Source organism: Oncorhynchus mykiss, chromosome 25 (genome assembly GCF_057628025.1).
Source record: "Oncorhynchus mykiss isolate SJ-2025 chromosome 25, ASM5762802v1, whole genome shotgun sequence".
NCBI lineage: Eukaryota > Metazoa > Chordata > Actinopteri > Salmoniformes > Salmonidae > Oncorhynchus > Oncorhynchus mykiss.
In genome coordinates, this window is record NC_143046.1 from 18,171,927 (window position 1) to 18,307,960 (window position 136,034).

At 43.3% G+C, this 136,034-nt stretch overlaps 7 protein-coding genes across 18 annotated transcripts; 4 read left to right on the plus strand and 3 right to left on the minus strand.

Annotated features, from left to right (window-relative positions):
- Positions 1 to 13,166: 13,166 nt before the first annotated feature.
- Positions 13,167 to 21,838, plus strand: pabir2 (PABIR family member 2). Of its 8 annotated transcripts, none has more exons than XM_021583474.3 (11): positions 13,167 to 13,391; positions 14,234 to 14,477; positions 14,864 to 14,942; positions 15,039 to 15,092; positions 15,532 to 15,575; positions 15,773 to 15,827; positions 16,318 to 16,419; positions 16,527 to 16,612; positions 16,759 to 16,823; positions 19,661 to 19,772; positions 20,000 to 21,838. In XM_021583474.3, exons 2-11 carry the CDS (start codon positions 14,368 to 14,370, stop codon positions 20,142 to 20,144), a joined length of 852 nt encoding a protein of 283 aa, XP_021439149.1. In that variant the 5' UTR covers positions 13,167 to 13,391; positions 14,234 to 14,367; the 3' UTR covers positions 20,145 to 21,838. The 8 variants fall into 8 exon arrangements, with proteins under 8 accessions (XP_021439149.1, XP_021439147.1, XP_090076413.1 ...); XM_021583472.3 differs by having other exon boundaries at positions 13,179 to 13,391; positions 15,773 to 15,851; XM_090220287.1 differs by having other exon boundaries at positions 13,195 to 13,391; positions 14,864 to 14,957.
- A 589-nt stretch (positions 21,839 to 22,427) lies between these two features.
- On the minus strand, positions 22,428 to 28,415 carry mospd1 (motile sperm domain containing 1). Of its 3 annotated transcripts, none has more exons than XM_021583475.3 (6): positions 28,289 to 28,415; positions 24,947 to 25,526; positions 24,737 to 24,812; positions 24,270 to 24,502; positions 23,847 to 24,008; positions 22,428 to 23,528 (listed from the first exon to the last, which is right to left on the minus strand). In XM_021583475.3, the coding sequence occupies exons 2-6, from the start codon at positions 25,098 to 25,100 to the stop codon at positions 23,497 to 23,499; spliced, it is 657 nt and encodes a 218-aa protein (XP_021439150.1). In that variant the 5' UTR covers positions 25,101 to 25,526; positions 28,289 to 28,415; the 3' UTR covers positions 22,428 to 23,496. The 3 variants fall into 3 exon arrangements, with proteins under 3 accessions (XP_021439150.1, XP_090076419.1, XP_021439151.1); XM_090220293.1 differs by having other exon boundaries at positions 24,947 to 25,984; positions 28,289 to 28,392; XM_021583476.3 differs by having other exon boundaries at positions 24,947 to 25,557; positions 28,289 to 28,387.
- A 1,082-nt stretch (positions 28,416 to 29,497) lies between these two features.
- On the plus strand, positions 29,498 to 65,970 carry ints6l (integrator complex subunit 6 like). 2 transcript variants are annotated; one of them, XM_090220284.1, is made up of 18 exons: positions 29,498 to 30,538; positions 30,655 to 30,732; positions 43,151 to 43,300; positions 44,470 to 44,559; positions 45,312 to 45,495; positions 47,766 to 47,894; positions 48,101 to 48,264; positions 49,557 to 49,709; positions 49,931 to 50,333; positions 53,383 to 53,477; positions 53,607 to 53,717; positions 55,628 to 55,843; positions 56,038 to 56,164; positions 57,231 to 57,373; positions 57,499 to 57,730; positions 58,139 to 58,543; positions 58,823 to 58,916; positions 62,167 to 65,970. In XM_090220284.1, the coding sequence occupies exons 1-18, from the start codon at positions 30,428 to 30,430 to the stop codon at positions 62,273 to 62,275; spliced, it is 2,994 nt and encodes a 997-aa protein (XP_090076410.1). In that variant the 5' UTR covers positions 29,498 to 30,427; the 3' UTR covers positions 62,276 to 65,970. The 2 variants fall into 2 exon arrangements, with proteins under 2 accessions (XP_090076410.1, XP_036825943.2); XM_036970048.2 differs by having other exon boundaries at positions 50,201 to 50,333.
- A 13,847-nt stretch (positions 65,971 to 79,817) lies between these two features.
- On the minus strand, positions 79,818 to 82,121 carry mmgt1 (membrane magnesium transporter 1). Its single transcript, XM_021583478.3, has 4 exons — positions 81,964 to 82,121; positions 81,148 to 81,200; positions 80,933 to 81,036; positions 79,818 to 80,805 (listed from the first exon to the last, which is right to left on the minus strand). Exons 1-4 carry the CDS (start codon positions 82,046 to 82,048, stop codon positions 80,649 to 80,651), a joined length of 399 nt encoding a protein of 132 aa, XP_021439153.1. The 5' UTR covers positions 82,049 to 82,121; the 3' UTR covers positions 79,818 to 80,648.
- A 1,111-nt stretch (positions 82,122 to 83,232) lies between these two features.
- Positions 83,233 to 85,215, plus strand: pfdn6 (prefoldin subunit 6). 2 transcript variants are annotated; one of them, XM_036969546.2, is made up of 4 exons: positions 83,233 to 83,874; positions 84,468 to 84,538; positions 84,640 to 84,764; positions 84,892 to 85,215. In XM_036969546.2, exons 1-4 carry the CDS (start codon positions 83,811 to 83,813, stop codon positions 85,010 to 85,012), a joined length of 381 nt encoding a protein of 126 aa, XP_036825441.1. In that variant the 5' UTR covers positions 83,233 to 83,810; the 3' UTR covers positions 85,013 to 85,215.
- Positions 85,216 to 109,091: 23,876 nt separating this feature from the next.
- On the minus strand, positions 109,092 to 111,367 carry her5 (hairy-related 5). The gene is made up of 3 exons (XM_021583160.3): positions 111,329 to 111,367; positions 110,883 to 110,978; positions 109,092 to 110,722 (listed from the first exon to the last, which is right to left on the minus strand). Exons 1-3 carry the CDS (start codon positions 111,365 to 111,367, stop codon positions 110,234 to 110,236), a joined length of 624 nt encoding a protein of 207 aa, XP_021438835.1. The 3' UTR covers positions 109,092 to 110,233.
- Positions 111,368 to 121,764: 10,397 nt separating this feature from the next.
- Positions 121,765 to 123,479, plus strand: LOC118946066 (uncharacterized). Its single transcript, XM_036970349.2, has 4 exons — positions 121,765 to 121,857; positions 122,115 to 122,210; positions 122,360 to 122,453; positions 122,581 to 123,479. Exons 1-4 carry the CDS (start codon positions 121,792 to 121,794, stop codon positions 123,465 to 123,467), a joined length of 1,143 nt encoding a protein of 380 aa, XP_036826244.1. The 5' UTR covers positions 121,765 to 121,791; the 3' UTR covers positions 123,468 to 123,479.
- The last annotated feature ends 12,555 nt before the right edge of the window (positions 123,480 to 136,034 follow it).

Here is a 136,034-nt window from a genome sequence, read left to right on the forward strand (position 1 = left end):
GAGTTAAAGTCTTAAAGTATTTGGTTTTAAATATACTTAAGTATCAAAAGTAAAAGTATGAAACATTTCAAATTCCTTATATTAAGCAAATCTGAGAACAATTGTCTTGTTTTTAAAATTTACGGATAGCCAGGGGCACACTCACTTACAAATACATTATTTTCTTAATGTAGTGAAGTAAAAGTTGTCCAAATATTTTTGACAAGTCGTTTCTTTGGGTATCTGTACTTAAGTAGTACTTTAAATAGTTTTTTACTTAAGTACATTATACCACTGAATGTCATCTAAACATGCTTTCACACTGGCAATGAAAATGTTCTTATAAATAGACAGTTCCACAGTTGAATTTTAAGAAAACATGTAATAATGGGTAATAAGTATCATGGGTTAGTTAAAAAGGGTAACTAATCATGGGTTAGTTAAAATGTTGATCCAGTATTAAATAATGCAGTTGTTCATTATAGTGTGAAACAAAAAGCAGGCTGTTGTAGTAGGCAGGCCTGACTACAGCAGAACAGTAACACTGGATACCGGAATAAGGCCAACTCCAGTATTTACGTGCTGCTACAGCCCAGCCAACAGTCTAGTCCTTTAGTGCATTGGGGAGGTGTTGATCAAGTCTTCAATCATCAACATTGTGCTCTGTCCAGTACTGTAGTTCAAACTCAGCCAAGACACTATGCTCCAATACACTCAGAATAATAAATTATTCAGACTCTTAATGTAATTAATGCCACTTAACTGATGCTTTTATCCAAAGCGACTTACAGTAGAGTGTGCATATATTTTCTTATGGGTGGCCCCAGTGGGAATCAATATGAGCCAACCCTGACTGGGGGCCACTGAACCACTGACTTCATTGTGAGACGAGAGGATGGACAGTGTCACGGTGCTGTAGCAGCAGCTCTTCATGGTCTGCATCTTTACTATCACTACAAATCATGACGTGCTGCTACGACAGCTGCCTGAAATACGGGCTCACTGGTTCAAAGGTAACTTTAACAAGATGAAGTGTACATAGTAAAATGTGTTGCATTAAATAGGAAGTTGGTTGGGATACCATTGAGGATCAACTGTTATGCAAAAGATATGGAAAGAGATTAATGTGATCTCCAGCCAGCTATTTTCACAGGAGATGACTTAACCTGGCCCTGCTAGGCCAAGAGTACTCAAAGGAGCAAAATAATGTTTAGTAGTATGTATTGGAAGGCCTGTAAGTCTAGATATTTTTCATGCAAAATAAATGTATTCATCTCTGGTAAGAACAGTACATTTCCTGATATAAATTAATGGGGGTAAAAACATTGGGTATAGATAGCTCCTCCGGATGGACACTAGAGCAACAGCAGAGGCCCAGCCTCCCTCCTTTCCTTCTGCCTCCATAAGCTATGGTTAAAAAATTAAATGTTTTCAAATGTTTTCATCAATTGATCTAATAATGTGGCCATTTTGAGAAAGTAAGGAAGGCATTATTAAAGTATTATTTGAAGTCCATTTGTCAAGGGCTCCTTACCGCCAGTAAAAAATGCTTGTTGTTTACGTTTCCTAAACTCTAAACCTCCAGGGCACATACAGGACTCCTTGACTTTGAATAGATTAGGTTGAGTTCGTGACAATTCCTGCCTTGTAAAAAAATAGTAGTTAGGCTACCCATATATTGCAATGTTAAAATGCAGTACAAGAACAGCAGGCCAATATTGTGTCAAACTTTTCAATAATTGTTAGGAAAATGTGTATAATCTGAAAATAATAGCTTTTTCAAATTTGAATGAATAGTGAATTGAGCGTGAGCAACAACTGATGACGCATAACGGCAGCCTAGAACATGACGAAGCGCACCCTTTGCAACATGTCCATTCTTATTACCCTTTTCTGTCAAAAGCAGTGGCCTGTGTCACAGTCATCCATTTGTACTAATACTGATTGATCATCACATAAAATGGTAATAATAATATAGCTTTTTTAATCAATGTGGTTCTGCTTAGACTATATTTTTATGGCTTAAAGCAGTTCAACATGTGCACAAAATAGCCTATCCTTAAAAAGGCCCATCATTTCAACAAAATGTTATTATTGTTATGATAGGCTACTATTTATAATGTTATGTAGGCTTATATATGTGTTGTACTAATAGTCTTATCAGCCTATTCAGAGAATGTTTCCCCATCTTTTGAAAAAAAAACGAACACATTTCGAAATGCAGTTATACTCATGTTGTTGCAGGAATAGCATGCTCACTTTACGTGCATCGATGTAGCCAATTATCTTTTCAGCTAAAGTTTGTTATTCGCAACAAAGTAGCCTAACCTTTTGCGCGCTACGGGTAATTAAACAATGCGATGCAGCGCCACTGACTTATGTCATGTGTGAAATAACGCATAATCAGCAAAAACCTCTACCTTATTATAAAGTCAGCGGCAATAATAAGACATTGCGCAAAATGGTGAAAGTCGTATATTACAAACTCAAAGTATATTTTAATAAATTACGTTTATAGTAATTAAACCTCAGAATTTACCAAATTACTGAATAGGTTGAACAGATGTGAATATGAGAAAAATACACGAAAAATAATCCCCCAAAATATCCAAACTTACCTCCAACCCAATCGAAAATGGCGCCGAAACGTAAAAAAAAAAAGTCCTACATTTCATTGTATGCTCACCAGCAAGGCTGCAGTGACGGCTACATCATCCCCCATGGCGTAGTCGGGGGAGGAGAGCATTTCAGTCTGTCGTGGCACTCTTTTTTTATTTATTTTTTACGAAGAATAATGTTCAATAATAATGTTCATGATATCAAATCATTTTACTTTGCAGGAAAAATGTAGTCATGGAACGCTATATCAATTCCCTGAAATAAAAAGGAATTATTTCTTTATGAATGAAGTACAGACAAATATTGCGCCACACCTACCTACAGAAACTATTTACTCCCCTACCACCACCACCACAGCCTTATGTAGGCCTAGTTTCAACCATTAGAATTAGTGGATCAACAAAACAGCACTTTTATTCCCATACAAAATATGTTTGCATTCAGCAATACATTTATTTAACTAGGCAAGTCAGTTAAGAACAAATTCTTACTCTCAATGGCGACCTAGGAACAGCGGGTTAACTGCCTTGGTCAGGGGCAGAACGATCGATTTTTACCTTGTCAGCTCAGGGATTCGATCTTGCAATTTTCCGGTTACTAGTCCAACGCTCTAAACGCTAGGCTACCTGCCGCTCCACTGACCCCCTGTATATAGCGTCGTTATTATTTTGTGTTACTTTTCATTATTTTTTACTTTAGTATATTTGGTAAATATTTTCTTAACTCTTTCTTGAACTGCATTGTTGGTTAAGGGCATTTAAGTAAGCATTTCACGGTAAGGTCTACATACACTTGTTGTATATTTATCTGTGGTATAATTTTTTATATGGAGTATGTGGATATTCAAGTACAAAACACAAAGTAGTGTTTTTTTTCCAATTAATGGAATTATATTTTGAACCATGAAAAATGTTTCTAAAGGACTACCCAAGTCTAGCCTACTCAGACTCCCTCAGATTTTTGCACTTTTTTGTTGTTGTTGGTATCACCTGACCCTAGTAATGGCCTTCTTGTCTCCTGGCCTAACAGCTAATGACCTCCTAGTCTCTTGGTCCAACAGCTTGTGTCTGTTATTAAGAAGACAGGGCTGTAGTGGAGCAGGTTAAGAGCTTCAAGTTCCTTGGTGTCCACAAACGAATATGGTCCAAGCACACCAAGACAGTGGTGAAGAGTGCACGACAAAACCTATTCCCCCTCAGGAGACTGAAAAGATTTGGCATGGGCCCTCAGATCCTCAAAAGGTTCTACAGCTGCATCATCGTTACATGGTTACATCACTGCCTGGTATGGCAACTGCTCGGCCTCCAACCGCAAGGCACTACAGAGGGTAGTGGGTATGGCCCAGTACATCACTGGGACCAAGCTTTCTGCCATCCAGGACCTCTATGCCAGGCGGTGTCAGATTAAGGCCTTAAAAATGGTCAAAGACTCCAGCCACCCTAGTCATAGACTGTTCTCTCTGCTACCGCATGGCAAGCGGTTACCGGAGTGCCAAGTCCAGGTCCAAGAGGCTTCTAAAACAGCTTTTAACCCCAAGCCATAAGACTTCTGAACAGCTAATGAAATGACTACCCAGACTATTTGCATTTCCCCCCTCTTTTACGATGCTGCTACTCTGTTATTATCAATGCAAATTCACTTTAATAACTACCTACATTTGAAGTCGGAAGATTACATACACCTTAGCCAAATTGTAGAGAGGTGCATGCTGGCAGCAGAGAAGTCAGGCGCAGGAGAGCGAAAACTGATTTACAACGGTGTCGTTTAATATCCATAAACCACCGTCAACAGAACAATACAAATAAATGGGTCAAACAAAACCCAGTAATACCAGCATACCGTGCACAAGAAAACAATTATGGACAAGAACATGGGGGGAGAACAGAGGGTTAAATACAGAGCATGTAATTGATGGAATTGGAACCAGGTGTGATGGAAGACAAGACAAAACCAATGAAAAGTGGATCAGCAATGGCTAGAAGGTTGGTGACTTCGACCGCCGAACGCCGCCTGAACAAGGAGAGGGACCAACTTCGGCGGAAGTCGTGACAGTACCCCCCCCTTGACGCGCGGCTCCAGCAGCCCATCGACACCGGCCTCGGGGACGACCAGGAGGGCGAGGCGCAGGGCGATCCGGACGAAGACGGTGGAACTCCTGCATCATTAAAAGGTCCAACACGTCCTTGACTGGAACCCAGCACCTCTCCTCTGGATTGTACCCCTCCCACTCCACGAGATACTGAAGGCCCCTCACCCGACGCCTCGAATCCAGTATGGAGTGAACCGAGTACCCCGGGGCCCCCCGATGTCCAGAGGGGGTGGAGGAACCTCCCGCACCTCAGACTCCTGGAGCGTGCCAGCCACCACCGGCCTGAGGAGAAACACATGGAACGAGGGGTTAATACGGTAATCGGGTGGAAGGTTAGTGGAGGAGTGGTGAAGCGAGTTCTGTGCCATCTCGGCCCAGGGCACGAACTCCGCCCACTCCCCCGGCCGGTCCTGGCAAAAAGACCACAGAAACCTGCCCACATCCTGGTTCACTCTCTCCACCTGTCCATTACTCTCGGGGTGAAACCCTGAAGTAAGGCTGACCGAGACCCCCAGATGTCCCTTGAACGCCTTCCAGACCCTAGACGTGAACTGGGGACACCGAGCAGACACCATATCCTCAGGCACCCCGTAGTGCCGGAAGACGTGTGTAAACAAGGCCTCCGCAGTCTGTAGGGCTGTAGGGAAACCGGGCAGAGGGAGGAGACAACAGGACTTAGAGAAATGATCCACAACGACCAGGATCGCGGTGTTACCCTGTTACCCTACTTCCGGAGCCGACAGAGATGGCCACCTCGCTTCGCGTTCCTAGGAAACTACGCAGTATTTTGTTTTTTTACGTGTTATTTCTTACCATGGTACCCCAGGTAATCTTAGGTTTTATTACATACAGTCTGGAGGAACTACTGGATATAAGAGCAACGTCAACTCACCATCATTACGACCAGGAATAAGACTTTCCCAAAGTGGATCCTCTGTTTTGCCCACCACCCAGGACAATGGATCGGATCCCAGCCGGCGAACCAAAACAACGATGCCGCAAAAGGGGCAGAAGCGGTCTTCTGGTCAGGCTCCGGAGGCGGGCACATCGCACACCGCTCCCGAGCATACTACTCGCCAATGTCCAGTCTCTTGACAACAAGGTTGATGAAATCCGAGCAAGGTTAGCATTCCAGAGAGACATCAGAGACTGTAACGTTCTTTGCTTCATGGAAACATGGCTCACTCGAGACACGCTATCGGAGTCGGTACAGCCAGCTGGTTTCTTCACGCATCGCGCCGACAGAAACAAGCATCTTTCTGGTAAGAAGAGGGTATGCCTTATGATTAACGAGACGTGGTGTGATCATAATAACATACAGGGACTCAAGTCCTTCTGTTCACCTGACTTAGAATTCCTCACAATCAAATGTCGACCGCATGATCTACCAAGAGAATTATCTTCGATTATAATCATAGCCGCATATATTCCCCCCCAAGCAGACACATCGATGGCCCTGATCAAACTTTATTTGACTCTATGTAAACTGGAAACCACATATCCTGAGGCTGCATTCATTGTAGCTGGGGATTTTAACAAGACTAATCTGAAAACACGACTCTAAATTCTATCAATATATCGATTGTGCTACCAGGGCTGGTAAAACCCTAGATCATTGTTATTCTAACTCATAAGGCCCTCCCCCACCCTCCTTTCGGAAAAGCTGACCACGACTCCATTTTGTTGCCTATAGACCGAGACTTAAACAGGAAGCTCCCGCGCTCAGGTCTGTCCCCCACATCATAGTTTTGCTCCGCCGGGCTGAGCTTCTTTGGGAAGAAGGCACAGGGGCGGAGCTTCGGTGGCGTACCCGAGCGCTGAGAGAGCACCGCTCCTATCCTAGCCTCGGACACATCCACCTCCACTATGAATGCCAAAGAGGGATCCGGATGGGCCAGCACGGGAGCCGAGGTAAACAGAGCCCTCAGGTGAAAAAAAGCCCTGTCCGCCTCAGCTGACCACTGCAAGCATACCGGGCCCCCCTTCAGCAGTGAGGTAATGGGAGCCGCTACCTGACCAAAACCCTGGATAAACCTCAAGTAGTAGTTGGCAAACCCTAAGAACCGCTGCACCTCCTTTACCGTGGTGGGAGTCGGCCAATTGCGCATGGCTGAAATGCGGTCACTCTCCATCTCTACCCCTGAAGTGGAAATGTGATGCCCTAGGAAGGAGACGGACTGTTGGAAGAACAGGCATTTCTCAGCCTTGACATACAGGTCATGCTCCAACAGGCGACCAAGCACCCTGCGCACCAGAGACACATGCTAGGCGCATGTAGCAGAGTATAAAAGGTTTCATCAATACACAGCACTACACCCTGCCAGTGCAGGTCCCTGAAAATGTCCTATACAAAGGCTTGGAAGACTGATGGCGCATTAATCAACCCGTACGGCATGACGAGGTACTCATAGTGCCCTGAGGTGGTACTGAAAGCCGTCTACCACTCGTCTCCCTTCTGGATACGCACCAGGTTGTAAGCGCTCCTGAGATCTAGTTTGGTGAAGAAGCGCACCCCTTGCATTGACTCAATCGCTGTGGCTATGATCGGTAGCGTGTAACTATACCTCACATTGAAGTGAAGTGGAGGACCGAATGTACCCCTGACGCAGGGATTCGGAGAAATATGTTTCCATAGCCTCCGTCTCAGGCTGTGAGAGGGGATACACGTGACTCATGGGAAGTGCAGCGTCTACCTGGAGATCTATCGCACAATCGCCTCATCGATGGGGTGGTAATTGAGTCACCTTCTTTTTGGAGAAGGCGAGAGCCAAATCAGCATATTCAGGGGGAATGCGCACGGTGGAGACCTGGTCTGGACTCTACCGTAGTAGCACCAATAGAAACCCCTAAACACCTCCCTGAGCACTCTCGCGATCACCCCGTGAGAGCCCTCTGTGGCCAAGAAACAGTGGGGTTATGACAAGCTAACCAGGGTAGGCCCAGCACCATGGGAAACACAGGAGAGTCAATAAGGAAGAGACTAATTCTCTCCTTGTCACCCCCCTGCGTCAACATTCCCAGAGGAGCAGTGACCTCCCTAATCAACCCTGACCCCAATGATCAACTATCTAAGGCATGAACGGGGAAGGGCACAGCCACGGGAACAATGGGGATCCCTAAACTATGGGCTAACGCTCTATCAATTAAATTCCCAGCCGCGCCTGAATTGACGAGCGCCTTATGCTGGGAATGTGGGGAAAACTCAGGGAAAGTGATATACACAAACAAATGTACAAGGGCTCTGGGTGACAATGGTGCCGGCTTACCTGGGGTGATGCCAGAGCGCCCTGCCTGCTGCCTCGATCCCCAGAGGAACCAACCTGGCACCGACCGACAGTATGACCTCTGCGGCTACAGATGGTGCACGAGCTGGAACCACCAGACCCCGATCTGAACGTCCGCGGGTAGCCAGCAGGTTGTCCAGCCGAATGGACAGGTCCACCAGCTGGTTGAATGGTAGGGTGGTGTCTCTGCAGGCCAACTCCCTACGGACGTCCTCGCGCAGTCTGCAGCGGCAATGGTCGCTCAGCCAGGGTCCTAAACTCCAGGGTGAACTCCTGGGCGCTCCTCGTCTCCTGCCTCAGATGGAAGAGTTGTTCACCCGCCGCTCTACCCTCGGGCGAGGGGTCAAAGACTGCCCAGATATGGCAGGTGAACTCCTCAAACTGGTCCAACGCTGCATCTCCCTGTCTCCACACGGCGTTGGCCCACTCCAGGGCTTTCCCGGTGAGGCACGAGACGAGGGCGTACACCCTCTCATGGCCCGACGGAGCCGGGTGGATGGTGGCCAGGTCCAATTGTAGAAGGAACCCCTGGCAGTTTGCAGCCTTCCCGTCGAATTCCTGGGGCAGGGAGCGACAAATCCCACTGGGATCAGGAGGAAGAGGGGTGCTCAGGTGACCTCCCCGGTTGTGCTGGTGGAGGCGCTGGAAGAACTCCCTGTCTCTCCCAGCGGTCCATTGTCTGAACAATGCGGTCCATGGAGGTGCCAAGATGGTGGAGCATTGCTGCGTGCTCCCGGACGCGCTCCTCCATCCCTATACCCGGGGTACCTGCTCCTGCTGACTCCATAGTTTTGGTCCGTAATTCTGTAGTGAGGTGCGTACTGGTGGCAGAGAAGTCAGGCGCAGGTGAGCGAAAACTGATTTACAACGGTGTCGTTTAATATCTATAAACCACCGTCAACAGAACAATACAAATAAATGGGTCAAACAAAACCCAGTAATACCAGCATAACGTGCACAAGAAAACAATTATGGACAAGAACATGGGGGGAGAACAGAGGGTTAAATACACAACATGTAATTGATGGAATTGGAACCAGGTGTGATGGAAGACAAGACAAAACCAAAGGAAAATGAAAAGTGGATCAGCGATGGCTAGAAGGTCGGTGACTTCCAAAGCCGCCCGAACAAGGAGAGGGACCAACTTCGGCGGAAGTCTTGACACAAATACATTTAAACTCAGTTTTTCACAATTCCTGACATTTAATACTAGTAAAAAGTCCCTGTCTTAGGTCAGTTAGGATCACCACGTTATTTTACAAATGTCAGAATAATAGTAGAGAGAATGATTTATTTAAGCTTTTATTTATTTCATCACATTCCCAGTGGGTCAGAGGTTTGCATACACTAAATTAGTATTTGGTAGCATTGCCTTTAAATTGTTTAACTTGGTTCAAACGTTTTGGGTAGGCTTCCACAAGCTTCCCACAATAAGTTGGGTACATTTTGGCCCATTCCTCCTGACAGAGCAGATGTAACTGAGTCAGGTTTGTAGGCCTCCTCGCTCGCACACACTTTTTCCAGTTCTGCCCACAAATTTTCTATAGGATTGAGGTCAGGGCTTTGTTATGGCCACTCCAATACCTTGACTTTGTTGTCCTTAAGCCATTTTGCCACAACTTTGGAAGTATGCTTGGGGTCATTGTCCATTTGGAAGACCCAGTTGCGACCAAGCTTTAACTTCCTGACTGATGTCTTGAGATGTTGCTTCAATATATCCATATAATTGTCCTTCCTCGTGATGCCATCTATTTTGTGAAGCGCACCACTCCTTCCAGCAGCAAAGCACCCCCACAACATGATGCTGCCACCCCCGTGCTTCACGGTTGGGAAGGTGTTCTTCGGCTTACAAGCCTCTCCCTTTTTCCTCCAAACATAACAATGGTCATTATGGCCAAACAGTTCTATTTTTGTTTCATCAGACCAGAAGATATTTCTCCAAAACGTATGATCTTTGTCCGCATGTGCAGTTCCAAAGCTCCAAAGTTTTGGAGCAGTGGCTTCTTCCTTGCTGAGCGGCCACGCAGGTTATGTCGATATAGGACTCGTTTTACTGTGGATGTTGATACTTTTGTACCTGTTTCCTCCAGCATCTTCACAAGGTCCTTTGTTGCTTTTCTGGGATTGATTTGCGTTCAAAGTAAGTTAATCTCTAGGAGACAGAAGGCGTCTCCTTCCTGAGCGGTGTGATGACTGAGTGGTCCCATGGTGTTTATTCTTGCGTATTATTGTTTGTACAGATGAACGTGGTACCTTCAGGCGTTTGGAAATTGCTCCCAAGGATGAACCAGACTTGCAGAGGTCTATAATTTTTTTCTGAGGTCTTGGCTGATTTCTTTTGATTTTCCCATGATGTCAAGCAAAGAGGCACTGAGTTCGAAGGTAAGCCTTGAAATACATCACACGTACACCTCCAATTGACTCAAATAATGTCAAATAGGTTATCTAAAGCCATGTCATCATTTTCTGGAATTTTCCAAGCTGTTTAAATGCACAGTCAATTTAGTGTATATGTAAACTTCTGACCCACTGGAATTGTGAAATAATCTGTCTGTAAACAATTGTTGGAAAATTACTTGTGTCATGCACAAAGTAAATGTCCTAACCGACTTGCCAAAACTATAGTTTTTTAACAAGAAATTTGTGGAGTGGTTGTAAACTAGTTTTAATGACTCTAATCTAAGTGTATGTAAACGTCCGACTTAAACTACATGTACATACTCCCTCATGTACATACTGCTGCTCTTTAGTTATTTCTTACTTTTTGGGGGGTAATTTTCTTAAAACTGCATTGCTGGCTAAGGGCTTGTAAGTAAGCATTTCCCTCTAAGGTCAACACCTGTTGTATTTGGCGCATGTGACAAATAACATTTTATTTGGAGACACATTGTCTGTTTCACTGCAAGACAGAGAGCCAAGAAAGAGCTGTCGTGAACATGTGACCCTGCGGAAGCATATTTCTGGGCTAATTGTGTCCCAAATAGTACCCTAACCCTATATGCTATAGTGCACTAGTTTTGATCAGAGCCACATGGGTAGTGCACTTCATATGGAATTGGTGCCATTTGGGACGTAACATGGTCTGGTCTCAGTAGAGAGAGATGCAACTATGTGAAGCTATGAGGTTTGGTAAAGGGATCATGGATGGTTGAATCAATTCAGAATCAAATCAAATTGTTTTTGTCATATGTGCCGAATTCAACAGGTGTTGACCTTGCAGAGTTTTAAAACAGTAAGTGAGACAAATGTGCTAAATAAACGGAAAAATAGTAACACAATTAACATAACAATAACAAGGCTAAATACAGGGGGTACAGGTACCGAGTCAATGTGCAGGGGTACACGGTAGTCGAGGTAATTTAGGTAATGTAGTTAGGCATAAAGTGAACATGCATAGATAATAAGCAAAGAGTAGCAGCAGCGTATGGAAAGAGGGTGAAGGAATGTGAATGTGTGTGTGGCTTCAATATGCATGTGTGTGTGTGTGTGAGTGTCCATGTGTGTGTGTTGGAGTGTCCGTGTAGCATGTGTGAGTGTGTGGTTAGAGTCCAGTGAGTGTACATCGAGCCTTTGCAAGAGAGTCAGTGCAAAAAAAATAAAATAAATAAGATTAAAATAAGGGGGTCAATGCAAATAGTCTAGGTAGCCATTTGATTGATTGTTCAGCAGTCTTATGGCTTGGGGGTGGAAGCTGTTAAGGAGACTTTTAGTCCCGGTACCGCTTGCCGTGCTGTAAAAGACTTGGGTGGCTGGAGTTTAATATTTTATTTATTTTTTTTTTAAATGAGGGCCTTCCTCTGTCACTGCCTGGTATAGAGGTCCTGGAGGGCAGGGAGCTCGGCCCCATGTACTGGGCTGTATGCACTACCTTTTGTAGCCCTTTGCGGTCGGATGCCGAGCATATTGCCATACCAAGCAAGCGGTGATGCAACCAGTAAGGATGCTCTCAATGGTGCAGCTCACAGGTGGCTGGTGGCACCTTGATTGGGGAGGACGGGCTCATAGTAATGTCTGGAATGGACTAAATGGAATGGTATTAAACACATCAAACACATCGTTTCCATGTGTTTGATACCATTCCATTCACTCCATTCCAGCCGTTATTATGAGTCGTCCTCCCCTCAGCAGCTTCCTGTGGTGCAGCTGTATAACTTTTTGAGGTTCTGAGGGCCAATGCCAAATCTTTTCAGCCTCCTGAGGGGGAAGAGGCATTGTGTTAAACCCATGATATGTCCTTAGTGATGTGGACACCAAGGAACTTGAAGCTCTCAGCTTTCTCCACTACAGCCCTGTCGATGTGAATTTGGGGCGTGCTCTGCCCTCCTTTTCCTGTAGTCCACGATCAGCTCCTTTGTCTTGCTCACGTTGAGAGAGAGGTTGTTGTCCTGGCACCACACTGCCAGGTATCTGACTTCCTTCCTATAGGCTGTCTCATTGTCGTCGGTGATCAGGCCTTCCACTGCTGTGTCGTCGGCAAACTTAATTATGCTGTTGTAGTCGTCCGTGGCCACGCAGTCATGGGTGAAACAGGGAGTACCCAAGGGGTCTAATCACACACCCCTGAGGGGCCCCGTGTTGAGGGCCAGCGTGGTGGATACATTGTTGCCTACCTTACCACCTGGGGGTGGCCCATCAGGAAGTCCAGGATCCAGTTGCAGAGGGAAGTGTTCAGAAGGATGTTACAGACTACTAGAGCTACACACACACACCACAAGAGTGTATTATAGTTGATTTTATTTCCCAGCATTTAAAAAATTATTTCACAGAATAGGATTTGGGGGGTGCATTATGTTCCATAAAGATTGTCGTAATGATTTTTCATTTCACAAGTAGTAGTTATTACATATTTCTAGAATGTAATTGATTGATGAACATTTACGTACAATTTTATCCACTGTATATTTATTACATAGGCCCAAGCCTACTCTTCCAGAAGATAATGCAGTAAGGCCATTGCTGCCCTTCTATCGTCAACAATATGTAACAAACGTTTCTTCAAACGTGCTAAATGTGGCACACATTACATAGATTAAGTGTCTGGAGGGGTGACCCGTCATAACAATTGAGCAACATCGTAAATTCATATAAATAGAAAATTGGGCTGTTGGACTATCACGTCTGCAGGAAATAACTCACAATCGCTGCAGCCATTGGCCAGTTGTCTGCTTTTCAAACGGGCACATTAAAGACTTATTATTGGATCCTTCTGCAGTCGGTCAGCCTGAAAGCACCAAAAGGGGCGGGAAATTTGGTACTGGTGGAGCGTTCTCGGCTATTCCAGTAGCAGATTGATTAACAAAATTGGTCATCGACTATAGCAGCTAGCGACACTTTTTCCAAAGTATTGTGAAGGGAAATGCTCGATATATGGCTGAGGGAGAGCTATACAAGTTATGTAGGTTGATGAACCTCTGAACATGGTAATGTAACTTTCAAACTAGCATAGCTTCATCATCACATCACCATTTGATTTAGTTAACGACGTTACCGTTTACTAACGTTAGCCAGTTGGTTTGATATCTCATTATCTTTCAGCTAACTCACGTTAAATAGCTTTTACCGTTCTATATACAAGCTGATAACGAGACGTCGTTATACAAACGATATAGTCCTTTTGGCTTGTATCGTTTCAATTGTCGATATGGATTCATTTGGCTAACGTTAACCTGTCTTTCTAAACAGTTGGCTACATTTCACTTACTTGCTCCTCGAGACTAGCTAACGTTAAGTGGGAACCACTGTTTTCACTCACTTTGATATCGAAATAGTACCCCCCGTAACAGATTGATAATAGTGTAACAGATTGAGACTGAGATTACGGCTAGAGAAACGGTTATCTAGCGAAAATGCTCTCCTGACCTGCTACGAAAATCACTTTGTATCGAAGTGCGGTGAAGAGGGTTTCCCAAACTCTGTCGGTGTGGGGAAACGTTGGCTAAGGCATGGTTAACTCACTAGCTAGTCTAATTAGCAAGTACCATAGCTAGCAAGCAATTTGGCATTGTCTGTAGATAGCTAGGCTAACTAGCACAGGCCAGGGTTCTGTGTGAGTTCTGATTCGCTTGCTAGCTAGCAGCAACAAATACTAGAAGTTGCCTTAGCCAAAGATAACCGGAAGAATATTCACGAGTGTCACTTGCTGGAACTTAAACCAATAGAAAATTGCACGAGCCTAAACAAACATGAAACTTGTTGCTGGTTAACTTGTTGCTGGTTAACACGGGTGGGCTATGTTTGCCCTATTCATGTCGGTGTTTTTCAGATCCATCAATCAGCATTGGAGTAGTTGCCTACATAGAACGTTGCTTTGCGTCACCATGTAGCTTCGCATGGGTGGCCTGGAACGTCGCAGGCGTTTCTGAAGACATCTTGAATCAGCTAAAAGAGGACACCAGGATGAGCAATCAAGAGAAGATGGAATTGGACCTCGAAATCCCATCTTCACTAGTTCAGAGTGATGGACAACTGAGACGTTCCAACAGTGCCCCAATGATAAATGGCCTAAGGTTTTTAGAACATTTCTTCTCACTTGTAATCACTCTGCACGTAACATACCTTCAGACTTACGATCTAGTCATCATTCAACTACCTTATCTGCTGTGAGGCGTGTGGACAATTCAGTCATGCAACAGAAAACCAGCAGAGTTAACAAGGCCACCAGTCTCTTGAGATCAGACTGAGTTGGTAGTATAATACTCAGACACTCAGTGCATTGTAGTCAATGTATATGTCCCAAATGGCATCCTATTTCCAATATAGTGCCTAACTTTTGACCAGAGCCCTATGGCACCCTATTCCTTACATTACACTACTTTGGTCAAAAGTAGTGCACTATATAGGGTGCCATTTTGGACACCAACGTGGTGGTGTTAATGTGTCTGTCCTTTTCTAGTGAACATTCCCAGGTGTTCCAGAGTGAGATTCTATGCAGCAGGAGAAACAGCACCACTGTTGTCAACCGCCCTAATATAGTATGGAAATGAAGAGTATAAATCAAAATAATATGCTTGTACTCTTACTAAGTAATATCTTATAGACTGGGTGATTCATTGAAGTCCATCTCGCAGGTCCCTTCATCGCCCATTCGCGTCCCCAGCACTAGGCTTCATCAGCTCAAACAGGCAAGTACGACTGCGTTGCACGCTCATTAACCCAAGCTATTATTTTAGCTGCTCTGCATGTCAGCCCCTTATCCACAGGGAGTGTATGTGACTGCAAAACATGCAGCCAGGGGCTACACTTAAAATGTATTATATTTCCTCGCTGTCAAAATGTGCAAAAAGGTCTTCTATGGAATTTGGAATTTGATGCTTTTAATGACTGATGACAAGCTGGACAGAGTGAAGAGACTAAATACATTTCTATAGTTTAGATTTGGTTTGTCATTTCAATGTCTAAATGGCACCCTATTCCCTACGTAGTGCACTATTTCAGAACTCATGGTCTCAGAGCAGTCTGATTTTGTAATATTCTCCAACAACTGTTGACTGTCAGCCTGTTTGAACTGTAGGTAAGACACCATAATATCACTCACCAACCTCTTGTCTATGCTTCTTACAGGAGGAAGGTGTAGATTTGATGAACAGAGAGACTGCCCATGAACGGTAAGATGCATGCATTGAGGCTAGGTAGTTGGTGATGGAATTCAGTTTATTGGCCTTCAAGACATTAAGCTATTTATTTATGTACCACTCTGTCATAAGATATTGTATACTTTGTCAATAACTGGTTGATTGTCATTGGCTCAACCCTTTCAGGAAAAAAGGTTGGTTTGTTTAGATGCATTTCTTGTCTACCACAGGGAGGTTCAAGCAGCCATGCAGATGAGCCAGTCCTGGGAGGAGAGTCTGAGCCTGGTGAGAAATGATGATGCTCCCATGGTAACCAGGAGATTTCCTCATCCATAAACAGTAGGCATATGCACTCCACCATTTGAGGCTCTCACCACTTCAGCATTCATGTATTTAGGCAGAGCACTAGCATGTAAGATACATTTGGCTTCATCCCAAATGGCATCCTATTGCCTATGTAGTTAACTACTTTTGACCAGAACCCTATGGACCCCGGTCAACTAAAGTAGTGCACTAAATTAAGAATAGTACTGTTTGTGATGCTGACTTTGAGTTTGCATTTTGTTTGATGGGCTACCTCCCCACTGTTGCACTGGGCCAGTGAAAGCTCCCCTCCTTGTAGGGGGTGTGACCAATAACATGCTACAGCCAATGTTCTCTGAAGAACAGAATCAGTTGGTAGTATAATACTCCTCCAACCACCATATAATTGAATTGTTACATTTATGCAGATGATATTCTATCTTCCTTGTGCAAACCCCCCCACCCCCCACAGAGCGACAATGACTTTGAGAAATCTGCATCGTCGTCTCCAAAGCGGATAGACTTTATGCCCGTGTCCCCTGCCCCATCCCCTACTAGAGGGATAGGGAAAAAGGTATGTGCATCCACTGCAGCTCTAGTACTGATGCCTGGCAGATGGAACCAGAAATGTATCTCTGGCAGGGTCCTGACTAATCATAATATTTCCTCTCCAATGAGCAGCAGTGCTTCTCCCCTTCATTGCAAATCCTGGTGAGCAGCCATGGCCTATCCCCCAGCCCTATACCTAGCCCAACGCGACGCTTCAGGTGAGTGCTCTGACTAGGGCTAGCTCTTATCACTGACAACTGCCATTCATAGTCATACACCACATTGTCATTACACTATTCATCAGTTTGATTAGTGAGTCACTGCTATAAATGTTGCCTGGTTGGCGGTCTTCTCTTGTCTCTAGCCGGCGGAGCCAAAGCCCCATTCACTGCATCAGGCCCAGCATCCTGGGGCCCATCAAACGTAAAGGTGGGTCAACCCTTATGTATTCTTTCACAGGTCAAAAGGCATTGTTAATGCCACATACATATATGGAGTGTACAAAACATTAAGAACACCTGCTCCTTTTCTAGCTTTAATATTGTGGCTTCGATCAATGAAATTGTGCCCAACTCAGTATCAGGTAGGGATTCTTAATGTTTTGTATACTTGGTATGTCTCATGCAGGCATACAGTGCATTTGGAGAGTATTCCCCTTTTCCACCTATTGTGATGTTACAGCCTTCTAAAATTGATTTAAAATATTTGTTAAATCTACACACAATACCCCATAAAGACAAACTGAAAACAAGTTTAGAATTTTTTGCAAATGTATTTAAAAAATAGAATATTCAGACTAGAGGTCAACCGATTGTGATTTTTCAACGCCGATACCGATTTATTGGAGGACAAAAAACAGCCGATTTAATCAGCCATTTTTGTATTTTTTTTTTTCAAATTTGTAATAATGATAATTACTGAATGAACACTTTTAACTTAATATAATACATCAATAAAATCAATTTAGCCTCAAATAAATAATGAAACATGTTCAATTTGGTTTAAATAATGCAAAAACAAAGTGTTGGTTGGAGAAGAAAGTAAAAGTGCAATGTAAGAAAGCTAACGTTTCAGTTCCTTGCTCAGAACATGGGAACATATGAAAGCTGGTGGTTCCTTTTAACATGAGTCTTCAATATTCCCAGGTAAGAAGTTTTAGGTTGTAGTTATTATAGGACTATTTCTCTCTATACCATTTGTATTTCATTAACCTTTGACTATTGGATGTTCTTATAGGCACTTTAGTATTGCCAGTGTAACAGTATAGCTTCCGTCCCTCTCCTCGCTCCTCCCTGGGCTCGAACCAGCAACACAACGACAACAGCCACCATCGAAGCAGCGTTACCCATGCAGAGCAAGGGGAATAACTACTAGAAGGCTCAGAGCGAGTGACGTTTGAAATGCTATTAGCACGCGCTAACTAGCTAGCCATTTCACTTCGGTTACACCTGCCTCATCTCTGGAGTTGATAGTCTTGAAGTCATAAACGGCGCAATGCTTGACTCACAACGAAGAGCTGCTGGCAAAACGCACAAGTGCTGTTCGAATGAAAGTTTACGCGCTAGCTTCTGCCTACCACCGCTCAGTCAGATACTTGTATGCTCAGTCAGATTATATGCAACGCAGGACATGCTAGATAATATCTAGTAATATCATCAACCATGTGTAGTTAACTAGTGATTATGATTGTTTTTTAAGATTAATGCTAGCTAGCAATTTACCTTGGCTTACTGCATTCGCGTAACAGGCAGTCTCCTTGTGGAGTGCAACGAGAGAGGCAGGTCGTTATTGCATTGGACTAGTTAACTGTAAGGTTGCAAGATTGGATCTCCCGAGCTGACAAGGTGAAAATATGTCGTTCTGCCCCTGAACGAGGCAGTTAACCTATCGTTCCTAGGCCGCCATTGAAAATAAGAATGTGTTCTTAACTGACTTGCCTAGTTAAATAAAGGTATATAAATGTTATTTTTTAATCGGCAAATCGGCGCCCAAAAATACAGATTTCCGATTGTTATGAACTTGAAATCGGTCCTAATTAATCGGCCATTCTGATTAATCGGTCGACCGATAATTCAGACCCTTTGCTATGAGACTCAAAATTGAGCTCCGGTGCATCCTGTTTCCATTGATCATCCTTGATGTTTCTACAACTTGATTGGAGTCCACCTGTGGTAAATTCTATTGATTGGACATGATTTGGAAAGGCACACACCTGTCCAAGGTCCCACAGTTGACGGTGCATGTCAACGCAAAAACCAAGCCATGAGGTCGAAGGAACTGTCCCTAGAGCTCCGAGACAGGATTGTCTAGTCACAGATCTGGGGAAGGGTACCAAAAAAAACTCTGTAGCGTTGCAGTTCCCCAAGAACACAATGGCCTCCATCATTCTTAAATGGAAGAAGTTTGGAACCACAGAGACTCTACCTAGAGCTGAGAACCTCCCCAAACATGGTTCTCTGGTCTGGTTGAAACAAAGATTGAACTCTTTGGCCTGAATGCCAAGTGTCACGTCTGGAGGAAACCTTGCACCATCCCTATGGTGGTAGCAGCCTCATGCTGTGGATGTTTTTCAGCGGCAGGGACTGGGAGACTAGTCAGGATCGAGGGAAAGATTAACGGAGCAAAGTACAGAGATCCTTGACGAAAACATGCTCAAGACCTAAGACTTGGTTAACGGTTCATCTTCCAACAGGACAACGATACTAAGCACACAGCCAAGGTAACGCAGGAGTGGCTTTGGGACTGGTCTGACTGTCCTTGAGTGGTCCAGCCAGAGACCGGGCTTGAACCTGATCGAACATCTCTGGAGAGACCTGAGCGATATTCCCCAGCCAACCTGACCGCGCTTGACAGGATCTGCATAGAAGAATGGGAGAAAGTCCAAAAATACAGGCTTGCCAAGCTTGAAGCTTCACACCAAAAAGATGAGGCTGTAATTGCTGCCGACGGCGCTTCAACAAAGTACTGAGCAACGGGTCTCAATACTTATGTGAATGTGATGCCATTTCTAAACCTGTTTTTGCTTTATCATTATGGGGTATTGTATGTAGATTGGGGGGGGGACAATTGAATCAATTGTAGAATAAGGCTGTAACTAAACAAAATGTGGAAAAAGTCAAGGTCTGAATACCTTTCCGAATGCACTGTACATGCATACATCAACCCCTTTAACTTTTGGAACTTAAGGTGAGTGGGCATTTTGTGAGTTGGTGTTATGTCCTATGGATGTTAGGTCATCAATAGAGAACCGTCTTTGTCTTCTGTAGGGGAGATGATGGAGACTGAGAGCCAGCCAAAGAGGCTCTTCCAGGGGACCACCACAATTCTGTCCTCAGATGTACTTGTGCCCCAAGTCCAACTGCCAGACTTCACCTCCTGGTGAGTTACCCCTGCAAACTAATTTTAGCTACCCCTACACACAACTGTTTAGCATTGGCTGCCAATGGTCTCTTGACAAGACTATTTGTTTCACAAGTTGAACAGTTTCAGTTCCCTCTCTGCCATTAGGCTAGACCTTGCACCTCCATATGATGAACATTATCACAATGTGACTCATTGAATATCTAACAGTTTGCTTGCTGAAATGGGTATTTTCTTCTCGCCAGTCTCTCTCCGCCGGACGTGCTGGACGGCAGCCTTAGCAGTGTGGGTTCTTCCACTGGCTCGCCATCTAAGATGGAGGGCATCTCTCAGTCTCCTTCCTCCAGTAACTCTCCCTTCAACCCCCTCCAGGACCACTCCCCAAAATGAACAAGGGAACATGAGACTCTAAACAAGAGTGAAGGCATGAAAGCCACCTCAACTGTATGACCCCCCCCCCATCACTTTGCTTTAGCTAATGTGGGAATCCCTTCCCATGCTGTTTGATTTTGCTAGGCTGTTTGCTAGGGGAGGAGAATCTTGGTGTTTGCATTGAAAGGAAACCAAAGCCCTGGATGTGAGCTGTGGCCACACCATGCTGTAGTAGACTACATGGTGCTGCTTAGCCCCACAGTGACCAGAACAGCCAAGTTGTCTACCCTGCATCACATCACTGTCAGCTTCCAGCCCCATCCCCTACTTCATTTTCCATCTTCACACTGGAGGGACTGAACACTGGATGGCGAAAGTTGCTCACTAAGTCAGTTTTCCTGTTTTCCTTATAGAAAACGAATTCTCCAGGTGTTTTTGGTGTGCATAAAACTGTCTGCAGGTCTTGTATGAATGAAAGGATATAACTTGTTGTTCCCGTTTTGTAATTATGTATATACTTTTTCATGTCAGTGTCATTAGTTTTATGTTTGATTGGCTGAGTGATGAATGCAGGTGCACAGGGCTTCAAAAGTGAACTAACAATTCTCTCGAGGGGATTGGAAATGTTCTTACTACTTGTCATTATACTGAAAGAACAGTTTTCAGTTTATATCCTCAGTAGTCCCCAAGATGTGGGGTATTCTTCTGGTTAATTTTCTAAATTTGGCACTTAATCTGGCCCCCCTCTGGTATTAACTACAGTTGCCAGTGGTTTGGGTCATGTCTACCCATCCCTGCAGATTTTACTAGGAAGGGAAGTAAGCGGAGGGCACACAGACTGGGGTCTCTGAGTCCTACTGCCTGGATATATCTGTAGACCTGCAGGATGTGCAACAAAATTTAGTTTTTACTTCTGAAGCTTTTTGGAAAATAATTGTGTTCTTGTTTGAAGCTACTTTGTAAATGTAACTGACTTTTTTTAGGCTACATTATTGCATTTTATACTGAACATTAGAATAGCTCACCCTATTCTCAATACTCTGCAATTAAATCAATAGATTGGTTTAGGATGAGCACACTGAGGTAGAGGACAGAACATGGTGCCATTTCAAAAGGGATTCAGTGAGTGGGCTTATGTCGGTCTACTGTGGTCAACATTTGTCCGAAAAGCTTTGTGCGGAATGTGTCACTGGATTGGTTGGTTATGAATAACATTTGCAATGAACATTCATAAGCAATACCAAAGAGTTATCAGGGGAATTGTGAAGGCAAACTTCAGCTATACACTGATTCACAAATTCATTTTAAGGCTGCTGTAAAACATTTGGGTTAAGTCATTTCAGTTCAACTCTTACATTTGATATTTTCCCCTCGTTCAGGGTCTGGCGTCTTTACAAAGGGAGGGGGAGACTTCATGTACAAAAGTGATTATACATTTTCATTGATATATGTAAATGAAACAGCGTTGTGAATATCTTTAAAGAAACTGCAAGCTGGTCGATCAGGTATGCTTGCACTGCTGTCAACGTAATTGGTTTAGTAATTGTGTTTTTTTTGGGGGGGGGGTTATATCCTGTTCATGTTTCAATTAGTCAATGTCTAGGGCATGAGATCGGCAAAGTAAATTAAGTGTATATGGATGGGTCGTAGACTTGTTAGACTGCTTGCCAAAGTTTTGAACAAGGGTAAATAAATTGTCTATTTCCATTCAATGACTTCTGGTTGTTGGCAATGTTTAAATGTCTTGCTCATCTCTTTTTGGCCTCTTCATAATGACAAGTTTTTTTTCAATTTAACCTTTTTTACCGGAGTCCTGCTGAGACCAAAGTCTCTTTTGCAGATGAGCCCTGTGTACACAAAGCAACGCAATCATAGAAAAACATTCAGTGAAAAGGCTTTATTTGGTTTAAGTTGAGCAACAAAGAATCAGATAAATGTGATCTTATACAAATGTGTAAGCAAGGTTTGAAATTGTTTAAGTCAAACATCTGTTTGGGCTTCTTGCGGTCAATCTGCAGTTTGTTCCGGCCATCTGCTCAAGAAAAGAATTGGCCCGAAGCTGAATCAAGTTGATGCTCCCTGCCCTAGAGGCACAGATTCATCAAATTTCAGAGTAAGGTGCAAAAAAAAAAATGTATGTGGAAGTCTATGCAGGAGGGAGTTGTTGCTGCCCATTTCTTCATAATGCGTTTGGCCTTGTAGCCATGTCCCAAGCTTCCAGTCACTTGTGGACCCCTCATCACTGGCTCACTAGTGCTGAGTAGGTGAACTAATCAGACTAGTATAAAGAGATCGCCTTACTATCTTGTGCTGATTCAAGACTTTTTATTAGGCATTTGATGGAATAACATTGACATTGTACAGCAAGTAAACGGATGTCTTTCATAGGAAGAGGACATTTCCTTTGGTCACATTTTAAACCTTTTTGTTTTGTATATTGCGTCTGGAAAAGTAACACTTCCATTCAGATAAGTATCCACACGTGCATGTAACTGCATTTAGTCAGATTCAGTCAATACTAGCTACAAAAGAGTACGTTGTTTTATTCTAAGCAGACAATATTAAGATGTGGTTACAGGTGAAGACAAAAGTTTTTTTAATGACAAAGCTGCAATATGTACTTTTTAGATGACCTGACTAAATTCACATTGAAATGTGAGTTATAGACTTTCAGTGAGTGACAGCTGAAGCGGTAGATCTGTTCTATGTGCACTTTCTATGCTTCCCGGTAAGTTTCTTAATTTAGGTTTTGTACACCAGCTTCAAACAGCTGAAACAATATTTTGGGTTACTGAAAATATATTTCACAGCTGTTTTGACGGAACAATGATTCTCTACACTAAACACGTCTCTTCATTGTCACAAACAAATTAGGCAAACTATTTGAATTTCAGCAACCAGAAAATGGCAGAGCGATTTCTACATATTGCACTTTTGTGTACATGAAATCACAACTTCAAATTGCCCTAATGTGTAACAGCAAATAGCTAACTTAACTTCACCATTGTCTGTTACTTAATGGCCATGGAACTCCACACAGACACAGGATATGAAGTCAAACACAATTTAATGACCCACATGTTTTTATACAAACCCTTCCTCCAACGGCCGCAGACCCACACAATGCCCTCCTTCCAGAATGTTATTTCTGTGCCCGCTGCATCAGAGGTCTCTTGCTTTGTATCAGTCAGTATTATGTTTTTATTTCAAAACAATTAGATGTATGTTTTTGGGACAGAGGAAGGGGGAATTGACTGGATACCCCCTCCCCCTCAACACTACCCTCTCAAGCATGTAGTTGCCTTGGGTGAGTGAATGTTCTCTTCTGTATCCTCTTCTCCTCGTTCTCTCTTTCCAGCCCCATAGCACTTCATGTACGCAGGATAACCATTGTAAGAAGACCTGTAACATAGATAAACAATCAATTCTCAGCAGGATTATGCTCCAGCAGTATCGCACACACAGAATGGATAGAACAAGAGTAATCAATGCAAACCCCATAGTCTAGTTTAGTGTACTGCTTTTGACCAGGGCTTATAGACCTCTGGTCAAAAGTAGTGCACTATATAGGGAATAGGGTGCCATTTGGGACGTAGAAGACAACACGTGTGGGCTGAGTGACTCCCATGAAGTATTATCAATTCATATCCATTGAAATTGGTGATAACATAAAGAGCATGCAATTGTTCATCAAGGGTTTGCTCTCTCCCCCTGGCTCACCTAGAACGTAAGCAGCTACAAGTTTCTTGGTAACACTTAAGTGGAGGTAGACAGGCACGGTGGATTCTTGCTCCCCCAGGGTGGGCAGCATGAGGGCAGCCATACACACCAACCCCAACAGCACCGTCAGCAGGCTTGGGCCCCCAGACTGAGAGCGGCTCTCTGTACAACACACACACCATAACAATCCACTGCTCTCACTTCACCACTTCCATATTGTATTGGTGTCTGGCACCACCTAGTGTCAGGACAATATAATGACATGCAGTGCCTCCATTTCAGTTAGTTCACCTAAACAACAAATGTAGCCTGCATAATGTTGGCTAATATATTTTTGGTCTCAGGGTACATAACACACTTAATAGGTATTGATAGTTAAGTTTGGGCAAGATATCCCTTTTCAGCGGCGAGTCATACTCCTACCTGTCTGGAAGGTGGTCTGCTCAAAGAAGACGCTGTCTGCTAGCTGTTCCCTCATCTGTCGCTCCTCCTCCTGGGGCCGGGGGCTGGGGGGCTCCTGGGCAGCCGAGGGCCTCAGAGTGGCCGTCACTTCCTTCCGGCCCAGGGCCTTCCTCTGGCTCTGCTCAGACACCTGCAGCCGGAACTTATCAGACACCCCATAGTGACAGGCCCGCACATCTTTGTGTCGAATCACTCTGAGAACAGACACAGAGGAAAATACAAGGTGAACGATAAGAATATTTGACTGGAATGACTGCATTTTTTAAGCAGAAGCTTGCTTCCAATTAAATCATTCTCTATTATTGCTTGATATTTCATAAGTTGCACTCAGGCTTGCAGGGGCACATCATGAATATCATGTCCTTCATTAATATGCCTTAAAGGTGGGTAACTGATGGTCCTAGTTACGACAAAAGCTTATTACTCACATGTCAACACAGCACTGTGGTTTGACGGCTCCGGTGGCATCCACCACGGTATACTTGTTGGGCGCTGTGCATAGCACTGACCAAGAAAATAAACTGAATGAGTAGTGTATACTCTACAGTATCAATGTGGTTCTCTTGAATCCTTAATTGATGGCTAAAATGGTTCTTATATCAATACCTAGTTATCTTGAAACCCAATGTTTTATTTACCTTTGAACTTGAGGGCAAACTCATAGGGGTTGTAGAGGGTGAGAACCTGCTTGTGGGAGGTCTGCTCGTCCGCGTAGAAGACAAGCTCTGTGGGGAACACGAACACGGGAAGGCTTCCTTCCACTAGCTCAGGCTGTCCACTCTGCTGCTGCATTGGCTCCAGCTGAGCTCACTCCCCAGTCCCTTTCTCTCGTCCTATATGTCTGGCAGGGCCCTCTCTCTGGAAGCTCTGCAGGTGCGTCTGGCAGGGCCCTCTCTCTGGAAGCTCTGAAGAGGTGTCTGGCAGGGCCCTCTCTCTGGAAGCTCTGCAGGTGTGTCTGGCAGGGCCCTCTCTCTGGAAGCTCTGCAGGTGTGTCTGGCAGGGCCCTCTCTCTGGAAGCTCTGAAGAGGTGTCTGGCAGGGCCCTCTCTCTGGAAGCTCTGCAGATGTGCCTGTCAGGGCCCCCTCTCTGGAAGCTCTGGAGAGGTGTCTGTCAGGGCCCTCTCTCTGGAAGCTCTGCAGGTTTGTAACCTCCCCTCACGTGCAGATGGCCCTTCCCACTCACCCTCAGCTTCTTAGCAGGATAACGTAATGCTGCACCCTGGTAAACAACAACAGTCTCAGTGGTGAGACTTCATTCCAACCAAGTACACCACAGATTAATGACTAATTGTGTATAGTTATAAAGTAACATCAACACTATGAAATAACACATATGAAATCATGTAGTAGCCAAAAAAACTAATCAAAATATAGTTTATATTTGAGACCCTTCAAAGTAGCCACCCTTTGCCTTGATGACAGCTTTGCACACTCTTGACATTCTATCAACCAGCTTCATGTGGAATGCTTTTCCAACAGTCTTGAAGGAGTTCCCACATACGCTGAACACTTGTTGGCTGCTTTTCCTTCACTCTGCGGTCCAAGTCATCCCAAACCATCTCAACTGGTTTGAGGTCTGGTGATTGTGGAGGCCAGATCATCTGATGCAGCACTCCATTGGTCTCCTTCTTTGTCAAATAGCCCTTACACAGCCTGGAGGTGTGTTGGGTCATTGTCCTGTTGAAAAACAAAATGATAGTTCCACTAAGCGCAAACCAGATGGGATGGCATATAGCTGCAGAATGCTGTGGGAGCCATCCTGGTTAAGTGTGCCTTGAATTCTAAATAAATCACAGACAGTGTCACCAGCAAATGACAGATTTCCGCCGGTATAATGTCCATTTCTCGTGTTTCTTGGCCCAAGCAAGTCTCTTCTTCTTATTGGTGTCCTTGAGTAGTGGTATCTTTGCAGCAACTCGACCATAAAGCCTTATTCACGCAGTCTCCTCTGAATAGTTGATGTTGAAATGTGCCTGTTACTTGAACTCTGTGAAGTATTTATTTGGGCTGCAATCTAAGGTGCAGTTAACTCTAATGAACTTGTCCTCTGCAGCAGAGGTAGCGCTGGGTCTTCCTTTCCTGTGGCGGTCCTCATGAGAGCCAGTTTCATCATAGCGCTTGATGGTTTTTGCAACTGCACTTGAAACTTTCAAAGTTCTTGAAATGTTCTGCATTGACTGACCTTCACGTCTTAAAGTAATGATGGACTGCTGTTTCTCTTTGCTTATTTGAGATGTTCTTGCCATAATATGGACTTGGTCTTTTACCAAACAGGGCTATCTTCTGTATACCACCCCTAAAACCCCTATTATTTTGCCACTATGGCCTATTTATTGCCTTACCTCCCTAATCTTACTACATTTGCACACACTGTATATAGACATTTCTATTGTGTTATTGACTGTACGTTTGTTTATCCCATGTGTAACTCTGTGTTGTTTGTGTTACATTGCTTTGCTTTATCTTGGCCGGATCGCAGTTGTAAATGAGAAGGTGAAATACATTTTTTAATAGAAAAAAATAATACCTTTATCACAACACAACTGATTGGCTCAAATGTATTAAGAAGGAGATACATTCCACAAATGAACTTTTAACAGGGTACACCTGTTAATTGAAATATACCTCATGAAGCTGGTTGAAGGAAGGCCAAGACTGTGAAAAGCTGTCATCAAGGCAAAGGGTGGCTACTTAGAATAATCTCAAATATAAAATATTTTTGGATTTGTTTAACACTTTTTTGGTTATTACATGATTCCACATGTGTTATTTCATAGTTGTGATGTCTTCACTATTATTCAGCAATTCAGAAAATAGTAAAAATAAAGAAAAACCCTGGAATAAGTAGGTGTGTGCAAACTTTTGACTGGTACTGTATATGATGATGGTAAATATTTATAACCCATATTTCATCCCTTCATTAACTTTTCATGTGACATGATAAGGGAGACTGTATTAATTTAGAGTTGGAGGTTATTCCATTGTACCAATGCCAGGACCTGTGTACAATACAATGGGAAAACATCAAGAATAAAGCATTTGTCATCAAGAATAAAGCATTTGTGGTGTGGTCACAAATGTATTTTCATTTGATTTGAAATGGAAAGAACCTGTAAATATTGGTCAGACTGTATGTAAATAGTATCTTAATAATAGCCTATTGATGGGGGTGGGTGTTGACACAGTAGCTTAAAATCTGCAGTAGGCCCATATAATTTCTCTTTCAATAACATAGCTAGTTAAAGTCTGCCTCAACATGGCTAATCACGTGAACATGTTTTGTTATCTTGGAGAATTTCAGAACTGGACGAAACCCATTCCTGTGTGAAATTGTTTCGCAATAGTTTTGTGAACTTTGAATAACGCACCAGAGGACAAAATATCGACTAAGTGATTAATTAAATTATTAACACTGAAAACTGTACTGTAGCTAGGCAGTTTTTGTTCCAAAATATGTTAGCTGAATAGCAACATTTTAAACGGTAATCTTAGCTAGTTAACTAGTTACTTTACAAATCCAAAGGTAACGTTACATACGACATTATACGATCTAGCTAATTAGCTGAGACTAAATATATTGCACCCCAGTCAATCCATGCAAGTGACGTGTTGCTGATTAATGCCAAATAATGTTTGGCTTGCTAACTAGTTACACGGATTTCATAACAATAACAAGCTAGTTAGCTATCAACATAACAAAGTGGTTAGGTAACTTAGCTAGCTGGGTGATTGGGGGGTGAACGCTTTCCAACTTGACTGTACACCAGATGTTTATATAGCTAACGTTACGTACACCATGATCTGCCAAATAACGTCGTTAGCCATCAAAACAAAGACGCATTAACGTTAGCTAGCAAGCGAACCTCACTGGCAACCGTAGCTATTTTGGTGACAGGCTAGCTGACACAAGCAATGTCATTCCAAAAATGGCATCTGTATCTGAATAATTCATAGGAATTGTTGCAAATAGTAGTGTTTTACCTTATTGTCGTCAAATTGTGGGGGTATTGTTTTGCAGAGCCCACCCTGTTTTCTGTCGTTCTTTTCTTTGTCAATACTGCAGGTCACGCTGTGAATTCTGGGATATCGGAGGGAGAAGGAATTCCGCCAGAGTAGATTCATTACGTCATCAGTGTTCCTACGGTGACATTATAATATGAAGTATGGACACACTGTACTTACCTGCTGTTAAAGCCACTTTAAATAAAATGTGTCAACTGGGCAAGACTTGATTCCTTGTCAAGCATTTTTTTATTTTTCTTGATTGAGTTAGTTCATTGCATTCTTTTGTTGCATGCTGTCATGTGGCTGGACCACATGTTCTACTTAGAGCCTCAGAGCAGGCCTTGATTCAGTTAACTCTTGACAAAGTCTGAAAGCATACTCAGTACTGGTGCAATTATAATACGAATACTACGAATAATGGTATCTTAAAGTCACATATTATTTGCTTTAATAACAACCTTTATATATATATATATATATATATATAACACATATATAACACTCTAGACCACTTGTGCGGTGCACAAATGATTCTGAACAGGTGACAGGCCCATGCACCTGTCAATGTGCCTGCATTGATATGTAAATGTTGATTAAATAATAGTTAGGCAAAATAATAAATAGTAGGCAAGTGGTAGCCTGGTAATACCACCTTTAAGATGTTCTGCTCTACTGTATTATACACGTTTTATAGGCCAAGGTTGAAAACATTCAACATTTGTGTTCAACAATATAGAGTCAACAAATGTCAACATTTTTATTAATTGAGACCTATTGAAACACCAGGCTTGCATAATGCATAAACTGTTCATAAACTCTGTAGCCCATAAAGCTATGTTTGTGTGTTGTGTCATCAGTGATTATTATGCAAGATTGCTCACTTCCTGTAACCGATAAAAGGATCTATCGTAAATCTGCATGTAAATGTACTGGCAGCTATCACAGCAGTTTATTTTACTGCCTGCTACGTTTAGGTTAAGGACAGCAAGTCGACAACCCTCCCTCTCCGTCATATTCAGCCAAGTACACTAGTCTCTAGTTAAGACAGCCACAAAGTCAAAATTGGCAACGACAAAATAAGCTTATTAGCAGTGTGGTAAGGTTAGGTAAATCGAATTGCAAGAAGATAAATGGTAGAAATGGGCGGGGTTTAGCCATAATTATGACTTTGTGGTTGTGTTAACTAGTGACGACCCAAACAGGCAGAAGGGCGGTCGTTGCATATGTCCCTGACCAAAAAAACTAAAAAGGTTTTGGTAAACAGTGTGGCTCCTACTGTCTTTAAAACGTGTTCTACAGAAATTACACAACGATTCCCAAGTAGCAGAAACATAAAATAAGGAGCCATGATGAGGCAGCAGCAGAACATTCACCTTCGTGCAAGCACGCATTCGCACTGGAGCTTTTGCATTTTGCAATATGGCGCTTCGAGGTGCTGCTTGCACAGAGATTTAACATGGAGGGGAAGGTGAGGGAAGGCACGATTATTATCAAAATCGTACGGTGATGCGACTCTCTCGCACCCTCCCCCACCAAGACAGCAACACGGGAACAAGGGGTCGTCGTCCTTTATGTTCAACCATCCCATACCACTAATTAATACTCGCAAATGATGAGGTCATATTGCTTTTTTAGTATATGTTGTATGTATGTGAAGTCATTACAACGTTATACTATGCAGAATAGAGTGGCCATATCATCAATATTTGTATTAATGTTTCTTCTTGCAACAGTACATGTATCCCCTCTCTGAATGATCCTCTGCTTAGCAGAACAAGAACCGAGAAACCATCTCGACCTCATTATTACATATTTATGCACGGCAGGGAGTGGCCACTGTGGTCAGGCTCAACCAATACGGTCGCAGCGGTGAAAGGAAGGCGTTTCACTCTGTTCGGAAGATAACTTCTCTAACAGCGCTAACCCAGCAGTGCTTAGGAAAGACAGATAGAGTCAGGCAGCGGCAAGGGGTGGCTGTACGACCCTCTTTTGGGGGGGGGTCTGATTATTACAAAAAAATATACACACATATATGCATGCCCCGGCCGCAAGATAGGTCATATGACGATAATAGGTATTTTAGAAAGCATATAGCTATATATCTATACATTTAAGATGCCTATTTTACTTTTCCTGATAGACACGTCCGCTTCTATGAATCAGCGCACTTATTTGGGTACGACGTATCTGGACATTGCTAAAGGCGCGGTTGAGATCTTTATGAAGGTAAAGAATAATTTTACCCCAATTTTTTTCAGCTTACTATTTGCCTTGATAGTGTTGAGGGTCCCTTTGACATATTCAGTCGAAATTAACATGTATTGTTTCGTTTTCTTTAACAGCTGCGTGCCCGAGACCCGGCTAGTAGAGGCGACAGGTACATGCTAGTTACATTCGATGATCCACCATACGGAGTTAAGGTAAATAAATACTGTTAAATTGTTTTATATGTGATTAAGGCGCGGATATTTTGCTGGCAGTGAGACTTTACTGTCCCTCTGGTTTGTAGCTGCGGGTTGGGCGGCCTCCCGGTGGCGAAAACGGCAAATTTTTGTAAAAAATATCCGCAGACCGGTGCAGCGCTGCCTCTGAACATGGCGGACATTTTGCTTTTGTGTTGGGAGAGCTCTCGGGCGCTGAGATGGAGGCGGAGAGATATATTATCTATCGTGACGTCTCTATTTCTGTGGGCTAACTCATCCTGGATTGGTCAACTGGCCTGCACCTCTTCACGAGTCCTCCTGTTGCATTCGTTCTGTGGCTGAACTCTATGCACTCGCATTGGCCAATGTGGACTGGGCGACTCAAACTTATTTGATTTGATAAAACCTCCTTTATCATAGAACATGATGATGTTCACACGACACTCAATATTTTCACCTAAATCTGAGTTTACACCGTAAGGTGCCCATTCTGTAGTTTACACTATCATAACTTCATAATGATCAAATGCCCTTATAAAGTGTCAACATCATAACCTCCCCCAGTCTGTATACACACCATCATCATTAAAATGGTTAATGTGAAGGTTAAAGGTTAGAATAGGGAGGTCTCAAGGATCAGGATAGAGATGACCATTTCCAAATGCCCCCACCCTCAGCCTTGCACTCGTAGTATAAACAGGGTCCCTTTTCTTATATAAAAATAAAACGTCCTAACCCATGCCAATAATTAAGCAACAGGCAGAGGCAGCAGGTAGTAAAGTTTACATAATCAAATCAAATTTTATCAAATCAAATTTCATGTAATAATGTGGCATAGGCACATAAGCACATATGACTCCTTATGGGTAGTTATAGACTGTTCTTTCTGCCACCACCGTGCAAGCAGTACCGGTGCACTAAGTCTGGAACCAACAGGACCCTGAACAGCTTCTACCCCCATAAGACTACTAAATAGTTAGTAAAAATAGTTGACCAATAGCTACCCGGACTATCTGCATTGACCCTTTTTGCACTAACTCTTTTTGACTCATCACATATGCTGCTGTTACTACTGTTTGTTATCTATCTTGTTGCCTAGTTACATTATCCCTACCCATATGTACATATCTACCTCAATTACCTCGTACCCCTGCACATTGACTTGGCGCTGGTACCCCGTGTATATAACCAAGTTATCGTCTTATTACTTTTATTATTGCATGTTTTACCTTTTCTATTATTTCTCTATTTTTTTCTCTCTGCAATTTGTTAACATTTCACTGTTAGTTTACACATGTTGTTTATAAGGCATGTGACAAATACAATTGGATTTGTTTTGATATCCAATTCAACTCTGCCCCAAAGCAGGAAAAGATGGAGTGAAATATGTTCTCCATTTTAGTGTATGTGAGTGGCAGCTAACACCAACACTCTCAAACATGGAAATAATATTTCAATGACAAGTTCTCTCAGTTTACAACAATTAGATGTGACTGTTCGAATGAACCCATATGAATCATGCAGTCACTGCAGCAGCTAGCTTTATCATTGGGATGTCAGTGTAACATTACACCAGACTTAGGAACATGAATAAGCAGTTGGGGCTAACTTGCTGTCAAGTATCTGACAGCATTTTTACATTTTAGTCTTTTAGTAGACACTCTTATCCAGAGTGACTTACAGTTAGTGCATTCATCTTAAGATAACCATGTATTAATCCTATATGAATTCCCTGTCACATGTCTATTCATGCACTCTTGTTGGGGATGGGCACATATTTTGTATAATAGTCAAATGAGTAGTGCTGAAGTGCATTGCATGTAGCCTATGTTATAATGAATGTGTAAAGGCCAAGTGTATGAAACTGCATTGTTGCTTCTTTCATGTACAACGTTGCCGATGTGCAGAAGGTGTGCCTGCATCAGTGTATGCTGCTGTAGTTTTGTGGTTTGACAGTGACAGTACTGTAGAGTGGCTTATTCCCTGGCACTTCATTAGCTTTGTCTCTCTGGCAGGTGGCCAGACATCCTCCCAGGGCTTTTCTACACCCCCCTCCCTCCAATGCATACACATATCGCCTCCTCCTTCTCCAGGTCTTCTTCCTCTCCATCCAAGGATAGGTGGTGGTTCATTAGCTATTCCATTTCACATTCCTTGGTGTCAGAGCTTGTTCAGTTTCTGTTTCTGAATTAAATTACAAGATAGGCCTATAAAGCTTAATTGTCTTCAGAATTTTCCTTGAGGGCATTTTTCCTGATTTGTTGCATATTAATGGATTATTATCAAGGGACTTTTGATGAAACTATTCAAAAGCAGAAGTGCTAAGCATTCTGGGAAATAACTAGCTAACTGCATGTCTACTGAATTTTTTTCTATGCACTTTGGAGAGAAAGCTCCTCCCTGTGTTAGGTTTTGACAACCAGACGAACAGATTTTGCCCAACAATAACCCAGCCTGTAATGTCTTGCCTACATTGCCTGGTGCGAGATGGAATCTGACTACTGAACTTCCGCACTTCTACTGAGCAGTGTGACTGTTTAGCCCTGTTTTATTATTCATAAGCTATTCAGCCACCAATAAGAGAGGAGTTCCATGGAGACGCTGCTGGATAAAGACAATGCTGTCTTTTCCTCCTCCCCCTGAGTTCACTAGTTGTACCGTTCCTGGACCGTCGAGAGGAAGGTCATTCTTCTCTTCCTCTTCCTCCTCCCCCTGAGTTCACTTGTTGTCCCGTTCCTGGACCGTCGAGAGGAAGGTCATTCTTCTCTTCCTCTTCCTCCTCCTGCCCCAGCGCTGACATTACTTTTCTCACTTGGATTTTTTTTCTCTTTTACACTCCTTTCCTCTCTAGCATGACATGTTATTAGGCAGGAGATGTGTACTGTGTGTACGATATGCATGCTGAAGCAGTTCATCCACGTTCTGTCATAAAGAGCACATGTTCAACTTCATAAAAAAACGTGACAAGGTTGACCGTAAAAGGGTTGACAATTTCATCTTAAATCAGCTATAAATCCCCTTGTTACAGGAGGAATGGAGTCTTGTTGTCTTGTTGTGTTCAACAAGGAGTGGCAATTGAGTTCATTGTTAAAACATTTCTAGCCTGTCTATCTACGGGTAACAGGGTTGACGTGTTATATTCAACCCACTCAGTTTTCCATCACAAAATGGCCAAAAAAAAGATGTTCAATGTTTCTTTTGAAAAAACATTTTGTAAAAGGAATATTTTCACCACATTATAACGAGAGTTCACTTCACGTAATAGGACAGACACAAATGAATCACTAATCACATAAAATAGATATAATGTTCAGGAAAGACTTTGTCAAAGCAACAAGATAACTAGGGCTTTATAATGATAGTGAAAACCTTTGGAAATGTTAGGGTTAAGTGGCTTACAATTTTCCTGGAAGTCACAGAAGGTGCATGGGGGGACATGTCAATATGCTGAATTTTGGCATTTTAGCAAGTCGTTATTCATATAAAAAAATCGGATTAATTGAATTATCCATGTGGTCTATATTACAGGCCACTTCATTTAATATAACAGGCTTTTAAAATTAAATAACAAAGGGATGCAGAAGGCAGTCTTTTCGTGAAATGACTCCAAATGTTTAACATTGTGTTATAATCATTCAGGCTTGTGTTTACACATACCCGACCGGTACATCCAGGGCTGTCATTCACATACCCGACCGGTACATCCAGGGCTGTCATTCACATACCCGACCGGTACATCCAGGGCTGTCATTCACATACCCGACCGGTACATCCAGGGCTGTCATTCACATACCCGACCGGTACATCCAGGGCTGTCATTCACATACCCGACCGGTACATCCAGGGCTGTCATTCACATACCCGACCGGTACATCCAGGGCTGTCATTCACATACCCGACCGGTACATCCAGGGCTGTCATTCACATGCCTGACCGGTACATCCAGGGCTGTCATTCGCTGAAGTTGGAGACTTTTATCTCCCTCACCAACTTCAAACATCTGCTATCTGAGCAGCTAACCGATCGCTGCAGCTGTACATAGTCTATTGGTAAATAGCCCACCCATTTTCACCTACCTCATCCCCATACTGTTTTTATTTATTTATTTTTCTGCTCTTTTGCACACCAATATCTCTATCTCTACCTTTACATAACCATCTGATCATTTATCACTCCAGTGTTAATCTGCATAATTGTAATTATTTGCATACCTTCTCATGCCTTTTGCACACAATGTATATATAGACTCCCCTTTTTTCTACTGTGTTATTGACTTGTTAATTGTTTACTCCATGTGTAACTTTGTGTTGTCTGTTCACACTGCTATGCCTTATCTTGGCCAGGTCGCAGTTGCAAATGAGAACTTGTTCTCAACTAGCCTACCTGGTTAAATAAAGGTGAAATAAAAAAAAATAAAATAAAAAATTCACATGCCTGACCGGTACATCCAGGGCTGTCATTCACATGACTGACCGGAACATCCAGGGCTGTCATTCACATGCCTGACCGGTACATTCAGGGCTGTCATTCACATGTCTGACCGGTACATCCAGGGCTGTCATTCACATGCCTGACCGGAACATCCAGGGCTGTCATTCACATGCCCGAGCGGGGTCTGAAGCGGGTTCTGTAGCGGGTTCTGTAGCGGGTTCTGTAGCGGGGTCTGTAGCGGGGTCTGAAGCGGGGTCTGTAGCGGGTTCTGTAGCGGGTTCTGTAGCGGGGTCTGTAGCGGGTTCTGTAGCGGGGTCTGAAGCGGGGTCTGTAGCGGGTTCTGTAGCGGGGTCTGTAGCGGGGTCTGTAGCGGGTTCTGTAGCGGGTTCTGTAGCGGGGTCTGTAGCGAGGTCTGTAGCGGGGCCTGTAGCGGGGTCTGTAGCGGGGCCTGTAAAGGGTTCTGTAGCGGGGTCTGTAGCGGGGCCTGTAGCGGGGTCTGTAGCGGGGTCTGTAGCGGGTTCTGTAGCGGGGTCTGTAGCGGGGTCTGTAGCGGGTTCTGTAGCGGGTTCTGTAGCGGGGTCTGTAGCGGGGCCTGTAGCGGGGTCTGTAGCGGGGTCTGTAGCGGGGCCTGTAGCGGGGTCTGAAGCGGGTTCTGTAGCGGGGTCTGCACTCGTGTCTGAAACTTACTCCGCTTCACTGGCTGTGAGTCTGTGACCCCTTCCCTTTGCCTTCCATATGATCACAGCTCTTTGGGCTTGTTAAGCAGCCTAGCTTTCACTGCAGTGATAGCTCTGATTTCTACCATGCTCACACTGCTCTCATCTCCTGCTCTCATGACCAGTTAGTTCATCACCACCCTTCTGAGTCAGAAATGCACAATGACATGATGCTTTCTTTTTCCATTCTACTGAATGGGTATTGGTGCTTTCTGGTGGTGCTGTCTTGCCTGCTCAAGATCCATGAATCAAGACCTCATCACGTGCCTTCAACCTGGCACATTTTGGTTCTGCTCCTTAACTAAAGGATCATGGGAACTTAATGTTTTTTATTTATAAGTGTCTGCTCTCTCATAACTGGGGCTTTTGCGTGGAACAAGTTGTTATCTGTCTGTTTATGGAAAGCGGTCTCCTGTCCTGCAGTCAGTATGTGCAGGAACCCAGCATGACTTAGCCTAGGCCCCAGCTGCTGTATCCTGGCTCATAGACTGCCACTGTTCTATCGGGGGTGGGGGGACCTAGCTATATTCAGCTGCTATACCCTGGCTCATAGACTACCACTGTTAAATTGGGGGTGGGGGGGCTTAGCTATATACAGACACAAGTACATATAACAGTTTTTGATAAAAAATCATTCATGATGATGTAATCACTTTTTTCATTGTGAATTCGATGTTGTCTTTTTCTTGGCACTCTAACTCGATGTCTGGGTTGCCGAGAGACATTTGAAGACGATGATGTCAGTGCTATAGGCTAGCTCTATGTCTTGTGTCATGTTGTATTCCTGTTTCACCACATGCCATGAAGCGCAGCCCACAAATAAATAGCCTACCACAATATAATGTTGACAATCCAGTCTCATTATCCTAACCCTTCCCCAAACGTCACAACATCAGCATAGTGGAGCACATTTTTTTCTAATGCATACATCCTTGACCCTCTTTCACTATTTTTTATGTCTCCCTCCACCTGTTTTCCCTCCCTTTCCCACCCCACCCACCAGACAAGGGACTCTGGTTGCACACTTATACAGCCTATAATTAATTGTTGATTTGGAGGGGGGGGAAAGAAGGTTGGGCAGGTAAAATTGAATTACTCTTTCGTTTGAATTATTGAGTGTGAGTTAAGAGTTCTACGGCCTACCAGTAGGGCTTTGTCTTCAGTTCTACAGCCTGCCAGTAGGGCTTTGTTTTCAGTTCTACAGCCTGCCAGTAGGGCTTTGTCTTCAGTTCTACAGCCTGCCAGTAGGGCTTTGTCTTCAGTTCTACAGCCTACCAGTAGGGCTTTGTCTTCAGTTCTACAGCCTGCCAGTAGGGCTTTGTCTTCAGTTCTACAGCCTGCCAGTAGGGCTTTGTCTTCAGTTCTACAGCCTACCAGTAGGGCTTTGTTTTCAGTTCTACAGCCTGCCAGTAGGGCTTTGTCTTCAGTTCTACGGCCTGCCAGTAGGGCTTTGTCTTCAGTTCTACGGCCTGCCAGTAGGGCTTTGTCTTCAGTTCTACAGCCTGCCAGTAGGGCTTTGTCTTCAGTTCTACAGCCTACCAGTAGGGCTTTGTCTTCAGTTCTACGGCCTGCCAGTAGGGCTTTGTTTTCAGTTCTACAGCCTGCCAGTAGGGCTTTGTCTTCAGTTCTACAGCCTGCCAGTAGGGCTTTGTCTTCAGTTCTACAGCCTGCCAGTAGGGCTTTGTCTTCAGTTCTACAGCCTGCCAGTAGGGCTTTGTCTTTAGTTCTACAGCCTGCCAGTAGGGCTTTGTCTTCAGTTCTACAGCCTGCCAGTAGGGCTTTGTCTTCAGTTCTACGGCCTACCAGTAGGGGTTTGTCTTCAGTTCTACAGCCTGCCAGTAGGGCTTTGTCTTCAGTTCTACAGCCTGCCAGTAGGGCTTTGTTTTCAGTTCTACAGCCTGCCAGTAGGGCTTTGTTTTCTGTTCTACAGCCTGCCAGTAGGGCTTTATTTTCAGTTCTACAGCCTACCAGTAGGGCTTTGTCTTCAGTTCTACAGCCTGCCAGTAGGGCTTTGTTTTCAGTTCTACAGCCTGCCAGTAGGGCTTTGTTTTCAGTTCTACGGCCTGCCAGTAGGGCTTTGTTTTCAGTTCTACAGCCTGCCAGTAGGGCTTTGTCTTTAGTTCTACAGCCTACCAGTAGGGCTTTGTCTTTAGTTCTACAGCCTGCCAGTAGGGCTTTGTCTTTAGTTCTACAGCCTGCCAGTAGGGCTTTGTCTTCAGTTCTACAGCCTGCCAGTAGGGCTTTGTTTTCAGTTCTACAGCCTGCCAGTAGGGCTTTGTCTTCAGTTCTACAGCCTGCCAGTAGGGCTTTGTTTTCAGTTCTACAGCCTGCCAGTAGGGCTTTGTTTTCAGTTCTACGGCCTGCCAGTAGGGCTTTGTCTTTAGTTCTACAGCCTGCCAGTAGGGCTTTGTCTTCAGTTCTACAGCCTGCCAGTAGGGCTTTGTCTTTAGTTCTACAGCCTGCCAGTAGGGCTTTGTTTTCAGTTCTACAGCCTGCCAGTAGGGCTTTGTCTTCAGTTCTACGGCCTGCCAGTAGGGCTTTGTCTTCAGTTCTACAGCCTGCCAGTAGGGCTTTGTTTTCAGTTCTACGGCCTGCCAGTAGGGCTTTGTCTTCAGTTCTACAGCCTGCCAGTAGGGCTTTGTTTTCAGTTCTACGGCCTGCCAGTAGGGCTTTGTTTTCAGTTCTACAGCCTGCCAGTAGGGCTTTGTCTTTAGTTCTACAGCCTACCAGTAGGGCTTTGTCTTTAGTTCTACAGCCTGCCAGTAGGGCTTTGTCTTTAGTTCTACAGCCTGCCAGTAGGGCTTTGTCTTCAGTTCTACAGCCTGCCAGTAGGGCTTTGTTTTCAGTTCTACAGCCTGCCAGTAGGGCTTTGTCTTCATTTCTACAGCCTGCCAGTAGGGCTTTGTTTTCAGTTCTACAGCCTGCCAGTAGGGCTTTGTTTTCAGTTCTACGGACTGCCAGTAGGGCTTTGTCTTTAGTTCTACAGCCTGCCAGTAGGGCTTTGTCTTCAGTTCTACAGCCTGCCAGTAGGGCTTTGTCTTTAGTTCTACAGCCTGCCAGTAGGGCTTTGTTTTCAGTTCTACAGCCTGCCAGTAGGGCTTTGTCTTCAGTTCTACGGCCTGCCAGTAGGGCTTTGTCTTCAGTTCTACAGCCTGCCAGTAGGGCTTTGTTTTCAGTTCTACGGCCTGCCAGTAGGGCTTTGTCTTCAGTTCTACAGCCTGCCAGTAGGGCTTTGTTTTCAGTTCTACAGCCTGCCAGTAGGGCTTTGTTTTCAGTTCTACGGCCTGCCAGTAGGGCTTTGTTTTCAGTTCTACAGCCTGCCAGTAGGGCTTTGTCTTTAGTTCTACAGCCTACCAGTAGGGCTTTGTCTTTAGTTCTACAGCCTGCCAGTAGGGCTTTGTCTTCAGTTCTACAGCCTGCCAGTAGGGCTTTGTTTTCAGTTCTACAGCCTGCCAGTAGGGCTTTGTCTTCAGTTCTACAGCCTACCAGTAGGGCTTTGTTTTCAGTTCTACAGCCTGCCAGTAGGGCTTTGTTTTCAGTTCTACGGCCTGCCAGTAGGGCTTTGTCTTTAGTTCTACAGCCTGCCAGTAGGGCTTTGTCTTCAGTTCTACAGCCTGCCAGTAGGGCTTTGTCTTTAGTTCTACAGCCTGCCAGTAGGGCTTTGTTTTCAGTTCTACAGCCTGCCAGTAGGGCTTTGTCTTCAGTTCTACGGCCTGCCAGTAGGGCTTTTCTTCAGTTCTACAGCCTGCCAGTAGGCCTTTGTTTTCAGTTCTACGGCCTGCCAGTAGGGCTTTGTCTTCAGTTCTACAGCCTGCCAGTAGGGCTTTATCTTCAGTTCTACAGCCTACCAGTAGGGCTTTGTTTTCAGTTCTACAGCCTGCCAGTAGGGCTTTGTCTTTAGTTCTACGGCCTGCCAGTAGGGCTTTGTCTTCAGTTCTACAGCCTGCCAGTAGGGCTTTGTTTTCAGTTCTACAGCCTGCCAGTAGGGCTTTGTCTTCAGTTCTACGGCATGCCAGTAGAGCTTTGTCTTCAGTTCTACAGCCTGCCAGTAGGGCTTTGTCTTCAGTTCTACAGCCTGCCAGTAGGGCTTTGTTTTCAGTTCTACAGCCTGCCAGTAGGGCTTTGTTTTCAGTTCTACGGCCTGCCAGTAGGGCTTTGTTTTCAGTTCTACAGCCTGCCAGTAGGGCTTTGTTTTCAGTTCTACAGCCTGCCAGTAGGGCTTTGTCTTCAGTTCTACAGCCTGACAGTAGTTTTTTTTCTTCACTTCTACAACCTGCCAGTAGGATTTTGTCTTAACTTCTACAGCCTTCTTTATTTATTTATTTTTGTTCAACCTTTATTTAACTAGGCAAGTCTGTTAAGAACAAATTCTTATTGACAATGATGGCCTACAGCGGCCAAACCCGGAGGATGCTGGGCCAATTGCATTTCTTCTACAGTGAAGGAATGCAACGTGCTACTTCACATATACAATTGCTTTAGCATTGTTTTATGCTATTTTTCACTACTTCATAAGTACATTGGAGTAAACACAATCTAGAGGTTAGATATAATAACTTATGCCTTGTATCCAAGGACTACAAACACTTAAAAGTTAAGCCAACTCTGTCCTGTTGTGTTTCCTGCTCAGTGTCCATGTCACCTCCAAACTCCCACCCTCTATTTCTCTCTTCCTCCTTCTCCTCCTCTCTCTCTTTAGGAAGCATGGTACCGCTTACGGTGGGGCTGGTAAGCCTGCAGGTCATCCGTAGATTAAGCATAATGCTGTAACAGTAAGGTACTTGACCTCAGTGGAGGAAAGAGCGAAAGCAGCCACTCACTCACACTCCCCTACTAGGCTGCTCTCCTACGGGAAAGTCCCGGTCTCGCGGGAAAGCCCTGGTTTCGCGGGAAAGCCCTGGTCTTGTGGGAAAGCCCTGGTCTCATAGGAAAGGCCTGGTCTCATATGAAAGCCCTGGTCTCATGGGATGAGCAGCTTCAGGAAGTGCTTCAGCAAGAGCCAATAGTGGCCATTACTTTGTGTTTTCTGAGATATTTTCTACATTACAAATAGACCTACCATTTTCAAACCAAGCACTCTAAAGGCATAACCTAAGGAAGATGTAATCTCGTAGCTTCATAGTATCATAAACATATTATTTAAAGGGATCGTTTACCTAAATTACAAAATTACACACTGGTTTCCTTACCGTGTAAGTATTCTATGGACAAGGTATGACAGCAATCCATGCTTTGGTTTAGTTTCCCTGGCACTGTTTCCACATGCTAACGTTTTAGCATTTTTGGCACAAATCCCATTTACGTCAAGGGACCGATGTTAGCATTTTTTGCGCATCATATCCAAATTAGCTAAAAGTATCTAACATCGATTGTGAAGCTCAGCAAAGTCACTTATAGATGATTTTAGCATGATGTGTGAAAAATGCTAATTTTGGTCCCATGACTTGAATGGGATTTGTGCCACAAATGCTTAAACGTGCGCATGTGGAAACCGTGCCAGCTAAACCTAAACCAAAGCATGTATTGCTGTCATACCTTGTCCATAGACTGCTTCCAGGGTAAGGAACCAATTAGTGTTTTGTCATTTGGGTGAACTAACCCTTTAATATAGAGCCTAATGTATGATAAATATCTTTCATCTGTTGTGATAAAACATATTTTCTTTATTCTATATGAGTATGGAGCTTTTACTGTATGTCTTTATCCCAGCACTAATATGTTTAATGTGAGTCAGTGTGTGGTTGTCTTTAACCCAGCACTAATATGTTTAATGTGAGTCAGTGTGTGGTTGTCTTTAACCCAGCACTAATATGTTTAATGTGAGTCAGTGTGTGGTTGTCTTTAACCCAGCACTAATATGTTTAATGTGAGTCAGTGTGTGGTTGTCTTTATCCCAGCACTAATATGTTTAATGTGAGTCAGTGTGTGGTTGTCTTTATCCCAGCACTAATATGTTTAATGTGAGTCAGTGTGTGGTTGTCTTTATCCCAGCACTAATATGTTTAATGTGAGTCAGTGTGTGGTTGTCTTTATCCCAGCACTAATATGTTTAATGTGAGTCAGTGTGTGGTTGTCTTTAACCCAGCACTAATATGTTTAATGTGAGTCAGTGTGTGGTTGTCTTTAACCCAGCACTAATATGTTTAATGTGAGTCAGTGTGTGGTTGTCTTTATCCCAGCACTAATATGTTTAATGTGAGTCAGTGTGTGGTTGTCTTTAACCCAGCACTAATATGTTTAATGTGAGTCAGTGTGTGGTTGTCTTTAACCCAGCACTAATATGTTTAATGTGAGTCAGTGTGTGGTTGTCTTTAACCCAGCACTAATATGTTTAATGTGAGTCAGTGTGTGGTTGTCTTTAACCCAGCACTAATATGTTTAATGTGAGTCAGTGTGTGGTTGTCTTTAACCCAGCACTAATATGTTTAATGTGAGTCAGTGTGTGGTTGTCTTTAACCCAGCACTAATATGTTTAATGTGAGTCAGTGTGTGGTTGTCTTTAACCCAGCACTAATATGTTTAATGTGAGTCAGTGTGTGGTTGTCTTTATCCCAGCACTAATATGTTTAATGTGAGTCAGTGTGTGGTTGTCTTTAACCCAGCACTAATATGTTTAATGTGAGTCAGTGTGTGGTTGTCTTTAACCCAGCACTAATATGTTTAATGTGAGTCAGTGTGTGGTTGTCTTTAACCCAGCACTAATATGTTTAATGTGAGTCAGTGTGTGGTTGTCTTTATCCCAGCACTAATATGTTTAATGTGAGTCAGTGTGTGGTTGTCTTTAACCCAGCACTAATATGTTTAATGTGAGTCAGTGTGTGGTTGTCTTTATCCCAGCACTAATATGTTTAATGTTAGTCAGTGTGTGGTTGTCTTTAACCCAGCACTAATATGTTTAATGTGAGTCAGTGTGTGGTTGTCTTTATCCCAGCACTAATATGTTTAATATGAGTCTGTGTGTTTGTTTGTGCGTGCAAAGATGCCTCTGTGCTCTGGGGTCAATGTAATGTAATACTGTCTGTGTATGTGTGTGTAAGAGTGAGCGTGTGTATGTTGTGTCCACTTTCATGACTGGTGTTTATGTGGGTTGATCATGCAGTGTATTGTGACGACACAAGACTCCCTCTGTCTGCCTGAGTATGCAATGTATTGCATTCCCTTCATGTGGTGTGTGTGTGTGTGTGTGTGTGTGTGTGTGTGTGTGTGTGTGTGTGTGTGTGTGTGTGTGTGTGTGTGTGTGTGACACACTATCCCTGTGTGTATTTCAGGCGGGCTGGAAGGAGAACCATGCCACGTTTATGAGTGAACTGAAGAACCTGCAGGCGTCTGGACTGACAACTCTGGGTCACGCTCTCCGCGCGGCCTTTGACCTACTCAACCTAAACCGCCTTGTCTCTGGCATCGACAACTATGGACAGGTATTCCTGACACTCAACCCTCTACACCTTTAAATATAACATACTTTAGTATAAAGTACATCACCCAGGTCATAGAAATAGCATGTATTTCCCCCAAAATATCCTATGGAATATCAGGCAATAGTTAACTTTTTTAAACATATTATTATGCACAAGCATTGTGTACAATAGCATGCAATACAGTGCATATATATTTGAGGAATATTCCGTTTGTGTATGTATTTGTGTATATCAGCCAATCAGCCAATATGAGCAGTATTAGACCATTAGGGCTAGGCTAGCGGTGAACATCGGGAGTATGTAAATCTTCTTAGTCTTTCTCTGCAGGTAGCATAGTGGTTAGAGCGGTGGGCCAGTAACCGAAAGGTTGCTGGACTGAATCCCCGAACTGACAAGGTAAAAAACCTGCCGTTCTGCCCCTGAACAAGGCAGTTAACCTACTGTTCCTCGGTAGGCCGTCATTGTAAATAATAATTTGTTCTTAACTGACTTGCCTAATTAAATAAAGGTTAAATAAATAAAACATATATATCTAAAAAATCTCACTGATAGTGTTTGTGTGTAAATAAGAGAACGCTGGCGGTAGGAAGCTCAGCAGCTAAGGAGTTGGACCTGTAGCCTAAAGGTGTCCGGTTCGATTCCCGGGCCGGGCGCTAGAAAAAGGGCGGAATTAATCTGGCAACTTGAGGGCTACTCTGGGTTCACACCCTCAAGACATTCCCCTACTGTTGGGCCTTTGAGCAAGGCACTTAACCCCACAACCCTGTACTCGTCTCAACTGTCTGTTTGGTGTCTGGTGGTGGGGGGCTGAGAACACAAGACAATATTTAGTGGTTCTCTGGAACATCTGGACAATAAAGTTGTATTGTATATCACAGAAGGTTGATGGCACCTTAATTGGGGAGGACGGGTTTGTGTTAATGGCTGGAGCGGAATTTGTGGAATGGTATCAAATATATCAGACGCATAGTTTTCATGTGTTTGATGCCATTCCATTGGCTCCATTCCAGCCATTAGTATGAGCTGTCCTCCCCTCAGCAGCCTCCACTGTTGTATGTAGTCCAGGGAAGGAGCCTCTGTCCTCACAGAGTACCAAAACGACAATCATCTCTCAGCCTGACCAACAGCAAACAGTTTTTTAACCCATGAACTTCCCTGTCTATCCTCAGGGCCGTAACCCGTTCTTTCTGGAGCCTTCAGTGATCATCACCATCACGGATGGGAACAAGCTGACTCACACCTCTGGGGTGCCGGATGAGGTGAGCGAGGACAATGGTCGTTCCTCTGACTGGTTAACTGTAAGTCAGAGGCCGTGCTCATAAAGCGTCTCAAAGTAAAAGTGCTGATCTAGGATCAGGTCCCCCTGTCCATGTGATCTTATTAAGGAAAAACTAATCCTAAGTTAGCACTTCTACTCTGAGAAGCTTGATACATATGGCCCCAAGTTTAAAAGCAGTGGACTGTGGTCCTGGCTAGGGCTAATGAAGAAGGAACAGTTTCACTCTCCAGCCAGTAGAGTTCTACTATGGTCCTGGCTAGTAAGTGAGGCTGTTAAAGAGAGCCCACATTTGAAGCGGTCAAAGAATTCCAGGACGTATGATTCTTTATGAGCTGCATGTTATTCAGATGACTCACATTGTCTAAATCGTTATTACACTGTATAAGAAGAATACAACTCATCTGGGCCCAATTAAGATGTCCAGCCAGAGTCTAATAACAAGACAAATTAAATGCTAATCCAATTTTCACATCTTCCCCACCTCTACATTTGACATTTTAGTAATTTAGCAGAAGCTCTTATCCAGAGCGACTTACAGGAGCAATTAGGGTTAAGTGCCTTGCTCACGGGCACATTGTCCATTTTTTTTGTTGTTGCCTACTGTAGTCGGCTCAGGGATTTGAATCAGCAACCTTTCTGTTACTGGCCCAATGCTCATAACTGATAGGCTAATTGTTGCCACCTCTACCACGCCCCTCTCCCTCCTTTGTGCTCCTTTCTCCCTGTCTCCAGCTTCACCTGCCCCTGACCTCTCCACTGCCAGGCAGTGAGCTGACCAAGGAGCCATTCCGGTGGGACCAGCGGCTCTTCGCCCTGGTGCTGCGTCTCCCTGGGGCAGCCACGCCCGACAGCGAGCAGCTGGGCAGCGTCCCCAACGACGAGTCTGCCATCACCCAGATGTGTGAGGTCACTGGAGGTAGGATGCCCCCCATAGAAATAGTTAACATCCTGCTTTTACTTCTTGCCCTATGGGTACACTGACAAATGTCTGCCAGTTCAACTATTATGGCATCATTGACTTCAATGGAGACGCCCATTGTACTCATTCTAACTGTCTCTGGGGTGGGACTGTGTCTGTTGTGATGTCAAAATGTGTAATGTATAAAAACACAGACACAAGGTCACAGTCTATATATGCTCTCAACAATTTAATGGGTCAACCAACATTTGGGCACAGAGTACCTTCTTCAGGGTCCAGGCTATGTATCATTTAACATTTGCAATGTTTCTAGAGACTGGAAATTAAATCTGCAACTACTTTCTGGAAGATATAGAGTACTAGTCAAAAGTTTGGACACACCTACTCATTCCAGGGTTTTTCTTTATTTTTGCTATTTTCTAAATTGTTGAATAATAGTGAAGACATCACAACTATGAAATAACACATGTGGAATCATGTAGTAACCAAAAAGTGTTAAACAAATCTAAATATATGTTATATTTGAGATTCTTCAAAGTAACCACCCTTTGCCTTGATGACAGCTTTGCACACCCTCGGCATTCTCTCAACCAGCTTCATGAGGTAGTCACCTGGAATGTATTTCAATTAACAGGTGTGCTTGTTAAAAGTTCATTTGTGGAATTTCTTTCATTCTTAATGTGTTTCAGCCAGTCAGTTGTGTTGTGACAAGGTAGGGGTGGTATAGAGAAGATAGCCCTATTTGGTAAAATACCAAGTCCATATTATGGCAAGAACAGCTCTAATAAGCAAAGAGAAACAACAGTCCATCATTACATTTAAGACATGGAGGTTAGTCAATCCGGAAAATGTAAAGAACTTTGAAAGTTTCTTCAAGTGCAGTCTCAAAAACCATAAAGCGCTATGATGAAACTGTCTCTCATGAGGACCGCTACAGGAAAAGAAGACACAGTTACCTCTGCTACAGAGGATAAGTTCATTAGAGTTACAAGCCTCAGAAATTGCAGCCCAAATATATGCTTCACAGAGTTCAAGAAAGAGAAAGAGACACATCTCAACATCAACTATTCAGAGGAGACTGCGTGAATCAGGCCTTCATGGTCGAATTGCTGCAAAGAAACCACTACTAAAGGACACTAATAAGAAGAAGAGATTTGCTTGGGCCAAGAAACACGAGCAATGGACATTAGACCGGTGGATATCTTTCATTTGGTCTGATGCGTCCAAATTTGAGATTTTTGGTTCCGACCGCCAAGTCTTTGTGAGACTCAAGAGTAGGTGAATGGATGATCTCCGCATGTGTGGTTCCCACCGTGAAGCATGGAGGAGGAGGTGTGATGGCGTGGGGGTGCTTTGCTGATGACACTGTCTGTGACTTATTTAGAATTCAAGGCACACTTAACCAGCATGGCTACCATAGCATTCTGCAGCGATACACCATCCCAGCTGGTTTGGGCTTAGTGGGACTATCATTTGTTTTTCAACAGGACAATGACCCAACACACCTCCAGGCTGTGTAAGGGCTATTTGACCAACAAGGAGAGTGATGGAGTGCTGCATCAGATGACCTGGCCTCCGCAATCACCCGACCTCAACCCAATTGAGATGGTTTGGGATGAGTTGGACCGCAGAGTGAATGAAAAGCAGCCAAAAAGTGCTCAGCACATGTGGGAACTCCTTCAAGACTGTTAGAAAAGTATTCCAGGTGAAGCTGGTTGAGAGAATGCCAAGAGTGTGCAAAGCTGTCATCAAGGCAAAGGGTGTCTAATTTGAAAAATATAAAATATACTTTGAATTGTTATGCACTTTTTTGGTTACTACATGATTCCATATGTGTTATCTCATAGTTTTGATGTCTTCACTATTATTCTACAATGTAGAAAATAGTAAAAATAAAGAAAAACCCTTGAATGACTAGGTGTCCAAACTTTTGACTGAGAGTGTACATGCAGAATAACACTAATGCCGGGACGATACCGGTATCACCATACTCCTTAGTATCATGGCAAGGAAACAAAACACGAAGCGGATTTAACCTCTTTAGGAAAACAGCCCTAATGTTGGAAACAAACATCGTTATGTTGTCATCTAGAGTCACACAATAATTTACATACAGACGGTTTTTAGAGGACAAAATAACTGCTTCTTGTTTTAATTTTTGTCATGGAAAAGATATTGCAATACTGGTATCATTATAGCTCTTAATAACAGGTCTTCTCCATCCCTCTGTCTTTTCTCTTTATCCCTCCTACTCTTTCTTTCTCCAGGTCGGTCATACTGTGTACGGACTCAGAGGATGCTGAACCAGTGTCTGGACTCTCTCGTCCAGAAGGTTCTGAGTGGTGTCGTCATTAACTTTGAAAAGACAGGGCCAGATCCGCCTCTGGTAGGCGAAGGTATGTGCTAACAGGAATGCGCTCTAACTTCTTGTGTATGACTATGTGTGTCACTGATGAAGTGTCCTCTGATGGTCTCAAGGTGACTCTCTCTGACAGCGCTTGACTGATGTGTTCCGAACAGCTGCTTCGGACCTGTGGCTGTTCTTCTGTTTGTGTTCGGTTGAGAAATGGACACCGCATGTTGTTGTTGTTTGGTTCTACAGATGGTATGGTTGACCCGAGCCGGCCCGTGTTGTCCTTCAGCCCACAGCCCTGGCACAGCTGCCACAAGCTCATCTACGTGCGACCCAACCCCAAGACAGGGGTGCCTGTAGGCCACTGGCCCATCCCCGAGTCCTTCTGGCCGGACCAGAACTCCCCCGCTCTGGTGAGAGGATGCCATTAACCCCACAGTTACTGATGCAGTAACACTAACGCAAGATCATTAGTCCCTCCATTTTAAAATACTAAGATATTGTTTGTGTGATTATTAAGCAGTCAGTTAATGGGTCATGTGAAAGAGGATGAGAGTTAAGCATTATGCTCCTCTTAAATCCAGTACTTGGTGTTAAATGTGGCTCTGCACTGTTGCACCCTGGGACCTGTAGTTGTCCTGGCCTCTGGGACCTGTAGTTGTCCTGGCCCTCTGGAACCTTTAGTTGTCCTGACCTCTGGGACCTGTAGTTGTCCTGGCCTCTGGGACCTGTAGTTGTCCTGTCCCTCTGGGACCTGTAGTTGTCCTGGCCTCTGGGACCTGTAGTTGTCCTGTCCCTCTGGAACCTGTAGTTGTCCTGGCCTCTGGGACCTGTAGTTGTCCTGGCCCTCTGGGACCTATAGTTGTCCTGGCCCTCTGGGACCTATAGTTGTCCTGGCCCTCTGGGACCTATAGTTGTCCTGGCCCTCTGGGACCTATAGTTGTCCTGGCCCTCTGGGACCTATAGTTGTCCTGGCCCTCTGGGACCTATAGTTGTCCTGGCCCTCTGGGACCTATAGTTGTCCTGCCTTCTGGGACCTGTAGTCATGGCCCTCTGGGACCTGTAGTCCTGGCCTCTGAGACCTGACATTGTCCTGGTCCTCTGGGACCTGTAGTTGTCCTGTCCCTCTGGGACCTATAGTTGTCCTGGCCCTCTGGGACCTATAGTTGTCCTGGCCCTCTGGGACCTATAGTTGTCCTGGCCCTCTGGGACCTATAGTTGTCCTGGCCCTCTGGGACCTATAGTTGTCCTGCCTTCTGGGACCTGTAGTCATGGCCCTCTGGGACCTGTAGTCCTGGCCTCTGAGACCTGTAGTCCTGGCCCTTGGCATCCTGTGAATGATTGCTCCTCACTGTGTCTTTATTGCCAAAAACTGGGGGTGAAGTTTGCCTAGGACTCTCTCTCTGTTTTTCTTTCCCTCTGTATATTGACTATCTGTAGTGTTACTGGGGCAGTGCCAAGGACAGAGGGTCAGGGTGGATGCTGACTGACTAGAGTCTGCCAGCTCCATCCTACTGTTTAATGTTCTGTCTCTACTCCCTTTTTCAACCCCCCCACCCCCCACCCACCCACACACACAGTAGTTCCTGTGGTGTCGGCATGGCATTGGTATAGTTTCAGGATGTTTATTTCTCCTCAACAAGGACAACATTGTATGAAATGCTCTAAATGTTCTCTGTCATTCTCTCCCTTTGCCCACCAATAGCCTCCTCGCTCTGCCCACCCCATGGTGCGTTTCACCTGTGTGGACTGTGAGCCCATGGTGATTGACAAGCTGCCCTTTGACAAGTACGAACTGGAGCCCTCGCCACTCACCCAGTATATCTTGGAGAGGAAGTCCCCACACATGTGCTGGCAGGTAGGAGAAATGCTCCCACACACAACCTCAAGGAGTTGTGGTGTTTGTATTTCTAGTTATGCTGTGGGATGTTGTTTGTGCTGAGCCCTCTCTCTCTTTCTCTCTCTCACTTGCTCTCTCTCTCTGTCTCTCTCTTTTTCCTTCTCTGTTCCTCTCTCTCTCGCTCCCCCTTTCTCTCTCTCTCTCTCTCTCTCTCTCGCTCTCTCTCGCTCTCTCTCAAGCTCTCTTTCTCTCTCTGTTTCTCTGTCTCTCGCTCGCCACCCCCTCTCTCTCTCATGCCCTCTCTCTCTCTTTCTCTCTTTCTCATTTTCTCTCTGTCTCTCTCTCTTTCTCTACCCTCCTCACTGCCCCCCCTGTCTCTCTGTCTCTCTTTCTTCCTGTTTCTCCCCTCTCGCTGTCTCCCCTCCCCTCTCCCTGTCTCTCTGTCTGTCTCTCTCTCACTCTCTTGCTGTCTCCCCCAATTCTCTCTCTCTCTGTCTCTTTCCCTGCAGGTCTTTGTGAACAGTAGTGGAAAGCACAGTGACCTAGCCCAGCCCTTTGGCTACCTGAAGGCCAGCACCACTCTCTCCTGTGTCAACCTCTTCGTCATGCCTTACAACTACCCAGTTGTTTTGCCACTCCTTGGTAAGTGAGATTGTGGATGTCTTCTATGCTGAAGCTGTAACAGTCATACATTTGCGACATTTGTGGGGTGTTTCTGTTACACGTATTTGAAATAGGTACTTAAATTACTTTTGAGTATTTTGTCATTTGTGTTTGGAGGCCTGAGTACCTGACTAAAATCATCCATGTATTTGGAAGGCCTGAGTACCTGACTAAAATCCCCATGTATTTGGAAGGCCTGAGGTTCTGACTAAAATCCCCATGTATTTGGAAGGCCTGAGTACCTAAATAAAATCCCCACGTATTTGGAAGGCCTGAGTACCTGACCAAAATCCCCATGTATTTGGAAGGCCTGAGGTTCTGACCAAAATCCCCATGTATTTGGAAGGCCTGAGAACCTGACTAAAATCACCATGTATTTGGAAGGCCTGAGTACCTAAATAAAATCCCCATGTATTTGGAAGGCCTGAGAACCTAACTAAAATCCTCATGTATTTGGAATTCCTGAGTACCTGACCAAAATCACCATGTATTTGGAAGGCCTGAGAACCTAACTAAAATCCTCATGTATTTGGAATTCCTGAGTACCTAACTAAAATCCTCATGTATTTGGAATTCCTGAGTACCTGACCAAAATCACCATGTATTTGGAAGGCCTGAGTACCTAAATAAAATCCCCATGTATTTGGAAGGCCTGAGAACCTAACTAAAATCCTCATGTATTTGGAATTCCTGAGTACCTGACCAAAATCACCATGTATTTGGAAGGCCTGAGTACCTAAATAAAATCACCATGTATTTGGAAGGCCTGAGAACCTAACTAAAATACCCATGTATTTGGAAGGCCTGAGAACCTAACTAAAATACCCATGTATTTGGAAGGCCTGAGAACCTAACTAAAATACCCATGTATTTGGAAGGCCTGAGAACCTAACTAAAATACCCATGTATTTGGAAGGCCTGAGTACCTAAATAAAATCCCCATGTATTTGGAATTCCTGAGTACCTGACTAAAATCCCCATGAATTTGGAAGGCCTGAGAACCTAACTAAAATCCTCATGTATTTGGAATTCCTGAGTACCTGACTAAAATCCCCATGTATTAGAAGGCCTGAGTACCTGACCAAAATCCCCATGTATTTGGAAGGCCTGAGAACCTAACTAAAATACCCATGTATTTGGAAGGCCTGAGTACCTGGCTAAAATCCCCATGTATTTGGAAGGCCTGAGGTTCTGACTAAAATCACCATGTATTTGGAAGTCCTGAGTACCTGACCAAAATCCCCATGTATTTGGAAGGCCTAAGGTTCTGACTAAAATCACCATGTATTAGAAGGCCTGAGTACCTGACCAAAATCACCATGTATTTGGAAGGCCTGAGTACCTGACTAAAATCACCATGTATTTGGAAGGCCTGAGTACCTGACCAAAATCCCCATGTATTAGAAGGCCTGAGTACCTGACCAAAATCACCATGTATTTGGAAGGCCTGATTACCTGACTAAAATCCCCATGTATTTGGAAGGCCTGAGACCTGACCAAAATCCCTGTGTATTTGGAAGGCCTGAGAACTGAACTAAAATCCCCATGTATTTGGAAGGCCTGAGAACCAAACTTAAATCCCCATGTATTTGGAAGGCCTGAATACCTGACTAAAATCACCATGTATTTGGAAGGCCTGAGAACCTGACCAGAATTACCATGTATTTGGAAGGCCTGAGTACCTGACAAAAATCACCATGTATTTGGAAGGCCTGAGAACCTGACCAGAATTACCATGTATTTGGAAGGCCTGGGTACCTGACTAAAATCCCCATGTATTTGGAAGGCCTAAGTACCTGACAAAAATCACCATGTATTTGGAAGGCCTGAGAACCAAACTTAAATCCCCATGTATTTGGAAGGCCTGAATACCTGACTAAAATCACCATGTATTTGGAAGGCCTGAGAACCAAACTTAAATCCCCATATATTTGGAAGGCCTGAGTACCTGACCAAAATTACCATGTATTTGGAAGGCCTGAGAACCAAACTTAAATCCCCATGTATTTGGAAGGCCTGAATACCTGACTAAAATCACCATATATTTGGAAGGCCTGAGTACCTGACCAAAATCACCATGTATATGGAAGGCCTGAGTACCTGACCAGAATTACCATGTATTTGGAAGGCCTGAATTCCTGACTAAAATCCCCATGTATTTGGAAGGCCTGAGAACCGAACTAAAATCCCCATGTATTTGGAAGGCCTGAGTACCTGAGCAAAATCCCCATGTATTTGGAAGGCCTGAGTACCTGACCAAAATTACCATGTATTTGGAAGGCCTGAGTACCTGACTAAAGTCCCCATGCATTTGGAAGGCCTGAGTACCTGACCAAAATCACAATGTATTTGTAAGAACATACTTCGGAGAATGGTATTTTGTATTTTCAAAATATATTATAATGCTTCAGAATTTTGATACCCCATATTACCCTAAATTTGCTGCATTTGTTTAAGAAATGTTAGGTCACTATCGTGTTGCCCTGAGAGGTGTTGGTGGAGGAGGAGTGAGGATAATGCCATGAATATGGTCCCAAAGGTGGAAGTGAACTCTTGTTTTTTGATATTGCCATACTATCACTACACTCTCTGTCATTTGGGAAGTGAGTCCTGTACCTCAACTTTATATCAAACCCCTTTATGCCTCCATCTGCACCTCTGATTACGTGATACTCATGGTATGGTATGGAATCTCATTTCTGACACCAATGCAGTGTATGTTGAGTAATAGGGGCCACAAAGCTCTGAAGACTAACAATATATGAACTCGGCTATTGGTACTGTTCGTGTAAGCCGAAGGTCACAGGTTGTTTTATGACTTATTTAAGGCTGCTACATGCAAATGTATGTATTTCAATTAAATAAATAAAAAATACCCAGTTTTGTGTAGATTATAATGATACATTGGTCTTAAGGGTATTTTGTAACAAGATACTTTCTGATTGCCCATCTCTGGGTGTTCTTGGATGATTATGCTTGTCTCAGGTCTTTTTCCTCTTCCCAACCCCCAACCCTGCTGTCTTCACAGATGACCTGTTTAAAGTGCACAAACTGAAGCCAAACCTAAAGTGGAGGCAGGCCTTTGAGATCTACCTGAAGACCATGCCTCCTTACTTTCTCTTGGTAATGTACTGTTCTTGGTCAATGTCATATATGTAAATATATATTTGTATCCATATGTGCTTTATGTATTTCATGTTTGTTTGATGGTGATGCACTTTCTCTATGGGCTCTCTCTGTGTTTCCATACAGCCATTGAAGAAGGCACTGCGAATGATGGGAGCGCCCAACCTCATCTCCGACAACATGGACTGTGGCCTCAGCTACAGTGTCATCTCCTACCTAAAGAAGCTTAGCCAGCAGGTGGGGCTTCCCTTCACCTGGGTAGCATCCCAAATGGCACCCTATTTCTATGTAGTGCACTACTTTGACCAGGGCCCAAAGTAGTACACTATATAGGGAATAGGGTGCCATTTGGGACGCACTACCAGACTTAGTACAGTGCCTTGCGAAAGTATTCGGCCCCCTTGAACTTTGCGACCTTTTGCCACATTTCAGGCTTCAAACATAAAGATATAAAACTGTATTTTTTTGTGAAGAATCAACAACAAGTGGGACACAATCATGAAGTGGAACGACATTTATTAGATATTTCAAACTTTTTTAACAAATCAAAAACTGAAAAATTGGGCGTGCAAAATTATTCAGCCCCCTTAAGTTAATACTTTGTAGCGCCACCTTTTGCTGCGATTACAGCTGTAAGTCGCTTGGGGTATGTCTCTATCAGTTTTGCACATCGAGAGACTGACATTTTTTTCCCATTCCTCCTTGCAAAACAGCTCGAGCTCAGTGAGGTTGGATGGAGAGCATTTGTGAACAGCAGTTTTCAGTTCTTTCCACAGATTCTCGATTGGATTCAGGTCTGGACTTTGACTTGGCCATTCTAACACCTGGATATGTTTATTTTTGAACCATTCCATTGTAGATTTTGCTTTATGTTTTGGATCATTGTCTTGTTGGAAGACAAATCTCCGTCCCAGTCTCAGGTCTTTTGCAGACTCCATCAGGTTTTCTTCCAGAATGGTCCTGTATTTGGCTCCATCCATCTTCCCATCAATTTTAACCATCTTCCCTGTCCCTGCTGAAGAAAAGCAGGCCCAAACCATGATGCTGCCACCACCATGTTTGACAGTGGGGATGGTGTGTTCAGCTGTGTTGCTTTTACGCCAAACATAACGTTTTGCATTGTTGCCAAAAAGTTCAATTTTGGTTTCATCTGACCAGAGCACCTTCTTCCACATGTTTGGTGTGTCTCCCAGGTGGCTTGTGGCAAACTTGAAACGACACTTTTTATGGATATCTTTAAGAAATGGCTTTCTTCTTGCCACTCTTCCATAAAGGCCAGATTTGTGCAATATACGACTGATTGTTGTCCTATGGACAGAGTCTCCCACCTCAGCTGTAGATCTCTGCAGTTCATCCAGAGTGATCATGGGCCTCTTGGCTGCATCTCTGATCAGTCTTCTCCTTGTATGAGCTGAAAGTTTAGAGGGACGGCCAGGTCTTGGTAGATTTGCAGTGGTCTGATACTCCTTCCATTTCAATATTATCGCTTGCACAGTGCTCCTTGGGATGTTTAAAGCTTGGGAAATCTTTTTGTATCCAAATCCGGCTTTAAACTTCTTCACAACAGTATCTCGGACCTGCCTGGTGTGTTCCTTGTTCTTCATGATGCTCTCTGCACTTTTAACAGACCTCTGAGACTATCACAGTGCAGGTGCATTTATACGGAGACTTGATTACACACAGGTGGATTGTATTTATCATCATTAGTCATTTAGGTCAACATTGGATCATTCAGAGATCCTCACTGAACTTCTGGAGAGAGTTTGCTGCACTGAAAGTAAAGGGGCTGAATAATTTTGCACGCCCAATTTTTCAGTTTTTGATTTGTTAAAAAAGTTTGAAATATCCAATAAATGTCGTTCCACTTCATGATTGTGTCCCACTTGTTGTTGATTCTTCACAAAAAAATACAGTTTTATATCTTTATGTTTGAAGCCTGAAATGTGGCAAAAGGTCGCAAAGTTCAAGGGGGCCGAATACTTTCGCAAGGCACTGTATATATCTATAGATTTCAAAGTTTGTACAACGTGATACGTGTTTAACTTACAAGGGTCACTTATGTAGGTCTGAATACACTTTAGGAGCACACCCAGCTGGTGTGAATTAGTGAATAAAGAACCTGTCTTTGTCTCTTTCTCTGTCTGCAGGCAAAGATGGAGTCGGATCGCCTGATCGTGTCTGTAGGGAAGAAGGCTCCCCAAGAGACTGGGATAAAGGTGAAGAACCACTCCAACACCCTGTCCCTGGCCCACCGCAAAGACTTCAAGCAGCTGCTGCAGGGTATCACTGGAGAGATGTCCCTCCGCCTTGCAGACATCAACTTCAAGGAGTTTGCCGGCTTTCAGATTGCACTGCTCAACAAGGTACAGAACTGGCAGGGTGACACGCTGAGATGCCTGAGAGGATAACTGTATCCCAAATGGCACCCTATGCCATATATAGTGCACAACTTTTGACCAGAGCCCAGTGAATAGGGTTCCATTTGGGACGCAGACGATGTTCCTAGATTGAAGTGGCAGACAGAGTTTCTGTATCTCATTACTTACCATCTCTTCAGGATCTAAAGCCTCAGGCGTATCGAAACGCCTATGACATCCCAAGGAGGAACCTTCTGGATCAGCTGACACGGATGCGCTCCAACCTTCTGAGGACTACTCAGAAACTTATCAGAGGACAAGATGAAGGTAGGCAGGCTTGAAAGCTGCTTAACCCCCTAGAGTCAGTTGATGCACTGGTGCGTCAATCTAAATTACATAACAAAAAAATCCCCGTCAAAATCCATCAGTTTAAGCGAGAGATATCAGTTTTTTGCATTGGATGCTTCTCAATCCACTACATCTGCCCGCCAGTGTCGCACCTTTGCATCTGTGGTGGAAGGTGACAGAGCTAGAGCAGTGTTTGTCAGACCATGAGACTTCCTGAAAATCAGTTTTTTTTGTGTAATCGTCTGTAGTGTCCGAATGGTTTGACCTACAAACTTTTACTCTACAGCCCCCACCAAGTGTCAGGAGACTTGTCGGTACCGACGATGTGCCACCTTCTGTTAGGTAGCGTCCCAACCATTTGGACTACAAACCCCATTGTGGAAAGTGGAGATTCTCATGAACATGATGGTGTTCTCCGTTTTTGCTCTACGACCCCCACACTTGTCTGAAATGAACCGGTACCGTTTTAAAAAAAGAAATGGAAGTATGAAGGTAGTTTTGTTCCAACCCAAAAAAGGGCTTAAATATGTGTAAAAATATATATATATCTCCTGATAAAAAAAAATATACATACAGTATCTCCTAGATTTAGGACAGACACTTCAAAACCATGTTTCTTATGATTTATTTTGTGACTGTCTTTTTGAAATTAATGAATGTGTTATTCAATGTGTTTCTATGGGCTATAGTAGTAAAGGCGAACATCTATATTTTATCAAAACATTGTTTTATATTATTATTTATACCTAAAGAGGTCCTACAATTCAAAATCAAACAGCTAAATGATCCATAGTAAAATTCCACATGTCAGCTTAGTGCCCCCTTCCCCAAAGGCTTAGAATCTAAAGAATGAATCATCAGTTAGATTATTCTTGTCAGTCTATTGACTACAGTATGAACAGATTATGTAAGAAGTGGAAAAATGTCACATGAACTGTTGATACTAGCCATCCTAAGAATGTATTTAATGAATACAACAGTGGGCTTTTATGCTGATTGAAATGAAATGAATTTGTTTTGACATTGACTATGTGCTGGTTGTTAGACTACCTTCACAGTATACCCATGGTTCAGATGGGCAACTATCAGGAGTATCTAAAGATGATGCCGTCTCCTCTGAGAGAGATCGACCCTGACCAACCCAAACGCCTGCACACCTTCGGCAACCCATTCAAACAGGACAAGAAGGTACAAACATACACACACACACGGCAGAGATCAGCAAAAACAACAGTGATAATAGTATGACATCATAATGATTGTTTGCAAGTCTTTTGCCTACAACCCCTTGGTTTCTTTGTTCTTGATCCCAGGGGATGATGATTGATGAGGCAGATGAGTTTGTAACGGGTCCCCAAAGCAAGAAGAGAGGCGTTACTGGGGACCCCAACTCGGGGGCTGCTCTGAAGAGAAGGCGGAGCATGTCCCCTTTACTGCGTCGGCCCCAGACTCCACCAATCATCACCAACCATGTAGTGGGGAAGGGGTCCAATGGGAACGGGGTCCAGGGCCAGCCTGGCATCAAGCCCATCCCACTGCACAAAGGTAGGGGTGAGTTGCTGAGGCTTCGGACCTGACTGTCTCTCTGACGCCGACTGACTGGATCCCTCCAAGACCATCAACACTTCCTCTTCTCTCCCAGAGAAATTCCCTTCCATCCTGACTGACACTTAAACATTTGTTTTTGTTTAAATAATGTTTTAATGATATGTAGTATGCTCATGGATTTCAGTTTGTATTGATTGCTATATGAGTGTAATAGAACTGGACACATACAGTATGGAAATGGCGGATCTCATTCTACTGAAAGTGTTAGTTAGTGGTCAGAAAATGACATGCAGACATAAAACTTTAACCTCAATATTAAATGGATCTTCATTTAAAACAGTTTCCCAGGTGTGGGTGTTTATCATCTTGATAATGTCATGAAATGTGCTCTTCTGCCCCCCACAGGAGCAGAGGGGAACAACATGCTGGGCACAGAGAATAACGGGGAGGGGGGTGTGGGGCCTGAATCAGGGGACGGCTGGCCTGGAGTGGTGGTGGACGGTGTGGGAGGGGGCACAAATGCACTCATCCTGGAGGAGAGAGAGAGTGAGAGGCCTGGGATGTGTGCGGGGGACAGTGGGGAGGACAGTGGCGTGGAGGAGGACAGGTTAGGGGAGGGTGGCCTGGATGAGCGGCCCCCCTCAGAGAGACAGCAGCAAAGCTGTGAGGGGGACCAGGAGGGAGAGCTGGAGGGAGATGAAAATGGAGCAGACCAAGCTGAGCTTGAGGCGGTCACCATAGCCCCACTAGATGGCAGCAATGCTGAGCTGCGCACACGGGTCATCAAGGAGGTCCGCAAACCTGGCCGCAGTGAGTAGTGATATACATACTACTGTCCCAACGCTGTCGTGTGCAGTCCATTTCTGTCCAGATCACACTTAGAAGAGTACTGAGTAGTGATACACATACTAATTAGAAGAGTACTGAGTCGTGATACACATACTACTTAGAAAAGTGCTGAGTCGTGTCCCAAACGGCACCCTATTCCCTTTATAGTGTAGGGCTCTGGACAAAACTAGAAAAGTCCCTTATCTTCCATCTGCTGGACCACCTCCACTGACCCCTGACTGTGCCTGTCCTTGTTCCCAGACTATGAGACCATATTCAGGCTGCTGGAGGAGGTGAAGGGGTCTGTGATGGTCCAGAGGTACTTCATCCATCACGCGATCAAGGAGGCTGCCAGGTGAGACCCACTGTCTGTCTGTCTGTCTGTCTGTCTGTCTGTCTGTCTGTTCACACCAGACTACCCACAGTACAGACTGACCCACCATCTGTCTGTCTACACCAGATTACCCACAGTACAGACTGACACACCGTCTGTCTGTTTACACCAGATTACCCACAGTACAGACTGACCCACCATCTGTCTGTCTACACCAGACTACCCACAGTACAGACTGACACACCGTCTGTCTGTTTACACCAGACTACCCACAGTACAGACTGACACACCATCTGTCTGTTTACACCAGACTACCCACTGTACAGACTGACCCACCATCTGTCTGTTTACACCAGACTACCCACAGTTCAGACTGACACACCATCTGTCTGTTTACACCAGACTACCCACAGTACAGACTGACACACCATCTGTCTGTCTACACCAGACTACCCAAAGTACAGACTGACACACCATCTGTCTGTTTATACCAGACTACCCACAGTACAGACTGACACACCATCTGTCTGTTTATACCAGACTACCCACAGTACAGACTGACACACCATCTGTCTGTTTACACCAGACTACCCACAGTACAGACTGACCCACCATCTGTCTGTCTACACCAGATTACCCACAGTACAGACTGACACACCATCTGTCTGTTTACACCAGACTACCCACTGTACAGACTGACCCACCATCTGTCTGTTTACACCAGACTACCCACAGTACAGACTGACCCACCATCTGTCTGTTTACACCAGACTACCCACAGTACTGACCCACCATCTGTCTGTTTACACCAGACTACCCACAGTACAGACTGACCCACCATCTGTCTGTTTACACCAGACTACCCACAGTACTGACCCACCATCTGTCTGTTTACACCAGACTACCCACAGTACAGACTGACACACCGTCTGTCTGTTTACACCAGACTACCCACAGTACAGACTGACACACCGTCTGTCTGTTTATACCAGACTACCCACAGTACAGACTGACACACCGTCTGTCTGTTTACACCAGACTACCCACAGTACAGACTGACACACCGTCTGTCTGTTTACACCAGACTACCCACAGTACTGACCCACCATCTGTCTGTTTACACCAGACTACCCACAGTACAGACTGACCCACCATCTGTCTGTTTACACCAGACTACCCACAGTACTGACCCACCATCTGTCTGTTTACAACAGACTACCCACAGTACTGACCCACCATCTGTCTGTTAACACCGGACTACCCACAGTACTGACCCACCATCTGTCTGTTTACACCAGATTACCCACAGTACTGACCCACCATCTGTCTGTTTACACCAGACTACCCACAGTACTGACCCACCATCTGTCTGTTTACACCAGACTACCCACAGTACAGACTGACACACCATCTGTCTGTTTACACCAGACTACCCACAGTACAGACCCACCATCTGTCTGTTAACACCGGACTACCCACAGTACTGACCCACCATCTGTCTGTTTACACCAGACTACCCACAGTACTGACCCACCATCTGTCTGTTAACACCGGACTACCCACAGTACTGACCCACCATCTGTCTGTTTACACCAGACTACCCACAGTACTGACCCACCATCTGTCTGTTTACACCAGACTACCCACAGTACAGACTGACACACCATCTGTCTGTTTACACCAGACTACCCACAGTACAGACCCACCATCTGTCTGTTAACACCGGACTACCCACAGTACTGACCCACCATCTGTCTGTTTACACCAGACTACCCACAGTACTGACCCACCATCTGTCTGTTTACACCAGACTACCCACAGTACAGACTGACCCACCATCTGTCTGTTTACACCAGACTACCCACAGTACTGACCCACCATCTGTCTGTTTACACCAGACTACCCACAGTACAGACTGACCCACCATCTGTCTGTTTACACCAGACTACCCACAGTACTGACCCACCATCTGTCTGTTTACACCAGACTACCCACAGTACAGACTGACACACCGTCTGTCTGTTTACACCAGACTACCCACAGTACAGACTGACACACCGTCTGTCTGTTTATACCAGACTACCCACAGTACAGACTGACACACCGTCTGTCTGTTTACACCAGACTACCCACAGTACAGACTGACACACCGTCTGTCTGTTTACACCAGACTACCCACAGTACTGACCCACCATCTGTCTGTTTACACCAGACTACCCACAGTACAGACTGACCCACCATCTGTCTGTTTACACCAGACTACCCACAGTACTGACCCACCATCTGTCTGTTTACAACAGACTACCCACAGTACTGACCCACCATCTGTCTGTTAACACCGGACTACCCACAGTACTGACCCACCATCTGTCTGTTTACACCAGATTACCCACAGTACTGACCCACCATCTGTCTGTTTACACCAGACTACCCACAGTACTGACCCACCATCTGTCTGTTTACACCAGACTACCCACAGTACAGACTGACACACCATCTGTCTGTTTACACCAGACTACCCACAGTACAGACCCACCATCTGTCTGTTAACACCGGACTACCCACAGTACTGACCCACCATCTGTCTGTTTACACCAGACTACCCACAGTACTGACCCACCATCTGTCTGTTAACACCGGACTACCCACAGTACTGACCCACCATCTGTCTGTTTACACCAGACTACCCACAGTACAGACCCACCATCTGTCTGTTTACACCAGACTACCCACAGTACAGACTGAGAACAATGAAAACAACACAGTGTAACTAAGCTCCACTGTGTAGGAGAATATTGCTGCAATCTTGCTTTCATCATTCATTCATTATATTAATTTTCAGCAAGGGTGGTTACATCGGTCTGTATGATATTTGGAAATACAAAATGCTAGTTAAGAAATGCAATAAAAAATGCAACTTAAGATAAGGACACTGTTCTTGATTAGAAAGCATAGTAATTCTTCATTTGAAAGCATAGTAAGCTACTTACTTCACTGCTGTTACCCATTTAGAGCTCTAACTGCGATTCCTCCCCAGGTTTAGTGCTGTCAGTACACTACACTGCAGACATAAATTGTTGGCCATAAGTACATTGCAGTCATTATTCTGCTTCGTCAAAGCAGTCGTTGCATCCGGTCGTATAACACCTCCACTGCAATGCAGTTGCAAACCTCATGGCCTCTGTTTCCTTCCATTTTTAATCTGTTCTTTTTTCTTTCCATCCCTTTTCCCCCCTATCTCTTTCTCTCTCTCTCTTTCCTCTCCTCCCAGGTTTAAGAAGCGGGTGCTGATCCAGCAGTTGGAGACAGCTCTGGAGTTGATTGAGGAGAAGGAGCTGCAGCTCCCTGCTGTCCGCCTCAACAACGACCATGGTAGATAGTGAAGAAGTGGCCTGCAGGGGTCCCTGCTCAGAAACACAAAGATATGTACAGGAACAGGGTACTCTCCTTCACAAGACATGGACAGGAACAGGGTACTCTCCTTCACAAGACATGGACAGGAACAGGGTACTCTCCTTCACAAGACATGGACAGGAACAGGGTACTCTCCTTCACAAGACATGGACAGGAACAGGGTACTCTCCTTAACAAGACATGGACAGGAACAGGGTACTCTCCTTAACAAGACATGGACAGGAACAGGGTACTCTCCTTAATAAGACATGACTTACACATGGTCCAACAACACCCCATAGGAGGTAAAGTTGAAAGAAGGAGGCAATAGAGGAGATGACAGAGGGCTGAGATCCCTCCCTATCTATGTGTTGTGACATTGTACCTCAACAGCACTCACACATGGAGATGGAAGGGTCAGGGGTTATAATTCGGGAGGGAGGAGGAGGGTAGGGCCAGAGCCAGACCAATGTGGAGATAAGTTAAGAGACTCTGGATGTAATCCACTCCAATAGTGACTGATGCCATTGATGACCATACGGCTAATTCAGTTTGTCCACAGACATTGATTAATTCACACACACACACACCATAGACTTAGATAGACATCGCATCATTGTATCTGTCTCTTTATGCCGTCTGTGAGAGCATGGGCAGTGCCATTGAGGCCATCTCCATTTTGAAGTAGCCCATTTTCTTATGCTACTACTTCTATGAGTTGGTAAACAAACTGAAAGGGCGTATACTGTCCTCTAGAATGTGTTGTTTGAACAGGTATAAAGCCATTTGGCTTGTCCCTTCATGTGATCCTTCCTTAACCCATAGGAAGTCCCACCCAGTTGACTACTTAAAAATGGTGAAAGTCCTTAATGGCGCTGCCCATGCTCAAACTGGCTTTTGGGCACTAGTTCTCTATATTTCTCTATGACACACACACACACACACACACACACACACACACACACACACACACACACACACACCTTTTGAATCAGGTCTTAGTGCAGTTCTGATTAGTCATTATAGGACAGGAAGGATTTTTCATGTGAGGCATGTAATAATGGAACTCTTATTACAGCAATTTTACATGTAGTGTAATTACTAATAATACTGGTAATGACTATTGACAATACAGCTGTAGGACAACTGTGCTCACATTACAGTTTAGAGCAATAAGGATATCTGCCGACTGATCAGAAGGTTTAACATTAGCCTATTTATGTTGGGCCTAAATATATACATTTGATGTAAGAAACACACTGTGTACTAACTACAGTGCCTTGCGAAAGTATTCGGCCCCCTTGAACTTTGCGACCTTTTGCCACATTTCAGGCTTCAAACATAAAGATATAAAACTGTATTTTTTTGTGAAGAATCAACAACAAGTGGGACACAATCATGAAGTGGAACGACATTTATTGGATAGTTCAAACTTTTTTAACAAATCAAAAACTGAAAAATTGGCCGTGCAAAATTATTCAGCCCCCTTAAGTTAATACTTTGTAGCGCCACCTTTTGCTGCGATTACAGCTGTAAGTCGCTTGGGGTATGTCTCTATCAGTTTTGCACATCGAGAGACTGACATTTTTTGCCATTCCTCTTTGCAAAACAGCTCGAGCTCAGTGAGGTTGGATGGAGAGCATTTGTGAACAGCAGTTTTCAGTTCTTTCCACAGATTCTCGATTGGATTCAGGTCTGGACTTTGACTTGGCCATTCTAACACCTGGATATGTTTATTTTTGAACCATTCCATTATAGATTTTGCTTTATGTTTTGGATCATTGTCTTGTTGGAAGACAAATCTCCGTCCCAGTCTCAGGTCTTTTGCAGACTCCATCAGGTTTTCTTCCAGAATGGTCCTGTATTTGGCTCCATCCATCTTCCCATCAATTTTAACCATCTTCCCTGTCCCTGCTGAAGAAAAGCAGGCCCAAACCATGATGCTGCCACCACCATGTTTGACAGTGGGGATGGTGTGTTCAGCTGTGTTGCTTTTACGCCAAACATAACGTTTTGCATTGTTGCCAAAAAGTTCAATTTTGGTTTCATCTGACCAGAGCACCTTCTTCCACATGTTTGGTGTGTCTCCCAGGTGGCTTGTGGCAAACTTTGAACGACACTTTTTATGGATATCTTTAAGAAATGGCTTTCTTCTTGCCACTCTTCCATAAAGGCCAGATTTGTGCAATATACGACTGATTGTTGTCCTATGGACAGAGTCTCCCACCTCAGCTGTAGATCATCCAGTTCATAGATCATCTGCAGTTCATCCAGAGTGATCATGGGCCTCTTGGCTGCATCTCTGATCAGTCTTCTCCTTGTATGAGCTGAAAGTTTAGAGGGACGGCCAGGTCTTGGTAGATTTGCAGTGGTCTGATACTCCTTCCATTTCAATATTATCGCTTGCACAGTGCTCCTTGGGATGTTTAAAGCTTGGGAAATCTTTTTGTATCCAAATCCGGCTTTAAACTTCTTCACAACAGTATCTCGGACCTGCCTGGTGTGTTCCTTGTTCTTCATGATGCTCTCTGCGCTTTTAACAGACCTCTGAGACTATCACAGTGCAGGTGCATTTATACGGAGACTTGATTACACACAGGTGGATTGTATTTATCATCATTAGTCATTTAGGTCAACATTGGATCATTCATAGATCCTCAATGAACTTCTGGAGAGAGTTTGCTGCACTGAAAGTAAAGGGGCTGAATAATTTTGCACGCCCAATTTTTCAGTTTTTGATTTGTTAAAAAAGTTTGAAATATCCAATAAATGTCGTTCCACTTCATGATTGTGTCCCACTTGTTGTTGATTCTTCACAAAAAAATACAATTTTATATCTTTATGTTTGAAGCCTGAAATGTGGCAAAAGGTCGCAAAGTTCAAGGGGGCCGAATACTTTCGCAAGGCACTGTACATAGGCGTTGTGGCTCACATGAGAAATCTGATCTACCTCAAGTCTTCTAGGTGTTGGAGTGCTGTGGGTATTTTGTGCTGCATGGGCCTGCAGGACAATAATACCATGTCAAATCACATACTGATCTAAGATGCCCTCCATGGATCAACTGTCCCAGCATGGGAGCTGTTCTCAAAGCAATAGCACACTTCATGTAGGTTATGTTCAGTAACGTGTGGACTTGGTTCAGTAAAACATTGGTGCAGTCACTGAGAGGACGCTAGCTGTTGGGGTCCATCTTGAGGGACTGGAGCCTGGCCTGCTGTCTCCACTCTCTCTCTCCCTGCCTTCTCCTCGGCACTCTAGTGCACTATATACGGAATAGGGTGCCATTTTGGAAGCGCCCCAAGTGTCACAGTCTCCCCATTGATTCTCCCCTGGAAGAACTGTGTGGTCAACCAAAATCTCTGCTCCCCGTTCGTCGGTCACCTTTTTCTGGACTAGCACAGCTTGGGGACAACCAACCTTCTGTATTTCAGAGAACAAACACAAGCTACCCATTTCTCTTTTGTCTTCCCCCCCAAAGTTTCTTTTTAAAATGAAAGATTGTATTTTATTGTTCATAAATCTAAACTATTTTTGGATGGTGTTCATACCAGAACATAAAAAAAGAGAATATTTTGAGAGTAAAAGTTGTATAAAGGCCATTTTGTTAACTGTTATATATAACATTGAAAATGTACAATTCTTTTTTAAATAAACAAAAAATAAAAGAAACAAATGACTAAATGTACTATGAAGTGTATTATTAGATATGTTGTGCACTTAGTAAGTAAAATTGTGTCATGTACAATTGCTTGTTGGAAATGTCAAATGAGATAACAGTCTAAATGTAGCCCACTTTTAGCTTTTAGTGGAATATACTAGAAGTATATACAAGCTCGGTCGTCTGGGTTATCGTTGAGCTTTCAGTCAGGAAAGTTTCTGATTTTAAACCTATACATCTAATCATGTCTACGTCCAAAATGTCACCCTTTTTGTCAAGGGACCATACAGCTCTGGTCTAAAGTATTGCACTATATAGGGAATATGGTGTAATTTGGGATGTACATGTATTACAGCCTTGACTGAGAGCCCTGAAGAATCAATCTGTAACCTAACTACTGCATCCTGACTCACAGATATGCACTACATGACCAAATGTATGTGGACACCTGCTCCTCAAACATCTCATTCCATAATCATATGGAGTTGGTCCCCTTTTCCTGCTAGAACAGCCTCCACTAGATGTTGGAACATTACTGTGGGGACTTGCTTCCATTCAGCCACAAGAGCATTAATGAGGTCAGGCACTGATGTTGGCCGATTAAACCTGGCTCGCTGTCGACGTTCCCATTCATCCCAAAAGTGTTCAATGGAGTTGAGGTCAGGGCTCTGTGCAGGCCAGTCAAGTTCTTCCACACACCGATCACGACAAACCATTTCTGTATGGACCTCGCTTTGTGCACGGTGGCATTGTCATACTGAAACAGGAAAGGGCCTTCCCCAAACTGTTGCCACAAAGTTGGAAGCACAGAATCGTCTGGAATGTAATTGTATGCTGTAGCGTTAGGAATTCTCAACACTGGAACTAAGGGGCTCAGCCCGAACCATGAAAAACAGCCCCACACCATTATTCCTTCTCCACCAAACATTACAGTTGGTACTATGCATTTGGTAAGGTAGCGTTCTTCGAGCATCCGCCAAACCGAGATTTGTCCGTTGGACTTCCAGATGGTGAAGTGTGATTCAACACTCCAGTGATCATGTTTCCACTGCTCCAGAGTCCAATGGCAGCGAGCTTTACACAGCTCCAACTGACGCTTGGCTTTGAGCATAGCTTAGGCTTGTGTGTGGCTGCTCAGCAATGGAAACCCATTTTGTGAAGCTCCCGATGAACAGTTATTGTGCTGATGCTGCTTCCAGAGGCAGTTTGGAACTCGGTAGCGCAACAAATCCAAATCAAATGTATTTATATAGCCCTTCGTACATCAGCTGATATCTCAAAGTGCTGTACAGAAACCCAGCCTAAAACCCCAAACAGCAAGCAATGCAGGTGTTGAAGCACGTTGGCTAGGAAAAACTCCCTAGAAAGGCCAAAACCTAGGAAGAAACCTAGAGAGGAACCAGGCTATGAGGGGTGGCCAGTCCTCTTCTGGCTGTGCCGGGTGGAGATTAGAACAGAACATGGCCAAGATGTTCAAATGTTCATAAATGACCAGCATGGTCAAATAATAGGTCTGGGACAGGTAGCATGTCCAGTGAACAGGTCAGGATTCCATAGCCGCAGGAAGAACAGTTGAAACTGGAGCAGCAGCACGGCCAGGTGGACTGGGGACAGCAAGGAGTCATCATGCCAGGAAGTCCTGAGGCATGGTCCTAGGGCTCAGGTCCTCCGAGAGAGAGAAAGAAAGAGAGAATTAGAGAGCATACTTAAATTCACACAGGATAAGACAGGAGAAGTACTCCAGATATAACAAACTGACCCTAGCCCCCCGACACATAAACTACTGCAGCATAAATACTGGAGGCTAAGACAGGAGGGGTCAGGAGACACTGTGGCCCCATCCGATGATACCCCCGGACAGGGCCAAACAGGAAGGCTATAACCCCACCCACTTTGCCAAAGCACAGCCCCCACACCACTAGAGGGATATCTTCAACCACCAACTTACCATCCTGAGACAAGGTTGAGTATAGCCCACAAAGATCTCCGCCACGGCACAACCCAAGGGGGTCTTCCCAGACAGGAAGATCACATCAGTGACTCAACCCACTCAAGTGAGGCACCCCTCATAGGGACGGCAAAAAAGAGCACCAGTAAGCCAGTGACTCAGCCCCTGTAATAGGGTTAGAGGCAGAGAATCCCAGTGGAAAGAGGGGAACCGGCCAGGCAGAGACAGCAAGGGCGGTTCGTTGCTCCAGAGCCTTTTCGTTCACCTTCACACTCCTGGACCAGACTACACTCAATCATATGACCCACTGAAGAGATGAGTCTTCAGTAAAGACTTAAAGGTTGAGACCGAGTTTGCGTCTCTCACATGGGTAGGCAGACCATTCCATAAAAATGGAGCTCTATAGGAAAAAGCCCTGCCTCCAGCTGTTTGCTTAGAAATTCTAGGGACAATTAGGAGGCCTGCGTCTTGTGACCGTAGCGTACGTGTAGGTATGTACGGCAGGACCAAATCAGAGAGATAGGTAGGAGCAAGCCCATGTAATGCTTTGTAGGTTAGCAGTAAAACCTTGAAATCAGCCCTTGCCTTGACAAGAAGCCAGTGTAGGGAGGCTAGCACTGGAGTAATATGATCCATTTTTTTTGTTCTAGTCAGGATTCTAGCAGCCGTATTTAGCACTAACTGAAGTTTATTTAGTGCTTTATCCGGGTAGCTGGAAAGTAGAGCATTGCAGTAGTCTAACCTAGAAGTAACAGAAGCATGGATTAATTTTTCTGCATAATTTTTGGACAGAAAGTTTCTGATTTTTTAATGTTACGTAGATGGAAAAAAGCTGTCCTTGAAACAGTCTTGATATGTTTGTCAAAAGAGAGATTAGGGTCCAGAGTAACGCCGAGGTCCTTCACAGTTTTATTTGAGACGACTGTACAACCATTACGATTAATTGTCAGATTCAACAGAATATCTCTTTGTTTCTTGGGACCTAGAACAAGCATCTGTGTTTTGTCCGAGTTTAAAAATAGAAAGTTTGCAGCCATCCACTTCCTTTTGTCTGAAACACAGGCTTCTAGCGAGGGCAATTTTGGGGCTTCACCATGTTTCATTGAAATGTACAGCTGTGTGTCATCCGCATAGCAGTGAAAGTTAACATTATGTTTTCGAATGACATCCCCAAGAGGTAAAATATATAGTGAAAACAATATTGGTCCTAAAACGGAACCTTGAGGAACACCGAAATTTACAGTTGATTTGAGGACAAACCATTTGAGGACAAACCATTCACAGAGACAAACTGATATCTTTCCGACAGATAAGATCTAAACCAGGCCAGAACTTGTCCGTGTAGACCAATTTGGGTTTCCAATCTCTCCAATAGAATGTGGTGATCGATGGTATCAAAAGCAGCACTAAAGTCTAGGAGCACGAGGACAGATGAAGAGCCTCGGTCTGATGCCATTAAAATGTCATTTACCACCTTCACAAGTGCAGTCTCAGTGCTATGATAGGGTCTAAAACCAGACTGAAGCATTTCGTATACATTTTTTGTCTTGAGGAAGTTGCTGCGCAACAGCCTTTTCTAAAATGTTTGGAGGAATGGAAGATTCGATATAGGCCGATAGTTTTTAAATATTTTCTGGGTCAAGGTTAGGCTTTTTCAAGAGAGGCTTTATTACTGCCACTTTTAGTGAGTTTGGTACACATCCGGTGGATAGAGAGCCGTTTATTATGTTCAACATAGGAGGGCCAAGCACAGGAAGCAGCTCTTTCAGTAGTTTAGTTGGAATAGAGTCCAGGATGCAGCTTGAGGCCATGATTATTTTCATCATTGAGTCAAGAGATACAGTACTAAAACACTTGAGTGTCTCTTTTGATTCTAGGTCCTGGCAGAGTTGTGCAGACTCAGGACAACTGAGCTTTGAAGGAATACCAGATTTAAAGAGGAGTCTGTAATTTGCTATCTAATAATCATGATCTTTTCCTCAAAGAAGTTCATGAATGTATGTATGTTTAGAATCCATTGAAGAGCTTGAACGATTCATTGACGAGAGATACTTACGAACTCAAAGAAACGCTGGTTTCGGAGGATTCAAGCATTGTCAAGGACAACCAACCCAATCTACAAAACAAAACAAAACCAGGTTGGCCAATAGGTATCAACGATGGAACCAAACCATCCTCTAGTAAGAGTGGGGAGAGGTTTACTGATATGGATGTTGACTTGTTAAAATCCACTAATGAAAGGCTTGCCAAACTTGATATCTTGGATATATTACGAGAGGACATCAATGCATTATGTGCCAGTCTTGAATTCAGCCAATGTCAGATTGATGATCTAAGGAAATAGAACACTGCGCTGAAAGGTACTGTAGACTCTATTCATAGCAAGGTGGAGGTGGTGCAAAGGGAGAACAAACAACTTAAAGAATCATTGCTTGATGTACAGTGTCGATCAATGCGGAACAATCTAATATTCTCAGGGATACCGGTGTCAACTCAACTAAAACTGCCCACCGATGTTGTGCGCAATGCCACTTTCTCCAGAGTCCATAGAATAGGTAAGGCCTCTGGAAATAGGCCCCGGGATATTATTGCATGTTTTGATAAATTTAAGCAAAAGGAAATGACGAAGAACATGGGGAGAGAACTCAGAAACACTGATTTTGGAATGAATGATCACTTCCCCACCGAGATCAATGAAAGGAGAAAAAAAACTATATCCCATCATGAAGGAAAAGCGTTGCCTGAATCAACGAGTCTCCATGGTGATGGATAAACTTTATATCAACGGGCAACTGTATCAGGACTCTAGAGTAACTCCCTGGTTATTTTAATTTAATGTTTAAAACTGAGTTTGTGTGTTGTAGTGTATCATGACAACTTCAACTATAAGAAATCATGCTATATTGATCTCCACTTGATAAGGAAAGGGCTGCATATAGCTCAGGTTAATGTATGTAGCCTTCCTAACAAAATACATGAGGTTTTTAACTTGGTCAACATAAATAATATTCATATTTTGGCTTTGACCGAAACGCATTTAGATGCATCTGTAAATGATGGGCAAATGAACATTCAAGGATATAGTCTACTGAGAAGGGACAGGGACAGGAACAGGAATGGTGGGGTGTTGCACTGTATATTCAGAATCATATACCTTTTAAGAGGAGGGATGACCTTAATGTAGGTCAAGTAGAAGCACTATGGGCTCAAGTACATCTACCTCACCAGGCACCCACATTGGTAGGATGTGTGTATAGACCTCCTAGCTCTAAGGTGTCCTATCTGGATGACTTATGTACTGGGTTTGACCAGGCCACAGATACCAACAGAGATGTTTTTATCTTGGGGGATTTTAATATACATTGGAAGGATCACAATAATTCGAATAGAACTAAATTGATGAGATATGCCAAGAACTGTGGTTTGAAACAAATGGTTAATGATACTACTAGATCTTCAATTAAGTTGGGTCATCGTTCAGACACATGCATTGATCTGATTTTCTGTAATATACCATTGCAATGCTTAAAAGCCAGATCAATGCCAGTGGGCTGGACAGACCATAATATTGTGACCATAACCATGAACACCAAGGTTCCAAAGAAACCCCCGAGGATTGTGGTCAAAAGAAATGTTAAAACATTTAATCATGAGTTATTTCTAAATGATTTGGCTGCTGTACCCTGGGAGCTGATTTATCTAGAGGATGATTTAAATCACACTACAGAATGTTTTATTGATTTGCTCACTGAGGTAATGGACTATCATGCCCCTATAAGAAAAAGAACAGTTGGTGCCCGTCCATCTCCATGGATTGATGATGAACTGGGTGAAGCCTTTTCTCAAAGAAATATGGCAAAAGTCTTAGCAGCCAAGTCAAAATGAGAAATTGATGAACAGAATTATAGAACATTACGTAATTATGCAGTTAAATTGAATCGAAGGGAAAAAAAGTTATTTTACAACAATGCTTTTACTGATTGTAAAAATGACTGTAAAAAGGTATGGAACACAGTTAAGGGCTTACTTGGTACATCTATCTCATCATGCCCATCTAGTGTGGAGGTTGACGGGAGAATAATAACAAAACCAGTTGATATTGCCAATCATTTTGCAGATTTTTTTACACAGAAAATTAAATTACTAAGCAACAATGTAGACATAAATTCTTCCAAACAAGCTATTGTCCAATGGATTGATGATCATATTATGAGCAATAAGATCTGCTCTTTTAGTCTACAAACAAACGGTGTCAGTGGAGGAGGTGTTAAACCTATTGAAGTAATTACCTGATGGTAAATCTACAGGTTATGGTCTTATGGACAATTTTTTGCTTCGCTGTGCTGCTCCCCAGATTGCAGCTCCACTGAGATACATATTTAATTGGTCACTGGAAAAGGGGATGTTTGCAAATGTATGGAAGCATGTGAAACTGTGTCCTATTCCAAAAGACTGCAAAGAACCCATTACTCCTGCCAATAGTCGACCAATTAGTCTACTCCCTACACTCAGTAAGATATTGGAGGGTATTGTGAGTAGACAAATGTGGGAGTATATGGAAAAGAATCATCTGATTACAGCCAATCAGCATGCTTATCGCAAAAACCATTCCACTACCACTGCATTGGTTGACATGACTGACCAGTGGCTCAATGCTATGGATAATGGCAGGTTTGTAGGTGTACTATTTTTAGATTTCAGTGCAGCATTTGATTTAGTGGATCATGAAATTATTTTGACAAAATTAATGCATTATGGTTTTAAGGAGGTAGCATTGAATTGGGTACAGTCATATCTAACTGACAGGAAACAGTCCACCTATGTCAATGGTTCATTTTCTTCCCCTCATGTGTTAAACTGTGGAATACCGCAGGGCAGCTGCCTTGGGCCACTTCTCTACTTAATAAACACCAACGACCTTCCCTATGCCTTGGTTGAAACTCAAGCTACTATATTTGCAGATGATACTACAATTTATGCAGCAAGACAATCGGTTCAACAGGTACAGCAAGCTTTGCAAGAAGATTTGGAGATTATCAGGAAATGGGTTTGCCAAAACAAACTTGCTTTAAACACCAAGAAAACCAAAGTTATGTTGGTCTGTTCAACTAGGAAAAGGCCAAAACAGCATGGGATACAATATGGGAGGAGTACAAATTGAAGAAGTGGCAGAAACCAAACTACTGGGAGTGCAGCTAGACAACTGCTTATCAGGGTCGTCTCAAATAACTCATCTATGTAAAAAAAAATATTAAAACAGCATGCATAATCAGAAGGATAGCTAAATATTTACCATTGTAAATCCTTCAGCAAATAACACAGGCATTGGTTGAGAGTCAAGTGAACTATTGTTCGGTGGTCTGGGGAAATGCATCATCTAGTGAAGTTAGGAGGCTGCAGAATGCACAGAATATAGCAGCAAGGATTGTTTTAAGGTGGAGATATGGTTCTTCTGTTGCAGTCATGCGCAGTGTTCTTGGTTGGTCATCAATCGACAAGATAATTGAAAAAAACATGCTTATCTTATTTGATAATATACATCATTTAAAACGGCCAAGTTCTATTCACAACGGTATTCAGTTGGTAAGAGACAGACATTCCGTAAATACTAGGAATAGATTGGTAAGAGACAGACATTCAGTAAATACTAGGAATAGATTGGTTAAGAGACAGACATTCAGTAAATACTAGGAATAGATTGGTTAAGAGACAGACATTCAGTAAATACTAGGAATAGATTGGTTAAGAGACAGACATTCAGTAAATACTAGGAATAGATTGGTTAAGAGACAGACATTCAGTAAATACTAGGAATAGATTGGTTAAGAGACAGACATTCAGTAAATACTAGGAATAGATTGGTTAAGAGACAGACATTCAGTAAATACTAGGAATAGATTGGTTAAGAGACAGACATTCAGTAAATACTAGGAATAGATTGGTTAAGAGACAGACATTCCGTAAATACTAGGAATAGATTGGTTAAGAGACAGACATTCAGTAAATACTAGGAATATATTGGTTAAGAGACAGACATTCAGTAAATACTAGGAATAGATTGGTTAAGAGACAGACATTCAGTAAATACTAGGAATAGATTGGTTAAGAGACAGACATTCAGTAAATACTAGGAATAGATTGGTTAAGAGACAGACATTCAGTAAATACTAGGAATAGATTGGTTAAGAGACAGACATTCAGTAAATACTAGGAATAGATTGGTTAAGAGACAGACATTCAGTAAATACTAGGAATAGATTGGTTAAGAGACAGACATTCAGTAAATACTAGGAATAGAGATTGGTTAAGAGACAGACATTCAGTAAATACTAGGAATAGATTGGTTAAGAGACAGACATTCAGTAAATACTAGGAATAGATTGGTTAAGAGACAGACATTCAGTAAATACTAGGAATAGATTGGTTAAGAGACAGACATTCAGTAAATACTAGGAATATATTGGTTAAGAGACAGACATTCAGTAAATACTAGGAATAGATTGGTTAAGAGACAGACATTCAGTAAATACTAGGAATATATTGGTTAAGAGACAGACATTCAGTAAATACTAGGAATATATTGGTTAAGAGACAGACATTCAGTAAATACTAGGAATATATTGGTTAAGAGACAGACATTCAGTAAATACTAGGAATATATTGGTTAAGAGACAGACATTCAGTAAATACTAGGAATAGATTGGTTAAGAGACAGACATTCAGTAAATACTAGGAATAGATTGGTTAAGAGACAGACATTCAGTAAATACTAGGAATAGATTGTCCACCATCTATGTGTTATCCAGACAGAAAAAAGAAATGGGCAAAAGAACATTTCGATTTAGAGCAATAAAGAAATGGAATAAATTAACTGAGCAAACTAGAAACCTCTCAATACATAAGTTTAAACATTATTTAAAAACAATTTAAATATAGTATATAGAAATGTTGTGGGACTATAGTAGATGAAAAATCAATATATATATATATTTTTTTATATATATATATTTTTTTAGATTGAGTATTTATTGGGTCATTATGCTAAATGTAGGATTGTTCTTATTTTCCTCAATTAAGTTGGAAAAATAGGATGATCGAGCAGCAGTAAGGGCTCTTCGATACTGCACGGTACTGTCTTTCCAAGCTAGTCGGAAGACTTCAAGTTTGGTGTGGCGCCATTTCCATTCCAATGTTCTGGGAACTTGCTTCAGAGCTCGGATATTTTCTGTATACCAGGGAGCTAGTTTCTTATGAGAAATGTTTTTAGTTTTTAGGGGTGCAACAGCATCTAGGGTATTGTGCAAGGTTTAATTGAGTTCCTCAGTTAGGTGGTTAACTGATTTTTGTCCTCTGACGTCCTTGGGTAGGCAGAGGGAGTCTGGAAGGGCATCAAGGAATCTTTGTGTTGTCTGTGAATTTATAGCACAACTTTTGATGCTCCTGAGCTGAGCTGACTATACTGACTGTGCTAGTGGCAGAATCCACTAAGATGGCAGGCTGGCTAACAGCCTGCTGCCTGGCCTGCACCCTACATCATTGTGGAGCTAGAGGAGTTAGAGCCCTGTCTATGTTTGTTGATAAGATGAGAGCACCCCTCCAGCTAGGATGTAGTATGTCACTCCTCAGCAGGCCAGGCTTGGTCCTGTTTGTGTTGTGGGTGAGTCCCAGAAAGAGGGCCAATTATCTACAAATTCTATCTTTTGGGAGGGGCAGAAAACAGTTTTCAACCAGCGATGGAGTTGTGAGACTCTGCTGTAGAGCTCATCACTCCCCCTAACTGGGAGGGGGCCAGAGACAATTACTCCATGCCGAGACATCTTTCTAGCTGATTTATACGCTGAAGCTATGTTGCACTTGGTGACCTCTGACCGTTTCATCCTAACATCGTTGGTGCCAACGTGGATAACAATATCTCCTTACTCTCTACACTCGCCAGTTTTAGCTTTAGCCAGCACCATCTTCAGATTAGCCTTAACGTCGGAAGCCCTGCCCCCTGGTAAACAGTGTATGATCGCTGGATGATTCGTTTTAAGTCTAATACTGCGGGTAATGGAGTCGCCAATGACTAGGGTTTTCAATTTGTCAGAGCTAATGGTTGGAAGCTTCGGCGTCTCAGACCCAGTAACGGGAGGAGTAGAGACAAGAGAAGGCTCGGCCTCAGACTCCGACTTGCTGCTTAATGGGAAAAACCGGTTGAAAGTTTCTGTCGGCTGGATGAGCGACACCGGTTGAGCATTCCTACAGCATTTCCCTCCAGAAACCATGAGAAAGTGGCTGGTCATGGCTGGTCATGGCTCACATCAACACAATTATCCCAGAAACCGTAGACTCACTCCAATTTGCATACCGTACCAACAGATCCACAGATGATGCAATCTCTTATGCACTGCCCTTTCACACCTGGACAAAAGGAACACCTATGTGAGAATGCTATTCATTGACTACAGCTCAGTGTTCAACACCATAGTGACCTCAAAGCTCATCACTAAGCTAAGGACCCTGGGACTGAACATCTCCCTCTGCAACTGGTTCCTGGACTTCCTGACGGGCCGCCCCCAGGTGGTGAGGGTAGGTAACAACACATCTTCCACCCTGATCCTCTACACGGGGGCCCTTCAGGGGTGCGTGCTCAGTCCCCTCCTGTACTCCCTGTTCACTCATAACTGCACGGCCAGGCACGACTCCAACACCATCATTAAGTTTTCTGATGACAAAAAGTGGTAGGCCTGATTACCGTCAGTGATGAGACAGCCTATAGGGAGGAGGTCAGAAACCTGACCGTGTGGTGCAAGGACGACAACCGCTCCCTCAACGTGATCAAGACAAAGGAGATGATTGTGGACTACCGGAAAAGGAGGACAAGCACGCCCCCATTCTCGTCAACGGGACTGTATTGGAGCAGGTTGAGAGCTTCAAGTTCCTTGGTGTCCACATCCACCAACAAACTAACATGGTCCAAGCACACCAGACAGTCGTGAAGAGGGCACGACAAAACCTATTCCCCCTCAGGAGACTGAAAAGATTTGGCATGGGTCCTCAGATCCTCAAAGGGTTTTACAGCTGCACCATCGAAAGCATCCTGACGGGTTGCATCACTGCCTGGTGTGGCAACTGCTCGGCCTCTGACAGCGAGGCACTACAGAGGGTAGTGGGTACGGCCCAGTACATCACCGGGCCAAGCTTCCTGCCATCCAGGACCTCTAATACAGGCGGTGTCAGAGGAAGGCCCTAGAAATTGTCAAAGACTCCAGCCACCCTAGTCATAGACTGTTCTCTCTGCTACTGCACAGCAAGCGGTACCGGAGCAAAAAGTCTAGGTCCAATAGGCTTCTAAACAGCTTCTACCCCCAAGCCATAAGACTCCTGAACAGCTAATCAAATTGTTACCCAGACTATTTGCACCCCCCCCCCCTTCTACGCTGCTGCTTCTCTGTTATTATCTATGCAGTCACTTTAATATCTCTACCTACATGTGTATATTACCTTAATTACCTCGACACTGGTACACATTGACTCTGTACCAGTACCCCCTGTATATAGCCTCCACATTGACTCTGTACCAGTGCCCCCTGTATATAGCCTCCACATTGACTCTGTACCAGTACCCTCTGTATATAGCCTCCACATTGACTCTGTACCAGTGCCCCCTGTATATAGCCTCCACATTGACTCTGTACCAGTGCCCCCTGTATATAGCCTCCACATTGACTCTGTACCAGTGCCCCCTGTATATAGCCTCCACATTGACTCTGTACCAGTGCCCCCTGTATATAGCCTCCACATTGACTCTGTACCTGTGCCCCCTGTATATAGCCTCCACATTGACTCTGTACCAGTGCCCCCTGTATATAGTCTCCACATTGACTCTGTACCAGTGCCCCCTGTATATAGTCTCCACATTGACTCTGTACCGTAACACCCTGTATATAGCCTCCACATTGACTCTGTACCGGTACCCCCTGTATATAGCCTCCACATTGACTCTGTACCAGTGCCCCCTGTATATAGCCTCCACATTGACTCTGTACCAGTGCCCCCTGTATATAGCCTCCACATTGACTCTGTACCAGTACCCCCTGTATATAGCCTCCACATTGACTCTGTACCAGTGCCCCCTGTATATAGCCTCCACATTGACTCTATACCAGTGCCCCCTGTATATAGCCTCCACATTGACTCTGTACCAGTGCCCCCTGTATATAGCCTCCACATTGACTCTGTACCAGTACCCCCTGTATATAGCCTCCACATTGACTCTGTACCAGTGCCCCCTGTATATAGCCTCCACATTGACTCTATACCAGTGCCCCCTGTATATAACCTCCACATTGACTCTGTACCAGTGCCCCCTGTATATAGTCTCCACATTGACTCTGTACCAGTACCCCCTGTATATAGCCTCCACATTGACTCTGTACCAGTACCCCCTGTATATAGCCTCCACATTGACTCTGTACCAGTGCCCCCTGTATATAGCCTCCACATTGACTCTGTACCGGTACCCCCTGTATATAGCCTCCACATTGACTCTGTACCAGTGCCCCCTGTATATAGCCTCCACATTGACTCTATACCAGTGCCCCCTGTATATAACCTCCACATTGACTCTGTACCAGTGCCCCCTGTATATAGTCTCCACATTGACTCTGTACCAGTGCCCCCTGTATATAGCCTCCACATTGACTCTGTACCAGTGCCCCCTGTATATAGCCTCCACATTGACTCTGTACCAGTACCCCCTGTATATAGCCTCCACATTGACTCTGTACCAGTGCCCCCTGTATATAGCCTCCACATTGACTCTGTACCAGTGCCCCCTGTATATAGTCTCCACATTGACTCTGTACCAGTACCCCCTGTATATAACCTCCACATTGACTCTGTACCAGTGCCCCCTGTATATAGTCTCCACATTGACTCTGTACCAGTGCCCCCTGTATATAGCCTCCACATTGACTCTGTACCAGTGCCCCCTGTATATAGTCTCCACATTGACTCTGTACCAGTGCCCCCTGTATATAGCCTCCACATTGACTCTGTACCAGTGCCCCCTGTATATAGTCTCCACATTGACTCTGTACCAGTACCCCCTGTATATAACCTCCACATTGACTCTGTACCAGTGCCCCCTGTATATAGCCTCCACATTGACTCTGTACCTGTGCCCCCTGTATATAGTCTCCACATTGACTCTGTACCAGTACCCCCTGTATATAACCTCCACATTGACTCTGTACCGTAACACCCTGTATATAGCCTCCACATTGACTCTGTACCGTAACACCCTGTATATAGCCACGCTAGTGTTATTTACTGCTGCTCTTTAATTATTATTTTTTATTAAAACTGCATTGTTGGTGAAGGGCTTGTAAAGTAAGCATTTCACTGTATGGTCGGGCGGCAGGTATCCTAGTGGTTAGAGCATTGGACCAGTAACAGAAAGGTTGCTGGATCAAATCCCCGAGCTGACAAGGTAAAAAATCTGTTTTTCTGCCCCTGAACAATGCAGTTAACCCACTGTTCCTCGGTAGGCCGTCATTGTCAATAAGAATTTGTTCTTAACTGACTTGCCAAGTTAAATTTAAAATACGTTTACACTTGTTGTATTCGGCACATATGATAAATAAAATTTAGTTGACCAGAGCAGCACTACCAGGGCAGAAATATGACGGTGTCACATTGAAAGTCACTGAGCTCTTCAGGAAGGCCGTTCTGCCAATGTTTGTCTATGGAGATTGTATGGCTGTGTGCTTGATTTTATGCAATGGGTGAGGCAGAAATAGCCAAATCCACTAATTTGAAGGGGTGTCCACATACTTTCATATATATATATAAAAACTGTAGTGGATGTGCAAGAGATTACATGCATTTAGTTACCTTTGACCAATAAATGCATCAAAAGAACATGCAGCCTGACATTGATAAAATCTCAGTATGATTTTATTAAGTTAAAAACAGGGAGTTAATCTTAACCAAAATGTAAAATGAAGAAAAAAACACATTGCCTCAAATAAATGTACCATTAGTCTCTACTTAGTGTTCATAGTATCATTAGCATTTCTGGAACACTGCCTTACTCTGCTTTCGATGCTGCACCCTTCAGGCTTGACGTTTGTGACTCCGACTGTAATAACTCTTTATTGCATACAGAATAAACTCAAAAGCCTAATTTCAAACTCCAGGAGATCAGGGGTGTAATCATTTAAACAAGTGTTTCAATTGGACAATTTCAGATTAGTCCCTCCTCGCTTAATTTGCTCCCATTTAAGAAACGTTTTGCAACAGATCGGCATAATGAATGGTCATGAATTTAACTGAAGTGAAGGCTTTTTACTCCATAAAACAAATCTCATATCTGCAGATAAAATATGAAATAAATAGTTCCAGACAGCTGCTCATGATAGACATATGTGTGGCAAACAAAACAGAAAACATTCTATTATGCCCCTTGTCCAACAAAGGGGAAAATTTCCCCCATGCTGTTAGGAAGAGGTAGGGGATGAGGTGTCAAATCCTTACAACTCCTAAGCAATAACAATTATATACAAACAAATATGCCTGAAAACTGAGGGGTTGGTTGGCACAGTCAGGAGTTAAATATGGTAACCACATTTATGGAAAGATGCAAATTTGTACAGCATATTAATATATGTACAAAGACAAATTAAAAGTGGGAGAAATTACTTTTCCCTCCATCTAACCAATAAGCTCATCTGCACAGAAATAAAGACATGTGGGCAGAGAAGGCCAGTCTCAGTGCAAATGCTCCAGCTTGCGAAGCCGCAGGGGGTTGGGCAGGGCCTGTGGGTTCGGGACAGCGGAAGCCTCTTGGTCAGGGGAGCGGAAGAGCACCCTACCCCGATGATTGAACATGTAGAAAGATGGGTGGTTCCTCAATGTGTCAAATGTCCTGAAAAATGGGAAGAGGGCATTGAGTCAAGTTTAAACTATACTCATGTTTTCAGTGACATGGGTCAATAACAACATAAGGCTATCCATATAGGAAAGTCCATGACTAATATGAAATGGTGGCTTACTTGTTTTTCAGCTCTGAGGAGGCATCCATTTCTTTGAACTCTCCCGCAATGTGGACTATACCATAAATGGTCAGAACAAACGCTAACAAAGTCTGTAAGACAATCTGCAAAACAAAATGAAAACAATATGGCAAACGGAGCAATGAATACAATAGATAAACATCAAATAATATAATAAATAATGTAACTAGCTACAACAGTATTAAATAACTTACATCTACTGGTAGGGTTTCATTTTCTTTTTCTGTCAGACGCATGTAGGATCGATCTGGTGGTAGAAGAGAATAACATTTATCACACTGGAAGCAATGTGGCTACAGTTAAGACCAAAAACAAGTTGGTAGCCTAGTTCCATCCATAACAGAGGTATATTCACTCCGCCGTTTGTGGCTAAACGTTTCTTAAACGGAAGCAAACGAAACGGGGAAACCTCTATCTGAATTTGTCCAATTTTTATTTGCAAAACGGAACTGTGGACTAATGATTACACCCCAGATTTTACAATCTAATTTGCATAACTGTTAGATAGTACTTGGACTTGGGGAGCATAGCTTCCTTGTTTTCATTTTAACGAAGGCTTAGTTAGTAAATTAAAAATATATATATTTTATGCTAACATTGTACTAACATATCGCGTTGGCAAGCAGACATTGACTGATCTACAAACAATGACTATTTATTTATGATACAAGGTGATTTGTAGATCAGTCAGCAGTCGCCTGCACTATCGGCTGCAATGTCGAAAAAGCCCATTGTTAGCTACTGTAGCTGCTTGCAGTGACAATAATATGATATACTAAGTAGTTAACTAACTAAATAGCTAGTTAGTAGTTAGACATGTCTGGCCATATTAACTAATTTCCATTGCTTGCTAAACTGTTTTGGTTGATGTGGAATGGAAATTAGCTAGCTAGCTCGCGCTACTTAACAGGCCGCAGTTCACTGCATGGCTGATATCTATGTGGATTTTGATCTAAAGAGCAAAATAAAAACCCAGATATGATAATCTTCTTTGTTGATATCGCACTTACGTTGAGCGGCTGAGAAAGCTGCATGAGCCAAGGCAAATAGACCAACACATACAACACCTTTCCAAAAAGACGAAGCCATCTTCATGAGGAAAGAAAGGAAATGAACAGTGTCGCTACAAAATGTCGTAAGCGATGAAGATGAACCCGGAAGTGGGATATTGATCATTTCTTCTTCTTCTGGGGATTTTTTAAAATGTCGGATGGCAACCAACTTTAAGGTCCTTTACCGCAACCAACTGGACTGGAGTGTAAGACCAGAGACGGAAGGTCTAAAAACCTACCCAATGTTCTCAATATTCTAATCTCACGAAGGAAATGAAATCCATAATTAAATACTACATCCCCTGATCATTTCCCCAAAGTAGTCAAATGCCTTCTTCTTAATTGGCTAATTTCTCCCAAATCATAGGAAAACCCACCCAGTTGACTTCTTTAAAATGGTGGAAGCCTTCAATGGCAATGTCCATGCTAAAACGAGTCCTCTATCTTTCTCTAACAACAGGCACAACTCAGATATAAAGTTGTTTTTATTTGCCCGAAATGCCACCTGCGTTTACTTATATCAGTGCATTCCTAACAACCTTATTATTTGACAAAATAAGCCTCACATAGAAAATAAGCAATTCCATTTTTAGTTGACCAAATCGACAATTTCTCAATGACCTCCATTCAAAAATCCTTCACATCGTGGGTTTATTTTCGTGGAAAGATTTTGGGTGGAGTAAAACCTTTACCCTTCGCCTCTTCCTCTCTGATCTCGTGGATTAAGAGATTAACAGCCTTTTTAGTCCATAGTCCATCGAATTATGCTACCCTTCATATCAGCTTTGCTTCCTTTACAGTTTTCAAACAAGGACTTCTATTCTAAAGTTTCTTTACATTTTTTTTACCTGGAAGTAGTTACTTTAATCTTTTTTTCTCCAAAAATGGGTTGTTCCACCGCTAAACCCAATTACAAAGAAGAATAAGAAGAAGGGATGCTTGCCCAAAAAAGTGATGTTAGGATATATAAATTATCCTGTACAAACTTTTTTGCCGAATACATTACATTGTTAGAGGTGTCAAGCTTATGTGCTTGTGGCAGCAGTGTGTAGGAGGGAGATTCCTATGTGTGAGAAGTGTGCAGAAGACAAAGGAATGTGTAGCATGGGGAAAGTAGTGGTATATGCTAGTTGTAGGGGTGGGGTGCCCATGGAGCTGGGGATCAACCTGCGAGAGAGGCAGGTTGAGGTTTCCAGGGTTAGAGTAGTGCAGAAGTTGTCTTATGCTGAGACAGTGAAGAAAGTAGAGGAAGATGGTTCAAGGGGAGGGATCCTGAGAAGAGTGGTGTGAGCAGTAGACCTGTACCAGTACAGAAGGATAGTGATATATGCTTCAGAAAGATTGGATTTTTAGCATTTATAGCAATGGTTACTGTACTGCAGGGATGGTACGTAAGTCGCAGAAAATTGAGGTTGTGGCGGCAGCTGCAGAGAGGTATTTGGGTGTATGAGACTTGACTTCAGAAGAGTGGTGGTGTCCCGTCCTTTCCGGCTTTTGGCCTGAGGCAGGACTATATATATGTAAATAGTGGAGTAGGGTGGTGAGTTTTTAGTGCGTGTACTGTTAGATGGTAAGGTATTTGTTTATTTATTTTTATTTTCAAGCAAGTATAAAGGAGTTATACTCCTGTCTAGTAGGTGGCGGTAATGCAAAATGTATTGGATGCCAATCGCCGCTAAATCTCATCGAAGAAGAAGGGTTGTTCCTGAGCTAGCCACGCACGATATTCTGTTTCTGCTAGATATAGGGAACTGCTTTTGTTTCAGTTTAAAATAAACAAAGGCTTGATAAGAAACACCGTAGACATGGCAGAGGCGATTCAGAAGAAATTACAATCGGAGCTAGAAAAATACCAGCAGATGCAAAAAGGTATGTAGCTAACGTTAGCTCGCTAACTAGCTAACGTAAGCTGTAGCTGTAATGTTACATGCATGGTACATCTCTGCTGGCATGGTCATTTATTGTTACCTCAGCAGCTAGCTAGAAATTGACCCCTGTCTGGTTATACTGTAACAGCTAGCTATTAGGTCAAGTAACAAGTAACTTGCAAAATGTGCATTATTCTTGAAATCTAACGTTAGACAACTGCCCCTTTACTACCTGATCTTCCATACCCATTTAAAGCGTATCTTTATTTAAAAAAAATGTTGTTTCATAATATTCAGGCAAGTTAACTGGTTAACACCTTGAACCTGCTTTGTAGTATACCCCTCTGATCTTCCATCCCATAGGATCGGTCTTAGGATCTTACGATAGGTCGTCGTAAGATCAATAGTTTGTACAGTTGGCTACACCCTATACAGCATAGTATTACCATAGACATGACCATAGAAATGGATATTAGCTATGTTCTATTTACATCACTCAGTATCACTGGTCCTCTTGTACCCAAAGTTGTTATTGTTTACATGTGCATGTCAAGACCCACACTGATTTGCTAACGTTGCTTTTATTCCCTTTAGATGTTAGTAAGAGCATGTCAGCCAGGCAGAAACTGGAGGCTCAGGTGACAGAGAATAATATAGTCAAAGAGGTGAGTACATGTCTCTATCCTTTCACAATGGATGTTCAGTAATTATTCATTAATCCCAGTTCATATTCTGTTGCTGATTACACTTCCTTTCCGTCTTTCAGGAGTTGGACTTGTTGGACACCCAGAACACAGTTTACAAGCTTATAGGTCCAGTTCTGGTGAAGCAAGACTTGGAGGAAGCCAAAGCCACAGTGGCAAAGAGGCTAGAATACATAAATGGGGAGATGTGAGTCTGAAAGATAATGTTTATTCATTTTAATAACTCCACAAGGTGTCCGAAATAACAACTGCTTATTGCCTAAAGTATTTAATCCAGAAGTGTAACTCATATTTCTGTCTGTTTTGGGCTGTAGTCAAAGATATGAGACTCTACTAAAGGACATGGAGAAGAAGTCTGATCAGCATCGTGAGGTCCTGTCTAGTCTGCAGCAAGAGTACCAGAGGGCTCAGGGCCTGGCTGTGGGCAAGGTCTGACCAACAGATTGCATGGATGCACACACATACAGGGAGAAAGAAAAGCACTGAATCCAGCCGCAGAGCTTTACTACTCACCCAACAATGTCGCCATGAATCCAATTACTTATTGTCCTTTGTACTTATTGTATGCAGCTGCTTGTTAGTGTGACTTCTGTTGCTGTTATTATAATAAATACATTGCTTTTCTTTTTGTGATTAAATGCTTTGTCCATCTTTTTCCTGGTCACTAGTGAAATACAGTGCAGTGTCTAGACATTATTTGGAACATATATATGTATTGGAGCTGGGGCACGGTGGGGAAGATGGCCACAGACCGACAGAAGTGATTACTTTGTTGGTGCCCCATGAGCCAGCCAGTGTGACTGGGATGAGTGAGTAAAATATGTATTGCTATCAGGGCCATGGGGGATGTGTTATATTTTTGTTGAATTTTATGCAGAAGCCGATAATGTTACTTTCCTGGCTAAATTGACAGACAGGATCATTCCAGACAACAGTGATTACACAATTCGAGTTCTGCCACGTGGTCTGGTGTCAACCAGGCTAAAAATCTTACCACAGGCCACAGCAACTATTACAATTCCATGAATTACTTAATATGGCTAGTCTAGAAGTTGGGGACAAAAGAAATCAAACTCATGGTGAATGATGCAAATTCACTGAATAATTATTATACAACATATATTTACAAATTGTTTTCCCAGCCTGTTGAGGCACTAAATGTATGCCCATGTAATAGAAGTCTCTTTTTAGCGTTCTACACCACTACTTTGTGCCACATGATGGCGCTACTGATCCCATTGACTCCCTAACATCCTCAGCTTCAAAATTGCTACAATGATAAACCCAATGTTGGCTTAATAGCTATTAAGCACATGCCTTTTGTAAAAAAAAGTTACAGATTTCGGCCAATTTCAAAAGTTACACTGTACTGTTGTACATGTACTGACTGCCATGGTAGCTAAAATTATCATGATGCTGCTGGACTCCATCTCCAGGTCCCTGACAGTTGTTTGTGTTGCAAAATATTCGTAAATGTTATTTAATCAGATCATAAAGTTAATTATATATGAACTTTAAGCCAGGTAACGCGTCATTCAAACATGGGCCATGCACAACACATGCCAGTTTACTTTCAGAGGATTCCGGGTTTGGCAAATTATATTCTGATAATATAATCCCAACATCCTTTTTGAAGTCATTTCTCCCATAACATACTTTTCCAAGTTTTTACCCCACATTGGTTTAAAGATACACATATAACCTTGCTCCCGTTAAAAGTTGTTTAGGAACCCCGTGGTGCTCTTGCCACGACTTGAATTAACGAGGTGGGGAGTCGTTTGCTGGAGCGAGACATTTGCTCTAATTACAGAGGCAGGCAAGCGGGACCATGCGACCAGATGTTAACCGGAAGAATCTCATTCAAACCGCACTGGTAGCATTGCGCTTGAGCAAAGGGGTGTGTCCCCGCCCACATAAAGCGTGCACCCCCGCAGCTCCGGTCCCCATTTCTATTTCAATGAAAAGTGGATAGAGCACAGCGGAGACCGCATTGTGCAGCGTCCCCCGCAATTAATATCCAGCGGAGAAAGACCATTCCCCCTTCATTGCCCCCCTGAAGAGGATTTAACCAGCATGAATAATGGGCCTGAAAACGGCGCGTTGGTCTGCAAACCAATATTCCTCCACCAAACCTCACCCTCTGAAATGCCTCAATTTAAGACTGGCACAGCAAATGAATAAAGTACCTATTCATAGAATGGAATAAAGTGAAGGCGTACGCTACATTAAACGTTAGGCTAAAACATTAATGTAAATCATGTCAATTAATGTACACTTTATAATCATATCTCTGCATCCGTGGCACCGCAGCAGCATAGAATATCATTGATGTCATGGCTAAGGCTCTCAGACTAACCCATGGCCACAAGTAGGCCTAGTAACAACATGTGAAAATCATTATCGTGCAAGATCCCTCGGTTTGGTTCACTTTGATTGATTTAATTTATTTGACAATTTGTAAAATCCATACATAAAGGCCCTCCACCTGGTGACGCCTCCACATACAATTTAAGAAAATCAGCAACGATAACACAATAAAGCTTAACAGCTTATTTCCATTGTGGTCCTTATTTTCACATGGCGGTAAATCTGGCAAACCTGCACCATACGCGCCTTGGATAACATTCGCACTTACTTGCAGCAGACTGTCAAACTGCCAGTCGAGAAAATAAGAACGATGTCCCTTTTACAAGTGCATATGTAACTAACTCCCTCTTTAGAGATTTCCATGGGAAAGGAAAATAAAGGTGAAACTATACCACACCAAGCATCGAATTACACATAGTTCAGGCTACTCATTTCAAGAGATTCAAATGTGAATGAACCCACTGGGCACAAATGTCAGTTCAACGTCTAGTTTTGAATAACATTTGGTTGAGTTGTCAACAAACGTGAAGACAACAAAACATGTCACCATGTCATTGGATTTAGGGAGAAAGTTGGGTGAAAAAAAATACTAAATTCCCTTACATTGATTTCCTTTTTCAAATCCAATCCTTTTTCCGCGTTGTTTCAACCTCAGCAAATTGATCTTTTTTTTGCTTGAAATGACGTGGAAGCAACGTTGATTCAACCAGTTTTTACCCGGTGGGAAGTGACTCCATGGTGAATCAAAGTTCTCAATCTTAGTCCAGTTTATGGTTAGGAACACTTCCACTTCTCAAGCAAAACATATTGCTTAGCTTTATTATGCAGATTAAAATGTTTCTGTGTGCTACCGTCCTTTTTTTGCAGTTAAAACTTGTTTTCAAATCAAGAAAGTAAAACAAATTATGACTCACAGATGCAAATAAACAAGACTGAGGTGATTTTACATTTTTATTTGTAAGAATATAAAAAATACATTGGATCTCAGTTGTCAAAAATATATATATTTTTAAAATAAATTAGGCCCAAACATTTCACTCGAGGATATCCATGATTCTTGATCATTTTCGTGGATACTGATGATGGCTCTTAAATTGTGTGGATACTGACAAGGGTTCTTGAATTGTATGAGTAATTTCAACAATTTAATCAACAAAACAAGTTGTCTTGACAGTCATCTAAATATATATGTTATTTTTCAGTCATCTGAACCAAGGTGCAGCGTGGTAGACGAACATCCTACTTTTATTTAAAATTAAGACCCCCCAAAAAATAAAAAATACAAAACGACAGTAAAGTTCTGCAGGCTATAGAGCAACTAACAAAATCAAGATCCCACAAACTCAGGTGGAAAACAGGCTGCCTAAGTATGATCCCCAATCATACAAACCATACCTGGCCAACAAAGAAATAGAACACATAGATTTGCCCACCCATGTCACACCCTGACCTAACCAAATAGAGAATAAAAAAGGCTCTCTAAGGTCAGGGCGTGACAGTTATCTTTCATTCATCTAAATACATGTTTTAAAAAAAACATTATTTCACCTTTATTTAACCAGGTAGGCTAGTTGAGAACAAGTTCTCATTTGCAACTGCGACCTGGCCAAGATAAAGTGTAGCAATTCGACACATACAACAACACAGAGTTACACATGGAACAAACAAAACATACAGTCAATAATACAGTAGAACAAAAGAAAACAAAAAGTCTATATAGAGTGAGTGCAAATGAGGTAAGTTAAGGAAAAAAATAGGCCATGGTGGCGAAGTAATTACAATATAGCAATTAAACACTGGAATGGTAGATTGGCAGAAGATGAATGTGCAGGTAGAGATACTGGGGTGCAAAGGAGCAAAATAAATAAATAAATACCAGTATGGGGATGAGGTAGGTAGATAGATGGGCTGTTTACAGATGGGCTATGTACAGGTGCAGTAATCTGTAAGCTGCTCTAGTGAGGGAGATGTAAGTCTCCAGCTTCAGAGATTTTTGCAATTCATTCCAGTCATGGGCAGCAGAGAACTGGAAGGAAAGACGACCAAAGGAGGAATTGGCTTTGGGGGTGACCAGTGAGATATATCTGCTGGAGCGTGTGCTACGAGTGGGTGCTGCTATGGTGACCAGTGAGCTGAGATAAGGCAGAGCTTTACCTAGCAGAGACTTGTAGATAACCTGTAGCCAGTGGATTTGGCGACGAGTATGAAGCGAGGGCCAACCAACGAGAGCGTACAGGTCGCAATGGTGGGTAGTATATGGGGCTTTGGTGACATAACGAATGGCACTGTGATAGACTGCATCCAGTTTGTTGAGTAGAGTGTTGGAGGCTATTTTATAGATGACATAGCCAAAGTCGATGATCGGTAGGATGGTCAGTTTTACGAGGGTATGTTTGGCAGCATGAGTGAAGGATGCTTTGTTGCGACATAGGAAGCCGATTCTAGATTTAATTTTGGATTGGAGGTGCTTAATGTGAGTCTGGAAGGAGAGTTTACAGTCTAACCAGACACCCAGGTATTTGTAGTTGTCCACGTATTCTAAGTCAGAGCCGTCCAGAGTAGTGATGCTGGACGGGCGGGCAGATGCGGGCAGTGATCGATTGAAAAGCATGCATTTAGTTTTATTTGCATTTAAGAGCAGTTGGAGGCCACGGAAGGAGAGTTGTATGGCATTGAAGCTCGTCTGGAGGTTAGTTAACACAGTGTCCAAGGAGGGGCCAGAAGTATACAGAATGGTGTTGTCTGCGTAGAGGTGGATCAGAGAATCACCTGCAGCAAGAGCAACATCATTGATGTATACAGAAAAGAGAGTCGGCCCGAGAATTGAACCCTGTGGCACACCCATAGAGACTGTCAGAGGACCGGACAACAGTCCCTCCGATTTGACACACTGAACTCTATCAGAGAAGTAGTTGGTAAACCAGGCGAGGCAATAATTTGAGAAACCAAGGCTGTCGAGTCTGCCCATAAGAATGTTGTGATTGACAGAGTCAAAAGCCTTGGGCAGGTCGATGAATACGGCTGTACAGTAATGTCTCTTATCGATGGCGGTTATGATGTCGTTTAGAACCTTGAGCGTGGCTGAGGTGCACCCATGACCAGGTCTGAAACCAGATTGAATAGCGGAGAAGGTATGGTGGGATTCGAAATGGCCAGTAATCTGTTTGTTAACTTGGCTTTCGAAGACCTTAGAAAGACAGGGTAGGATAGATATAGGTCTGTAGCAGTTTGGGTCTAGAGTGTCACCCCCTTTGAAGAGGGGGATGATCGCGGCAGCTTTCCAATCTTTGGGAATCTCAGACGATACGAAAGAGAGGTTGAACAGGCTAGTAGTAGGGGTTGCAACAATTTCAGCAGATATTTTTAGAAAGAGAGGGTCCAGACTGTCTAGCCCGGCTGATTTGTAGGGGTCCAGATTTTGCAGCTCTTTCAGAACATCAGCTATCTGGATTTGGGTAAAGGAGAAATGGTGGGGGCTTTGGCGGGTTGCTGTAGAGGGTGCCGGGCAGTTGACCGGGGTAGGGGTAGCCAAATGGAAAGCATGGCCAGCCGTAGAGAAATGCTTATTGAAATTCTCAATTATAGTGGATTTATCGGTGGTGACAGTGTTTCCTAGCCTCAGAGCAGTGGGCAGCTGGGATGAGGTGCTCTTATTCTCCATGGACTTTACAGTGTCCCAGATCTTTTTTGAGTTAGTACTACAGGATGCAAATTTCTGTTTGAAAAAGCTTGCCTTAGCTTTTCTAACTGCCTGTGTATATTTGTTCCTAACTTCCCTGAAAAGTTGCATATCACGGGGGCTATTCGATGCTAATGCAGAACGCTACAGGAGGTTTTTGTGATGGTCAAGGGCAAACAGGTCTGGAGTGAACCAAGGACTATATCTATTCATAGTTCTACATTTTTTGAGAGGGGCATGCTTATTTAAGATGGTGAGGAAGGCACTTTTAAAGAATAGTCAGGCATCATCTACTGACGGGATGAGGTCAATGTCCTTCTAGGATACCCCGGCCAGGTCGATTAGAAAGGCCTGCTCGCAGAAATGTTTCAGGGAGCGTTTGACAGTGATGAGGGGTGGTCGTTTGGTTGAGGGGTGGTCGTTTGATCGCTGAGATCTTGATTGAAAACAGCAGAGGTGTATTTGGAGGGCGAGTTAGTTAGGATGACGTCTATGAGAGTGCCCGTGTTTACTGATTTGGGATTGAACCTGGTAGGTTCATTGATCATTTGTGTGAGATTGAGAGCATCAAGCTTAGTTTGTAGGATGGCCGGGATGTTAAGCACGTCCCAGTTTAGGTCACCTAGTAGCACGAGCTCAGAAGATAGATGGGGTGCAATCAATTCACTTATGGTATCGAGGGCACAGCTGGGGGCAGAGGGAGGTCTATAGCAAGCGGCAACAGTGAGAGATTTGTTTCTGGAAAGGTTGAATTTTTAGAAGTAGAAGCTCAAATTGTTTGGGTACAGACTTAGATAGTAATACAGAACTCTGCAGTAGATTGCAACACCGCCCCCTTTGGTAGTTCTATCTTGGCGGAAAACGTTATATTTAGGAATGGAAATTTCAAGGTTTTTGGTGGTTTTCCTAAACCAGGATTCAGACACGGCTAAGCCATCTGGGTTGGCAGAGTGTGCTAAAGCAGTGAGTTAAACAAACTTAGGGGGTAGGCTTCTAATGTTAACATGCATGAAACCAAGGCTTTTACGTTTACAGAAGTCAACAAATGAGAGCACCTGTGGGGTGGGAGTGTTGATAGGCACTGCAGGACCTGGATTAACCTCCACATCACCAGAGGAACAGAGGAGAAGTAGGATAAGGGTACGGCTAAAGACTATACGAACTGGCCGTCTAGCACGTTCAGAACAACAAAAAAAAAGCTGACCATGACTCCATTTTGCTGATCCCTGCCTACAGACAGAAACTAAAACAAGAAGCTCCCACGCTGAGGTCTGTCCAACGCTGGTCCGACCAAGCTGATTCCACACTCCAAGACTGCTTCCATCACGTGGACTGGGATATGTTTCGTATTGCGTCAGATAACAACATTGACGAATACGCTGATTCGGTGTGCGAGTTCATTAGAACGTGCGTTGAAGATGTCGTTCCCATAGCAACGATTAAAACATTCCCTAACCAGAAACCGTGGATTGATGGCAGCATTCGCGTGAAACTGAAAGAGCGAACCACTGCTTTTAATCAGGGCAAGGTGACTGGTAACATGACCGAATACAAACAGTGCAGCTATTCCCTCCGCAAGGCTATCAAACAAGCTAAGCGTCAGTATAGAGACAAAGTAGAATCTCAATTCAACGGCTCAGACACAAGAGGTATGTGGCAGGGTCTACAGTCAATCACGGACTACAAGAAAAAAAACAGCCCAGTCACGGACCAGGATGTCTTGCTCCCAGGCAGACTAAATAACTTTTTTGCCCGCTTTGAGGACAATACAGTGCCACTGACACGGCCTGCAACGAAAACATGCGGACTCTCCTTCACTGCAGCCGAGGTGAGTAAAACATTTAAACGTGTTAACCCTCGCGAGGCTGCAGGCCCAGACGGCATCCCCAGCCGCGCCCTCAGAGCATGCGCAGACCAGCTGGCCGGTGTGTTTACGGACATATTCAATCAATCCCTATACCAGTCTGCTGTTCCCACATGCTTCAAGAGGGCCACCATTGTTCCTGGTCCCAAGAAAGCTAAGGTAACTGAGCTAAACGACTACCGCCCCGTAGCACTCACTTCCGTCATCATCAAGTGCTTTGAGAGACTAGTCAAGGACCATATCACCTCCACCCTACCTGACACCCTAGACCCACTCCAATTTGCTTACCGCCCAAATAGGTCCACAGACGATGCAATCTCAACCACACTGCACACTGCCCTAACCCATCTGGACAAGAGGAATACCTATGTGAGAATGCTGTTCATCGACTACAGCTCGGCATTCAACACCATAGTACCCTCCAAGCTCGTCATCAAGCTCGAGACCCTGGGTCTCGACCCCACCCTGTGCAACTGGGTACTGGACTTCCTGACGGGCCGCCCCCAGGTGGTGAGGGTAGGCAACAACATCTCCACCCCGCTGATCCTCAACACTAGGGCCCCACAAGGTGCGTTCTGAGCCCTCTCCTGTACTCCCTGTTCACCCACGACTGCATGGCCACATACGCCTCCAACTCAATCATCAAGTTTGCGGACGACACAACAGTAGTAGGCTTGATTACCAACAACGACGAGACGGCCTACAGGGAGGAGGTGAGAGCCCTCGGAGTGTGGTGTCAGGAAAATAACCTCACACTCAACGTCAACAAAACTAAGGAGATGATTGTGGACTTCAGGAAACAGCAGAGGGAACACCCCCCTATCCACATCGATGGAACAGTAGTGGAGAGGGTAGTAAGTTTTAAGTTCCTCGGCATACACATCACAGACAAACTGAATTGGTCCACTCACACAGACAGCATCGTGAAGAAGGCGCAGCAGCGCCTCTTCAACCTCAGGAGGCTGAAGAAATTTGGCTTGTCACCAAAAGCACTCACAAACTTCTACAGATGCACAATCGAGAGCATCCTGGCGGGCTGTATCACCGCCTGGTACGGCAACTGCTCTGCCCACAACCGTAAGGCTCTCCAGAGGGTAGTGAGGTCTGCACAACGCATTACCGGGGGCAAACTACCTGCCCTCCAGGACACCTACACCACCCGATGTTACAGGAAGGCCATAAAGATCATCAAGGACAACAACCACCCGAGCCACTGCCTGTTCACCCCGCTATCATCCAGAAGGCGAGGTGCATCAAAGCTGGGACCGAGAGACTGAAAAACAGCTTCTATCTCAAGGCCATCAGACTGTTAAACAGCCACCACTAACACTGAGTGGCTGCTGCCAACACACTGATTCAACTCCAGCCACTTTAATAATGGGAATTGATGGGAAATGATGTAAAATATATCACTAGCCACTTTAAACAATGCTACCTAATATAATGTTTACATACCCTACATTATTAATCTCATATGTATACGTATATACTGTACTCTATATCATTTACTGCATCCTTATGTAATACATGTATCACTAGCCACTTTAACTATGCCACTTTGTTTACATACTCATCTCATATGTATATACTGTACTCGATACCATCTACTGTATCTTGCCTATGCTGCTCTGTACCATCACTCATCCATATATCTTTATGTACATATTCTTTATCCCCTTACACTGTGTATAAGACAGTAGTTTTGAAATTGTTAGTTAGATTACTTGTTGGTTATTACTGCATTGTAGGAACTAGAAGCACAAGCATTTCGCTACACTCGCATTAACATCTGCTAACCATGTGTATGTGACAAATAAAATTAGATTTTATTTGATTTTTTTGATTTGAACAGAGAGTAAAAGGAGCAGGTTTCTGGGCACGATAGCATAGATTCAAGGCATAGTGTACAGACAAAGGCAAGGTAGGATGTGAGTACATTGGAGGTAAACCTAGGCATTGAGTAATGAAGAGAGAGATGTTTAAACCAGGTGATGTCATCGCATATGTATGAGGTGGAACAACATGGTTGATTAAGGCATATTGACCAGGGCTAGAGGCTCTACAGTGAAATAAGACAGTAATCACTAACCAGGACAGTAATGGACAAGGCATATTGATGTTAGAGAGAGGCAATGCTTAGCCAAGTGAATATATGGGTCCAGTGAGTGTTTGGGCTGGCTGGGGACACAGCGATTCAGACAGTTAGCAGGCCGATACCAACAAGCTAACAGTTAGTAGGCCGGGGCTAAACAAGCTAGCAGTTAGTAGACCGGGGCAAGCTAGCAGTTAGCAGGCCGGGTTAGCAAGCAAGCAGTTAGCATGGGCTAGCAGTTACAGACCGGGAAGGTAAGCTAGCAGTTAGCAGGCCGGGGCTGGAAACTAGCGGTTAGTAGACCGGGGCAAGCTAGCAGTTAGCAGGCCGGGTTAGGAAGCAGTTAGCAGGGGCTAGCAGTTAGCAGACCGGGTTAGCAAGCAAGCAGTTAGCAAGAGCTAGCAGTTAGCAGACCGGGCAGGCAAGCTAGCAGTTAGCCGACCGTGTTAGCCATCAAGCAGATAGCAGGGGCTAGAAAGTTAGCCTTTGGGGGACGTCGCGATGAGGGTAAGTCTGGTTTTGCCTCTTCGTGCGGTGACGTCGATAGACCAGTCGTGGAATTAGTAGGGTTCCAAGTAGCTCTAGGTAGCTAGCAGGCCTAGCTGGTTAGCATAATGGGCCTTCAGCGGGCATCGTGCTTGAGGGGCCTGTTGGGAGTCCTCGGGCAGATTATGACGGTATTCCAGTCGTAGGGGATCTGCGGGGTTCCATGCCCCGTACCGGCTGTAGAAGGGGTCCGGATATTGTAGCCCAGGAGTATACTTCGGTGGTAGCCCAGGAGTATACTTCGGTGGTAGCGCAGGAGCTCTGGCCGGGCTAGCTTCAAGCTAATTTGTGCTTGCTCTGGGATGGAAACGCTAGCCAGGAGTAGTCATCCGGGATTGCGGTTAGCTTGTTGTGAAGATCCAGATGAAAATGTTCAGTTTGCGGTGGGAATCCGGGGATAAAAATAATAGGTCCGTTATGCTCTGGTTAGAGTCACGTTGTTCGAACTAGCGAGAGCTTTCCGAGCTGAAGGTTAGCTGATGACTGCTGGCAATGGTTTGCTGACTGATAGCTGGTAGTTAGCTGGCTAGCTTCAGTTGAGGGATTCCAGATCTGAAGTAAATATAAATAATTTAGGAAAAAAAAGAAAAATCCACGCCACATTGGGTGACGCGGGTTGCAAGAGAGTATTTAGATGATATCTTTCAGTCATCTGAATATATGTTATCTTTCATTAATCTGAATATATGTTATCTTTCATTCACCTGAATAATATATTTCAGTCATTTAAATATATTTTGTTTCATTAATCTGAAAACATGTTATCTTTCATTCATCTGAATAATATCTTTCAATCATCTAAGTATATTTTATATTTCATTCATCTGAAAGTATGTTATCTTTCATTCATCTGAATAATATCTTTCAATCATCTAAGTATATTTTATATTTCATTCATCTGAAAGTATGTTATCTTTCATTCATCTGAATAATATCTTTCAATCATCTAAGTATATTTTATAGTTCATTCATCTGAAAGTATGTTATCTTTCATTCATCTGAATAATATCTTTCAATCATCTAAGTATATTTTATATTTCATTCATCTGAATATGTTACATTTCAGTCATCTGAAAATATGATAGATATCCATGAATATGAATATGCAAGATATCCATGACTCATCATTTTCGTGGATACTGATGATGGCTTTTAGATTGTGTAGATACTGACAAGGGTTCTTGCATTGTATGAGTAATTTCAACAATTAAATCAACAAAACAAGTTGTCTTGACAGTCATTTAAAAATATCTGAATATATGTTATCTTTCATTCACCTGAATAATATTTTTCAGTCATCTATGTAACGCTCGTCGGAAGAAGTGGACCAAGGTGCAGCGTGGAAGTGTTCATGATTCTTTAATTAATCCGAACACCAAACAAAACAACAAAAGAACGCCACGTTCTGAAGGCTACACAGAGCTAACAAAAACAACATCCCACAACCTGAGGTGGCAAAACATGCTGCCTAAGTATGATTCCCAATCAGAGACAACGAATGATAAACAGCTGTCCCTGATTGAGAACCATACCCGGCCAAAACATAGAAACACAAAACATAGAAATAAAGAACATAGAATGCCCACCCAAATCACACCCTGACCAAACCAAATAGAGACATAAAAAGGCTCTCTAAGGTCAGGGCTTGACAGTACCCCCCCCCCCCCCCCCCTAACCCTAACCCCCCCAAAGGTGTGGACTCCGGCCGCAAAACCTGAACCTATAGGGGAGGGTCCTGGTGGGCATCTATCCGCGGTGGCGGCTCTGGTGCGGGACGTAGACCCCGCTCCACCTCTGGCTCACACCACTTTGGTGGCGCCTCTGGTGCGGGGACCCTCGCCGCCGACCCCGGACTGGGGACCCACGTTGCGGGCCCCGGACTGTGGACCCTCGCTGCGGGCCCCGGACTGGGGACCCTCGTTGCGGGCCCCGCTCTGGGGACCCTCGCTGCCGGCCCCGGACTGGGGACCCTCGTTGCGGGCCCCGGACTGGGGACCCTTGTTGCTTGTTGCTTGAGACTGGAGGCCGTCGTTGGAGGCTTTGTGCCATGGATCATCACTGGAGGCTTCGTGCCATGGATCATCACTGGAGGCTTCGTGCCATGGATCATCACTGGAGGCTTTGTGCCATGGATCATCACTGGAGGCTGCGTGCCATGGATTATCACTGGAGGCTTCGTGCCATGGATCATCACTGGGGGCTTTGTGCCATGAATCACCACTGGAGGCTTTGTTCGTGCAGCAGGCACAGGACTCACCAGGCTGGGGAGACACACAGGAGGCCTGGTCCGTGGAGCTACACTGTGCATAGAGCCGGCGCAGGATATACTGGGCCGAGGAGGCGCACTGGAGGTCTGGAACGTGGAGCTGGCACCACCATCCTGGCTGGATGCTCACCCTAGCCCGGCAACTGCGGGGTGCTGGCACAGGACACTGTGCGCAGAGCCGGCGCAGGATATCCTGGACCGAAGAGACGCACTGGAACCAAATAGAGACATAAAAAGGCTATATATGCAAGATATCCAGGATATCCATGATTCTTATAATTTTCGTGGATACTGATGATGGCTCTTAGATTGTGTGGATACTGACAAGGGTTTTTGCATTGTATGAGTAATTTTAACAATTAAATCAACAAAACAAGTTGTCTTGACAGTCATTTAAAAATACAGTATGTTATATTTTATTAATCTCAATATATGTTATCTTTTATTCATCTGAAAATATGTAATCTTTCAGTCATCTGAAAATACAGTGCCTTGCGAAAGTATTCGGCCCCCTTGAACTTTGCGACCTTTTGCCACATTTCAGGCTTCAAACATAAAGATATAAAACTCTATTTTTTTGTGAAGAATCAACAACAAGTGGGACACAATCATGAAGTGGAACGACATTTATTGGATATTTCAAACTTTTTTAACAAATCAAAAACTGAAAAATTGGGCGTGCAAAATTATTCAGCCCCTTTACTTTCAGTGCAGCAAATTCTCCCAGAAGTTCAGTGAGGATCTCTGAATGATCCAATGTTTACCTAAATTACTAATGATGATAAATACAATCCACCTGTGTGTAATCAAGTCTCCGTATAAATGCACCTGCACTGTGATAGTCTCAGAGGTCCGTCAAAAGCGCAGAGAGCATCATGAAGAACAAGGAACACACCAGGCAGGTCCGAGATACTGTTGTGAAGAAGTTTAAAACCGGATTTGGATACAAAAAGATTTCCCAAGCTTTAAACATCCCAAGGAGCACTGTGCATTTCTTAAAGATATCCATAAAAAGTGTCATTTAAAGTTTGCCACAAGCCACCTGGGAGACACACCAAACATGTGGAAGAAGGTGCTCTGGTCAGATGAAACCAAAATTGAACTTTTTGGCAACAATGCAAAACATTATGTTTGGCGTAAAAGCAACACAGCTCATCACACTGAACACACCATCCCCACTGTCAAACATGGTGGTGGCAGCATCATGGGTTGGGCCTGCTTTTCTTCAGCAGGGACAGGGAAGATGGTTAAAATTGATGGGAAGATGGATGGAGCCAAATACAGGACCATTCTGGAAGAAAACCTGATGGAGTCTGCAAAAGACCTGAGACTGGGACGGAGATTTGTCTTCCAACAAGACAATGATCCAAAACATAAAGCAAAATCTACAATGGAATGGTTCAAAAATAAACATATCCAGGTGTTAGAATGGCCAAGTCAAAGTCCAGACCTGAATCCAATCGAGAATCTGTGGAAAGAACTGAAAACTGCTGTTCACAAATGCTCTCCATCCAACCTCACTGAGCTCGAGCTGTTTTGCAAGGAGGAATGGGAAAAAAATGTCAGTCTCTCGATGTGCAAAACTGATAGAGACATACCCCAAGCGACTTACAGCTGTAATTGCAGCAAAAGGTGGCGCTACAAAGTATTAACTTAAGGGGGCTGAATAATTTTGCACGCCCAATTTTTCAGTTTTTGATTTGTTAAAAAAGTTTGAAATATCTAATAAATGTCGTTCCACTTCATGATTGTGTCCCACTTGTTGTTGATTCTTCACAAAAAATACAGTTTTATATCTTTATGTTTGAAGCCTGAAATGTGGCAAAAGGTCGCAAAGTTCAAGGGGGCCGAATACTTTCGCAAGGCACTGTATGTTACATTTAAGTAATCTGCATATGTTATCTATTATTGATCGGAAAATGTTATCTTTCATTCATCTGAATATATGTTATCTTTCATTCATCTGAATATATGTTATCTTTCAGTCATCTAAATATATTTTATCTTTCATTCATCTGAAAATATGATATCTTTCAGTCATCTGAATATATTTTATCTTTCATTCATCTGAAAATATGATATCTTTCAGTCATCTGAATATATTTTATCTTTCATTCATCTGAAAATATGATATCTTTCATTCATCTGAATATATGTTATCTTTCAGTCATAACATCTGCTAAATATGTCTATGTGACCAATAAAATTTGATTTTGATTTGAACAGCCTAAATTTGTCGGGGCATGAACTCTACAAACATTCCACAGGGATGCTGGCCCATGTTGACTCCAATATTTCCAACAGTTGTGTGAGTTGGCTGGATGTCCTTTGGGTGCTGGACCCTTTTTGATACAGACAGGAAACTGTTGAACGTGAAACACCCAGCAGCGTTGCAGTTTGTGACACAAACCAGTGCGCCTGGTGCCTACTACCATACCCCGTTCAAAGTTTCTTAAATCTTTTTTTCTGGCCCATTCACCCTCGTAATGGTACACATACACAATCAATTTTGCTTTCTAGATGATTCCATGTTGGCCTGGTATGGTTCCTAATCAGAGGTTGCTCAGAGGTAGCTAGCTGTCTATCGTTGTCTCTGATTGGGGATCATATTTAGGCAGCCTTTTCCCACTGGGTTGTTGTGGGATCTTGTTTTTGTGTTGAGGCCTGTGACCTCTACAGAACGTCACGTTATGTTGTTCTTCATTGTTTTGGTGAGTTTCATTTAATAAACATGTGGAACTGTACGTACGCTGCGCCTTGGTCCGTTAATTCATTAGACGATCATGACAGAAGATCCCACCACAACAGGACCAAGCAGCGTTCCCAGGAGGAGGTTGTATCCTGGACTTGGGAGGAGATATTGGATGGGAAGGGATCCTGGACTTGGGAGGAGATCCTGGCAGGACAGGATCGCCTTCCCTGGCGGGAGAAGCAAGGAGAGAAGGGAGGACAGCGACGATGCAGGGGTTCGCGGCCTCAGATTAAGCCCAAAAGACAGCCCAACATTTTTTGGGGGGAGGGGGCACACGGGGTGGTCGGGGGAGGCGAGGAATGAGCCAGAGCCGTCAGGGAGTCGAAGGAGGAACTCAACGAAAGATTCCGGAGAGAGGTGGTGGCAATGAGCAGGCGTGCTGAGGAGCGTGACACCAGTCCGGTGTCATCTGCACCAGTTTCATGCATCTGGCCTCCAGTGTGCCTCCCCAGTCCGGTACGCCCTGTGCCTGCTCCCCGTACTCGTCCTGAGGTATGCCTCCACAGCCCAGTACGTCCTGTGCTAGCTCCCCGCACTCGCCGTGCGAAGTGTGTCATTGTTCCGGTACAAGTTGTGCCGGTTCTACGCACCAGGTCTCCAGTGCGCCTCCACAGCCCAGTACATCCTGTGCTAGCTACCCGCACTCCCCGTGCGGAGTGTGTCATCGTTCCGGCACCATCGGTGCCAATTCTACGCACCAGGTCCCCAGTACGCCTCCAGTCAGGTACGTCCTGTGCCTGCTCCTCGCACTCTCCCTCAAGTGCGTGTCCCCAGTCCAGAGCCTCCAGCGAGGGTTCCGAGTCCAGAGCCTCCAGCGATGGTTCCTAGTCCAGAGCCTCCAGCGAGTGTTCCCAGTCCAGAGCTCCTGCGACGGTTCCCAGTCCAGAGCCTCCTGCGACGGTTCCCAGTCCAGAGCCTCCAGCGAGGGTTCCCAGTCCAGAGCCTCCTGCGAGGGTTCCCAGTCCAGAGCCTCCTGCGAAGTTTCCCAGTCCAGAGCCTCCTGCGGGGGTTCCCAGTCCAGAGACTTCATCGAGGGTTCCTAGTCCAGAGCCTCCTGCGAAGGTCCCCAGTCCAGAGCCTCCTGTGAGGGTTCTTAGTCCAGAGCCTCCTGCGGGGGTTCCCAGTCCAGAGACTTCAGCGAGGGTTCCTAGTCCAGAGCGTCCTGCGAAGGTCCCTAGTCCAGAGCCTCCAGTGAGTGTTCCCAGTCCAGAGCTCCTGCGACGGTTCCCAGTCCAGAGCCTCCTGCGACGGTTCCCAGTCCAGAGCCTCCAGCGAGGGTTCCCAGTCCAGAGCCTCCTGCAAAGGTTCCCAGTCCATAGCCTCCTGCGAAGTTTCCCAGTCCAGAGCCTCCTGCGGGGGTTCCCAGTCCAGAGACTTCAGCGAGGGTTCCTAGTCCAGAGCCTCCTGCGAAGGTCCCCAGTCCAGAGCCTCCTGTGAGGGTTCTTAGTCCAGAGCCTCCTGCGGGGGTTCGCAGTCCAGAGACTTCAGCGAGGGTTCCTAGTCCAGAGCCTCCTGCGAAGGTCCCCAGTTCAGAGCCTCCTGCGAGGGTTCTTAGTCCAGAGCCTCTTGCGAGGGTTCCCAGTCCGGAACCTCCGGCGATGATCCACGGTCCGGTTCTTCCGGCAACGATCCACAGTCCAGAGTCCCGGCGACGATCCACGGTCTGGTTCCTCCGGCGAAGATCCACGGTCCGGAGCTTCCGGCGACGATCCACGGTCCGGAACCTCTGGCGACGATCCACGATCCGGTTCCTCCGGCGACGATCCACGGTCCGGAGCTGCCGGCAACGATCCCCGCACCAGAGCCGCCACCGAAGCTGATTGATCCATGAGCGGAGCGGGGTCTACGTCCCGCACCGGAGCCGCCACCGAGGCTAGATGCCCACCCGGAGCCTCCCCTATAGAGTCAGGGTTTGCGGCCGGAGTCTGCACCTTTGGGGGGGGAGGGGGGGGGGGGGTGCTGTCACGCCCTGACCTTAGAGAGCCATTTATTCTCTAATTTGGTTAGGTCGGGGTGTGACTAGGGTGGGTACTCTAGTTTTTGTATTTCTATGTTGGCCTGGTATGGTTCCCAATCAGAGGCAGCTGTCTATCGTTGTCTCTGATTGGGGATCATATTTAGGCAGCCTTTGCCCACTGGGTTTTTGTGGGATCTTGTTTTTGTGTTGAGGCCTGTGAGCTCTACAGAACGTCACGTTTCGTTGGTCTTCATTGTTTTTGTGAGTTTCATTTAATAAACATGTGGAACTCTACGTACGCTGAGCCTTGGTCCGTTAATTCATTAGACGATCGTGACATCCTTCGACCTCACGTCTTGGTTTTTGCTCTGTGGCACTGTAGCTAAATCCCTGTCCACCCCTTTAATCTTTAGGAACTGACTAACTCTGCATGCAGGCTGAGAAGCCCTCCAGGAACTGACTAGACCTCTGCATACAGTATCTCTGCTCTTCAGGAAAAGGACTGTGTTCCAGTATCTCTGCTCTTCAGGAAAAGCACGGTGTGTTCCAGTATCTCTGCCTGGCTTCTCCATGTGACAGCTGGCCAAACTCTGGAGATCAGAAAAAACTATGTTTCGTCAGCATTGCTACGACTAAAAACTTAACAGCTGGTGGAGAGGATAAGGAGATACACTGTAAAGAAAGGGTTCTCAGGGTCTCCAAGCTTCTGATCATTCTCCCTCTGCAATGCTTCTCCACTTATGGTTTGAGAAGCTGTCAAGAATAATACAACATGACTAATTAGAGAGAGGGTCAGTTCAACAACAATATCAAAGACACATTTAAGATATAGAATCAAATATGGGGCAAATGAAAAGTTTAAAATCACATATTGTACCTTTCTAGGAGAAATTGTGGCGTCAAATTGAGTTACTGATGAAGGTTTCATCTTCCAAATTCACTCGTTTTGTCTTCGATTTACAATATTCTGTGTCTGACGCTCTCTCCTCTCTAGTCTCTTCCAGACTACGAATCAAAAGTGTTATATGGGTTTGTCAGGGCAGTAGACTTGCTCAGACCATGACCTCTTCTCTGAAGGCTAATTTGTCGCTTGATCGAGAGAAGAAAAAAAAAACACAATATTTATTAAAAGACTGAAGGGGAAATCTGCCCCTGTTCAGTTAAAAAGCTTAGGGATGGGTGTTGAGAAATGCAACCTCTCAAATTCATAGACAGACGTATGGATGCAAGAACTGACCACCCATGATATCAAAATGATAGTTTGAACCATGTTTTGAGGCTGTATAGTGTTTGTTTAAATGTACTTTGTTAACAAACATTGGAGTTAAACAAGCTTACATTTTGGTTTCGACGGTTGAACTAAGCTCACGAGGCATTTATAAACGATGTTCTTCAAGAATCAAGTAAAATAAATGGATGTAGCGCCTGCAGATTGCCCCTCTAAAGACGGATTAAAACTCATTACATTTGGGCAACATTCTAACCTATTCCAAATGGTTTGATAAAGTCGGGTAGCCAAGAACTGTCTGTGCACAATGTTAAAAGATAAGGCTACAACATATTTCCATATAAAAATAAACGTTTTCATTTGTTTTGTTTAAAATAAATCAGAGTAGATATGGCCTGAATCAATTTGTCAATTTGCCCTGCTACATTTTATATAAGCCCATTGAATAACCTTGAATAGCCTATGTATTACAAACAATGCGAAATATTACCATATTCAATGTTTTAACAGTGAAAGTAGCCGATAGAGGTGAGTTTGCGTTTTGTTATTCATGTTCCATGATTAACCACAGGGGGTACGTGGAACGTCAAAATCCGTTTTCAGCGCACGAGCCTACTTTTTATGTAGGCTATTCCAAGAGCACTTTTTTGGGCTCGTGGGTGCATGCAAACGTTTTAACACCCCATGTGCTATAACACGTGGCAGAAATGATGGTGGCAAATCCTTTGTGCCAAGGTGTTAAATGCTAACTTTTCCTTTCCCTTCTGTCGAAGTGTTACTATTTTCTCAGGCATTTAGCCTAGTCAATTAAAATATATGTCTACTGGAATTCTCTATTCGTCTACCTTGGCAGCTCATATCAAAGTTCTCCTCTTCATTATGATTGTGATCAATTATCATGATAACTAAATCAGCAATAAGTCAATTAATCATCATTTATATTGCATTGATTGTGGACCATGCGTAATTCGAAATGAATGAAGCGCAAATTTCCAATTGTAGAATTTACAGTAATTTCGAATTAGTCTACTCAAGTTTTTTTTCGGGCCTCGTGCACCACACTACATTTTGGTAATTAAATAGGCTACTGTATGAACATGTGAAGAATGCTAAAAAGAAGGATCTCTATTTTCAGTCAACAATTTGGACATGAATTAATCGACAATTGTGAATTCGTTTGATAAAAAAAATATTTAAATAGAGTTAGGCCTAAAATGGACCAGATTACTCTCCTTTGCGTTGTTTGGGTGTGGGATTGGGTTCATGCATTGCACGAGACAACAGACAAATGGTTTGTTACCTGATTAAATTTACTCCCGTTGGCAAAAACAAAAAGGTGGCATTTACTTTGCAATTTTCTCTCCTTGTATACTTCACACGTGTATGCCTGTGGCCGTGGGAATGGCCTGTAAACATCGCTCACATCATGTATCTTTTCTAAACTCTACAGGGTGAATGGGTCAGCAAATTATGAAGTGTGAATGCTGGTTCTCATATGGCAATTAATTTGATACACTGGCATATTCAATAACAAATCTTACTAAAAGCCCATTAAGAACTTTCCTCCACATGTAGCCTACCCACACGTGAAATTAATAATTGTCTTTATGAAGCTGGAGTTGTTGCTAATTTAAAAAATACTTTCCATAATTTTGACCTTCGTAGAAAAGCAACTATTTACTACACCATCTGTGTAGCTTGAGGTAAAGACTAACTCAATTTGACAGCTGGATGGTGTGAAACATCTCAGGTAGGCTGCTGAACGCGTGGCTCTCGTGCCAACACGAGACGTGAACATGGGCGCTGAACAGATGACAATCTACTAATTTCTGTGGCAAAAAAATAAACATTATACAACGATGGGCTTTGATTTGACAATCTGGCTAAAAGTATCGGTCTCTAAACACTAATTTACTGACTCATATTCAAATCATACTTAGCCTACAAATAAGACCATGTAAATGTAACGTGAAGCTATAAAATCAAACTACTATATAAATAAAATGTTTCGTTTTTTATTTTTGTGTGGATAGACTAAATGCTCTCTGTTATTTAGTGCGCTTTGACCAACACATCCTCAGTGGGCAGTTCTAGGCTAGAAAAAAAGTCCTCTGCCTCATTTAATCCATTTACCACCGAGCTGGTAAATGCGTTTTAGTGAGGGATTCCGACAATAATAACAATTTAACACGGTATTCTAGTCAGTTTGGAGAAAGATTCCCTTCGAATGAATCCTTAATCAGATTTTCGCTTTTAACCCGTTTATTTATGGGCTTATCCAGGGGTGTTAAAGCAGTCCAAAGCTCCGTTCAATAGCAGGACGCGACCTAGCGGGACTAACTCCTCCTTTGATATAAGGTGTTACTATAGGCACAAGTGAGGCCTTGAAGAATGTAGGAGTTGTAATATGCAATTGTGGACACACTAATAATCCAATGAGGCGAAATTTTTGAACGTTACAAATAGCAAGTTTATGTTTAGCTATGACAATATTTTTATATTGTACTCTATTGAACACTATACAACATAGCTCGTGCTGGATTTGACATGTGCGAACATATATTCACTGATGACAACTTTCTATTAGGCCTTTGTGCTTTTACCACAAAGCTCCTTCAAATCAAATTGGAGACTAATAAATCATTCTACATACAGTGAGGTCAGAAAGTAATTGGACAGTGACACATTTGTGGTTGTTTTGGCTCTTAACTCCAGCACTTTGGATTTGAAGTGATATAATGGTTAAAGTGCAGACGTCAGCTTTAATTTGAGGACATTTTCATCCATATTTGGTGAACCGTTTAGAAATTACAGCTCTTTTTGTACATTTTAGGGAACTAAAAGTATTTGGGCAAATTCCATTTTATGTGTATTAAAGTAGTCACAAGTTTAGTATTTGGTCCCATATTCCTAGAACGCAATGACTACATCAAGTTCGGGAGCCTACAAACTTGTTGGATGCATTTGCAGTTTGTTTTGGTTGTGTTTAAAATTATTTTGTGCCAAATAGAAATTAATGTAAAATAATATATTGTGCCATTTTGGAGTCACTTTTATTGTAAATAAGAATATAATATGTTTCTAAACACTTCTACATTAATGTGGATGCTACAATGATAAAGGATAATCATTAATGAATCGTGAGTAATGATGAGTGAGATAGTTACAGAGGCATAAATACACTATGTATACAAAAGTATGTGGACACCACGTCAAATTAGTGGATTCAGCTACTTCAGCCACCACCTGTTGCTGAAAGGTGTATACAATCGAGCACACAGCCATACAATCTCCATAGACAAACACTGGCAGTAGAATGGCCTTACTGAAGAACACAGTGACTTTTAACATGTCACCATCATAGGAAGCCACCTTTCCAACAAGTCAGTGTGTCAATTTCTGCCCTGCTAGAGCTGCCATGGTCAACTGTAAGTGCTGTTGTTGTGAAGTGGAAACGTCTAGGAGCAACAAAGACTCAGCCGGAAGTGGTAGTTCACACAAGCTCACAGAACAGGACCACCTAGTGCTGAAGTGCGTAGAGCCTTTTTTTTAAATTGAACCTTTATGTAACTAGACAAGTCAGTTAAGAACAAATTCTTAATTACAATGACGGCCTAGCCCGGCTAGACCCTAACCCGGACGACACCGGGCCAATTGTGTACCGCCCTATGGGACTCCCAATCACAGCCAGTTGTGATACAGACTGGAATCAAACCAGAGTCTTTAGTGACAGCTCTAGCACTGAGATGCAGTGCCTTAGATCGCTGCGCCACTCGGGAGTTGAAATCATCTGTCCTCGGTTGCAACACTCACTACTGAGTTCCAAACTGCCTCTAGAAGCAACATCAGCATAAGAACTGTTCGTCGGGAGCTTCTTTAAAAGCAGCCGCACATAAACATAAGATTACCATTGCCAATGCCAAGCGTTGGATGGAGTAGTGTAAAGCTTGCTGCCATTGGACTCTACCTTCCCCAATGCATAGTGCCAACTGTAAAGTTTGGTGGAGAAGGAATAATTTCCTGGGGCTGTTTTTCGTGGTTCGGGCCAGGCCCCTTAGTTCCAGTGAAGGGAAATCTTAACGCTACAGCATACAATGACATTCTAGACAATTCTATGCTTCCAAGGTTGTGGCAACAGTTGGGGGAAAGCCCTTTCCTGTTTCCGCATGACAATGCCCCCGTGCACAAAGCGAGGTCCATACAGAAATGGATGGTCGAGATCGGTGTAGAAGAACTTACTGGCCTGCACAGAGCCCTGACCTCAACCCCATAGAAGACATTTGGAATGAATTGGAACGCCGACTGCGAGCCAGGCCTAATCGCCCAATATCAGTGCCTGACCTCACTAACGCTCTTGTGGCTGAAGGGAAGCAAGTCCCCACAGTAATGTTCCAACATCTAGTGGAAAGCCTTCCCATAAGAGTGGAGGCTATGATAGCAGCAAAGGGGGGACCAACTCCGTATTAATGCCCATGATTTTGGAATGAGATTTTTGATGAGCAAGTGTCCACATACTTTTGGCCATGTAGTGTATCCCCCCACCCCGGTTATTGGTAATGGTGCGAGGTTAGGATGTTTTATTTTATTTAACCTTTATTTATCAGGGTGAGTCAATTAAGAACAAATTCTCATTTGCAATGAGGACCTGATCCATAATCATGGTAACATCCATATTAATGTTGAAGTGGTCAGAAACATATTCTATTCTTATTTACAATAAAAGTGACACAATACATTATTTAACATTTATTTCTATTGGGCACAAAATAATATGAAACAACCAAAACAAACAGCAAATGTAGTCATAGCGTGCTAGGAATATGGGACCAAACACTTCACTTTTGACTACTTTAATACATGTGCAAGTGAATTTGTCCAAATACTTTGGATTCCCTAAAATGGGAGGACTATTTACAAAAAGTGCTGTAATTTCTAAACGGTACACTGAATATGGATTAAAATACCCTCAAATTAAAGCTGACAGTCCACACGTGAAACTCATAGTGATTGTATCATTTCAAAGGGATGCAGTACAGAGCCAGAACATAGCAAGTTTCACTGTCTACTGTGAAAATACTTTTGGACCTCACTGTATTTTAAATTAAGTTGTTAAGTCAATCTTCATCAGTTTCTACACAAAAATATGATGCAAATATTTTATAACATAACTTCATGGTACCTAGAACCTCTATAGGACTTGTCTAAATAAATAGATCTTAATGATTGATTTTTCAATTATTGGACTGTGTGGCTCATTTGGGGCTTGCAACACCAGGGTTCTGGGTTTGATACCCACACAGGACCAGTACGAAACGAAAAATGAATGCTGTTGCTCTGGATAAGTGTCTGCTAAATGACTAAAATGTAAATTCTAGTATGTGAGTCGGGTCTACTACCCCTTGAATATTTCCTATTCAATGAATATGGTCAAGCTGCGAATGACCCCTGATCTGCCTATCCACGCCTGAGACTTGAGATCAGAGCCGGTTGGATACTCCAGACTGTATTACGATGCTCAAGTCTCTGCATCTCAATGTCTGCTGATGGTTGCCCATGCCAGTGTAAAGTGCACCGTTTGTTTTAATGGTGATAGTTGGTCTTGTCCATTGACATATATGGTCTTGTCACCTAAAAAATGTGCAAATGTCAGGGCTGTTCTCAACCCAGGTCCAGGCCATTCACACTAACAATGTGGGACACTGTTTTCTGATGGCTCAGGAAGTAGAACATTTAGAGCAAACAGACATAGCAGCCAGACAAGAGTCCATTTTCACTCAATTTTAATATAAAAAAAAATACAGGACAACATTTTTTTGCCATGTTTAACATAAACAGGATGTCAGTGTTTCTCACTTGGACAAAACACTTTTTTAGTTTACAATGTAAACCAGCAAGACTAGCACAATGGGGCAGTAGGTAGCCTAGTGTTTAGAGCATTGGGCCAGTACCTGAAAGGTTGCCAGATCAAATCCTCGAGCTTACAAGGGAAAAATCGGTCGTTCTGCCCCCTGAACAAGGCAGTTAACCCACTGTTCCGAGGCCATCATTGTAAATAAGAATTTGTTCTTAACTGGCTTGCCTGGTTAAAAAAAAGTGTGAAACCACTCATCAAAAAATAAAGTTGAATGCAGTTTGTTATCTTATATGCCCTTAAAACAATAAGAAAACATGTATTTTAATCAAGGCTATATTGTCTAATAATATATCACCACACAAAGTCTCGTGCCATAGCAAGGCCACAGAGGTAAGGTTTATATTGAAAAAATATACGATTGAGAGTCAAACATCTTGTTTACCTTCAGTGTCTCAAAAAAATAGAAAGACTTGTGGTTTTTGAGCGTGATTTTCAAAAAAAAAATCAACATTAAACTTACAAATATAATCAGCAGACATGCCTGAGAAAAAGGCAGAACCCTGAACCCCAAAGAAGCGAAAAAAAATGGCATAATGGGTTACATGACTGGTTATCTGATTCCCTTTTGTATTTTTAAATACACACAATAAAATGTTCCAAAGGAAATTCAGTTTGCCATATTTCCCTTGTAGATATATAGTAGACGTATGGAAACAATTGACATATATTGGCATTTCCACGACAGTATCTGTTCATATCGTGAACAAATAAAGTAATCCATATATACAAGATGTACATTTAAACAAATGACAGTCAGTCTACCGAGAGTCACACAGCTAACCCAGTCAGCCCCCACCGTTTTCACCTTGAACTGTCTACTCCACTTCCCATCACTGTCCACTCTACTCCCAATCACTACCTATTGCCAATCAACCTTCTCCATCCCATCCCTGCTGGGCAGTTGATGAGCGGGCAGCTGTTAGAAGTTCTACAGCCCTATCTCTGGTGCCGAACTGGGACCCCAACTGTGCAGATCGTTGGAGGCTGTCAATCACTGCTGTGGCCATGGCCTCCACACAGAGTCACTGTGTTCCATGCACGGCTTGGAGGGGGAAAGACGCTCTATGTTACCGAGGCCAGTTCTCAGACCTGGGCCTGGGTGAGGCTGTGGCAGCTGCTGTCTAGCCAGGGGAGTTTGGTCGGGGGTGGAAGGTGATGTACCATGGAGCTGGGCAGATGATGGAGGATGGGTGAGCCCCATGCGGGACCTCTGAGGTGGGGCATCAGCATCGTGGCTGGGCTCATCCAACTCCTGGCTCTTGGTTGCTATAAAGTGGCTGACTCTTAGTAGGCATGACCTCATACCCTCACGGTAGTTATGCTGCTTCCTCTTGCAGGGGGACCTCTGCTCTCCCCCACCCTCTTTGGAGTGGCCTCTTTTCGTTTGCTGATGCTGTTGTTCTCCTTCCTGCTCTGTCCTCAGGAAGTTGACCACACTCTCCAAAATCTCTGCCTTTTCCACCTTGGGATTCTTCAGTTTCTAAATAAACAAAAGTACAAAATAAATACATCTGAAAATACTCAGAAAAAAAGACACAGATGTGACATAAAATGCTAAATGACCATAGATAACACATTCATGGTTAAAACTAAATGAATCATCTATATTAGAGAAAATAGACCATCTTTATGTAACTCACCTCATTACTTGTGTTCTCCAACAACAAAAGTCGTAAGGTTTCCAGACTGTGGTTGATACGATCTCTCCTCCGTTTCTCCATGAGGGGTTTGGGGACCTGAATGTATAAATTCCTGAGTTAGGCCTATTCGTTTAATGATGTATAAAATTGAATGACAAAAACAGGATATCCCAGGAGATTATGTGCGTGAAGTGAAAAGAAAAAGACCAACATAAAGTAGCCTAAAACCATCGGATTCAATTATATCATAATTTCCCAACCCAAGCAGCTAAAAGAATAAGTAAAATCACTAAGCTTTACTTTAAAATTACAACAACACGTTTAGGCTTGATGAAAATCAGACGGAGTTTTGTGGCAATAAACAGCCTATCATCCATGCACCTAACTTGTACGAAACAGAAATGACAAATAATGAACTCTAATGAAAATGAAAAAGTTTTACTTACCCGTTTTACGTCCTTTTGATCTGGGAGCACAGTCTCCATCGTTTTCCTGACTAAATAATGTCGAGATGTTGTCTAAAATCAGAGAGGTAAATGGCGCTTCACATCTATAAATGCCGTAGAATTACAACCACGCCCATTCGCGCCCTCGGTTCTACTTCATTTGGATTACAGTTATTGGATTACAGTTACCATGCCATATACAGTCAATACATCCAGGCATAGCTATTGGTTTATTCAAGAAAGGGCACCACCCCTGATCCCAGATGCGCACGCCCTTGGCATCGAATAACACTATTGATAGTGTTATTAGGCCTAGGCCTAATCCTGTACCCTAATTTCGTTTGAGAAATATCCCACTGGGCACCAACCATGTTGGTTCAACGTAATTTCGTTTAAATGACGTGGAAACAACGTTGATTCAAACAGTGTGTGCCCAGTGGGAAGGTTTATCATGTAATTCGAGAAATGAATACTTCATCATGATATCTTTATCGTCAGAGTAGGCTAATAGGTGGAAAGGTGGAAACTGCAAGTCCATGAGGTTCAACGTTTTCATAAAACAATACATTCCGACCAAAGTGAATGTCTGAATCCATAATATATGGCCTTTGTTTTAAAAACATGTTATGTCTGTCAGCAAAGAGGACAGTTAAACATTGTTAGGGGGCTGTGACATTGGATCATATAGCATAGGCTATAATCATATAAAAAACAAGAGTTATCTTTATTCTAATGTGCCATTTGTAATGTATGCTTGTTGCTGGCCTTATACACCCACATGCCATCAATTGGGGCGGCAGGGTAGCCTAGTGGTTAGAGCGTTGGACTAATAACCAGAAGGTTGCAACTTCAAGACCCCTGAGCTGACAAGGTACAAATCTGTCATTCTGCCCCTGAACAGGCAGTTAACCCACTAGGCCGTCATTGAAAATAAGAATTTGTTCTTAATTAACTGACTTGCCTAGTTAAATGAAAGTAAAAATAATAATAATTACACAGCCATCTCACAACATTATAACCAGTGGCTACAAGTCATTGGTTGTCTTAAAATGTCTGATGTGTTTTAAATGGCTTCATCCCCCACAATCTAGCGACATCCAAGCTGATGTGATGGTCTGGAGTCTGGGATGGTGATAGGCCACTTCTTAGATTTGCATTTGGATGGAACTCAAATGTCCCATTCAGGTGTCCCACAGAGGCTAAAACGTCGTCTTACAACAATAGGGTCGACAATTCAGTTTAAGGACATGTTCAATTTATAAACATGAATACATTGATAGTCGGATAAGGACCATTAGAAGGTGATGGACGACATTAACCACAAAGATGTGTTCACCTATCTCAATTCAAGACACGACTGGATTACACGTATTGGACCATTCAAAATCTTATAATTTGAATAGTAACGTTATAAACTACTATGATATTAAATTCGGTTCTGTCATGTATGTAGCTTATGTGATCTTGCAGAAATTAATTGAGCTTTGATCTAACTTTATTAAATGAGCACCATTCTCCATTCGTCAGTGAAATTTTTCAGAGTAGACTGTTCTCTGGGCAGCCGAATGAGTAGAGCAGAGAATATTCCGCACATGCACACACGCTTCGGATTTCGGAGCCGCAGCCACGCCGCAATACACACATTTAACTCCTCATTTGGACCCATGTTTAGTCAGACATTTTACTTAATAAACGCATTGAAAGTATGGGAAAATTAGAACCACTAGCCTAACTGCCTATCAAGGTCTAGGCTTTCTTGTTGATGTTTTATACTGACATTTAAAGCTATCATTGAAACACTACCCACGGCATTAACCCGTGGTGATGTAAACTCTGCAAAACTCTGGTAGCACAACAAATCTCAACCTATGCACAAGTCAAGTTGCGCACGGCACCTGGCCGCCTTGAGCCTTCGTACCTTTGGCGATTTCACTTAGAGGTAATACCTTTATGGGAGGACACCTCCATTAAACGATATCTGGCGTTGTGGTGAATCCGCAGAGAAAAGTTGATTATGTTAAACCCAATTAAATTGATCATATAAGGTCTAGGCCGTTAGTATTTGTCCTACAGACAATAATGAAAAATAGTAGTACTTAGTCAAACCGTCTTTCACAGAGAGTTCCCTAAACATTTGTGGCCCTGGCCGTGATCCCACCATTATAATGGGGATATGTGGAGATAACAACGGAATGATCGGATCAGGGACATCCCGTAGAGATTAACTGGATTTGAAGAGGCACTGATAGTTCCGTTTAACAAAAAAGAGAGAGCTTCTTTCTTACGGCTTAGTCACTGGTGAGTGCTCTGAAGAATCATGACTTCTGTTTAATCCTGTGTGTGCGAGCGCGCGTGCGCGAGATAGGTCTAGGCTGTAGCTACGCGTTTAGAAAGGAATAGCCTAATTGTGTGCAATAAAAATGTCTTCCAAAATGTCAACAATATAGACAATCTATGAAATATAAATTAATTTAAAATGGCAGGTGATTTGAACAAATGCTTTGTCATTATCAAACACCATCAGCTTGTTTGGCTATAGTCTGCCATCATGTCCTTGAAGATAATCCTTTTCTTATAATCGGCTAAAAGAGCATCTTTCTGTTCAGTGTGCACCTGCACTACAAAGGACAAGACAACAAAAGTGGTATCAATAATTTCAAGGCACGTGGACCCGCCCCATAAATGAGCCGGAGTGATGGACACAGCGCGCTTGCTTGCCCCACTGAAGGAATGCAATTAGCGACATCTGGCCTTTATTAATAAGGTCTCGAGACCCCTGGCCGCTTTGAGAAAGTCCCAACCAATATAGAAACTCGTCATGCGCGTCAGCTCTGCAGACAAAGGGGTCAAAACGGCTCGGACTCAAAGATAGAGCTAAAATATCAACACAATTTCATACTAAATTCGTGCAAATATGTACAAAAAGAATTTCAGCAGATTTCGTGATTTTTTTGTTCAGCATAATATACCATTTTTTTGTACAACTTAATTAATAAGAAAATACACACATTTTTGTTTGACTTAATTCATGGGAAAATACATTTTGGGGGGCAAACTTTGGAACTATCTTATTAGAGCAATGCATGATGGGTAATGATGTTCTACACTGCTGTGTCCCACATTTATTTATATAAAAATACAAACGTGTACTTTCACCGAAGTAATTAAAATATAATAGTAGCCTTATATTGTTTTTATCTATTAATGCCAACACTGTTTTCTATATTTGTTTTTGCTTAATGATTCTGATGCACTTGTAGTCAGAAACACACTTTTTTTCCCCTGTAAGCAACTATAGGCCTACACGAGTTTCTTCATAGTGCATTTCATATTTCATGGAGCCTACATTACTCAATGTTCTTCATAATGCATTTTATACAAGACTAATTGTATGAGGGTTGCCAGACCGGAGAAAAAAATGCAGATTTTTCTGTTTTGTTTTTTTGTGGTATGATGAAGGTATTTGATTCGGGAATGGGGATACATATTCTATTATGAGACATTTTAATACACATCAGAATACACACACACACTGACTTTGTTTGTACTCATGTTATAGCCAACTCTTGACTTTTGTATGAGTTCTTTTTCATTGAATATTTCTATCATGTTGTCGTGTATTCATTATCTTTAATTTGTTAAATGTTTGTAGTTTGCATGTTTCAGTAATGATTAACATGTTTAAATAGTCGTAAATCTCTGCTTGATTTAGCTTTTGGTATATTTGGCATTTTTATACATATTCTGTATTTCTATTGAAGAAAGCAATAATTAATCAACACTCTACTGTAAATAAATGGACACTACCGGTTACAAAATGATGAGAAATGCTCAGTCCGAAGCCATTTGGCTATGGGTTTCACAGCCCTATAATAATGACACAAGCTATATCAGCTTTAAAAGGTTTTTTTTACAACCTATGGGGTATGAGATATTGTGAATAGTGGCATAGGATAGTCTGAAATTAATTAATATACCCTAACCCTAAGCTATGTTCAGCAGCAATTTTCAGTGAGAAATGTTCAGTCTGAAGCCATTCGGCTATGAGTTTCACAGCCTATAATGATACAAGTTATACTACCTTAAAAAGGGTATATTTCCAAACTCTTGGGTATAACATATTGGGCAAAATGGTGTAGCAGAGTCAGTCTTTGCCAATGAGAACCAAGAGGGGCCTAACTTTGTCCTTCATGACTGGGAAAGGCCTCAATTCTAGGCTGTAGGAAATCCTACATCCATCTCATTAGATCAGAACAGGATGGATCAACAGTGATTCATATTACTGGTTGGTATCCTAAAAAAAGGACAGTTGTGTTTTGCAGCATAACACACTTACATTATTTGTCTACTCATATGATGTGGATCATTGTCAGGTTATTAGACGTATAAGCTTAAGTAACAAAAGACCACCATGATTGTAATAATACTTTGAACAGGTGGGCCAAATGCTGGGCCAATTGTGCGCCACCTCATGGGGTCTCCCGGTCGAGGCCGGCTGCGACACAGCCCTGGATCGAACCTGGACCTGTAGTGACTTAGACCGAGCTTCAGGCAACTTTGATGTAAGGCTTGATCACACCTGTAGTGACTACTTCTATCTGTCACACCCGTTGTTGATTATCCATTGTTCACTAGATATATCAATGTAATTACACTCAACACAATGTTGAAAAACAGAATGCTTCCCACCACTAGATCACATAACCAGGCGTGAGCTGGACGGGATCCCAACGCTGCCACCAATGTAGCATAAGAAAGTGAAAGCTACAACAGGGACTCTAACCAGGGCTCATAGATTGAAATGTGAGCTCTAATAGCTGTTGTCATGAAAGCCTAGTAGGCCTCTGGGCAAAGGCAGTAGGCCTACAATGCTGGAATATACCTTGTTACAATATTATATAACATGATTGACAGGACCGTAATAATCATCATGAAATGGCCTTGGAAGTGCCATAAGTGTAAGCCAACATAATTCATTATTTTACATGAACCTGTTTAACTGCATTTTTATGGCCTAATTGATCATAGCCCAGACTCTTATAGTTGCAAATACCACGCAGTTGCACCAGGGGAATTTAAATCAAACCGATTTTTTTTGCAGGTCTTCTGTTTCCCCCACATTTATTGATTAACTAATTTCCCATCATGAAAATGTATCCCCATTCCCCAATTGAAAACCTTCATCGATTCCACAAAAAAAAGACAAATAAAGCTTTTTACTCCAATCTGGCAACCCTCATAAAATCTGACATAGCAAATCAAATCAAATTTATTTATATAGCCCTTCGTACATCAGCTGATATCTCAAAGTGCTGTACAGAAACCTAGCCTAAAACCCCAAACAGCATGCAATGCAGGTGTAGAAGCACGGTGGCTAGGAAAAACTCCCTAGAAAGGCCAAAACCTAGGAAGAAACCTAGAGAGGAACCAGGCTATGTGGGGTGGTGGCCAGTCCTCTTCTGGCTGTGCCGGGTGGAGATTATAACAGAACATGTCCAAGATGTTCAAATGTTCATAAATGACCAGCATGGTCAAATAATAATAATCACATGCAGAACAGTTGAAACTGGAGCAGCAGCACGGCCAGGTGGACTGGGGACAGCAAGGAGTCATCATGTCAGGTAGTCCTGAGGCATGGTCCTAGGGCTCAGGTCCTCTGAGAGAGAGAAATAAATAATTAGAGAGAGCATACTTAAATTCACACAGGACACCGGATAGGACAGGAGAAGTACTCCAGATATAACAAACTGACCCTAGCCCCCCGACACATTGCAGCATAAATACTGGAGGCTGAGACAGGAGGGGTCAGGAGACACTGTGGCCCCATCCGATGATACCCCCGGACAGGGCCAAACAGGAAGGCTATAACCCCACCCACTTTGCCAAAGCACAGCCCCCACACCACTAGAGGGATATCTTCAACTACCAACTTACCATCCTGAGACAAGGTCGAGTATAGCCCACAAAGATCTCCGCCACGGCACAACCCAACCCAGACAGGAAGATCACATCAGTGACTCAACCCACTCAAGTGAGGCACCCCTCATAGGGACGACAAAAAAGAGCACCAGTAAGCCAGTGACTCAGCCCCTGTCATAGGGTTAGAGGCAGAGAATCCCAGGCAGAGACAGCAAGGGCGGTTCGTTGCTCCAGAGCCTTTCCGTTCACCTTCACACTCCTGGGCCAGACTACACTCAATCATATGACCCACTGAAGAGTCTTCAGCAAAGACTTAAAGGTTGAGACCGAGTTTGTGTCTCTCACATGGGTAGGCAGACCATTCCATAAAAATGGAGCTCTATAGGAGAAAGCCCTGCCTCTAGCTGTTTGCTTAGAAATTCTAGGGACAATTAGGGGGCCTGGCCTTGTGACCGTAGCGTATGTGTAGGTATGTACGGCAGGACCAAATCAGAGAGATAGGTAGGAGCAAGCCCATGTAATGCTTTGTAGGTTAGCAGTAAAACCTTGAAATCAGCCCTTGCCTTGACAAGAAGCCAGATCAATTTTTGTGGTTCTAGTCAGGATTCTAGCAGCTGTATTTAGCACTAACTGAAGTTTATTTAGTGCTTTGTGCTGGTAGCCGGAAAGTAGAGCATTGCAGTAGTCTAACCTAGAAGTGACAAAAGCATGGATTAATTTTTCTGCATCATTTTTGGACAGAAAGTTTCTGATTAGCACCAGTATCTCAAAGTATTAAGCGAAAATAAGCATTAAAAAACGCATTGGCATTAATTAAAAATAAACGCAAGGCTACTAATATAAAATAATTATTTAGGTGACAACCTGGTTGATTAACAATATTGGGTTGTTAACGCATTTGTTTTCTATATAAATAAATGTGGGACACAAAAAAGGCAGTGTAAACGCTGTTGCCCAAAATGCATTGCTCCAATAATTTTTAAAAGATTGTTCTGAAGTTTTCCCCCCCAAAATGTATTTTCCTATGAATGAAGTCACACCATTTTCCCTTATTTTCCTACGAATTAAGTTGCACAAAAATGTGTATATTTTCACATGAATTAAGACACACAAAAATGCACGAAATCTGCTGAAATCCATTTAAAAAAAAACATTTTCACGAATTGAGTGTGAAATTGTGATTTGTAATTAAGGAAGATGGAGATTCTCGAGGTCTTCAATGTTCACATACTCACATATTCAACTTCTTATAGCCTACAATTGATCGACATCATTGTAGTCCGACCTCTATGCACACCTGAAACCAAAAGGACTCTTAACCGCTTCTACCTGCAAGCCATAAGACTGCAAAATAGTTACATAGTTAACCAAATAGCTACCCGGACTATCAGCATTTACCCTTTTTACACTGACTTTTCTGACTCATCACATACGCTGCTGCTACTGTTTACTAGCCTATCTGTCACTTTATTGCTAGTTAGGTCTATGTGTACATATATAACTCAATTACCTCGTACCGCCGGACATCGACTCAGTACTGGTACCCCGTGTATATAACCAAGTTATCGTTACTCATTGGGTATCTATTATTACTTTTACGTGTTTAACTTTTCTATTATTTCTCTATTTTATGTCTCTCTTCCTTGTTGAGAAGGGCCCCAAGTTAGCATTTCACTGTTAGTCCACATGTGACGAAAACAATTGGATTTGACCTTCTCATTGTTTAGACTGTGCATAAAAGCGGCACACTTGGCTCAAAAGATGGCTCATGGCACTCACACACCCGCCCACTCCTGCAAATACACACGTGCACGCTTAACACCTAGGTGCAATCTTACCTTGACACCCCATTAGCTATTAATCAAACCCGACCCCCGCCCACCCTACCAGACATACACAATCACACCTGATCCCTTTTTACGTACATCCTTTCGCTTTTGTTAAAACTACACTTTAAATCATTTTGTTAGCCTACACTTGAAATAGTATAAATAGCACATTACCTACTGGACTCAGGTCAACGTCCAGTTTTGATTTACATTTAATAACTAACATGAATTCAACGAGAAATCAACACAAATGGGAAACGTGTCATTGGATAGGCTACAAGTTGGGTGGAAATAGACAAAAATGAATTCCCGAAATTGCAAATAAAATTGCTATCAATTTTCCACGTTGATTCAACATTGCATGTTTTGTTTGTTTAAATGACACGGGAAACAACGTTTATTCAACCAGTTTGTGCCCAGTGGGTATTGTAGTGACTTGAATAAATATGTTTGTGATAGTATGCCTATGGTTAATTGGGGTATGCTGGGGTGTGTATTGAATTCGCCACCCTCTCTCCTGGAACAGTCCTGTTCTCACGTGACCTGTAAGTATATCGACACTTTACGGAGTGTGCGGATATATCACACATCATAAAAAAAAAAAACTATTAACCTGTTTGTCACTTCTTCACTGTTCCCATGAGTAAATTATCTTTCCCATAGGCACACTTCCATGGTGCCAAATGCACACATAACGAAATGGTACTTGGAGACAGAAGAAAATACAATTTACAATTGTGACCCTTTAACCCTTTAAACAAAAAAAACTGGGTCGCCATAATAGACTAGTGTCTATTAACATAATAGCATTTTATTTTCTTCATTGCTGCATCTACTGCTTAGCATTATTATAACCCTCTAGCTTATAGGCTAATAATAATTCGTTATTCGACAACGTGATCAGTAGAAAACAGAGCCAAATGTGATTTCATAGGTGTTAAACATTTGCTATGGTCTTCGCGAGTCACCAAATTGTGAAGCACAGACAGTATGTATCCAAGAGGTGTCAACTCATTGCCATGCTGTCTCCATCGCTCTCGGATTTCTGACTATTTTAGATTTTTTTTTGTTGCTTTCGATAAAATCTAACTCTAAAAACTAATCCTACTGCTGACAAGTATTTCGTATGATGACGGTTGTTTATCAGATTAGCCTACTTTTCGTTTCAAATATTTTTTATTAAACACACACAAGAATGGTGTATAAGGTATACAAGACAGGTATACAATTCTTATCTAAACATAAAAGAGCATAAAGGAACAACAAGACCCATAGTCCTGGGTGCAGAACAAATCATACAAAACACGACATACAAAACAAGGACACGTAGAAAGAAAGAGGGAAGATGTGCCCCCTATCCCCCCCCTTATTCCCCCCCCCCCCCTCCCAACTGCTCGGGTGGCAGGGCCAGCACACGCTGCCCAAAGGTAGATTAAAATATTACAATTGAGAGTGCATTAATAAGTACAAATTCACAGCGCCGACTCGTCCAAGTAGGAGAGGAAAGGCTGCCAGATTTGATCAAATGTTGATAATTTATTGTTCAGAATATATCTAATTCTTTCTAAGTGTACAGTGTTTGCCAATTCACTGAGCCATAATTTGGTAGAGGGCGCTTCCCTCCTCTTCCAAAACAACAAGATTCGTTTTTTTGCCGAGATGAGACCGTACGAGATTAGTTGTTTTTGGGGGTTGGTTAATCCGTTTAGGGACTCAGATACTCCCAGGATTATCAGAAGCGGGTCTGGATCTATTGAAGTCTCCAAAACTTCAGAGAGGATCCCAAAAATTCCACTCCAATAACCATGCAAGCTAGAGCATAGGGCAAAGCAGTGGAGTAGTGTACCCTGCGTAGCCTGACATTTATCACATGTAGGGGATGTCTCAGGAAATATCCTATGCAGTTTAGTTTTGGAATAGTGTAATCTGTGTAATACCTTGAATTGTATGAGACGATGTCTGGAATTAATGGAGCATGTGTGGATATACTCCAAGCTCTCTTCCCAGTCTGCCACCGAGATGTCAGTCCCTAGTTCTTCCTCCCATTTTGCCTTTAATGGCATCAGTGGAAGGTGTGCTAACAGATTGAAAAGCATCATATAGACGCGAAATCAGTTTATCGGAGGTGGGGCATATTTTTATGCATCCGTCAAACATGGAAGGAGATTAGCCTACTTTTAAGAAGAATTTGAATTAGAAATACACAATTAAAATCGAAATTGTACTGGAAATTAATGACAAATATGGCCTCATATATTTTTTTTAGCAAGAGAGCGTTGAAATAGAGGATTTGCCCATTAGTTTACCATTTCGTATTTTACTAGGATCTCCATTAGCTGTTGCCAAGGCAGCAGCTACTCTTCCTGGGATACTGACAGAGATAAAAACATTTCATCAAACAAAATATTGTGCATTATACAAATGTACATCGCTCCATTCTCACATTACATTATTACAATACTACATGACATTAAAACTTCCCACCCATAAACCCTATCTTAATTTATCTCATTTTATTTCAATTACAATGAAGTTGCAGGAGTTAATTTACAGAGTTTTCAGTTACGTCACTGTCACCTCTACACCAATCTGTGTGGTCTCTGTGATATAAACGGGTGTAGCACTGCGCACCCCATTCATTCAACACCCGTGATCCGAACTGCAAGGATATCACCAGTACGTGCCATTTTTCATCTGGACATTTCTTCAAAAATAATGGGCACAATGAGGAAGAAGAAAATTGGAAATTCAAGCCCGAAAAATACCAAAAGTATGAAAAGGGTGAGTAGGAACTTGTATTTTTTTACTCTGATTTTGTTATGTTTTCAGATGTGTCATGTGTAGGCTATGGAAAAGGCATGGTAAAATGTAATAATAATAGCCTCATGCTTTGCAGTGATAGCTAACATGTACAGTAGCTAACATACTGTGTACATAAGTATGCTATTATCCTTAAATTAAGGTAAATTAGGCCTATACAAAAATAAATCAGTTTGATTACAATTGGCACCTCTCTCCCCCCTCTTGTCTCGATGCAGATGTTAAAGCCAGTTATAGAGAAGAAAAGACGAGACCGAATAAATCAGAGTCTTAGCGAGCTAAGGATTTTGTTACTGAACTACAAATTAGATTCGGTGAGTTTTTCAATCCATCCAATCCTATCTAGCCTTAATTGTTGTAGTCTGTGAGTCTATAGCGCCATCCATAGGCTTTTACGTGGCTGTCTATTTTTGACCTGTTTCCTTATTAGTCTATTCACTCTATTCATCTTGACCACTCACAGCGTTTACAGAACCCCAAACTGGAGAAAGCAGAGATTCTAGACCTGGCTGTGGAATATCTTCAAAAAAGGACAGACAAACGAAGCATAAGCAATGGTAAGTCTATCTAATTAGCTCTAGGCCTGCAAGTGTGTTTGCGAAGGATTATCTACAATGCATGAAATTGTCCACAAAGATTAAAAATAAAAAATGTTTCCCTCTCCCACCCTTTAACTTTTTTTAGATTGTTCCAGCCAGGCTGTGTGTGGGCCGAAGGAGGAGCAGCAGGTTATTCACAGTGAGGCCTCCATGGCAGGCGCCCCCAGTCCCCCAACAGAAGCATTCCCCAGGTCTGCTCTCCCTGCCATCTACACGGCAGGCTTCCAGCAGTGTGTCTCTCACCTGGCTGGCTTCATGGGCAGCAGCAGCCCCTTGGAGAAAAAGGGCTTCATCCTCCTCCAAGGGCTGAAGAGCTACATAGACAGTCAGTGCCCAACCACAAACACCAGTACAGCCATGTACCCATCCAGTCAGTACCCAACCACAAACACCAGTACAGAGCAGCTGCAGTGCCCATCCTCCTCGTCATTAACAGACATCCATCTGAGGTCAGGTGGTAAGGAGATGGCTCATTGGGCGGACATGGTGCCTGTGAGAGAGGGATGCCGTCCCTCTAAACAGGGGGCAGTTCTCTGCCTCCGCAAATCCACTTTGTCGACTACCCACCATTCTTTCTGCCAACCTAATGGCCACTCGTACCCCTTGACACCTGACTATCTCTCCCCACTGTCTCCTTGCCTTTCTTGTTCTTCTTCGGTTTTCACCACCCCTCCTCCATACTCCTCGTTTCCCAGTCACTTTAGTTTCCCTCCCAGCCTGTCACGTATTTCCTCCAACCCCTCATCCTGCTCCGGATCCCCGTCGCTACATAACATCCCTTCTCCAACACTTGGTTTTTCACCCACCCTCCCTCTCTCAAGTCCTCCCACCCTCCCTCTCTCAAGTCCTCCCGGCCTCCCTCTCCCGAGCCCCCCTCTCGACCCCTTTCCCTCCCATACGTCTCTGTGGTCCCCTGTGCCTGCACAAAGGCAAGAATTATTTATTAGCTCCACACACTGGAGACCCTGGTAGAAAGCCAGGTGTGTGCCAACTGACAGAGGGACTATGAAACAGTTCAACTGGACCAACGTTAGAGAAACGGACAAGAGGAGAGAGCCACCTGGTGGAGATCATGGAGGTAACCTGAACATGACCCTGCTGCTGCTGACACTAATATGGTGCTCTTCTCGTTTGATCAACTTTCCTCGTCATCTCTGAAATGTTCCCCATATTTGTAACATGTCAGTATTCAATAATCTCTCTCATTCATTATTTAGATAGTCCTTGTAAATATGAATTGCATAAACTGTGTATAAATGTGTATATATATATATATTGTCCTGTAAATATATTGTTAGAGAATAAACTGAACTGTACAACGGAACCATAACTCAATCGTTATTTTTCTGATGGTTAGGATGATTCTCGGTCTGTGCCTGAATGCTCTGTAAATTGAAATTCCCATGTAGGCCTGGGTATGCACAGGTGAGGTGACTTGTTGCACACTCCCACCTAGCGTTTTGATTGGGTACTGCAGTCATTCCATGTGGTTTGAGCGTCTATTCAATACCTTGCCAGCAGAAGGCGCCATCAGCTCAAAGAACCAGAGTAGTGTGGTAGAAGTCTCTCCATCTCGTTGACCCTGTCACAATGAAAGCAATAAGATACGCTGTCAGTTCAATAGAGCACTTCATTGTTTCTGGCTCTTTTATCAGTCCCGTGATAAGCCTAAGATGCTTCATACAAGCATCATTATTTTCTCTCTGTCTCTCCCAGGCTCAGATAAATGCTCACCCTTCTCCTAATCTGCTGTTCTAATCTCTATTACAAGACCTGAATATTTTCTGTACAAGGTACTGAGGGATTTGGCTAGAGAAAATAGACTTTCTGACATGATAGAACATGTCTTTGGATAATGGTTATTTATCCCTCCCTATTCCCTCCCTCATTCCCTCCCTCCCTATTCCCTCCCTCCCTCTGTCCCTCCTTCCCTCCCTTTCTCCCTTTCTCCCTCTGTCCCTCCTTCCCTCCTTTCCTCATTCTCTCTTCATTGAAGAGGCTTTCTCTGTACCAGTGCCATTAGTTATGAGGTGGCCATTGTTCATTGTCAGAGATATAAGAAGGCAGACAGACACATCAGGTTGATTATCCACACTGTCTTTCTGCAGGTTTTGATCATTCCTGAATCAAAGAACCATGTGACAGTTAGTAGAAAGGGCCGGCCACCAAGCTAAAGAGGATATTCTACCTCTGCATTACTCATAATTAAAAGGGAAAGTGATGACCTGACAATGGTTGAAATCCCTCTGGCATTTTCTCAGGGTATGCTGATTAGTACTGATCCTGTTACCCTCTGTAATCATCGTTTTGTTAGCCATGAATGCACCCCATGCATTCCTGATTAGTCCCAAACAGCCAGGGAGGGAGAAACTTATAGGAAACCCACAGGAGGAGGGTGTGTGGAGATGTCATGGTTTGGTCATGGTTTATTGGGTGCATAGGTAAATACATTGGTGTTGGCACATTTCTAAAGCAAAATGTTGGAAGCAGGGTTGGTGTCGAAGGCTTTCATCATTCATGTGCGCACACACACACACACACACACACACACACCACCCCTGGGTTTTATTTATCTGAAAAGCCCTGTGGTAACTCTGTGGAAGCCCTGTGGTAAATCTGTGGTAATTTGTCTCACATTATAAAATATATGCATTTGATTTATTGCCTTTCAGGTGGTGTGTGGTCCAGCAAGAGTGTTCCATTTCCGGTGGTGTGTGGTCCAGCAACAGTGTTCCAATTTCCGGTGGTGTGTGGTCCAGCAACAGTGTTCCAATTTCCGGTGGTGTGTGGTCCAGCAACAGTGTTCCATTTCTGGTGGTTTGTGGTCCAGCAGCAATGTTCCATTTCAGGTGGTGTGTCGTCCAGCAAAAGTGTTCCATCTCAGGTGGCGTGTTGTCCAGCAACAGTGTTCCATTTCAGGTGATGTGTCGTCCAGCAACAGCTTTCCCTTTCAAGTGGTGTGTTGTCCAGCAACAGTGTTCCATTTCAGGTGATGTGTCGTCCAGCAACAGCTTTCCCTTTCAAGTGGTGTGTTGTCCAGCAACAGTGTTCCATCTCAGGTGGTGTGTTGTCCAGCAACAGTGTTCCATCTCAGGTGGTGTGTTGTCCAGCAACAGTGTTCCATCTCAGGTGGCGTGTTGTCCAGCAACAGTGTTCCATCTCAGGTGATGTGTCGTCCAGCAACAGCTTTCCCTTTCAGGTGGTGTGTTGTCCAGCAACAGCTTTCCCTTTCAAGTGGTGTGTTGTCCAGCAACAGTGTTCCATCTCAGGTGATGTGTCGTCCAGCAACAGCTTTCCCTTTCAGGTGGTGTGTTGTCCAGCAACAGCTTTCCCTTTCAAGTGGTGTGTGGTCCAGCAACAGTGTTCCAATTGTGCGAAGGTTTTGAGGGCTGGGTATGAGATATACGTCATGTCCAGGAGGATTCACGTAACTGAATACCACTGGTTTAGTCACATTCAATAGAACGTATGATGTAAACCAGGTGTGCATCCCAAATGGCAACATATTCCCTATATATAGTACACTATGTTTAAACAGAGCCCTATGTGGCTATATAGGGAAAAGGGTGCCATTTGGGACGCAGGCCAGTTCTTTATAGATCTACATTACTCATTGAAGGTTCCTCATTAGGCTGCCAAGAATGGAATTAATTGAACTGACATTTCTGTTTTCGTTTCCTCATTCCAGAGGTACGAATCAGTTTAAGTGCAACACCAATGGACATAAAATAACTAACATCCTGTTCCAGCATTACAATAAAGGGGCTGACTGGATAGAGAGAAATAGAGAGAGACATAGAAAGAGAAATATATATATATATATAGAGAGAGAGAGATAGAAAGATAAATATATATATATAGAGAGAGAGAGAGAGATAGAGAGAGAAATACATATATATATAGAGAGAGAGATAGAGAGAGAAATACATATATACATATATAGAGAGAGAGAGAGAGAGACATAGAAAGATAAATATATATATATAGAGAGAGAGAGAGAGATAGAGAGAGAAATACATATATATATATAGAGAGAGAGATAGAGAGAGAAATACATATATACATATAGAGAGAGAGAGAGAGAGAGAGAGACATAGAAAGATAAATATATATATATATAGAGAGAGAGAGATAGAGAGACATAGGAAGAGAAATATATATATATATAGAGAGAGAGAGAGAGATAGAGAGAGACATAGAAAGAGAAATATATATATATATAGAGAGAGAGAGAGATAGAGAGAGAAATACATATATATATATAGAGAGAGAGAGATAGAAAGATAAATAAATATATATACAGTGCCTCGGCCCCCTTGAACTTTGCGACCTTTTGCCACATTTCAGGCTTCAAACATAAAGATATAAAACTGTATTTTTTGTGAAGAATCAACAAAAAGTGGGACACAATCATGAAGTGGAACGACATTTATTGGATATTTCAAACTTTTTTAACAAATCAAAAACTGAAAAATTGGGCGTGCAAAATTATTCAGCCCCTTTACTTTCAGTGCAGCAAACTCTCTCCAGAAGTTCAGTGAGGATCTCTGAATGATCCAATGTTGACCTAAATGACTAATGATGATAAATACAATCATTTCTTCTTGCCACTCTTCCATAAAGGCCAGATTTGTGCAATATACGACTGATTGTTGTCCTATGGACAGAGTCTCCCACCTCAGCTGTAGATCTCTGCAGTTCATCCAGAGTGATCATGGGCCTCTTGGCTGCATCTCTGATCAGTCTTCTCCTTGTATGAGCTGAAAGTTTAGAGGGACGGCCAGGTCTTGGTAGATTTGCAGTGGTCTGATACTCCTTCCATTTCAATATTATCGCTTGCACAGTGCTCCTTGGGATGTTTAAAGCTTGGGAAATCTTTTTGTATCCAAATCCGGCTTTAAACTTCTTCACAACAGTATCTCGGACCTGCCTGGTGTGTTCCTTGTTCTTCATGATGCTCTCTGCGCTTTTTTACGGACCTCTGAGACTATCACAGTGCAGGTGGATTTATACGGACACTTGATTACACACAGGTGGATTGTATTTATCATCATTAGTCATTTAGGTCAACATTGGATCATTCAGAGATCCTCACTGAACTTCTGGAGAGAGTTTGCTGCACTGAAAGTAAAGGGGCTGAATAATTTTGCACGCCCAATTTTTCAGTTTTTGATTTGTTAAAAAAGTTTGAAATATCCAATAAATGTCGTTCCACTTCATGATTGTGTCCCACTTTTTGTTGATTCTTCACAAAAAAAATACAGTTTTATATCTTTATGTTTGAAGCCTGAAATGTGGCAAAAGGTTGCAAAGTTCAAGGGGGCCGAATACTTTCGCAAGGCACTGTATATATAGAGAGAGAGAGACGTTGTTTAACTAGCTTCAGATAAAGGGTGACGGTAACAAATTAGACTGAAGGAAATAATAGATTCTTCTTCTTACAGATAAAAAGGGAAAACACAACACTTGGCTCCTGTCACTGACTGTGTCCCTGTACCTGTCTGGGCTGTGGCCCTGCCCCCGTCTGGGCTGTGTGACCTTACCCCTGTTTGGGCTGTTTTCCTTTTCCTATCTGGGCTGCGTTGCCTTACCTCTGTCTGGGTTGTGCCCCTACTACTGTCTGGGCTGTGTCCCTGCATCTGTCTGGACTGTGTGTCCCTACTACTGTCTGGGCTGTGTGTCCCTGCATCTGTCTGGACTGTGTGTCCCTGCATCTGTCTGGACTGTGTGGCCATGCCCCTGTCTGGGCTGTCTGTCCCTACTACTGTCTGGGCTGTGTTGCCTTACCACTGTCTGGGCTGTGTGTCCCTGCTCCTGTCTGGGCTGTGTCCCTGCTCCTGTCTGGGCTGTGTCTCTTCTCCTGTCTGGGCTGTGTCCCTGCTCCTGTCTGGGCTGTGTCCCTGCTCCTGTCTGGGCTGTGTCCCTTCTCCTGTCTGGGCTGTGTCCCTGCTCCTGTCTGGGCTGTGTCCCTTCTCCTGTCTGGGCTGTGACCCTGCTCCTGTCTGGGCTGTGTCCATTCTCCTGTCTGGGCTGTGTTCCTGCTCTTGTCTGGGCTGTGTTCCTGCTCCTCTCTGGGCTGTGTTCCTGCTCCTCTCTGGGCTGTGTTCCTGTTCCTCTCTGGGCTGTGTGGTCCTGCTCCTGTCTGGGCTGTGTGGTCCTGCTCCTGTCTGGGCTGTGTGGTCCTGCTCCTGTCTGGGCTGTGTGGTCCTGCTCCTGTCTGGGCTGTGTGGTCCTGCTCCTGTCTGGGCTGTGTGGTCCTGCTCCTCTCTAGGCTGTGTGGTCCTGCTCCTGCCTGGGCTGTGTGGTCCTGCTCCTGTCTGGGCTGTGTGGCCCTGCTCCTGTCTGTGGCCCTGCTCCTGTCCTGTCTGTGTCTGCAGTTGCCGTGGTCCGGTCTCTGACTGTGTCCATCACTGCTGCCCTGGAAGCGTGTCCAGCTGTCCCGTCACTCTGTCAGCGCCGCTGTCTTCCACAGCCCCAGATTAAATGCGCCCAAAGGGACCGCCAGGAAAAGTGGCTCGCCCCATCTCTCAGGACTTATGTCAAAAATGTTTCAGTCCTCAGGTAATTTGCTACAGTCCGGGTTCCTTTCACTATTTACTTCAAAGATCCTTGCGATGAGAGGGAGAGAGAGAGAGAGAGAGAGAGAGAGAGAGAGAGAGAGAGAGGAAAAAAGCAAAGTGACAGAGAGGAAAAATGGTATTTAGTTGTGGGTAGCGAAAGATCTACATTCTTGAGGATTGACATGTTCTCTGAGAGAGAGGTCTTCCTCCCAGACCAGAGAGGCTGACTATCTGTTCTCTGAGAGAGATGTCTTCCTCCCAGACCAGAGAGGCTGACTATCTGTTCTCTGAGAGAGACGTCTTCCTCACAGACCAGCGAGGCTGACTATCTGTTCTCTGAGAGAGATGTCTTCCTCCCAGACCAGCAAGGCTGACTACCTGTCTCTGAGAGAGATGTCTTCCTCCATGACCAGCAATGCTGACTATCTATCACTGAGAGAGAATTCTTCCTCCCAGACTAGCAAGGCTGACTATCTGTCTCTGAGAGAGATGTCTTCCTCCCAGACCAGCGAGGCTGACTATCTGTCTCTGAGAGAGATGTCTTCCTCCTAGACCAGCAAGGCTGACTATCTGAAAAACATGTCTGGAGGTGATTGGTCAGATAGCACACTCAGTCAGAATAAACTGTGATTGCTTCCCAAATGGCACCCTATTCCCTATGTCGTGCTCTACTTTTGACCAAGGCCCATTGGGCCATTTGGGAAGCATTCACATACAAGGTCGGGCTGTGTGACAGGTGTCCACTTTAGACATCCTTTGGACTGTGACATACATGACTCTTTGTAATTCTGAATCACAAACAGGTCACTAATGTCAGTGGTTTGATATGGTTGTACCATATTATGGTGGATTGTGAATCATTTGCTTCTGTAGTGCTTTTTGTTACAGCATTTTGTTGTAAAGTATTTTTTTGCATTGTTTGTTGGCTGTGAAACGAAGCAGAGAAAACAAAAGGCAGGAAAATGATGGGTCATTAAATCCTAGTCTTGGGTGGACTGGGTGGGGGCTTTAAAGCATCCCAAGACCTACCCAGAAGATCATTGTCAAGGCAACATCTCAGAAGCTAGACAGGAAGTAATTTGAGCCAAACAGGAGGGAATCAAATCAGACATCGCTGGCTTGTTTTTCAGGCCAGGACAATTACGTTTGACATAAGGCGCTTTTCACTCATGCATCAGTGGTCTCCTCTTTCAGGGCCCTGCTATCACATGGGTCCAGTGGTTAGCCTTTCTTCCTCTTAATAGTACAAAGCCAGGAGATGATGAACAATGACTGTCTTTTCAGAGATCCCATAACCTTCATTCACGGGAACATCAGTCAGTACAAATGAAGTATACTCGATCATCCTGCAGCTAGAAATTCTGCTGATGCTGCTCAAAACGGACTTCCCTGTGGACTTGTAAGATATTATTTTTAAATTATGTGTACTCATGAACTTAATGGTTTAACAGGGAAATGTGTCAGTCTGCCCTCACTGTGCTGTGGTTGCCAAGGCATCATCCAGAGAATGTTGATCATTGTAGTTCTGCAGAGCCCATGTGAAGAGAACTATAATATGAGCTATTGCGAAATACGTTTTAACATAAATATTACTAGTATTAGAAGGACCTTTTCTGTGTAGCTTTATGGTTAGTGTAGGGTTCGTAATCTTCTCCAGGCCCCTTGCGACCCTGTCTAGGCCGTGACCAGGCTAGCTTGTCAGTTGCGTCTCCTGCTCCGGAACACTTGTAATCCTGGTGATGTACTTTAACACATTGCTCTCTGTACTCATTTTTTTAAATATCAGGAAAAACTTAGCAGGTTAGAGGTCATTCAAAAAAATTGTGAATGAATCATAGGTCTTCTAAAAATACTGGTTGTTGCCCATTCTAATTCAGTTAACGCTGCCCTTTTTGGTGGACTTTTGACATCAGTGCTGATTGGGGCCAGACACCAGAGTAAAGACGCTTGTTTGTCCTCAAAGCAACAAAAAGCAGGTAGGCGATGCAGAAGTCTCTTTTTCAGTATGTAACCTCATACTGCTGAGAAAATGTCAGTGCGGGTGTAAGTATGTGTGGACACAGATGCATGGGATCTTAAAGGGCCCCTTTCTCTGACTAACAGAATAGTTTGTCCTTATCGCTTTCTCCAGTAAGAATTCCACAAATGCGGTGGACTTCAGCATCTGAAGCCAAGATTTGAAATAAAAGCATAGAACAGACCTTTTGGTATTGTGTCATATTTTAGTCCACATTTTTTCAGTTAATTGGTCTTTTGACCAATCAGATCAGCCCTAAAATAGATCTGATGTGAAAAGATCTGATGTGATTGGTCAAAAGACCAATTAGTGGAAAAAATATCAGAATTGGGCTGCTTGTGATGATGCAGCCATAAAAGCATTTGATCATATTTCTCTAATATAGACAGACCATTGTTAAATCATGTATTGATTTTATTTCAACTACACTCAATATGATGATTAATTCGCCTTGTGGGGAATACATAGCAGAGATGAACCATGAGTAGATAGATGACAAACCTAATCACGCCTTCATTCATGCTACATTTTTATTGAGCTTACTGACATTGCCATTACCAGCATGGAAAAAATGCATTATTTTACTGTGGAGTCACAAGCTGACACCTGGCAGGTAGGGAAGTTTGGATCTGAGCAGTATTATATACTTTGTCTGCCTACCAAATTGACACCTATTCCCCTGGTGCACTACCCTATGGGCCCTGGTTAAAAGTAGTTTACTATTATTGGAAATAGGGTGTCATTTGGGATACAGCCATACACTTTGATACAGCAGCAGTGAGTCTGTCTCTGGCTGGGATCTGGGGTTTCCCAGCACTGCACAAGCACCTCCACGTAGGAACAGGAACAGACACTGAACTAGAATCAAGCGGATATTACAGGCTGGCACAAGGCCAAATATCTGCACCTTACTTTCTTTCATCATGTTGTTTTAGTCAGCACAGATTATTAGGAGCAGTATTGTACTGTGTATGAGGGGCTTATGGGTCCTGTGTTGGTGAATGACTAGCCATCCAGGGCCAGCAGTCATTTTGGCACAAATGCTTTGTAACGACAGTTTTGCTGACATCACATATTTTCTCCAATTGTACAGCCGATTTCGTGGCGTCTCACACAAAATTACTGTAATTTCTCAATTTATTCTTATTGATTTAAGATAAGGGTAATCATCTTAGAAGTTACAGAACTTCTTATAGTAATATAATTTTAATGTTATTGGCATACGGTCTGTTGCTCTACAGTGCATTTGGAAAGTATTCAGAACCTTTTCCCCTTTCTACATTTTGTTACATTACAGCCTTATTCTTAATTGGTTTAAATACATTTGTTTCCTCACCAATCTACACACAATACACCATAATGACCAAGCGAAAACAGGTTTTTAGAAAATGTTGCTAATTTATAAAAAAACAAAACAGAAATACCTTATTTACATAAGCATTCAGACCCTTTGCTATGAGACTTGAAATTGAGCTCAGGTGCATCCTGTTTCCATTGATCATCCTTGAGATGGTTCAACAACTTGATTGGAGTCCACCTGTCGAAAATTCAATTGATTGGACATGATTTGGAAAGCCACACACCTGTCTATATAAGGTCCCACAGTTGACAGTGCATGTCCGAGCAAAAACCAAGCTATGAGGTCGAAAGAATTGTCCGTAGAGCTCTGAGACAGGATTGTGTCGAGGCACACATTTGGGGAAGAGTACCAAAACATTTATGGTCCCCAAGAACACAGTGGCCTCCATTATTCTTAAATGGAAGAAGTATGGAACCCCCAATACTCTTCCTAGAGCTGGCCGCCCGGCCAAACAGAGCAATCGGGGAGAAGGGCCTTGGTCAGGGAGGTGACCAACAACCCATTGGTCACTCTGACAGAGCTCCAGAGTTCCTCTGTGGAAATGGGAGACCCTTGATGAAAACCTGCTCCAGAGTGCTCAGGACCTCAGACTGGGGTGAAGGTTCACCTTCCAACAGGACAACGACCCGAAGCACACAGCCAAGACAACGCAGGAGTAGATCTGGGATAAGTCTCTGAATGTCCTTGAGTGGCCCAGCCAGAGCCCGGACTTGAACCCTGAACCCCTGAAAATAGCTGTGCAGCGATGCTCCCCATCCAAACTGACAGAGCTTGAGAGGATCTGCAGAGAATAATTGGGGGAAACTCCCCAAATACAGGTGTGCCAAGATTGCAGCGTCATACCCAAGAAGACTCAAGGCTGTAATCGCTGCCAAAGGTGCTTCAACAAAGTGCTGAGTAAAGGGTCTGAATACTTATGCAAATGTGATATTTTAGTTTGGTTTTTCAGAATACTTTCCGAATGCACTGTATGTCAACTAAGCATTGACTGTTGGCATAGAAAGAATAGTCCTAAGAGGTCTCAGCAGCACTAAAAGGCATAGAGGACATCACCCTAACCCATGTCTCCCTAACCCATAACTCCCTAATTTGCTAGTAACAGATTACATTCATATTCTCAGAAACTCACATACATAATATCTTTGATGATATACAGTGCCTTGCGAAAGTATTCGCCCCCCTTGAACTTTGCGACCTTTTGCCACATTTCAGGCTTCAAACATAAAGATATAAAACTGTATTTTTTGTGAGGAATCAACAACAAGTGGGACACAATCATGAAGTGGAACGACATTTATTGGATATTTCAAACTTTTTTAACAAATCAAAAACTGAAAAATTGGGCGTGCAAAATTATTCAGCCCCCTCAAGTTAATACTTTGTAGCGCCACCTTTTGCTGCGATTACAGCTGTAAGTCGCTTGGGGTATGTCTCTATCAGTTTTGCACATCGAGAGACTGACATTTTTTCCCATTCCTCCTTGCAAAACAGCTCGAGCTCAGTGAGGTTGGATGGAGAGCATTTGTGAACAGCAGTTTTCAGTTCTTTCCACAGATTCTCGATTGGATTCAGGTCTGGACTTTGACTTGGCCATTCTAACACCTGGATATGTTTATTTTTGAACCATTCCATTGTAGATTTTGCTTTATGTTTTGGATCATTGTCTTGTTGGAAGACAAATCTCCGTCCCAGTCTCAGGTCTTTTGCAGACTCCATCAGGTTTTCTTCCAGAATGGTCCTGTATTTGGCTCCATCCATCTTCCCATCAATTTTAACCATCTTCCCTGTCCCTGCTGAAGAAAAGCAGGCCCAAACCATGATGCTGCCACCACCATGTTTGACAGTGGGGATGGTGTGTTCAGCTGTGTTGCTTTTACGCCAAACATAACGTTTTGCATTGTTGCCAAAAAGTTCAATTTTGGTTTCATCTGACCAGAGCACCTTCTTCCACATGTTTGGTGTGTCTCCCAGGTGGCTTGTGGCAAACTTTAAACGACACTTTTTATGGATATCTTTAAGAAATGTCTTTCTTCTTGCCACTCTTCCATAAAGGCCAGATTTGTGCAATATACGACTGATTGGCTGCATCTCTGATCAGTCTTCTCCTTGTATGAGCTGAAAGTTTAGAGGGACGGCCAGGTCTTGGTAGATTTGCAGTGGTCTGATACTCCTTCCATTTCAATATTATCGCTTGCACAGTGCTCCTTGGGATGTTTACAGCTTGGGAAATATTTTTGTATCCAAATCCGGCTTTAAACTTCTTCACAACAGTATCTCGGACCTGCCTGGTGTGTTCCTTGTTCTTCATGATGCTCTCTGCGCTTTTAACGGACTTCTGAGACTATCACAGTGCAGGTGCATTTATACGGAGATCTGATTACACACAGGTGGATTGTATTTATCATCATTAGTCATTTAGGTCAACATTGGATCATTCAGAGATCCTCACTGAACTTCTGGAGAGAGTTTGCTGCACTGAAAGTAAAGGGGCTAAATAATTTTGCACGCCCAATTTTTCAGTTTTTGATTTGTTAAAAAAGTTTGAAATATCCAATAAATGTCGTTCCACTTCATGATTGTGTCCCACTTGTTGTTGATTCTTCACAAAAAAATACAGTTTTATATCTTTATGTTTGAAGCCTGAAATGTGGCAAAAGGTCGCAAAGTTCAAGGGGGCCGAATACTTTCGCAAGGCACTGTATGAAATAGCTTATTCCAGTTACTAATAAGCATGCACACATTAAGAACATTACTGTAAAAACTGTTAAATCTCTGTGGATTGATGAGGAATTATAAAATTGTATGGTTGAAAAGGAATGACAAATAAGTCTGGCTGCATAACCAATGGGCAAACATACTGCAAATTGAGAAATCATGTGACAAAACTGAATAAAAACAAGAAACTACACTATGAAACAATTATGAATGATAGTAAAAAGCTTTGGAGCACTATAAATTACATTTTGGCAAAAACCCAAGAATAGTAAAGCCCCCTTTACTGGCTCAAATAGCTAACTAATCAGTCTGTTACCAAAACTTAGTAAACTATTGGAGAAAGAAATTGTTTTTGAATCAAATACAATGCTATATTACTGTAAACAAATTGACAACAGAATTTCAGCACGCTTATAGGGAAGGACATTCAACAAGCATGGCACTGACAATGATGATGATTGGCTGAGAGAAATTTATGATACAAACATTGTTGGAACTGTTTTGTTAGACTTCAGTGTAGCTTTTGACAAGCGTATGTTTTAAGCTTTACACCCCTGTTATATTGTGGATAAAAAGTTACCGGTTTAACAGAACACAGAGGGTGTTCTTTAATGGAAGCCTCTCCAACATAATCCAGGTAGAATCAGGAATTCCCCAGGGCTGCTGTCTAGGCCCCTTACGTTTTCAATCTTTACTAAGGACATGCCACTGGCCTTGAGTAAAGCCAGTGTTTCTATGTATGCAGATGACTCAACACCATACACGTCAGCTACTAAAGCAATTGAAATCACTGCAACACTTAATGAAAAGCTGCAGTTAGTTTCAGAATGAGTGGCAAGAAATAAGTTAGTCCTAAATATTTCAAAAACTAAAGCATTGTATTTGGA

What these genes read in the sequence shown, in the direction of transcription:
- pabir2 (XM_021583472.3), top strand. Translation starts at nt 14,368, where the DNA reads ATGAGCAATCAAGAGAAGATGGAATTGGACCTCGAAATCCCATCTTCA. An exon ending in CCAATGATAAATGGCCTAAG is followed by an intron (nt 14,478 to 14,863) that starts GTTTTTAGAACA and finishes GTCCTTTTCTAG; the next exon opens with TGAACATTCCCAGGTGTTCC. An exon ending in GAAATGATGATGCTCCCATG is followed by an intron (nt 15,852 to 16,317) that starts GTAACCAGGAGA and finishes CACCCCCCACAG; the next exon opens with AGCGACAATGACTTTGAGAA.
- mospd1 (XM_021583475.3), bottom strand. Translation starts at nt 25,100, where the DNA reads ATGCAGCAGCAGAGTGGACAGCCTGAGCTAGTGGAAGGAAGCCTTCCC. An exon ending in GTTTGCCCTCAAGTTCAAAG is followed by an intron (nt 24,813 to 24,946) that starts GTAAATAAAACA and finishes TTTCTTGGTCAG; the next exon opens with TGCTATGCACAGCGCCCAAC. An exon ending in CCACAGTGCTGTGTTGACAT is followed by an intron (nt 24,503 to 24,736) that starts GTGAGTAATAAG and finishes GTCTGTTCTCAG; the next exon opens with AGTGATTCGACACAAAGATG.
- ints6l (XM_090220284.1), top strand. Translation starts at nt 30,428, where the DNA reads ATGCCTATTTTACTTTTCCTGATAGACACGTCCGCTTCTATGAATCAG. An exon ending in ATCCACCATACGGAGTTAAG is followed by an intron (nt 30,733 to 43,150) that starts GTAAATAAATAC and finishes TGTGTATTTCAG; the next exon opens with GCGGGCTGGAAGGAGAACCA. An exon ending in AGATTGCACTGCTCAACAAG is followed by an intron (nt 55,844 to 56,037) that starts GTACAGAACTGG and finishes CCATCTCTTCAG; the next exon opens with GATCTAAAGCCTCAGGCGTA.
- mmgt1 (XM_021583478.3), bottom strand. Translation starts at nt 82,048, where the DNA reads ATGAAGATGGCTTCGTCTTTTTGGAAAGGTGTTGTATGTGTTGGTCTA. An exon ending in AGCTTTCTCAGCCGCTCAAC is followed by an intron (nt 81,201 to 81,963) that starts GTAAGTGCGATA and finishes TTCTACCACCAG; the next exon opens with ATCGATCCTACATGCGTCTG. An exon ending in ATGAAACCCTACCAGTAGAT is followed by an intron (nt 81,037 to 81,147) that starts GTAAGTTATTTA and finishes TTTGTTTTGCAG; the next exon opens with ATTGTCTTACAGACTTTGTT.
- pfdn6 (XM_036969546.2), top strand. Translation starts at nt 83,811, where the DNA reads ATGGCAGAGGCGATTCAGAAGAAATTACAATCGGAGCTAGAAAAATAC. An exon ending in ATACCAGCAGATGCAAAAAG is followed by an intron (nt 83,875 to 84,467) that starts GTATGTAGCTAA and finishes TATTCCCTTTAG; the next exon opens with ATGTTAGTAAGAGCATGTCA. An exon ending in GAATACATAAATGGGGAGAT is followed by an intron (nt 84,765 to 84,891) that starts GTGAGTCTGAAA and finishes TTTGGGCTGTAG; the next exon opens with TCAAAGATATGAGACTCTAC.
- her5 (XM_021583160.3), bottom strand. Translation starts at nt 111,367, where the DNA reads ATGGAGACTGTGCTCCCAGATCAAAAGGACGTAAAACGG. An exon ending in ATCAAAAGGACGTAAAACGG is followed by an intron (nt 110,979 to 111,328) that starts GTAAGTAAAACT and finishes TTATACATTCAG; the next exon opens with GTCCCCAAACCCCTCATGGA. An exon ending in TGGAGAACACAAGTAATGAG is followed by an intron (nt 110,723 to 110,882) that starts GTGAGTTACATA and finishes TTGTTTATTTAG; the next exon opens with AAACTGAAGAATCCCAAGGT.
- LOC118946066 (XM_036970349.2), top strand. Translation starts at nt 121,792, where the DNA reads ATGGGCACAATGAGGAAGAAGAAAATTGGAAATTCAAGCCCGAAAAAT. An exon ending in ATACCAAAAGTATGAAAAGG is followed by an intron (nt 121,858 to 122,114) that starts GTGAGTAGGAAC and finishes GTCTCGATGCAG; the next exon opens with ATGTTAAAGCCAGTTATAGA. An exon ending in CAAACGAAGCATAAGCAATG is followed by an intron (nt 122,454 to 122,580) that starts GTAAGTCTATCT and finishes AACTTTTTTTAG; the next exon opens with ATTGTTCCAGCCAGGCTGTG.